This window comes from Pleurodeles waltl, chromosome 3_1 (assembly GCF_031143425.1).
Source record: "Pleurodeles waltl isolate 20211129_DDA chromosome 3_1, aPleWal1.hap1.20221129, whole genome shotgun sequence".
NCBI lineage: Eukaryota > Metazoa > Chordata > Amphibia > Caudata > Salamandridae > Pleurodeles > Pleurodeles waltl.
The window spans coordinates 634761077-634905255 of record NC_090440.1 but is presented as its reverse complement, the minus strand read 5'-3'; positions in this window follow the sequence as shown (position 1 = coordinate 634905255).

Here is a 144179-nt window from a genome sequence, read left to right as displayed (position 1 = left end):
CCAACTTCCTCCATCCCGACCCAATCCCCTGTACCTCAGCCTATCCCAAGCACACCATCAGACCAGCATGCACACTCATCAACACACAAGAGTGGACATGGCAAACATAAGCACCACACATCCCACAAGCACTCACACAAGCACCATACCCATGCAGACACAGCAACATCCCACTCCTCCACACCCGCCTCCTCCCTCCTTGTCTCGTCTCCACTCACACCTGCCTGCACTACATGCTCAGTCACTACCTCCATCACCAGCACGCCCATCACCACACACCGCTCACGTGCAATCACCACCCCTACTACCATGCACACATCCCCTGTGTCCTCTCCCGGTGTGTCTGTGAGCCCTCCTCCCAAAATACACAAACGCAGGCACACACCCACTCAACAGCCATCCACCTCACAACAACCTCCGGCCCATGCACCTTCACCCAAATTCAGCAAACATGCACCTCCTACAACCATTACCTCATTCTCCACTCCCAAACCCAATCCATCTTCCTGTCCCAGTGTGTCTAAAAAACTTTTCCTGGCAAACCTTGACCTCTTCCCTTCACATCCCCCCCTCCTTTCCCTATGGTGAGGCTTTCCATGTCCCAACCCAGCACCGCAGCCACCTATTCACCTGGCACAGTGGTGCCAGCAACTGCGGGGTAATCGAGTGTGCCACCCTTCAGGGCTGCCAGTGTGCCACATAGCGCGGGCAAGGACATTCGGCCACCTGCCACCCTTCAGGGCTGCTAGAGTGCCACATAGCGAGGGCAAGGGCATTCGGCCACCTGCCAAGGTGAAGAAGGTGCCCACATCCTGGTGGCACCTACCAGCCACCAAGGGCTCCGCCAAAACAAAAGGGGAATGGACAAAAGCAGAAGAGCAGGTCAGGACAGGGCACGGTGGCACTGACTGAGGGACTAGTGTCACTCCTTCTGTCCACGACTACACCAACCTACACGACGGCGAACACTGCAAGCTGCCCCACCACCAGCACCGCCATCTGCACCGCCACCTGCACCACCACCTGCACAACCACCTGCACCGCCACCAGCATGTCTGCAGCCTCAGCGACAGTCCCCAGCATCTTCCCCAGTGGGCAGCCGTCCGAGCCTGCAGGAGATGTCCTGCTGTGTCCCTCAGCAGGTGCTGACCCATGCACCACCGCAAGCAGCGCCGCCACAGACACCGCCGCAAGCACCGCCACCAGCCCGGCAACATGCTCGGACAGTGGCACCACCGCTGACATGGCTACCATCCCCAGTGGTCAGTCATCCGAGAATGGAGGAGACTTCCTGGACCTTGGCCAGCTTCCAGGAGGCATGACTTCCATCACTGTTTGCACCTGCAGGAGGAAGGCAAAGCCGCAGCAGTGTGGGGTATATCTCTGCCTCCATGGCGTATCATGCTACCTGTTCCTCGGCAAGCTTGTGGCACACACACCAAGGTGAGGGAATGGTACTGGCCACACTGCATGTGGAGCACTCTGGGCACCATGCCCCCTCCAGAACCAGTGGAGAATGACATCCACTACCTCAGTCCTTGGCAGGATGAAGCACTCTGGGCACCAGGCCCCCTCCAGAACCAGTGGAGAATGACATCCGCTAACTCAGTCCTTGGCAGGATGAAGCACTCTGGACACCATGCCCCCTCCAGAACCAGTGGAGAATGACATCCGCTAACTCAGTCCTTGGCAGGATGAAGCACTCTGGGCACCAGGCCCCCTCCAGAACTAGTGGAGAATGACATCCACTCACCTGATCCATGGCAGGATGAAGCACTCTGGGCACCAGACCCCCTCCAGGACCAGTGGAGAGTGTTATCCACTTGAGAGACTGTGACTTTGCACTCCCCAGGATAAAGCAGTGGGCATACCACCCACTGGAGAGACTTGAGAGACTGTGGCTTTGCACTCCCCTTGATACAGCAATGGGAATGGAGCCCCCTCGTGCAGCAGTGGCGTTGTGTGTTCATCCGGCTGAGGTGCCCCCACTTCCCTTCCCCCTGAGGTGCCTGTTTATTTTCAATCTGATGCCCCTGCAGTGTTCTCTCCATTTCGAGCAGGAAGAAGAGCCGCATAGGCAGTACGTACAGTTCGGGCTCCATGGCGTCCTGGTTCCTCGTTGGGTGTCAAGAGGTGAGTGGTTTCCCTTCTGTGTACAGTTTCTGCCTTGCTTTTGATAGCGTTGGTTCCGCCCCGGAAAAGGTGGCAGATACAGTACACAGAAGGGGAACCACTCACCTCTCGACAACAGTTGTGTTACGGTGTGTAGTACTTAGTCCTCCACCTGTCTGTTGGCGGTGACCGCCGCCGTGTGTGTTTCTACCACCATGGCAGTCGGAGTGTTAAAGGGGCTGTCTATGTTGGCGGTTTCCGCCATGGTCGTGATTCCATTTTTTTTCCGCTAGCCTGTTGGCGGTATTACCGCCGCTTTAACACCAACCACCAGGGTTGTAATGAGGGCCAAAGTGTCCTAAGTCTCTTAGCAGCAATAAATGTCTCTTGTAAGCAAAAAGTACCTGGTTTGCGTTCAAAATCTCAGCAAAGAATCGCAGAGAAGGAGATGCATGGAAAAGAGGGAGGTGTGCGTCGATTTCTCAGGCCGCATATGGCGATGCATCATTTATTTTTCACGCAGGGAAGGCTTTGCTTTGATTTCCGGTGGTTGGTCCTCGATCCTCTTTGGGTTGTGGGGTTTTCAGAAGCACTGGGGACGATGCATTGAAACCCGGCGCAGGCAGGATGAAGACACAGGTGCTGCGGTGATCCGGTGGGCGTTGCGTGGAAAATTCGACCGCGTGGCAGGCCCTGTGTCGATTCCTCTCAGGAAGTCAGGCTGCATCGTTACGGCTTGACTGCGTCGATCTAATGGGCAGTGTGTCGAATTTTGAGTCACTGCACTGGCGCTGCATTGATCTTCTCCTTGCAATATCGGGTTACGTTGTTCCGGTTTGGCGTGCGATGAATTTTTTCCTGCGATGCAGGCTATGCTTCGTTTTCTGTTGGCTGTGTGTTGATTTCTATGCACAGGGAGTTCTCCTTGTAGGAATTAAGTCTTTTTGGTCCTGAGACTTCAAGGAACAGGAGGCAAACTCTATCCAAGCCCTTGGAGAGCACTCTCAGCACAGCCAGAGAGCAGCAAGGCAGCAGGGCAACAGCAAGGCAGCAGTCCTTCACAGAAAGCAGTCAGGTGAGTCCTTTGGGCAGCCAGGCAGTTCATCTTCGTAGGTGTAGGAGCCTGGACTGGCTTGTAGTGAGTAACAAGGGGTACTTACACCTTGCACCAGGCCCAGGTATCCCTTATTAGTGTATAGGGTGTCTAGCAGCTTAGGCTGATAGATAATGGTAGCTTAGCAGAGCAGCTTAGGCTGAACTAGGAGACGAGTGAAGCTCCTACAGAACCACTTGTGTCACTTGCACAATATCATAAGAAAACACAATACACAGATATACTAAAAATAAAGGTACTTTATTTTTATGACAATATGCCAAAGTATCTCAGAGTGTTCCCTCAGTATGAGGATAGCCAATATACACAAGATATATGTACACAATACCAAAAATATGCAGTATAGTCTTAGAAAACAGTGCAAACAATGTATAGTTACAATAGGATGCAATGGGGACACATAGGGATAGGGGCAACACAAACCATATACTCCAAAAGTGGAATGCGAACCACGAATGGACCCCAAACCTATGTGACCTTGTAGAGGGTCGCTGGAACTATTAGAAAATAGTAAGGGTTAGAAAAATAGCCCACCCCAAGACCCTGAAAAGTGAGTGCAAAGTGCACTAAAGTTCCCCAAAGGACATAGAAGTCGTGATAGGGGAATTCTGCAGGAAAGACACAAACCAGCAATGCAACAACGATGGATTTCCAGTCGAGGGTACCTGTGGAACAATGGGACCAAGTCCAAAAGTCACAAGCAAGTCGGAGATGGACAGATGCCCAGGAAATGCCAGCTGTGGGTGCAAAGAAGCTGCTACTGGACAGTAGAAGCGGAGGATTCTGCAGGAACGACAAGGGCTAGAGACTTCCCCTTTGGAGGATGGATCCCCCACGCTGTGGAGAGTCGAGCAGATGTGTTTTCCTGAAGAAAGACTGCCAACAAGCCTTGCTGGCTGCAAATCGTGCGGTTTGGGTTTTTGGATGCTGCTGTGGCCCAGGAGGGACCAGGATATCGCCAATTCCGTCTGGGGACAGAGGGAGCGTCGAGCAAGACAAGGAGCCCTCTCAGAAGCTGGCAGTACCCGCAGAAGTGCATGAACAGGCTCTACGAAGAAGAGTGAAACAGTGCTCACCCGAAGTTGCACAAAGGAGTCCCACGCCGCCGGAGGACAACTTAGAAAGTCGTGCAATGCAGGTTAGAGTGCCATGGACCCAGGCTTGACTGTGCACAAAGGATTTCCGCCGGAAGAGCACAGAGGCCGGAGTAGCTGCAAAAGTTGCGGTTCCCAGCAATGCAGTCTGGCGTGGGGAGGCAAGGACTTACCTCCACCAAACTTGGACTGAAGAGTCACTGGACTGTGGGAGTCACTTGGACACAGTTGCTGGATTAAAGGGACCTCGATCGTCGTGTTGAGAGGAGACCCAGGGGACCGGTGATGCAGTTCTTTGGTGCCTGCGGTAGCAGGGGGAAGATTCCGTCGACCCGCGGGAGATTTCTTCGGAGCTTCTAGTGCAGAGAGGAGACAGACTACCCCCACAGCATGCACCACCAGGAAAACAGTAGAGAAGGCGGCAGGATCAGCGTTACAGAGTTGCAGTAGTCATCTTCGCTACTTTGTTGCAGTTTTGCAGGCTTCCAGCGCGGTCAGCAGTCGATTCCTTGGCAGAAGGTGAAGAGAGAGATGCAGAGGAACTCTGATGAGCTCTTGCATTCGTTATCTAATTCCCCAAAGCAGAGACCCTAAATAGCCAGAAAAGAGGGTTTGGCTACTTAGGAGAGAGGATAGGCTAGCAACACCTAAAGGAGCCTATCAGAAGGAGTCTCTGACGTCACCTGCTGGCCCTGGCCACTCAGAGCAGTCCAGTGTGCCAGCAGCACCTCTGTTTCCAAGATGGCAGAGGTCTGGAGCACACTGGAGGAGCTCTGGGCACCTCCCAGGGGAGGTGCAGGTCAGGGGAGTGGTCACTCCCCTTTCCTTTGTCCAGTTTCATGCCAGAGCAGGGCTGAGGGGTCCCTGAACCGGTGTAGACTGGCTTATGCAGAAATGGGCACCATCTGTGCCCATGAAAGCATTTCCAGAGGCTGGGGGAGGCTACTCCTCCCCTGCCTTAACACCTTTTTCCAAAGGGAGAGGGTGTAACACCCTCTCTCTGAGGAAGTCCTTTGTTCTGCCATCCTGGTCCAAGCCTGGCTGGACCTCAGAAGGGCAGAAACCTGTCTGAGGGGTTGGCAGCAGCAGCAGCTGCAGTGAAACCCCTGAAAAGGCAGTTTGGCAGTACCAGGGTCTGTGCTACAGACCCGTGGGATGATGGGATTGTGCCAACAATGCCAGGATGGCATAGAGGGGGCAATTCCATGATCTTAGACATGTTACATGGCCATATTCGGAGTTACCATTGTGAAGCTACACATAGGTAGTGACCTATGTGTAGTGCACACGTGTAATGGTGTCCCCGCACTCACAAAGTCCGGGGAATTTGCCCTGAACAATGTGGGGGCACCTTGGCTAGTGCCAGGGTGCCCACACACTAAGTAACTTTGCACCTAACCTTTACCAGGTAAAGGATAGACATATAGGTGACTTATAAGTTACTTAAGTGCAGTGAAAATGGCTGCGAAATAATGTGTGCATTATTTCACTCAGGCTGCAGTGGCAGGCCTGTGTAAGAATTGACAGAGCTCCCTATGGGTGGCAAAAGAAATGCTGCAGCCCATAGGGATCTCCTGGAACCCCAATACCCTGGGTACCTCAGTACCATATACTAGGGGATTATAAGGGTGTTCCAGTATGCCAATGTAAATTGGTGAAATTGGTCACTAGCCTGTTAGTGACAATTTGTACAGAGAGAGCATAACCACTGAGGTTCTGGTTAGCAGAGCGACCCAGTGAGACAGTTAGGCACCACACAGGGAACACATACATATAGGCCACAAACTTATGAGCACTGGGGTCCTGACTAGCAGGGTCCCAGTGACACATAACAAACATACTGAAAACATATGGTTTTCACTATGAGCACTGGGCCCTGGCTAGCAGGATCCCAGTGAGACAGTGAAAACACCCTGACATACACTCACAAACAGGCCAAAAGTGGGGGTAATAAGGCTAGAAAGAGGCTACTTTCTCACAGTAGGTTGCAGTTTCTGCTTCAGGTCCTCTTCAGGAAGTGTCTGCGTTGGTAGGGGCAGAGGCCCTGTTTAAATACCCAAATGTGTCTTTGAAGAGAGGGAGACTTCAAAGAGTGGCTTAGAAGTGCACAAGGTCCCCTTTCAGTTCAATCCTGTCTGCCAGGGTCCCAGTAGGGGGTGTGCAGTCCTTTGTGTGAGGGCAGGCTACTGTCCTTTATTTAACAAGTAAGTGTCAGGCCCTCCACCCTCCAAGCCCAGGAAGACCCATTCAAAATGCAGATGTATGCAATTGAGGCCGAGCATCCTGTGTTTGGGGGTTTGTCTGAGTGGAATGCACAAGGGAGCTGTCAACTGAACTTTGTCAGATGTGGATTGTAAGGCACAGAATGATTTAAGAGCAGAGCAATGCTCACTTTCTAAAAGTAGCATTTCTAAAATAGTAATATAAAATCCAACTTCACCATTAAGCAGGATTTTGTATCACGTTTCTCGCATATTAAATATGACCTGGCTACTCCTTCAGATCAGGATCTACCACTCAACAGTATATGAATGTAGCCCTAATGCTATCCTAAGAAGGGAACAGGCCTCACAGCAGTGTAAAAACTAATTTAGGAGTTTTACACTTCCAGGACATATAGAACACACATGTTAATGTCCTGCGTTTTACCTACATAGTATCCTGCCCTATGGGTTACCTAGGGCCTACCATAGGGATGACTTATATGTAGAAAAAGGGGAGTTTAAGGCTTGGCAAGTACTTTTAATGCCAAATTGAAGTGCCAGTGAAACTGCACACACAGGCACTGCAGAGGCAGGCCTGAGACATGATTAGGGGGCTACTTATGTGAGTGGCACAACCACTGCTGCAGCCCACTCCTAGCATTTAATTTACAAGCCCTGGGCACATGCAGTACACTTGACTAGGGACTTACAAGTAAATTAAAGAAGCCATTTGGGTATGAGCCAATGTCACCAGGTTTTAAGGAGAGAGCATATGCACTTTATCACTGATTAGCAGTGGTAAAGTGTGCAGAGTACTAAAGCCAGCAAACATTAGGTCAGAAAAAGAGAAGGAGGAAGGCAAAAAGTTTGGGGGTGACACTGCAGAAAGGTAATTTCCAACAACTATTTTAAAAAAATCTGGTAGTGTGTGGTTGAGTTGAGTGAAGTCCTTTTGCAAGACATGAGATCAGGAAGGATCAGGAACAAGATGTATGCCAGCGCTAGGAACAGAAAGTGCAAAGTTCTATCAGAGGTGGCACCCGTGAAGAGGAATGAAACATGCAAATTATAAAAAGCTCGCTAATGTTGCCAGCCTCCGTACCCATAATTGATGCTGGACTTAAGAAAGGGTCAAGTGATGAGGGGCAGCCACAGGGGCAGCTACAGTCATGGGCCCACACACTGGGTAAGAATATGTTGGAAGGTAGGCCATTAGTTGTGCGGCCTGCACAAGTAATGGGTCCGCACTTGTCCACCACTGAGAACCAAACACCCCATTTCTGTGCTTGACTCTCATAGGGTATTGTTGCAGAGCAGTCCAAGGCTTAAGCAAGGGAGGTGATGTGAGTTAATAATCACCATTCACAAGTACACAAGAATAACATTCAACAAATGATTCTTCGGTCCGTTGTTTATTTTTTTTTGGAAAAGGAAAAGTAAATTTATTACACACAAACTACTCAATACTGTGTAACAGTTTTTAAATACACACACGCTGATGGAACTACTTTTGGGTGACATTGCTTAATTATTCTTGTCTCTTCCAATGGGAGATGTAGACGAACCACCCACATGGCAAAACATTTACTTGCATTCCAATGCAATATCTGAATATAACTTGGAGTGAAATCACATAATACTGGCAATAAAGTACATCTACTTTTATCACTAGTGGCTGTCAGTCTCATTATTCAAATAAAGCCTTTGTAAGAAATATGTATAGGCATGTTGTAATGATTTGTGTTATTACAATTACTTTCAGCATTAAATACGCAGTCTACCCACCTTTATAATTATATCACTCTGCAATTTTAGACTTTCAATTATAGAGCGTGTTGGCATTGTTTTGTCATATTCTCAGTAAAGCCCTGAGCGACCCATTCTAGAAGCGTATCCCATTTGAGCGGAGTGGTCAGTGCCAAACTGATTTAAACTAAGTGAAGGAAACTATTACCAATACCCCTAAATTAGGGATGTTTGACTTGACATTAAAGCTAAAACTATTTTGACTACAGATGCCAGTATGAAACTTCAGGGTGCATTCCTTTCCCAAATAATTGTTGGGAAGGAAAATATCATAGCCTTTGGGTCAAGAACACTTAGATATGCTGAGTTCAGTTACTCCACAATAGAAAAGTTAGCATTGGCGTGTCATTAGGCCATAAAATACTTTACGTTTAATTTGTGGGACATACCATTTATCTTGAGGACAGATCATAAACTTCTCATTCCTGTTTTCCACTAAATGCATTGAAAAAAACACTGCCCAAATATCTAAGTGGATATTAGGATTATAAGGCTACAACTTCAAAACTGTGTATGTCCCAGGAATGAGAAGCCAAGTAATGGACTGTCTTGCCCGATTGCCCATAGTATGTGAGAGTCGACAAGTTAAACCTCCATAGGAGGCAACCTTGTCCATAGAAGTCCCAGCCATTCATAAAGAAGAATGACATCAGTGTGACAAGGATGATGAAACCTCAGATGCTGTTAAGGACAAAATAATCCAGGGTTGGCCAAATAAATGTAATGCGTTACCAGACAATCTCCAGCCATACTGGAATGTGAAAGATAAGTTATTCATTGTGGGTAATATGATTTTAAGATCCAACACAATTGTAGCCCCAAGCAGCATGTGTGAACTTATCATTGAAATTGCCCATGGGGATCGCTTAAGGAGGAGTATGACCAAGAGTAAGATCAGAAATAACTACTTATTTCCATAGGATTGAGTTATTTAATGAGCCTTAACAGTAGGATTTTTAGTCATATTTTATCTTCTCTATTCATGTGTCTTTGGACATATTTTATGAATGTTTTAAATGTCATTTATATTCATGTGCACTTTGATGGTCATGTATGACCCATTAGAGTATTTTCTACTACTACTAATTTCCATACATGGACTCTTTGGTAGAAGAAGGAGTAAAAGACAGCCTAGCTGGATGTTCCAGTGACAAGACCAAGGTCATATGCAAAGCTGCTCTTCTCCCTGTAGATGTACTCACTAAACCAATAGACAAGCTTGGTATAGCCATCATAGGGTCCATAAATTTGCTAAAAATAGGCAACAAATATATGCTTGTATTGGTAGATTTTACCATTGACATTCAGTCACAGCTAAATCTGTGAACAGCATTAATACTAGGCTGGGCGGAGTTCGTGAAGTTTTGCTATGCAGAAGTCCACAAATTGCCAAAAAAGACTCTGCCATGCTACAAAGTGTTCCACGAGCTGCGGAGTTTGGATCAGTAATGCTGTTCATGCCGATTTTCAGCACCAGGAGTTTCTCCTGCACTGTAAAATCTGCACGAACGACATCACCAGAGCGCCAGAGGGCGCTAACTTCTTTCTGCCTCTCAAGTAGATTTTCTACTCAAGCAGCAGCTTTCTCAATGCGAGCGTCAGCAGTCTCTCGCTTGTGCACGGCAACCTAATGTTGGTGGAGCGAGTAAGAGAAAAAACTCCACTCCTCGTCACTTTGCTGAGTTTTTCCGAACCCTGCGCTCTGTGTGGAGAGGAGAAAACTATGTGAACTCCACTGGCGGAGTGAAATTATTCACCCACCCCTAATTAATACCTCCATATTAATAAAATGTTTATCTTATATACTCTCTAAGGAGGGCATTCCTTGTTCTATTGCTACTGACAATGGTGTACATTTCACCTCTGAAGAAATGATGCAGTCTATCAGTCACATAAAAACACCCGTATATTGCCAAAAGGCAAACGGGCTGGTGGACTGAGTAACTAGAATGGTTAAAGATACCATACAATTAGCCAACACCACAGAGGCACAAGCAGACAAATCTATAAGTATATCCTAACATACCACTCTCAATGCAGTTTCAGGAGTATTCCCATTTGTCTCTCTTAAGGGAAGGAATCCCCGTTCTAAACTTACACCCATTTGGCTTAATGGTTAACGTTTTGGTCTGGGTAAATAGAGATTCTGTCAAAGCAAAAATAGGCAAACATCAAAATATATGTAAGAGAAGGTAAGACAATAAATGGGGTGTGGTGAGATGTGAATGGAGCAAAGGACAATAGGTTGTGATAAAACGATCATACACTACACAGTCCAAGTTCACGTCACTCTCCAAACCTGAGAAAATGACATGTGTTAAATGGAATTCTGTGGTTCTTGAGTATGAACATACTTGGACTGTGGACAATGTAGCTATTTATCTCGAAGCTTTTTTCCAGAGAATAAAACAGTCAATGGGAGATTGAATGCATCCACAGAAACAGAAAGACCTTAAGGAGCCAGAAATTGCTCTCTTCATGTTGGCAATCAGATTATAAAATGGATTCAATGTATCACATGTTTGAAACCTTATGATGTATATTTATAGCTAGACGTGACCTACTTCTTTTGATATGTTGATTTAATGCTGATAAAATGCTTTAATGGTACATTCCTATCACTTTCTAATTCCTCTTGCTATTGTCTCATGTTATGTTCCACACGCCATATAATGTTCATAAGAAGTTTGCATTAGAAAGTTGGTGATGAGAAGGCCATTCACCAGCTGTGATAGAAGATCTCTCATGGAATAAAAGCCACTTTTCTACCTTAATACTGTATCGACTTTTATCATCAATTGCATTCCTCTCCCCTCATGGCAAACTAATTGCAGAGCCTACTGTAGACATGTTTAACATGCCAGGATTCAATGTGAAAATATTAGCAAAAAATAGCAGTTATTAAGCTGGGCCATAAAAGTGTCACTAATTCAGGAACAATCCTATCCCTCCATATTGATGAAGCAAGATCAGGTACTAAATGAGAAAATATCAGCCTCCTCGAAGCTAGGTAGGAGGGGCCCCCCATAGGGGTAGCAGGGGCTAATCATTAAAATCTAAGCAGACCCAACAGCTGAGGTACAAAGAAAAGATGTAAAGCAGGATGAGTCAGTCTATTACAGCTGGCTCCCCTATGCCTTGTCAGTAGTGAGAAGGGTGGATTGATGCTTACTGGTGCCTGCAATCCAGGGATTGATAGCAGCAAAATGTGATCATGCTCTTAGAATGTGGGGTGTCTTGCAGCAAAAATAGAAGATGTGGAGCTGACACAATATTGGAAGAACTTCAACATAATAGCCCTACAGGTGCCATGGGACTTGACAAGTATTCTGGTCATTGGGTTTGTGAAAAATCAGATGCTTGGCCAAAAATCGAGTAAATTTGAACGGGCCAAAGGTGGCCTATCCATCTACATAAGTTCAAATACATCAATGAATGTAAAATTCTTGGACACGCAAGAGCCTTGCATACTGGAACTACATCTAGAAGGTTGGTCTCATCAAGCAGTGATTCCCCTAATACTAGTAATATCCACATTAATCCCAGAGGCAAGGAAGCTTTGGTGGAAAGGCTGTCCAACTATGGAGCCAATTTAAAAAGTACCAATGTGGCATCCAATAATTACAGGAGCTTTCAGTATGAATCTATTCCAACTATTAGACACAGTCATAGATGACACAAGAAGGTACATTCACGGTGCAATATCGGAGTAAATTCACCCTACCAAGTTGCAGCCAGTTAAAACTGGCCAAAGAGTGCTAGAACATGTGAGTATTCATGGCTGCCAATCCTGAATGGGAGATTCCAAGGTGATATTCCTCCAGCCTGGACGTGGTTCCCGTCCAATACAGTCTCAAACATAGATTATATCATGGCGAGTTCCATTATGGATAACAACATCATGGATTTTAGGATTGACAACTGTCGGGCAGCTTATCAGCCACCGCCGCCCCTTTAAGCAGGGATGTGCGACAGCTCCTGTGCAGTGGAGAGCGTAGCCTTTAAGGCTGCATGCTGCAACATAATGACTGCTCATCGCATGTGCCCTTCTCCCTGCACTCACCTGCATCCTTTGATTTTGGCATTTTCTCCAAGCGCTCAGCACCCTGTTCACTCATTACATCATTTGTTCTCCTTCCTGCCTGATTAAGTTGCTTTTTACATGCATCTGGATCTTTTCCCCAAGGATTCCTGCAACATCAAGAAAAACAGAGTACAGGACAGTGGAATTTGTACTTACGTAGTAACATTATCAAATTTCTTTATGTTCAAACAAGGACAAGTTATCTGATGGAATTTGATCACAAAGTTTGGTGATAGATAAAGAAAAGTTATTGATTTCTGTACAAACAACAGTTAATTACTATGTATGTTTGTTAGAGACTCATGCTGCAGTATTCTTAAAAAGCATATGTTTACATATTTTGTTATTAAGTTAAAAAGTCCTGAATGCTACCAAAAACATTATGAAACTCCATAGAAATCGATCCACGATTATACACAGAACTGATGTTTTCTCTTCTAGTTCACACTAAGGTAGGTGCAGCATAAAATATTGGAATTTACATATATTGATGTAGTATATTGATGAATGTTACCTTATGAGTTCGTTTTTTCTAGATGAATCACACACACTGCAGACAGTCCTTAGCAACCAGATCCTGAAAAGGAAGGGAGAAGGGACATAAGGTACTTAAACAGGAAATACATTTGAATTAGAAAAGAAGTAAGGTCTCATTACTAGACTGGCGGTCACAAGACTGCCAGCCCACGGTGGTGGTTGGACCGTTGCAGCTGTGGTGGTCTGACTGCCACATTATGACTTTGACGAACGGGCCCGCCTAAAGGCCACCATCCCTGCCAGGATCAAAATCCCAATGGGCTGACGGAGGTCCTGGTTGTAATTGGCCAGGGCAGCGCTGAACTCAGCTCCGCTCTGCTGATTATAACATTGTTCTCCTCCAGCCTTTTCATGGCAGTTTCCCCACCATGAAAACGATGGCAGAAAACAAGTGGCCCCCTACACTACCTATGTCCATGGGATAGGCAGTGGAGAGGCCCCCCTGCCCAGCACCATCGGAATGTACACTGTCTGCTTTGCAGCCATTGTGCATTCCGAGGGTGCTAGTCAGCACCCTCTGTGCTACGAGATAGTATTTGGCTCCCTTAAGGGAGCACAGTATTACTTTGTAGTACTGTTCCCGCTGGTCAGACCAGCAGGAATTCTCTATTTCAAGGTTTCCATTATCAGCCAGGTCAGGCCAGCTAAAATCCTGTTATAGGGCGGACAGGACATCACTGCAATAGCGGTGATGTCCTCCCCGCAGGGTTGGCATTCCTGCTCTGGGACTGTCAAACTCGTAATGAGCCATATAGTATTGTACACTGCAAGATATTTAAAGGCTGTTCTCTGTTTTATTTAGAAGACAAACTCAACCTTTCCAAGTGGAGAATTGGTCTGGTCCTGGTCAAGTTTTCATCCCTTTGTCCCAGTGGAACAGTCATGCCTATTTTTGGGGAGCGCTTGTCTCGCAGGGAATTTTGGAATATGTTGTGTCCATTTCAGTCCCAGGGAAAAAGGTACGAGCCTGACAGTTCGACAAACAAATGTTGAGTTTCCACCTGAGTGAAATGGGGACATGAAAGATTATATCCTAACCGATTTAACCAATATGACTGGCAATTTGCAAAAAGTTACACAAACACTTGCACAAAGAGTAGATGCTCTATAAGAAACAGTCTCTACTACATCCTCTGGTTTGAGCTCAGAACATGGACATGATGCTACAGCATGGATATTTTCACAGCATGAGGGGGCAGGACCCAGTCGTGGTTCAGGTGCACCAGTAATACATGTTACCACTCCTCCTGCTATTCTTTTGGCTCCTACTGAGCGTTTTCTTGGGGAACCCTCCAAATTTGCCATGTTTATTATCCAGTGTCAGCTATATTTCATTTTTAAACCAGACTGCTTCCCTAATAACCAGTCCAAAGTGGCCTTCATGCTGTCACATTTGGGAGGTACAGCCGCTACCAGGTCCATCCAATTTGTAGAAAGACTTGGCCTGTTACTGTACAATTATTCTGCATTAAAACCTGAGCTAAAGAAATTATTTGATCACCATACGTTTGTCCAATCAGCAGCTACAGAATTACTAAACCTAAAACATGGTAGTAAAGATTTACTAACCTATATTACAACTGTCAATAGCTTAGTAGCAGAATCCGGGTGGCCAGAGTGCAAAAGACGTTCCTTCTTCTACAAAGGGTTACAAAATGAATTGAAGGATTTACCGTCTCAAGTAGTTAATCCACCTGAGAATTGTAATGATCCTACAGAATTAGTGGTTGATCATCGTTTGACTGAATGTAGGTGGGATAAAGGCCAAATAGAGCCTCGAATAACAGAATATAAAGAAAGAAAGGTAAAGCCAGAGAAAAATGAAGAACTAGATTGGTAGTCTAACAGGAACCTTAAGCGAGGAAGAACGACAGAGACTCTGGCGGTCATTATGAACATGCCCGTAAAGACCGCTGATCGCCGTGGCGGCGTAAACAGAATCCCCCCGGCGGCGGCGAAAGGAAAACCCCCCCCATATAATGAACAAAAAAAACCAACCCTGCCAAACATTCCCACACCACCACTCCCCGCCAGGACCCTGTGGGCGGGAATCACAGCCCACCCCACCCTGCCACCGCCAAGCACACCCACATCCTGCCCTCCAAATAAAGATGCACAAATCACCTCGGTGGACAGTGGAGGCCGGACGACCATTGGCGGCTGCGACCGCCACGGACGGCAAGGGGGCCCAACAGCAACCACTGCACACATTGGCTAGGCTTAGCACCCACACACCTGACACACATCCAGAAAGCCATAAAAAAAAAACAGACATACTCCACAATCCCTTGCAAGGAAACCAGGATCAGAAGACGGAGAGCACCAGAGCCAGACAGAGAATGCCAGCAGACAGGACACGCATAGCGACCCACACAGGAGCACCCAAACACCGTCCCCAGTCCCGATGCCATCCACCACCCTAACCATGTCCCTCCCAAAAATCCACGCTTCCCCGAAAGGGAGCTAAGGACCATGGTAGACGAGATCCTAAAAGTGGAGCCACAAATATTCGGCTCCAAGGTGCAGCACACACCCATCGCCCGGAAAATGGAGCTGTGGCAGACAATCGTCAACAGGGTGAATGCAGTGGGACACCATCCATGCACCAGGGACGACATCGGCAAGAGATTGAACGACCTGTGGGGGAAGGCCTGGGCCATGGCATCCAGGCACCACATCGCAGTGCAGAAGACTGGGGGAGGGCCGCCACCAACACCACCCAACTACACCGACTGGGAGGAGAAGGTACTCGCCATCCTGCACCCAGAGGGACTCACTGGACTCACTGGAGGAATGGACTCAGTTATCCACCACATCCACCACCCTGCATCACCCACAACTCACTACCAGGCCCACATCACTCCCGCTGTGCACAGCCACCCACCCCTGCACGTTCCCACAATGGAATAATAACCCCCACCACAATGTAACGCCACCACTGCCACTAGATGCTATGTCCACCTCACAAAGGCACCCCTGAAGGACACTGAAAGGCACACCAGCACTAAATTGTACAGTACTGTCCACCTCAAACCCTCCTGCATATGTAACAAACACTTCTGTGTCCCCCAAAAGGCACCACCACCCATGCAACCCTAATGGAGGGGGCAAAGAGTGCCACAGCATTCCAGGGAGACAGAGGCACATCACAGGACACTGGTAAAGGATCCCTGGACACTGATGAGCAGGCAGGCCCCTCACACAGCCCTGGATGCTCACCATGCAGCAGCCCCACCCAGGAAAACAGTGTCACCCCTAACACCCAGTCAAGACCTGCAGGTCAGGGAAGGCGTGCCCACAACAGTGGACGCAGGGCACAAACAGGTGGACTACAACAACAGAGGCCACAGTCTCCCACCCCCAACATGCAGGAAGCTGAGGGCCCCAGTACTAGTGGCACATCCAGACCTGCACAGGGGACACAGGCACAGGGGGCTGGGGCAAGGTCAAGGGCCCTAGTGGGTCAGGGGGTAGGGCACCGGATAGATGCAGCAGCCCAGGATGTCATTGCAGAGGTATTGGGGCATACCAACATACCCAAGACAGGTTGGCATAGATTCTAACCATCCTGGAGCAAAGTCAGAGTATGCAGCTGGAACACCACCAACAGGCCATGGAGCAGTGGAAAGAACACAATGCCAAAATGGCCATCATTGCTGGAGCACTGCTGCAGTTGGTCAACAAACCCTCAGACACCCACACCGGACAAGAGGCCCCCACAACAGCCCTGGACAAACAGCAACAGTTGTTCCCAACCAGCTGAAACAGCACAGTATCAGCCACTAACCACATATACAGGCTGAAGTCCCAGACAGTTATTGGAAGTAGAGTTGTATCAGTTGGTTTCTGGAATTTACATCTTCCCCTTCCTCATCCTCACCATCACTCTCCTCACCTCTCTGAGGTAACAGATCAGGATCTATAGGACCCTCCACCTCCAAAAGGGGGATTGAATGTCTCACTGCCACGTTGTGCAGCAAGCAGCAGGCCACCACTATCCTACACACCTTATCAGGCCCATAGACCAGGGAACCCCCAGAGATATGTAGGCACCGAAATCTAGCCTTCAGGAGACGTATAGTACGCTCTATCACCCTCCTAGTACGTCCATGGGCCACATTGTATTTCCTCTCTGAGTCCATCCTGGGATTCCTCACTGGTGTCAGGAGCCAACACAAGTTTGGATAGCCAGAATCACCTAGAGAAATGGTCAATACAGAGTCGTCATTGGAATGTTCTTAGTCTGATAGGCTGTTTTCAGAAATGTGTCAGTTAGTGACAGGCACACTTACCTATGATCCACCCTCTGTCCTCTTGGAGTTGTTCCATCTTTTGTGGCACACTACTGTTCCTCAAAACAAATGAATCATGGACTGAGCCTGGAAACATGGCATTCACATGGGATATGTACTGGTCTGATGTACAGACCAATTCGATGTTCATGAAGTGAAAGTTCTTCCTGTTTCTGTACACCTGTTCACTCACTCTTCGGGGGATGATGGGTATGTGGGTTCCATCGATGGCACCAATAACATGGGGAATGTTTGCAAAGGCATAGAAGTCTGACTTGATGGCAGGGAGCTCAGCACTTTGGGGGAATCGCACATAGGATTGCAGATGTTGTACAAATGCATTTAGAAATCTTGTAAGTACCTGGCTGAACATTGGCTGTGAGAAACCACCACCCATGCCCATTGCCACTTGAAATGAGCCTGTGGACAGGAAATGGAGTGCGGAGAGCACCTGCACCTCAGTTGGAATGGCATGCTGATTACGATTTCTAGGAGTCAGTGCAGGATCCAGTAATGCACGTAGGTCTTGAATAGTTGCACGTGTGAGTCTGTAAGTGATAATGATCTGACGCTCCACCATGGTCCCCATATCCACACGTGGTCTGTACACAGAAGGTGCCCTTCCTCACCACAAGGGTCTGTACCTGTGATGGGTAAGAACAAGGAGTCATGTGCACACATACACAGGCATATTTGCTAAACACATTCGCTTCATTCTTCATAGTAGTGTCTGTACAATAACTTCAACCTGACAGATGTACATTGACATCACCAATAGGGAACGGAGTAAATCATGTGTGATAATATTCTCTATGGATAGAGACATATGTGCTTCATATGGCTAGTAGGCCCAGCTTTGTGACTAAATTGAATTTCAATATGCGTAGGTGATGGCAAAATGTCTGCCCACCGTAGTTCTGCCCCTTCGTTGTGGAAGTGACCTAGGACCGCTAGCGGTTGACGTCACAGCGTTCGGCGGTGTTTACAGCTGTTCACACCCTCATTGGATAACATGGATGCCAATGGGGAATCTTGGCGTATCATGATAGCTGCCGGCGGTGACGGTGCATTCTGCCACGGAACATACGCGCGTTTGTCATCGTGTGCTCACTTGACTCCCTGATCTTGTGTGGACAAGGACTCCACTCCGTGTACTGCTGTGGCCTGCCTCTGGCTATGGATGTTCCATGTGGTTCAGGGAAAAGGGCCCGGCCTTCACCCAGGAAGAACTGGAGAAACTGATGGAAGGGGTCCTGCCCCTGTACGGCAGACTCTACGGCCGGCCACAGGTACAGGTGAGTCCAGGTTTGGGGGACACTGTGGCCCTCATTCTGACCTTGGCGGTCGGCGGAGAGGCGGCGGTCGGACCGCGAACAGACCGGCGGTATTAAAAATGGCATTCTGACCCTGGCGGGAACCGCCAACACAGCCCGCCAACTTAACACTCCGACCGCCACAGCGGTACAAACAAACAGCGCGGCGGTTCCCGCCAACAGCCCGGCGGCAGACAAAGTACCGCCCACCCTATTACGACCCACCAATCTGCCACCTTTTCCGGGGCGGGAGCACCGCCGATAAGAACACGGCGGAAACAGACTACGAACGGGAAAACGCTCACCTCTACGCACTCCACGCGAGATTCCGGCAGTATGGAGCCAGAGTTACAGGTCATCCCCGCACTCCTATTCCTCCTCATATACCAGGAGCACGCCCGGCGGCGCGGAAGACATCGGTGAGTACTGCACCTACGACACAGGGGAGGGAAAAGATTACCGGCACACACCCACCCACCCACACCCACTACAACACACACATCAATGCATTCCCACAGATCACTGTCACAACCCACAAACCACCCCCCTCCGAAATAATGCAAAGACCAAAAGAAGAGATCATAAACGGGCAGATATATTGAAATATGTACGCCATTAATCCCAAAAAATAAATAAACTATGTACAAAATATATACAGCTACTAAATGTAGTCCAACCACTGTCCGTGGATCACAGGGGTCCTGTGCAAAGGGGCAAGGCCCAGTCCCACGACAAGAACTCCACGGAGAGAACACTGCAGGGGCATCAGAAAGAAAATAGGACAGGCACCTCAGGGGGAAGGGAAGGGGGGGCACCTCAGCCACTTGAGTACACGACGCCAGATCCACGAGGGGACTCCATGACCACTGGGCCATCCTGGGGAGAGCAAAGCCACAGTCCATACAGTCCATACAGTGGGTGGCCTGCCCACTGGGCCATCCTGGGGAGAGCAAAGCCACAGTCCAAACAGTCCATACAGTGGGTGGCCTGCCCACTGGGCCATCCTGGGGAGAGCAAAGCCACAGTCCATACAGTCCATACAGTGGGTGGCCTGCCCACTGGGCCATCCTGGGGAGAGCAAAGCCACAGTCCATACAGTCCATACAGTGGGTGGCCTGCCCACTGGGCCATCCTGGGGAGAGCAAAGCCACAGTCCATACAGTCCATACAGTGGGTGGCCTGCCCACTGGGCCATCCTGGGGAGAGCAAAGCCACAGTCCATACAGTCCATACAGTGGGTGGCCTGCCCACTGGGCCATCCTGGGGAGAGCAAAGCCACAGTCCATACAGTCCATACAGTGGGTGGCCTGCCCACTGGGCCATCCTGGGGAGAGCAAAGCCACAGTCCATACAGTCCATACAGTGGGTGGCCTGCCCACTGGGCCATCCTGGGGAGAGCAAAGCCACAGTCCATACAGTCCATAACAGACCCCACTGCCACTGGAGGAGGCAAGTTGGCCAGAGGACATCCTGCAGCCCTGCCCGAGATAGATCCTGCCCTGGCACGTCTGCCAAAGGGCCAGCGGTTCTTGCCCTGAAGGGCCCAGTTCTGCGGTTCTTGAGACGGCGGGGCCCAGTTCAGCGGTTCTTGAGACGGCGGGGCCCAGTTCAGCGGTTCTTGCCTTGAAGGGCCCAGTTCAGCGGTTCTTGCCTTGAAGGGCCCAGTTCAGCGGTTCTTGAGACGGCGGGGCCCAGTTCAGCGGTTCTTGCCTTGAAGGGCCTAGTTCAGCGGTTCTTGCCTTGAAGGGCCCAGTTCAGCGGTTCTTGAGACGGCGGGGCCCAGTTCAGCGGTTCTTGCCTTGAAGGGCCCAGTTCAGCGGTTCTTGCCTTGAAGGGCCCAGTTCAGCGGTTCTTGAGACGGCGGGGCCCAGTTCAGCGGTTCTTGCCTTGAAGGGCCCAGTTCAGCGGTTCTTGAGACGGCGGGGCCCAGTTCAGCGGTTCTTGCCTTGAAGGGCCCAGTTCAGCGGTTCTTGCCTTGAAGGGCCCAGTTCAGCGGTTCTTGAGACGGCGGGGCCCAGTTCAGCGGTTCTTGCCTTGAAGGGCCCAGTTCAGCGGTTCTTGCCTTGAAGGGCCCAGTTCAGCGGTTCTTGAGACGGCGGGGCCCAGTTCAGCGGTTCTTGCCTTGAAGGGCCCAGTTCAGCGGTTCTTGCCTTGAAGGGCCCAGTTCAGCGGTTCTTGAGACGGCGGGGCCCAGTTCAGCGGTTCTTGCCTTGAAGGGCCCAGTTCAGCGGTTCTTGAGACGGCGGACGGTCTATGGCCAACTGCTAAATGCCTGGTGGTGCCCTCCTGGGCAGCGGGGATGGTGCTCCTTCACTGCCCACCTGGGCTGTGGGTGGTGGGGCCCTCCTGGCCAGCTGGGCTGGGTCCTCCCTGGGCAGCGGCTATGGGGCTGGTGGGCTCTCCCTGGGCAGCTGTGCCGGTTCCTCCCGGGGCAGCGGCTATGGGGGTTGTGGGCTCCTCCTGGGCAGCAGGCCTGCTGCCTGACCTCTCCAACTTGCTGCCCTTGCCCTCCTTAGTCGTCGGCCTGTGGCCCTTTCCTCCCTTTGGAGCTGTGGCTGGTGACTGTCTCTGGGTGGTGTCCGGGGGGGATGTAGAAGGCGGGCTCCTGCGGCGCCCCTTCCGCCTTCTGCTCCTCTTCCCAGGGGGTGGGCTGGCTGTCCCCTTGCTGCTGGGCGAAGATCCAGACATGCGGCCTGGCGGGCTCCAATACCCCTGCACCCTTGTCAAGGGGGCTGCAGGGCTGGTGGTGGCTGAGGTGCTCTTCTTACCCCGACGAGAAGGAGGGGGGGGGCTCAGGGTCAGGAAAGAAGTTAGTAGTGGCGAGGAAGAGCTTCTTGGGACAATGGAGAGTGGTAGGTACAGTGGGAATGGGAGTGGAGGGAGAGGATGTGGTTGTAGGTGAGTCACGTTTGCTGTCTTTGGGTGCAGGTGCAGGAGGGATAGGCTGTCGTGAGGTGGATGGCTGTTGGGTGGGTGGGTGGCTGCGTTTGTGTGGTGTGGAAGAGGGGGTGACAGACACAGTGGGAGAGGACACAGGGGACGTGTAAATGGCAGTGGGGGTGGTGACTGCACGTGTGCGGACTGGAGTGGAGGGTGTGCTGGTGATGGAAACACTGGCTGATGGTGAGGTGAATGGAGGTGTGAGTGTAGACGTCACAGGGAGGGAGGAGGGAGACGAGGAGGTGGGGGTCACAGAGGTGGTAGTGACTGTTGGCATGTCTGCATCGGAATGTTGCGTGTGTGAATGTCTGCGTGATCTGTGGTGCTTATGTTTGGATGAGCTTCTCTTGGGTGTTGAGGTGTGTGCAGGCTGGTCTGATGGTGTGGGTGGGACAGGCAGAGGAACAGGAGACTGGGAGGAGGGAGTTAGTAGAGGCAGGCAGGAGACAGGGACAATGGCTGCCGTCAGTGCTGAGGCCAGAGCCTGGAACGATCGCTGATGGGCAGCCTGACCCGAATGAATGCCCTCCAGGTACGCATTGCTGCGATGAACCTCCCTCTCCACCCCCTGGATGGCATTCAAAAGGGTAGTCTGCCCAACAATGAGCGTTCGGAGGAGGTCAATGACCTCCTCACTGAGGGCAGCGGGGGTAACAGGTGCAGGGCCTGAGGTGCCTGGGGCGAAGGAGATGCCCGGCTTCCTGGCAGAGCGGGCACGGGGCGAACGCTGAGGGGCTGCTGGGAGGGCGGAGATGGTGCGCTGGGTGGCGGCTGTACCTGTAATGGCGGGGGGCACGGATGGTGCCACCCCCGCAAGGGAGCCCCCTTCCGAGGACGTGTCCGTGTCGCTGCAGGCTCCAGTCGTCCCCGTCGTGGAGCTCCCCTCGCCCTCCGTCTCACTGGTCCAGTCTGACTCTGTGGCATGGCCCTCCTGGGCCATGTGAGATGCAGCTCCCTCCTGCCCCGATACCACTTCTCCTCCGCCTGATGATGCTGATGCACACAAGCACAGAAAGACAAACAAAAAGGGGGGGGAGAGAGAAATAAAGGGATATTGATTACATGGATCTCCGGTACAGTTAGCGGACATGACAGACACAGATGCCCCCTGCACTAAGTTGCGCACTTGGGGTCCGCTACGCATTCCGTGGAACATGCCCTACACGCCTAGAGTTGACAACTGCACCCATGGATGACACGGCCCAGGGATGGCTGTACTGACACACTACTGAGGGTGGTGGCTGGGGACACAGGGGCTTACGGGGGTGCCCAGCCTACAGATATCGCCCTGGCCTAGGGGGACCCACAGCCCTCCTCCCCCACCCAGACACCTCCACTGCGCAACAACAGAGTAGATAATGCTCGGACTCACCCCCTTGTGTCTGCTGTGCTGCCCTCACGCGCCCATCCAAATCAGGGTAGGCCACCGCCAGGATCCGGAACATCAGGGGGCTCAGTTGACGGCAGGCACCCCGCCTACGTTGGGAGGCCATCCCCAGCAGAGACTCGGCGGTCTTCTTGGTCCCGCGGCGGATGTCCTCCCACCTCTTGCGGCAGTGGGTGCCCCGTCGATGGTGGACCCCCAGGGCCCGGACTTCCTTGGCGATGGCACGCCAAATCCCGATCTTCTCATGGGCGCGGACCTATGTGACACGTACAGGGAGGGAGAAATACCACGTTCAAGTTACTCAGCATTTTCCTTTCCAGTGGCCCAACGCCCCCCATCCCCGCCAGGCCCCCCGCCAGGCCCATGATGCCCCCCATCCCCGCCAGGCCCCCCGCCAGGCCCCCCGCCATGCCCAACATGCCCCCCATCCCCGCCAGGCCCCCCGCCAGGCCCAACATGCCCCCCATCCCCGCCAGGCCCCCCGCCAGGCCCCCCGCCATGCCCAACATGCCCCCCATCCCCGCCAGGCCCCCCGCCAGGCCCAACATGCCCCCCATCCCCGCCAGGCCCCCCGCCAGGCCCCCCGCCATGCCCAACATGCCCCCCATCCCCGCCAGGCCCCCCGCCAGGCCCAACATGCCCCCCATCCCCGCCAGGCCCCCCGCCAGGCCCCCCGCCATGCCCAACATGCCCCCCATCCCCACCAGGCCCCCCGCCAGGCCCAACATGCCCCCCATCCCCGCCAGGCCCCCCGCCAGGCCCCCCGCCATGCCCAACATGCCCCCCATCCCCGCCAGGCCCCCGCCAGGCCCAACATGCCCCCCATCCCCGCCAGGCCCCCCGCCAGGCCCCCCGCCATGCCCAACATGCCCCCCATCCCCGCCAGGCCCCCCGCCAGGCCCAACATGCCCCCCATCCCCGCCAGGCCCCCAAGCCAGCCAGTGGCCCCAAATCCAGATAGAATTAAACTCACTTGTTGGTCTGGAGGACCGTAGAGTAGCGCATACTGGGGGAGGACCCCATCCACAAGTTTCTCCAACTCCTCTCCAGTGAAGGCAGGGGCCCTTTCCCCAGTCGCAGCAGCCATTGTCCCTTCCAGACCGAGGTCACAGCAACACTTGCAGTATAGGTCCTCTCCTGTGAAAGTTCAAGTCGCAAGTGGATAAGTAGATAGAAAATGGCGGTCACGTCCGCGGCGGTGCGTACCGCGGCGGTGCGTCCCGCCACTGCCGGCGCCCTTCGCCATTGGCTCCTGAAACCCATAGGCTTCAATGTTAACCAATGCGGCTTCGCGCCGCGGTCTTCGGCCGCCGCCCGCCGCGGTGTGCCACGCCAGCGCATTGACCTCACATCCCATTGTCACACTTCACAGGTCAGGCAGCCGCCATTTCCAGGGCCCACATGGCTCAATTTCAACTGCGTCACACAGGCCTAGGCCTTGCATAGCCACTCAGACACGCCATTCACTGCATAGAGAATCGTATACTGTGCTAGCTGTGAGTACGTACCTGTGGGTTGCCTGACTGTGTGCTCCATGTTGTCCTTCCTAGGCACCGTCCGCTGGGTTGGGCGAGGAGACGGATGAATCCTCCTGTGTACCGACCGCCGGTGGACCTGTCGACAATGGAAGAACGCCACATTATCCTGACCTACCGTCTTAACCGTGCCACTATCCATGAACTGTGTGCCCGGCTGGAGCCCGACCTGATGTCCCCCATCCGCCAACCCACAGGGATTCCCCCTCTGGTGCAGGTCATGTCAGTACTCCATTTCTTGGCAAGTGGGTCATTTCAGACAACCGTGGGAATTGCTTCTGGGATGTCTCAGCCCATGTTTTCAAAGGTGTTATCCAGAGTGTTGTCTGCCCTGATGAAATCCGTGAGGAACTACATCATTTTCCCTGAGGTGGGCGAACTGGCTACAGTGAAGGGTGATTTCTACGCCCTTGGACATATTCCCAACGTAATTGGTGCCATTGATGGGACCCATGTGGCTTTGGTTCCCCCAAGAGACAGGGAGCAGGTGTACAGGAACAGAAAAAGTTACCATTCAATGAACATCCAGGTGGTGTGTTTGGCTGACCAGTACATCTCGCATGTAAATGCCAAATTCCCAGGGTCAGTGCATGACGCCTACATCCTGAGGAATAGCAGCATCCCTTACGTGATGGAACAGCTACAGAGACACCGTGTATGGCTAGTGGGGGACTCTGGGTACCCCAACCTGTCGTGGCTACTGACCCCAGTAAGGAATCCCCGGACCAGGGCAGAGGAACGGTACAATGAGGCCCATGGGCGTACTAGGAGGGTGATCGAACGCACCTTTGGCCTCCTAAAGGCCAGGTTTCGCTGCCTGCATATGACCGGTGGATCCCTAATGTACTCACCTAAGAAGGTGTGTCACATCATCGTGGCCTGCTGCATGCTTCACAACCTGGCTTTGCGCCGCCAGGTGCCTTTCCTGCAGGAGGATGGTCGAGACGGTGGTGTTGTGGCAGCGGTGGAACCTGAGGAGAGTGACGAGGAGGAAGACGACGGGGCTGAAACAGACAACAGGGACAGAATCATTGAACAGTACTTCCAATAGGACACAGGTAACATTTCAAAGATAATTTAGTAAATGTTAACTACTCTGCAGCATCTCTGCTGCCTGTCTATTTGCCCCAGTGTATGATGACTGAGTTTTGGCTTTTCCCTCCCTATTTCAGATCTGGGGTCCCCACTACGAGTCCTGTGCTTCGTTTCCCCATGGACTACAGCTTTGTGGCAGCTGTTTGTTGACTTCACCATGTACAAGGACATATTTGCACTGTCATGTCAATTACAATCTATTGAAATCACAGCCAGACTCCTGATATTTTGGTGCAAAATAGGTGTTTATTGAAGTGCTCAAAATGGGATGGGTGGTTTCAAGTGGGTGGGGGCTATGGTGAAGGAATGTCCATGGCAGAGTCCAGAGTAACAGTCACACAGGTGCATTGTCCAGAGGCCTGTGGAGAGATGGAGCATGGGCAGTTCGAGGATGGACAGGGTGACAATGTGGGACAGTGGGATGACATCAGGTGGTATCCATTGCTGGCGGGGGTCTTGACATCCTACTCTGTCTTGCGAGATCTCAGGGCCCTCTTGCGGGGTGGTTCTTCTCCTGCAGGAGGTGGGGGTCTGGTGGGCTGCTGCTGTGCGGGGGCCTCCTGTCCACTAGCGCCGGCGGAGGTGGATGGCTGTTCTTGGTCCCGGCTAGTGGCAGGGGCCCTTGGGTGTTGTTCAGTGTCCGCCCTGCTGTTTACGAGGTCCTGCAGCAGCCCTACCATGGTAACCAGGGTGGTGTTGATGGCTCGGATGTCCTCCCTGTACCCCCGATAGTGTTCCTCCTGCAGCACCTGGATCTCCTGGAACCGGGCCAGTACCGTCGCCATCGTCTCCTGGGAGCGGTTGTATGCTCCCATGATGGTGGTGAGGACCTCGTGGAGAGTGGGTTCCCTGGGCCTCTCCTCCCCCCCCTGTCGCACAGCTGCCCGCCGAGTTGCCCTGTTTCCCTGGGCCTCTGCCCCCTGGCCGGTGTGCCCACTACCACTGCCCCCAGGTCCCTGTTGTTGTTGGGGTGGTGGGTTATCCTGGGTGCCCTGTAGTGGTAGACACACCGCAGATTGACGCGCCCTGGAGACAGAGGCATGGGCCCGCTGGGTGGGAGCTGTGCTGGTGTTCCCAGAGGGGTTAGGGTCTATAGTGGCCTGTGCCTGTGTGAGGGGAACCGACTGTCCAGAGGTCCCCGATGGTCCGGGCTGGTCATCGGTGTCCAGATCGACAGAGCTGCTGTCATCGCTGACGGCCTCTTGGGTGGGGGGTGTGGATAATTCTGGCCCCTCCGCCGCGGTGTGTTGACGGTCGGGTCCTGCAGGGGTATAGAGGTATGGTTATAGTTTAAATGTGTCGCATATGGGTGTATCTGTGGGTTCTCGTGTCCCCAAGTGCTGGCATTCGTGTGTGGGGGCTTTGGTGAGGGTGGCTTGTGGGGGGGATGTGTATATGCATTGGGCATGCTTTGGTGATGGGTGTCCATGCTTAGTGGACGCATGCAGGCCTAGGTTTTGGGATGTGTGGGTTGTGATGGTGAGACATTGGCGGGGAATAGGTGTGCTGGGGGTGGGGGTGAGGATGGTGTTGGGGGTGAGGATGGTGGTGGGGGTGAGGATGGTGGTGGGGGTGAGGGTGGGGGTGAGGATGGGGTTCGAGGATGGGGGTGAGGGTTGGGGTCTGATTTGGCATGCAGGTGGGGGGGAAGCAGTATTGAAGCTTCAACTTACCAGTATCCATTCCTCCGCCGACTCCTGCGAGGCCGTCAGGATGCAGGATGTTCAAGACTTCCTCCTCCCATGATGTGAATTGTGGGGGTTGAGGTGGGGGTCCTCCGCCAGTCTTCTGCACGGCGATGTTGTGCCTGGATACCATGGAACGCACCTTCCCCCGTAGGTCGTTCCATCGCTTCCTGATGTCTTCCCGATTTCTGGGGTGCTGTCCCACTGCGTTCACCCTGTCGACAATCCTCTGCCATAGCTCCGTCCTCCGGGCAATGCTGGTGTATTGTATCTGTGTGCCGAACAGCTGGGGCTCTACACGAACGATTTCCTCCACCATAACCCTGAGTTCTTCGTCTGTGAAGCGGGGTTGTCTTTGGGGTGCCATGGGGTGGTGTGTATGATGTGTGGGGTGGAGTATGTGTATTTAAGTGAGTTGAGTGTGGTGGTGTGTGTTGTTTTGTGTGTGGATAGTGTGTGGGTGATGGTGTTGAGTGGCTGTGGCTGTTATGTTTTGGATGCTGGTGTCTCGCTCTTGCCTTCTTTACGAATTTGTAAGCGTAGGGGTTTGTGGGTGATGTGGGTGGGTGTTTTATATTGTATTGTGTGTGTGGGAGTGGTGTGTGTATGTGTATCAGGTGTGTGGGATTCAAATCGTCCAATGTGGGTGAGTTTTGTTCGTTTGTGTGTATTCTGACCGCGCCGGTGTGTCCCGCCAATGGAATACCGCGTTTGAATGACCGCCGCGTGGATTCGTGGGTCGTAATGGGATGGGCGTATTTCTGTTGGCGTGGCGGTGGAGGTTTGGTCACCTCCACCTTTCCGCCGACCGCTGGTCTGGCGGTCTGTTGTGGCGGTCGGATTTTCGGAGGTTTGCCTTCTGCGGGTCAGAATGACCGTGGCGGGTTTCCGCGACCGCGGCGGGATTATGGAGGATTTCTGACCGGCGGTAGGCGCCTTTTACCGCCGAGGTCAGAATGACCACCTGTGTGTGTAATGGATGGAGTGGATTGCTCTGATGTTCGTTCCTGTGAGCCAGGATGGGGCTTGGTGCACGGAATGCTGCATGCCACTGTCCTGCATGTCTGGGAGTACTGTCTGTCCTATGTCTAACAATCAGCCAGCTATTGCCATTGTGCAGGTGCCTGACCTCTGTGTTTCTTGTCTGTGTCTCCCTACTAGGTCAGCGCCCACCAGAAAACAGCACATTGGCATGCCATCGCCAAGGAGGTACGGACCCAGGGGGTCTACAACCGGCGGAGCACCCACTGTCGGAAGAGGTGGGAGGACTTGCGGCGCTGGGCGCGGAAGATCAGTGAGGCCCAGCTGGGGAAGTCCTCCCAACGTGGTAGGGGGTGCCCGTCAGGCACTGACCCCCTTAATGCAAATGATCCTGGCGGTGGCATACCCAGACCTGGAGGGGCACTTGAAGGCTGCACAGCAATCACAAGGGGGTGAGCTCTCACAGCCCATACTTCAGCCTGGAAGGATGATTGTGTGAGAAATAGGGCTCATGGGGCTTAGAGCAGGGTTTTGAAAGGTGTGCATGTACTGTCTGCTCCCCAAAGGGTGTAGGGGTGTCCCTGTCAGGTTTAAGCTACCTCAGCTTCAGTGCAATGACAGGATATGGGTGTAGGTGAGGATACTGCTCAGTAGTCAGGGCCATGGTCATGGGCCTAGTGCGCAGTGCTGCCTGTTGGGTGTGTTTGCTGGATAGGTGTATGTCTGGCCATTGTGTATCAGCCTTCAGCTACTTACAAGTTTCTCTCCTGTTTTGTCTCCCCATCCCTGTTCTCTTTTGTGTGTCTGGTACAGCATCAACATCAGGCAAGGATGCTGAGGCACCCGCTAGTGGGGAGACAGCGGGCCATGGATCCTCGGAGGCAGAGACAACGGATGCCAGGAGACCAGTGGGTGGGAGAGCGAGGGGACTTCCACGGGGAGGCTACTACCACCCGTGGTAGTGACTCTGAAACCTCCTCCGATGGGGGTCTTCCAGCGGTTGCGGACACTCAGGGACAAATCACGACAGTGAGATCTTCCGCCACCACCCATACCATGAGAGCCCTCCCTTCTGCTCTCCACCGAGTTGGCCGTGCTCACCCACCCAGAAAGGTGGGCGTCTCCTTCACCCCAGGCACCTCCTCCCCTGCCCCAGTAAGCCCTGCTGCCCTCACAGAGGAGGCTATTGACCTCCTGAGAACCATCTCTGTAGGGCACACAACCATCGTCAATTCCATCCAGGGGCTAGCATCAGAGGTGCAGTAGACTAATGCCTATATGGATGGCATTCACGGTGCCTTGTCTGCCCTACAGAGATCTTTTCAGGCTCTGGCCTCCTCTTGGAGGGCAGACAGTTTCCCAGGCCATTCCGTCCCCCCTCCAACCTCCTCTACCCCTTCCAGCACCCCACTCCCTTCACCCATCCAAGGCACACATTTCAGACACGCAGTCAAGCATTTCAACACACAAAAAACACACTTCCAAACACAAGCACCACACCTCCCACCACAAGCATTCACACAGCCAACATACACCTGCACACACAACAACATCCACTTCCCCCAGTGTACCCGCCTCTTCCGCCTCCCTGTCTGTCCCCTCTACATGCATACCCTCATGCACTGCACCGTCACTCACTGTTACCGCTCCTCTTCCTGCACTCACCACAATAGCAGAAAGCCATACATGCACCCCATACACCACACCTGCACTCACGACCTCCACTTCAGTATACACATGCAGCACACTCACCCGACTTGCAGACACCCACCCAACATACATTCACACTAGCTGTCTGTCTTCTCCCACTATGTTCTCCACCCAACTCCCAAAACACTCAAACGCAGCAAGAAACCCACCATCAGACATCCACCACACCACAGCACACTGAGCAGTCACCGGCACCCACTACACGCACACCTACACCCCATGCATCAACTCCCTCTGCCTCCACTCCCACGTCCTAATCCACGCCCACCCTAATTGCTCCCAAGAAACTTTTCCTCTCCCTTGTAGACCTGTTCAAACCCACTGGCCCACCTTGTCTTGTCCCGAAACGTGCCCACCTCCTTGCCCTTTCATCTCATTCCACATCGCAGTCCACCCCGGTCCAGCCTTCCCATTTCCATGCCCCTTCTCCACTTAAGAAGAAGGCCCACTCTGAGCCTAAGGCATCCAGCTCCGCCCGTGCCGAACAGCCCCGACCCCCATCTAAGGAGAAGCCCACCCCCTTCCAACCTCCTCACGTAAGTCAAAGTCGCACCCCCATTGTAAATCCCCAACCCCCTCACCCCCATTTCGTGAGGTGCCAGGATCCCCCTATGGTGCCCTGTTGAGTGGAGTACCCAGCCCTTGTGGAAGTCAGGTGTGGCCAGTTGTGGCCAAGGAAAATTGACTTTTTGTGGACTGGCCCTTGGCCCTCTTTTCATCATTTCGCTCAGTGAGCTTCATAAAAAGGTTTTGGTGTGGCCTGTGTTTGGGCTGCATGCAGTTCCACCCTGGTGTTTGTTTAATTAATTTATGGCTGTGGTGCTATTGTATGTCCTATGGCCAAGTTGCAGTGGCCTTCGGTCGGGTACGTACCTCTTGGTGTGGGGTGTCTGACTATTGCTGCTGGATAGCGTTGGGGGAGGCTTTGCGGGGTGGGTGGGGCGGCTGGGTATGTAACTTTACCCTTTCCTCCCTTATTTTGTACATTGCGGTACTTACCATCCTCGTCTTCGTCGGCGGTCTCAGTCGTGTAGATATATGGCAAGGAGCAAGGCTGGCATGATCTGCAGCTCTCTCTCCATGGCTGCCACTGCACGTTTTGTTGAGCTCCTCCGGTGAGTGTTTCCTTCTATTTGTTTAATTTCTGCCTGGCTTTGTGTGGGGGTGGTTCCCGCCCCGGAACTGGCGGCGGAATGGTGGTTCATAATTTGATGGGCGGGTTGGGCCTTTCCGACAGCCTGTGGGCGGCCTCTGCCAACGTCAGTGGGAATCCTTTTCTGGCGGTGAGTGGTGCGCGGGATGCGTGAGTTTCGTTTGGTTCATTATTTGGCGGTCCGGACCGCTCCTCTGGTGGCGGTTTCCTCCGCTTGCGGTGCAGAACGGACCGCCATGTTCAGAATGAGGGCCTCTGTCTGTTTTGTGATGATAGGGGACATTTCTCATGGGACTGTCCAAAGCCAAGAAAGAAAAATGAGGCAGGAAACTAGAACCCCCTAAATCTGAAGAGGCAAGCATTTTGATTGCAGGGATTAATTTAGCATCTCAAACACTAGCACAAACATCTTGTATTCAACATTACCCTCATTTTTATATAACAGCTCAGTTGTCCTGGAATGGGGTTTCTATTACTTTCCAGTCTTGAGTTGACTCAGGAGCCACAGGGAATTTTATGGATTGTAACCTATCTCCTTTATATGGCATTCCTTGTGAACTAAAGAAAGAGTCTAAAGAAGTTAAAACAATAGATGGCAGTGCTTTAAAATCAGGCCCCATAACTCATACCACTATTGCCTTGGGACTCAAGATTCAGGGAGCTCATTCCGAACAGACACAGTTTGATTTGATACAAGCACCCCAATTAGAAACATTTTAGGAATTCCATGGTTGGAGACACACAATACCACTATTGACTGGAAGAAACATAGGATAACTTTCTGTTCTTTTTATTGTAAGGCGCACTGTTTACACACTACTTCTCAAACTGAACAAGATAGAACCAGACAGGGTGGTAGAACTATCTATCAAAGCAGAAACTCCTCATTTTTCTCCATGTTACCAAGGCCTAGCAGATGTATTCGATAAAAAGAAAGCTACCACTCACAGTTCACATTGCCCTATGATTGCTAGATAGATCTAATTCCTGGGGCACGTATATCATGTAGCAAGATATCCGCACTCACTGATATCTAGTTGAAGGAATATTTGGATGAGATGTTACAAATAGGGTTTATCAGGCCTTTTTGTTCACCTGCTTCTTCTTCTTTATTTTTGTACCCAAGAAATGGGGCGATTTACATGCCTGGATTGATTATAGAGCAATTAACAATGTTACAATAAGAACCGTTATCCCCTACCTCTAATTTCTAGTCTCATAGACCAGGTAAAAGATCGGGTGCTTACTAAGATGGACCTGGGAGGAGCTTACCATTTGGTGAGATTAAGGGCGGGAGACTCATGGAAAACGGCTTTCTGTACTAAATTTGGATCATCTGAGTACCTGGTGATGCCTTTTGGATTATGTAACGCCCTGATGCTTTCTAGTTTCTTTTTTTTTAACTGAGGTTTTGAGAGATTTTCTGGATGTGTGTGTGGTGGTCTATTTGGGTGCTATATTGATACATTCCCCATCTATGTCAGATCATGAGGAGCATGTCCGGGCTGTGTTGCAAAGGCTATGTGAGAACAGCTTTTTGACAAACTGGAGAAATGTGAATTTGATGTGTCAGAAGTTATGTTTCTGAGTTATACTATCTCTTCACAAGGTGTTATTATGGACCCACAGAAGGCAGAATCTATAGTGCAAAGAAAGTCCCCAAAAACTGTTAAGGAGGTTCAGAGTTTTCTCTGGTTTGCTAATTTTTGATTCACCATTTTCCACATTGTTATCCCCATAACTCAATTACTGAAGAAAGGAGTTGTATTTCATTGGTCTGACACTGCAGAGCAGCCTTCCAGCAAATGAAAGAGATGTTCATTAAGGCCTCCATTCTACAGCATCCCAATACCACACAAACATTTGTGGTAGAGGCTGATGCTTCTCAATTTGCAGTTGGGGGGGGTCTTATCCCAGAGTAATAAGGAGACAGGATAATTACACCCTGTAGCCTATTATTCCCATAATCCTAGTCCTGACAAAATTAGCTATTCTATTGGCGATAAAGAATTGCTGGCAATAAAAAAAGCTTTGAGACTTGGCATCACTGTTTAATGGGCACTTTGCACACGTTGATAGTTATTAGTGATCATAGAAATCTCATCTTTCTCAATGCAGCTAAGGCCTTGTCTATGAGGCAGTTTTGTTGGATTCAATTTGTCACAGCCCATGACTTTGTCATTCAATTTCAAGCCGGTCGGCAGCATGGGAAAGCGAATGCTCTGTTTCTTTTAGGTCATGCAATTAAAGGAACATGAATCAGAAAACCCTTTAATATTTCCCTGTACCATTTTCTAGAGGCAGCGAAATCTGAAAAATAACTTTAAGCAGATATAACTGCCACCAAGCTCAGCAGGAAAGCTCAAGATGTCTTACAAGGACAATAACTTAAAGTTGTAAATTACTTGCATCATGTACATTATAGATTGTTTATTTCTACTCCTTCCTTACAACAGCAAGCATTACAATGGTGTCATACTCATCTGACGGCCGGACACCTGGGAGAAAAGAAAGTCTTAGAATTGGTTAGATGGTGTTATTGGTGGCCCACACTGGTAACAAACACAAAACTGTATGTACAAAGGTGTGCTATTTGTGCTCAAAAAATGAATTCCCATCAGGTTCCTGAGGGTTATTACATCTCTTACCCACTCCTCCACACTCTTGACATACACTTTATTTAGACTTTATTGTAGAACTACCCAAGGCAGATCAAGGTTATACTACAGATATGGTGATAGCAGATATGTTTACTAAAATGGCTCATTTCACACTTTCAATTGGTTTACCTACCTCTAAAACACTTTCAGATATCTTTTTGCAAACGGTTGTCCATTTGAATGGTTTGCTCTCTATTGTTGTGTCCAATCGGGCCCTCAATTTATTTCTACGTTTTAGAGAGCCTTGTGCAAAGTTTTGTGGCTAGACATCAATCTATCAACTGGTTATCCTCGACAGTCAGATGGCTAGACAGAGAGTCACCCAATGTCTGGAATAATACATTAGGTGTCAAATACTAAGTGACCCTACTGAATGGGGTTTCTACCTTTGGTCTACTGCATTTGCTTATAACAATACACAGCAAAGCTCTACCAAACTAACTTCTTCTTAATGTAACTATGGTTTGCATACTTGTTTCCTGTCATTTTTGTCTGCATTTAGCACTGATGTACCTGCTGCTCAAGACTACATGAATCAGCTACAAACTACTCAACAAGCAGCACATGATAATTTGGAGCAAGTCAAATTGAGATAAGTCAAATGCGGAGACTCATCACAGAGCAAGCCCCAATGATAGTGCAGATCAAGTTGAGTTATCCACCAAATTCTTGGAACTGAAGGGACCACAAAAATCCCAGCCATGTTACATTGGTCCTTACCCGATTCTGAAATGTGTAAATGATGTTACCATGAAATTTGAGCTTTCGTAGCACCTGTGATTGCATCCTGCTGTTCATGTGTCCTTGTTAAAACCTGTCTCCTCTGGAACAATGTCACCAGCAGCACCCCCTGCAATTTCATTAGATGACGACTTAGAACTTGAGGTGGAGGCGATCCTGGATTCCAAACAAGTATGACACAGACTCTATTATTTGATCCATTGGAAGGGCTATGGACCTGAGGATTATATGTGGAAGCCTGCGAGTAATGTACATGCCCCCCCTTCTGCTGCGCCTTTTTCATCTGTGATATCCTGCCAAACCGAAGCCAGTCGGTGGTGCTTTGGGGGGTGTAATGTCAGGCAGCTTATCAGCTGCAACCGCCCCTTTAAGCAGTGATACGCGGCAGGTCCTGTGTGGTGGAGGGTGCAGCCTTTAAGGCTGCATGCTGCACCAAAATGACTGCTCGTCGTCTGTGCCCTTCCCCCCCATTCTCACCTGCTTTTGGTGTTTTCTATGAGAGATTGGCATCTTGTTCACTCATTAGGTCGTTTTTTCTCTTTCCTGCCTGATTAAGTTGTTTTTTGCCTACATCTGGTTCTGTTTCCCAAGGATTTCTGCAACAACAAGAACAGAGAAATTTATAGTTACTTGGTAACATAATACAATTTCTTTATATTCAAACAAGGATTAGTTATCTGATGAAACTTGATGACAATGTTTGGTGAAGTCAACCATTGTTCTTTATATTCTGCTTCATCTAAAAGGAGAAGACAAAGACACATTATTGATTTTCATAAAAACAACATTTAATTGCTATATATGTTTGTTAAAGACTCATTCTGGGGTATTCTTAAGTAGCATATGTTTACAAATTTTGTTTTTAAGTGAAAAAGTCTTGAATGTTAACAAAATCATTATAATTCTAATTCAGGGGAAAAAGCAATTGAAACTCTAGAGAAATTTGTCAGTAATTATACACAGATCTGATGTTTTCTCTTCTAGTTCACACTAGGGTAGGTGCAGCATAAAATATTGGAACTTACATATATTGATGTAGTATATTGATGAATAATACCTTATGAGTTTGTTTTTTCTAGATGAATCACACACTACAGACAGTCCTAGGAACCAGACCATGAAAAGAAAGGGAGAAAGGACATAACATACTTAAACAGTACTTAGGAACCAGACCCCGAAAAGAAAGGGAAAAGTGACATAACGTACTTAAATAGGAACTACACTAAAATCAGAAATGACATAGACACTCATTACAACCCTGGTGGTAAATCCTGCTTACCGCCGCGCGGAAGACCGCCAACATACCCCTGCGGCAGTGGAATTCCGCTACAGGTATTAAGACCCAGAGCTCGAAATCCGCCATAATACAGACACCCACACAAGTCCACCACACCAAAGGTCAATGATAAACTGACGATAACAAAACCTCCACCGTCACGCCAACATGAATACGCCCACACTATCACGACCCACGAATCAAGGCGGCGGTCTTTCAACCACGGTATTCCATTGGCGGTACACACCTCCGCGCTCAAAGTACACACACATTTACAAAACACAACCACATTGGACAAATCAAAATACACCTAGCTGACACACATACAGACACCACACCCACACACCCAATCCAATACAAAACACACACCCACATCACCCACAAACCCTTACTAAGAGAATTCTGAAACTATGCCAGAGAGAGACACCACCATAAACAACACCAGCATCCACAGACACACAACACCATCACTTGCACAACATCCATGCTCCTCAAACACACAACAACACATCCCCTCACACATCACAACACACACAACCTCACACATCACCCACACCACATCATGGCACCTCAACGACACCCCAGGTTCTCTGAGGAGGAGCTCAGGGTCATGGTGGAGGAAATTTGTCCGGGTAGAGCCACAGCTATTCGGATCACAGGTGCAGCACACCTCCATTGCAAGGAAGATGGAGCTATGGCGCAGAATTGTCGACAGGGTCAATGCAGTGGGACAGCATCCAAGCACTAGGGATGACATCAGGAAGAGGTGGAACGACCTATGGGGGAAGGTGCGTTCCGTGGTCTCCAGACACCAGATTGCTGTACAGAGGACTGGCGGTGGACCCCCACCTCCTCCCCCACAACTAACAACATGGGAGGAGCAGGTCTTGTCAATACTGCATCCTGAGGGCCTCGCAGGAGTAGCAGGAGGACTGGACTCTGGTAAGTCAACTCTTTACTACCTTATCCCCCCATCCTACCTGCATGCCATCACATACTCCCACCCTCATCCTCACCCCCATCACTCCAACACCACACATAAGCCCCACTATCACAACCTACCCATCCCAATACCAAGCCCTGCATGCAACACCAAAGAATGGACACCCATCACCAAAGCATGTCCACTACAGATACCCACACAGACCCCAAACTAAATATCACACAAGGAACAAGCCAAGAATGCAAGCACTGGAGTACAGGGTCACTCACCCATTGCACACAATGGCACACACAGATGCAATAATCATGCCTTTACACCCCTGCAGGACCCCTACCCAATGTCACTGGACAGGAGGTTCCAGACATATCCAGTCCCTCCACAGAAGAGACCCACAGTGATGACAGCAGCTCTGCACAACTGGATCAAGATGACCAGCCCGAACCATCAGGGACCTCAGGACAGTCTATTCCCTTGACACTGGCACAACCCACCACAGAGCCTCCCCCCCTCAGGAAACACCACCACAGCACCCACCCAGTGGGTCCATCCCTCTGTATCCAGGACACGTCAATCAGCAGTGTGTCCACCACTACAGAGAACCCAGGCAAACCCACCAACTCAAGAAGATCAGGGACCTGGGGACAGTGGCAGTGGGCACACAGTTTAGGGGACAGAGGCTCAGGAAAACAGGGAAGCTGGGAGAACTGCTGTGCGACAGTGGGAGGACAGGTGCAGGGAACCCACTCTCCATGAGGCCCTCTCCAACATCATTCCCAGGAGACGATGGCAACAGTACTGGCCAAGTTTCAGGAGACCCAGTGGCTGGAGGAGGAACACTATCTGGGGATCAGGGAGGACCTGAAGTCCATTAACAGCACCCTGGTCACATTGCAGGGGTGCTGCAAGACCTTGTCAACACCAGGAGAGACACTGTGGCACAACAAGGGGCCCCTGACACTAGCCTGGACGTTGAATAGCCCTCCACCTCCGCCGGCGCTAGTGGACAGGAGGCACTGCCACAGGAACATGGCACCAGCACCCCCACCCACTGCAGATGGAGAACCACCCCTCAAACGGTCCCTGAGATCCAGGAACAAGACAGAGAACATTGCCAAGGCCCCTGCCAGGAAATGAGACCCCCCTGAATGTCACCCTTCTGTCTCACCTAATCACCCTGTCCATCCTTCAACTGCCATTGCTCCACTTCCTATGCCCCTTTGGACAATGCACCTGTGAAAAAAATAGACTGAACTCTGCCATGGACATTCCTCCACCATCCCCCCTGCCCATTTTACAACCTCCTCCACTTATTTGCACAGAAATAAGCACACTTCAATCACAAAACAATCTGGAGTCAGTCTGTGCTTTCACAAACGTGTAATTGCAATAACCATGGAATATAGCAATGTCAATTTACTTGTGCACATACTTATGTAACAAAGCTGTAGGCCTGGAGGAAATATAGCAGAGGGCACAAAGTGGGACCCACATCTGTGAAATGGAAAGCCAAAGTGACAAGTTAGGGTCCATAGACTGAGTGTAAAAGACAGACTTATGCTAGCTCCAATAATAGTATGAGATGTGGGAGGCAGTGACATCTTCTTACCTGTGTCTCACTGGAAGTATTGCATGATTATGATGTTTCTGTTGTCGATATCCTCTTCTTCTGCCTCCTCTTCTTCACTGTCCACAGGCTCCACAGCTGCCACAAGACCACCATCTGGCCCATCCTCCAGCAGAAAAGGCACCTGGCGTCGCAAAGCCAGGTTGTGCAGCATACAGCAGGCCACGACAATCTGACACACCTTCTTTGGTGAGTAGTAGAGAGAACCACCTGTCATATGGAGGCACCGAAATCTGGCCTTCAGGAGGCCGAAGGTTTGTTCAATCACCCTCCTAGTTCGCCCATGTGCCTCATTGTAGCGTTCCTCTGCCCTTGTCCTGGGATTCCTCACTGGGGTCAGTAGCCATGACAGGTTGGGGTAACCAGAGTCACCTGAAAATATCGAGGAACAACTGTTAGACACACACTAACCCTTAGGGACAACCCCATACCCAGACACCTATTCACACTGTATAGGGTCCTTGTCCTCACCTATAAGCCACACACGGTGTCCCATCAATGGCACCAATGATGTTGGGGATATGTCCCAGGGCATAGAAGTCACCTTTTACTGTGGGCAAATCCTCCACCTGAGGGAACACGATGTAGCTGTGCATGTGTTTCAGCAGGGCAGACAACACTCTAGACAACACGTTAGAGAACATTGGCTGGGACATCCCTGATGCAATGGCCACTGTTGTTTGAAAGGAATCACTTGCCAGGAAATGGAGTACTGACAGGACCTGCACTAGAGGGGGTATTCCAATGGGATGGCGGATAGCTGACATCAGGTCTGGCTCCAACTGGGCACACAGTTCCTGGATTGTTGCATGATCAAGTCTGTAGGTGACTATGATGTGTCTCTTCTATTGCCGATAGGTCCACCAGTGGTCTGTACACCGGAGGATGCCGCCATCTCATCACCTGCCCCAGCAGACGTGCCCTATGGAGGAGAACAGCGAGCAGAGAGTCAGCCAACACTGAGGAATCACAAAATGTAATTTGCACACATTTATTAATCCGCAATGTCCCTGTAACTGTGTGTATTCAAGGCCTACATTGGTGTGATGCAGTTATTATTAATGCCATGTGGCCCCCTGAAATGGCGGCTGCCTGACCTGTAAGGTGGGACAAGGGGATGTGAGGTAACTGAGCTGGCGGTCTACACCGTCACGGTGGGCGGTCGAAGAGGGCGGCGCAATTCTGCATTGGTTATCATTGGACCCTAGGGGTCCGAGGAGCCAATGACGATGTACGCTGGCGGTGACGGCACGCACCACCGCGGACATGACCGCCATTTTTTGTCTGTTCACTCACTTGACACCTGACCTTCAACAGGAAAGGACCTACACTGCAAGTGCTGCTGTGACCTGTATCTGGAAGCAACGATGGCTCATGTGTCCGGGGAAAGGGCCCCTGCCTTCACTTCGGAGGAGTTGGAGAAACTAGTGGATGGGGTCCTTCCCCAGTACACACAACTGTACGGTCTTCCAGACAAACAGGTGAGTACACTGTGAGCATGCTGCATGGGCAATGCCTGTTTGGAGTGGTGTGGATGGAAGATACATGAGGGGGGTGAGGCCTGCATGTTCGGACGGTCAGTGCATGTGCGTCAGGGCAAGGGTGGGAACGGGGGCCAATGAGTAGGACGGTCCGGACGGGTAGAGAATTTCCTTTCCCCCTGTACTATTCCTCTAGGTTAGCGCCCTCCAGAAGAAGGCTATTTGGCGAGCCATCGCCAAGGACGTCCGGACCCTGGGGTTCCACCACAGACGGAGCACCCACTGCTGTAAAAGATGGGAGGACCTGCGCCGCTGGAGCAAGAAGACGGCAGAGGCTCAGCTGGGGATGGCCTCCCAACGTGGGATGGGTGCCCGTCGCACCATGACCCCACTGATGTTCCGGATCCTGGCAGTGGCGTATCCGGAGTTGGATGGGTGCTTGAGGGCATCACAGCAGCCACAAGGGGGTGAGTACACTCTCATTCAGCTGACTCTGCGTGCATTACGAGGTGTCTGGGTGAGGGAGGTGGGCAGTGGGTTCCCCTAGGCCAGGGCAAGCTTGGTAGGCAAGGTCCCTTGTGAGGCAGGCTATGTGGCACCCCAACCCCACTAGTGGTTAGTGCCCTCTACACCTAGTCAGGCTCCTGGTGTGCAGCAATCGGGCTTAGGCCTTGTACCCCATGGGCATGTGATTAATCTAGGACCTTTAAGTGCATGGCGTAGTGCAGAGGGCTGCTCACTGTCTGTTGTGTCCGCCAACGGTAATGGTGTTGAATGCACTGAACATGTCTTTCTCCTGTCTTTCCCCCACCTTTTTGTGGTCTCCCTGTTCTTGTGTACATTAGCATCATGAGGCGGAGGAGCATTGGCACTGGAGCAGGAGGGAGCTGCATCCCACTTGGCCCTGGAGGGCAAAACAATGGAGTCTGAAACCACCAGAGGGCGAGGGGAGCTCTATGGCGGGGACAGGAGCAGAGACCAGCGACAGCGACTCCTCCTCTGATGGGAGCACCCTTGCGGTTTGGGCCTTTCTGTTCCCATCGCATCAACAGGTACAACCGCCACCCCCCTACCAGCACTGCCCTCCCAGCAGCCCCTCAGCATGTGTCCCATGCCCGCTCACCCAAGAGGGTGGGCATCTCCTTCACCCCAGGCACCTCAGGCCCTGCCCCAGTCAGCCCTGCTGCCCTCAGTGAGGAGGCTATTGACCTCCTGAGATCCCTCACTGTTGGGCAGTCTACCATTCTGAATGCCATCCACGGTGTTGAAAGGCATTTGCAACAAACAAATGCATTCCTGGAGGGCATTCATTCTGGCCAGGCAGCCCAACAGAGAACATTTCAGGCTCGGGCCTCAGCACTGATGGCAGCCATTGTCCCTATGTCCAGCCTCCCCCTTCCAACCGCCTCCACCCAGACCCAATCCCCAGTACCTCAGCCTATCCCAAGCACACCAACAGACCAGCATGCACACACATCAACACACAAGAGTGGCTCAGGCAAACATAAGCACCACACATCTCACAGGCACTCACAAAAACACCATAACCATGCACACATACCAACATCCACTTCCCCCACTGTGTCCCCCTCCTCCACATCTCCCTCCTCCCTCCCAGTCTCATCTCCACTCACACTTGCATGCACCACACCCTCAGCCACCACCTCCATCACCAGCACGCCATCACCACACACCGCTCAAGTGCACTCACCACCCCCACTACCATTCACACATCCCCAGTGTCCTCTTCCAGTGTGTCAGTGAGCCCCCTCCCAAAGTACACAAATGCAGGCACACACCCACCCAACAGCCTCCAGCCCATGCACCTTCTCCCAAATTCAGCAGACGTACACCTCCCACAACCACTACCTCTTCCTCCACTCCCAAACGCCCTCCATCTACCCGTCCCAGTGGCTAACATTGACCTCTTCCCTACACCTCCCCCCGTCCTTCCCCTAGGGCCAGGCTTTCCAGGTCCCAGCCCAGCACCTCAGCCACCACATCCCCAGGCAGAGTGGTGCCAGCAACTGCGGGGTCATGGAGTGCGCCAACCGTCAGGGCTGCCAGTGTGCCACGGAGCGAGCACAAGGACATTCCACCACCTGCTAAGGTTAAAAAGGTGCCCACATCCCAGAGGGAGAAGCCGAAAACACCTGCCACCAAGGGGTCAGCGAAAACGAAAGGGGATAGTGGCAAGACAACTGCGCCACCATCAAAGGAGGGGAAGGGCCAAAAACTGAAGGGCAGGTCAGGAGAGGGTGTGGTGGTACCGACTGAGGGCCCAGTGTCACACCTTCTGTCCACGTCCACACCAACCTGTATGGCGGAGAACACCGCCACCAGCATCGCCACCTGCACTGCCACCTGCACCAGCACACCCGCCACAGACCCCGCAGCCAGCACCGCCGCCACAGACCCTGCAGCCAGCAGCGGCGACTCAGACCCCGCCGCTAGCACCGCCACCACCGCCACCACAGGCCCAGCAGCCAGCACTGCCGCCACAGACCCCGCAGCCAGCACCGCTGCCACAGACCACCGCCGCAAGCACCGCCACGACTGACACCAGCGGAAGCACCGCCATGACTGACACCACCGCAAGCACCGCCAGCGGCCCCGCGACGTCCTCAGACAGTGGCACCACTGCAGACATGGCAATCAACCCCAGTAGTCAGTCGTCCATGGCTGGTGGTGAGTTCAATGACCCTGGGCAGCTTCCATGAAGCACCACTGTCATCACAGTTGTCACCTGCATATGGAATGCGAACCCGCAACACTGTGGGGTATGTCTCTGCCTCCATGGCATATCATGCTACCTGTACCTCGGCAATTTTGTGGCACACACACCCAGGAGAGTGTATTGTTACGGCCACACTGCATGTAGTGCGGCTGGAAGATCGATGCATGCGGCTGGAGAAACGATGTGCTGCATTGCTAACGGAGGCTGGTAACATCGCAACCCACACAGCACGGTTCTGCTAACACCGTGCAGCAGGATTTTCGACGCAAACCTTGCTGGGCGTGGAAATGGAGATACGACGCACGGTCTCACTTGCAGGTGAGAAATCGACGCGCTGCTTACCTTTTTTGGCGCTACCCAGGTACTTTTCAATGCTCATAGTGTTTTGCCTGTTTACAAAAGGATTTAAGACTCTTTTGCTTTTAAAATTAATAACTTGACTTGTGTATGTTGGATTTTTGTCGTTTTGGTCTTGTTTTCTTTAGATAAAAAATGTCTATTTTTCTAAACCTGTGTTGTGTCATTATATAGTGTTTTCATTATGTTACTCTGTGTGTTGGTACAAATACTTTACACCTAGAACTCTGAAGTTAATCCTGCCTGCTCGTGCCAAGCTACCAAGAGGGCGAGTGGGGGTTAGCTGAGGGTGATTCTCCTTTACCCTGACTAGCGTGAGGGTCCTTCCTTGGACAGGGGCTAACCTGACTGCCAACCAAAGACCCCATTTCTAACAGTCACACTTTGCCAAAAATTAACGTTTCTCAAAGGGAGACAAAGGGGCATAGTTACAAGAAAGTGGTGTGGTGCTGAGCCAAAATTGGAAGCACGGTGTCACTTCAGAAACACAAGGATGTGCCGTATTTACACAAAGACGGCGCATCCCTGTGTTTCCCCTGGTGCTAGTTAGAAATTGTGTCTCTGGTTGGCAATCAGCTTGCACTCTGTCCAAGCAGGGAGTCTCAGTGTAGTCAGAGCAATGAAGATACACACTTAAGATAAACCCTGCTCATCCCCTCGGTTGCTTGGCACAAGCAGTCAGGCTTACTTCCAAGGCAATGTGTAAAGTATTTGTAGCAAAACAAACAGTAATATAGTGATAACACTACAAAATGGACACCACACCAGTTTAGAAAAATAGGCAATATTTATCTACATCAAACAAGACCAAAATGACAAAAAGCCAACACACACAAGTCAAGATACACATTTTTAAAATAAAAAGAGTGTTACTCCGTAGAAACCTTGGAAAATTGGTATTTAAACAAAGTACCTGATTTGCACCAAAAATAAAGCTGCACAGGCTAGCAGCATCGGAAAAATCAGCGATGTGGTGATTTCTTACTCACAAGTGAGTCTGTGCGTTGTTTCTTCTCTGGTCAGGTAGGCAATGCATTGATTTTCTCTAATGTAAGAGAGCGATGCATTGATTTCCAGGCGGGGCACCTCAGATCCACGCAGGTTCACAATGACTTTGATGCACAGTGATGATGCGTGAGAAATGCGTTTGCAAAGTGATGGAAAACCATGATACATGGGGTTTGCATTGTTTTCAGCAGCCGTCAGCGGGTGTTGCATAGTTTCTCCAGCAGCAATGCACGTGATGCGTCAATTTCCTAGCTGCAATGCAGGTGGTGCATCAATTTCAGCTCCGAGGTGGGTAGCATGTCATTTTTAGAGCCATGTTGCAGGTGGTGTGTCAAAAGTATCCCCGCACAGCTTGCTGTGTGTGGATTTCAGTCCTTGTTCTACCAGCTTCACCTTTCAAGGGCCCCAGGGCTGGATGGGGCACCACTTGTAAGGGCAGGAGTCTCAGCAGAGATTCCACATGCTGCAGAGGAAGTCTTTGACGCCTTGAGACTTCAAAACAGGAAGCAAGCTCAGTCTAAGCCCTTGGAGATTCTTCACAGGCAGGAATATACCACACAATCCAGTCTTTGTCCTCTTTCAGGCAGAAGCAGCAACAGCAGACCAACCCAGAAAAGCACAGTCACAGGCAAGGGCAGTACTCCTCCTCCAGCTCTCCAGCTCTTCCCTTGGAAGAGGTTCCTCTTGGTTCCAGAGGTAATCCCAAAAATATGGGGTTTTAGGTCCACTACTTATACCACTTTCCGCCTTTGAAGTAGGCAAACTTCAAAGAAAGTCTCTGTTGTTCACAAGATACTGCCTTGCCCAGGCCTGGCTCCCGACACACACCAGGGGGTTGGAGACTGCATTGTGCGAGGGCAGGCACAGCCCTTTCAGATGTAAGTGACAACTCCTCCCTCCACTCTAGCCCATCGGAACATGCAGGCTGCAACCCAGGTCCTTTTGTGTCACTGTCTAGTGGAGATTCATAAACAGCCCAACTGTGAGTCTGACCCAGGCAGGGAATACACAAGCAGGCATAGTCACAAAATGGTTTAAGCAAGAAAATGCCCACATTCTAAAAGTGGCATTTTCAAACAGACAATTTAAAGAACAACTTTACCAAAAGATGTATTTTTAGATTGTGAGTTCAAAGACCCCAAACTCCACATCTCTATCTGCACCCAAAGGGAAACTACACTTAAAAGATATTTATAGGAAGTCCCCATCTTAACCTATGAGAGAGCTAGGCCTTGCAACAGTGAAAAACGAATTTGCCAGTATTTCACTATTAGTGCAGATAAAACACATCAGCACATGTCCCAACTTTAACAAACACTGCACCCTGCCCCTGGGGCTACCTAGGGCCTACCTTAGGGGTGCCTTACATCTATCAAAAGGGAAGGTTTGGACCTGGCAAGTAGGTACGCTTGCCAGGCCGATGTGGCAGGCTAGAACTGCACGCACAGACACTGCAGTGGCATGTCTAAGCCATGTTCACAGGACTGCTCATGTGGGTGGCACAACCAGTGCTGCAGGCCCACTAGTAGCATTTGATTTACAGGCAGTAAACTAGTGCACTTTACTAGGGACTTACAAGTAAATCAAATATGCCAGTCAGGGATAAACCAATCACCAATACAATTTACACAGAGAGCATATGCTCTTTAGCACTGGTTAGCAGTGGTAAAGTGCCCAGAATCCTAACACCAACAAAAACAGGTCAGGTAAAATAGGAGGAACAAGGAAAAAAGTTTGGGGATGACCCTGCAAAAAGCTCCAGGTCCATGACTTGTGATAAATTTAGTTCCCTAGCGCCAGCGCAGGCACCCTTGCACCATAGTGCAAGAGTGCCTTCGTTGCAGAGACTGTTTATGTGTAGGAAGGTGTCTCTTCCTGCACATAAACAATCAATAATAGCAATTTGTTACTTCTATGTGTGCTGTAGCAAATGTTCATTATTTAATGATTGTTTATGTGCAGGAAGAGACACCTTCCTGCACATAAACAATCATTATTGGCCTTTTGCAGAATGCAGCACACATGGTAAAAGCAAAACATGAAGAAATAAAAGTATTTCTCCTCATTGCGTCATGCTTACACTACCCCTGGGATGGCGCTGCACAGATTTATGTTTCCTTGTAAACTGGGGCAGTGTCAAAAAACAATGGGTGTTGAGGTGGAACGCCCTCATGAACAGCCATTGCACGCCCCTCTGCCGCAAGAAAATGCATCGGGAGGCCCATGTATACAGAGTGGCATTAAGCCACAAAAAGTGGCACTGTGCCACCAGAGCGCACCAACATGTCACGAAAAGTGACGCTCTGGTGGCTTGTAAATATGTCCCTAAGTTTTGTAAAATACATCAATTCCTTAGAAATTAAAAAAAAAAAAGACAAAATTAATAAATCTGGCTTAATTTAAGTATGTGTTGTTGCCTGTATGTACTTCAATGGGTGTCAGTGTAGTCATTCAGTGCATGTTTCATTGTGCCATAGTAACAGATGTCATGTCAGAATCCACGGGCCTCAGTGTTCACACACAATCCCTGCATCAATAGGCCTAGTAGCAGAGGTCAGTGGCCCCACACACAGCATGCACCGATGCGCCTATCGATGGGTAGTCAGATGTCCAAAGAGTGCATCTATTAATGGCCCTAGTGATTGTTGTCAGTGAGCCCATAAAGTGCATGCATTAAATGACCTACTAAGGCATATCAATTGCCCCACACATTGCATTCATCAATATGCTTAGTAATGGCATCAGTAGCCCCTCTATGCAGTAGTGAGCACAGTACCGGTGGCCACACATAGGGGGTCATTACAACCCTGGCGGATGGCAGAGAACCGGCGGTAAGACCGCCAACAGGCTGGAGGTCTTACCTTGGTGAATTATGACCATGGTGGTTACCGCCATGGTCATCCGCCGGTTCTCCGCCCCGCCCGCCAGGGCGGAAACGACCACCAGGCTAAAGACCTGGGTCTCCAGCCCTGCGGCCGTCAGTATACCGCCGCCCGTATTTGGACCCGGCTTACTGCTGTGGATTTCCAGCGGTTTGAACCGCCATGAAATCCATGGCGTTAAGCACTATCAGTGCCAGGAAATTCCTTCCCTGCCACTGATAGGGATCTCCCCCACCCCCGCCCCCACCCCGACTCCCTCCCCTACACCCCCACCACCCCTGCCACTCCCCAAAGGTGGCAGGGGTCCCCTCCCCACCCCGACCCCCAACATAACATTACTCACACACACCCGACACGCATGCAGGCACCACCAACACACACATGCACACACCCCGACATACATGCCCACAGCCACACACACAGTCAGACATGCACACCCACATTCAAACATACACGCACACATCCATACAGACATACCCACAGCCATACACGCACTCATTCCCATACACACAACACCCCGCAAGCATACACGCACTCACACGCCCCCTCTACATACACACATGCACACCCCCATGCACGCACACAACACACAACACCCTCAACCCCCTCCCCTAACGGACGATCGACTTACCTGTTCCGTCGATCCTCCGGGAGGGGACGGAAGCCATGTGGGCAGCTCCGCCGACACCGACACGCCAACAGAACACCGCCACGGCGAATCACAGGACATGATTCGCTGGGCGGTGTTCTGTTGGTGTGGCGGTGGAGGTGGAGCAACCTCCACTTCCCCGCTGCCCGCAAGTATGGCTCTTGGCGGCTCTCTGTCGGAATAACGACGGAGAGCAGCCAACAGTCATAATACGCCGAGCGGCAAACCGCCTGCACAGGCGGTCTTCCACACGGCGGTCCCTCGGCGGTCTTGCAAAAAAAACGCAGAGGTCGTAATGACCCCCATAATCCATTGATCTATGGGACTAGTAGCGAGTAACACTAGCCAAACAGAGCACACACATCAATGAGCTTAATAGCAGATGCAAGCATCAATGGGCATAGTAACAGGTGTCAGTAACCCTATAGAGTTCATGTAAAGGTTTCAATTGGTCTACCGGATGGATGCATCAAAGGGCCTTACAATGGTTATTAGATCCCCCCACAGACAGAATGCATCAGAGACTCCAGTGACTGCTGTCAGTGGACCCACATGCTGCGTTAGATCGATGCACCTAGGAAAGGCCGTCAGGAAGCCTTACAGCGGATGTATGATTGAGCCTGTTACTAGGTGCTAGTGGCCCCACAAATTGCAAGCATATTTTTGTGTTCTCCAAAATATGTCCACTAATAATTAATCATGTTATGCCCTATTAACAACATTCACTTTGCATTGCTGTTTTGTAATGCCAGCACCCCCAACTCATATACCTTTCTCCCGAGTCACCTTTTGCGAACCATCTTCTTCACGAACGGTCTAATAGTCACTATTAGATAAATATGGATTAGGACTAATTGGAGGTCACTATGTCCCTTTTCCTTTCTTTTCACGGAAATTATGTAATATCTTATCCTTGTACTTCGGTTTATCTGGGGATCTTTAGTCACTCTTGTTAAATCCTAATCATCTTTTATCTTACACAAAGTCCAGGAATAAAAGCATGGAATGGCCACAGCCCTGCATGTTCCATTGCATTTTCATAATCCACCCATCTCTAAACTTTGCTTAATAGGTCTATTAGTGACCTTAATTTGTTTGCTCTTAATTGATTACAGCCTTGAGAAAGCCCCAGGTGGAATCACCATAGAGGGCGAAACACGTGTCGACTGCTGCAACTGCCTCACATTTATCGACCTTCTGGATACACTCATGAATCAATGACTGGCTTTGTTTTTGTTCCACTTTTACTAATTGTCCTTGTATGAACTTATGAGCATATAAATAAGGACTGTGCAAATTAGACTCATCTACTTGGGTTCTCATTCTTCACACAGTTTGGACTCTTATTTTGAAGGGGTTATCGTCCATACCCCTTAACTTTGAGTTCCCACATATAAAACATTTCTTAATTGGGCATTCAATCAGGAAGGGAATTTTGGACCTTTCTCATAGGATAAGAATTCCCAGAAAGCACCTGGTCAGAAATCTCAAATGTCCACTGGACGTTGGTCAGCTGGGCTCTGTTTGCAGGATTTGATGCAGGGGACTCTGGGCAGCTCCTTTGTACCTGTAGCAAACAGGGAGTCCCTTCTTGAAGCAGTAGAAGACAGGTATAGTCCTTTTAGTGCTGAAGCCCAAGTGTGCAGCTGGTGCAGTCCTCCAGGGTGCAGTGTCCAGGTGCAGGTCAGGGGTCCAGCAGGGCAGTCCTTCTTCTCCGGTAGTTCTTCCTTGTTGGAATCTGATAGGGATCTGAGGTGTGGGAGCAAGTCTGCCAGTTTTATCCCTGCTCCTGGGTGAAAAACAGGGGGGCCCTGTTTCTCCAATCAGGTGCAGGGTCCTTCCCCCTGTGATGACCACTTCCTGGGAAGTGTGGGAAAAATCAATCCCAGGGAGCAACATTCCTCAAACATCCATCATGGCTGAAAGTGATTTTTGGAGGTTACATCTGGCTGAGCCCACCCACTGGTGTGGCTAAAATCCTAAACACACCCATCTCCTGCCCTCTCCTAATCTAATCAAGGGGGCACCTAATTGCCTGGGTTTGCAGGATTTGAGGGTGTTGCTGGGTTGCTCCAAATGTCCTTCTCTGCCATTGAAGACCAGTTTGGCAGCCCTCGCCCTTTCTGCTTCACCATCTGCTGAGGCGAGATCTCCTCCCACAGACACATCTCTTTGTGTGGAGCTAGGCCACTTCACACTTCATCAAGGCTGCCAGAGGCTGGCCAATTAGAGCACAGCAGCAAAAACCCTGCAGGGCTGAAGTTGGCAACTTTTCAGGTAAAGTTTAAAACTCTTTATCTGAACAAGTTATATTAAATCCAACAACTGGAAGTTGTGGGATTTATTATAACAATTAACTTGATACCAAACTTCTGGTATCTGTTACTTAAGGGGACATTACACATTAAAATAAAGTCTCCCCATTCTAGCCTATGGAGGCCATTCACTAAAATGAGGGGAAACAAATGTGGCTGTTGTACCTCACCAGGGCTTATAAAACTATTTTTATAAGGTCCCTTCTTATATTTACATGGTACCCAGCCCTAGGGGCACATAGGGCACACCTTAGGGCTGACTTATATGTAAAAAATAAGATAGTTTAAGACTTTGGAACTACTTTTAATTCCAAAGTTGAATTTGCATATAACTTTAGTTTAAAAGCAGCCAGCAAGGCAGGCCTGCCTTTAACATGACACTGGGTACCTCAGCAGTGCACATATTGGTGCACTACCTATGCTGGGGCCCTAACCTACATGCCCTACCATCAGAGTCAGAAAAACACCAGCAAAATGTGGAAAATGGGGGCAAAATGTTAGGGGGGCTCTGCAATCAGCCCTCTTCTCTCACACAAGCCCCCCCAAGCCCACACGCCCAGGAGACTCAGCCCAACCCTGGGAGAGTCTTACTGGCTTGTCAGACGAGGAAGACAGTGAAGAGAACAGGCTGTGCCTTTTCAGGGCCTACTCTGCCTTATATTCTCGTGCCATGGTCACTCCTTCTGGGTAGTGAATCCATCCCAACAGTGAAATGACCCATCTCAAACTGCAACTTCCCTCTAGGGGGTTCTAGCCCCCTCTCTCTGCCAACTTGGGTAGTGAGGTGCCCACCTCCCCTACCTCTAACTTTGCTTGGGCAACACGTAGCTTACCCAAAGAGGTCACCCAACACTTGAGCAACCCCACCATGAGCAACAGGGTCGCGGGCCTACTTTCCTTTTGGTCCTGGGGTCTGCCTCCTAGGCCAAGTGCAGCGCTTCCAGGAAGGCTAACACCCAGCAGAGGCTACTGACAGCTGTCAGTACCTAGAACCACACCCTAAGCTCTCCACTGACAGGTGGCTGAGCTCCTTTAGGGGCATCTGTGGGGCCCTGGCACCCCTCTTGCTGTCTAGAGTGGGGGGCTACCACTTCCTGTGGCAGACACCCTCCTTCCACTCCCACTTCTGTCAGTGCAGGGGCAACACCCTGCATCTGGACAGCTGCCTGACTACTCAGGACTTCCTTGGGGTCAGGAGAGGCCTCACCAGTGCCCACTCTGGGCTCCCCTCTACTAGGGCAGAAGGCCTTTGGCTCCTTGGAACTATCTTTAAGAGTGACCCACCCTTCCTTTTCTTCTTTCCTTTTCTTGGGGACCCCTGTCTCCTAACTGGATGGACTGAATCCCCAGAACTATGGGTTGGGGGTCGCCCTGGGAGACCACCCCACCTGGGACCAGACTAACCTCTGGGAAGTCACTGCCCAGGATACAATCTAGGGGGAGGTCAGCACTCACTACCACCCTAAACCAGCCAAGGATACCCTCCCTCTCTAGGGGCACTATGGCTACAAGTTTGGAGGTGACCTCCCTGTGGCCATCCTGACTTTCCTGGTCTCTCCTGGGAGATACATGTCTTGGGTAAATAACTGGTCACTCACTATAGTGTGACTGACACAGGTGTTTCTCTGACCAGTGGTAGTGATCCCATTTACCTGAATGGGGTGAAAATGCCAGCTCCCACCCTCAGGGATCACCAGCTTCCCATCTGGTCCTGTCTCCCAGCTCAATGCTAGGAGGACGTCATCATCTGAGGAGTCCTCCTCCATGGCTACACTGGACAGCCCAGTGCTAACCACCTTCTTTGGACAGGCTACATCTCCTCTGAAGGGCCCTGTCTGGTGACAGTCAAAGCAAGCCTTACTGTCCAAGAGTTTTTTTAACCCTGGGTCTCCCTGTCTCTGCTTGTCAGAGTGGGAGTGGGATTTACTCTCCTCCTTCTTAGGGTTCTGGGGTACAGAGGGAGTCTCTGTGGTGGGCTTACCACCTGCCTCCCTAGGTTTTTGGGGACCTGACCCCCCCTTTTTGGAGTATTCCCCCTGGGACTTGACAACCACCCTGGTTCTCAACCACTCATCAGCTGCCTCCTCCAGCTCTCTAAGGTTGGTCAGCTTAGAGTACACTAGATGCTGGTGTAACCTTTCTTGGATACAATTGGTCAAGATGTGCTCTCTCGTGAACACATTGTGTAACCCCTCATAAGTATTTACTTTGTTACCATGAATCCAGCCCTCTAGTGAGGTGTCTAGAAAGTCAACCCAAGATTTGGTATTGGCCTTCTGGGTGTCCCTGAACTTCATCCTATACTCCTCTGGGGTCAGACCAAACTTTTTAGTTAAGCATCTCTTCATACTGGGGTATGAATCTGCCTCCTACCCCCTCAAGGTTAGGAGCCTATCCCTCCCAGACTTGGGGACCAACTCCCAAAGAAGTAAACCCCAGTACTGAGGCTTAACTCTCCTCATCTGGAGGGCCCGCTCAAAGGCCCCCAGCCACTTATGTATGTCATCCCCCTCTACATAGGCAGGAACCACCCCCTTGGGTAATCTGGGGCAAAAAAAAAACACCCATGGACACCTTAGCTTCTCTGTCGCTGCCACCAACTCTTTTCTCTTCCCTTGCCCACTTTTTCTTTTCTAGGGCCAGCTTCTCTGCCTCCAAAGCTATAAATGCTAGCTCTCTTTCCCTGAGTAACAGGTTCTCTCCTCCTGAAGGGACCTCCTTCCCCCAAGTAGCTTTGGGTATGACCCTAGTGACTGTGTGCAGTGAGGACCGATCTTCCTCCTCCTCACAGGCTCAGATGCCCTCCTTCCCCTGAGTGGTTGGAGCTAGCATCCTCCCCTGCTTCTTCCTCCACTGGAGCTTCCTCTGGGCCTACTTCTTGGGCCTCAGTCCATGCTGTCAGGGATTTAATCAGGACATGCTTCCTCAGGACAGTGGTTGCTGGCAAAACCCCTTGCAGTACACAACCCCCTAAGCCGGACTACTGTGAGGGTGGGTAGGCTAACCAGATCAAGGTTCACGGTTCCCTAGCTTTGTGTCAACAAAAATGTATTGCAAAAATTGGAAACAAGAATTTAGAAGAATCACAAAAATTAATTAATTGATGCCGCCATCTCCTCACCTGCCCCAGCGGACATGCTCTACGGAGGAGAACAGCGAGCAGAGAGTCAACCAACACTGAGGTACGTACACACAACTTTATAGGAAAATGTTTGAAAATCGACACATGGTTGTATTAGTATTTAAGCAAGGCCTAGATATGTGTGAAGCAGTCAAAAGTAATGGCATGTGGCCTCTGAAATGGCGTCTGCCTGACCTGTAATGTGAGACAAGGGGATATGAGGTAACTGCGCTGGGGTTGTACACCGTTGCGGTAGGCGGTCGAAGACTGCAGTGCATACCTGCATTGGTTAACATTGGACCCTATGGGTCCCAGGAACCAATGACGATGTATGCCGGCGGTGACGGTACTCACCGCCGCGGACGTCACCGCCATTTTCTCTCTGTTCAATCACTTTATACCTGATCTTCGACAGGAGAGGACCTACACTGCAAGTGCTGCTGTGACCTCAGTCTGGAAGAGACAATGGCTCGTGTGTCTAGGGAAAGGGCCCCTGCCTTCAGCATGGAGGAGTTGGAGAAACTAGTGGATGGGGTCCTCCCCCAGTGCACGCTCCTCTACGGTCCTCCAGACAAACAGGTGAGTACACTGTGAGCATGCTGTATGGGCAATGCCTGTTTTGAGTGGTATTGATGAAAGATGGGGGGGAGAATGAGGCGTGCATGATACGACGGTGAGTGCATGTGCGTCATGGCAAGGGTAGGGATGCGGGCCAATGACTGTGACGGTGCAGACGGTTATATCTTCTCCTTTTCCCCTGTACTATTACTGTGGGTCAGCGCCCACCAGAAGAAGGATATTTGGCGTGCCATCGCCAAGGACCTCCGGACCCTGGGGGTCCACCACAGATGGAGCACCCACTGCAGGAAAAGATGGGAGGACATTCGCCGGTGGAGCAAGAAGACGGCAGAGGCCCAGCTGGGGATGGCCTCCCGACGTGGGAGGGGTGCCTGTCGCACCATGACCCCCCTGATGTTCCGGATCCTGGCGGTGGTTTATCCAGAGTTGGATGGGCGCTTGAGGGCATCATAGCAGCCACAAGGGGGTGAGTACACTCTCATTCTGCTGATTCAGTGCGCATTGTAGGTGTCTGGGTGGGGGAGGTGGGCTGTGGGTTCCCCTAGGCCAAGGTGAGTTTAGTAGGCAAGGTCCCTTCTTAAGGCAGGCCCTGTGGCACCCCACCCCACCTGTGTTCAGCCACCTATACCTAGTCAGGCTCCTGTGACTTCCATATGTGCAGCAATCGGGCATAGGCCTTGTAACCCATGTCCCTGTGATTAATTAGGGAACTCTAAGTGCATGGCGTAGTGCAGGGGGCTTCTGTGTCTGTAGTGTCCACCAACGGTAGCAGTATTGGATGCACTTAACATTTCTTTCTTCTGTCTCCCCCCCCCCTTTTTGTGGTCTCCATGTTCTTGTGTGCAGTAGCATCATCAGGAGGAGGAGCAGTGCCACCGGACCAGGAGGGAGCTGTATCCCATATGACCCTGGAGGGTGACACAACGGAGTCAGAAGCCACCAGTGGGACTGAGGGTGAGGGGAGCTCCACGGCACGGACAGGAGCTGAGACCAGCGACACGGACGCCTCCTCTGATGGGAGCTCCCTTGCGGTGGCGGGCCTCGCTGTGCCCCCGCATCTACTGGTACAGCCGCCACCCCCCCTACCAGCACCGCCCTCCCAGAAGCCCCTCAGCATGTGCCCTGTGGCTGCTCACCCAGAAGGGTGGGCATCTCATTCGCCCCAGGCACCTTAGCCCCTGCCCCAGTCAGCCCTGCTGCCCTCAGTGAGGAGGCCATTGACCTCCTCAGGTCCCTCACTGTTGGGCAGTCTACCATTTTGAATGCCATCCAGGGTGTAGAGAGGCAGTTGCAACAGACCAATGCATACCTGGAGGGCATTCATTCTGGTCAGGCAGCCCAACAGTGAGAATTTCAGACTCTGGCCTCAGCACTGATGGCAGCCATTGTCCCTGTGTCCAGCCTCCCCCTCCAACTTCCTTCACCCAGAGCCAAACCCCTGTACCTCAGCCTATCCCAAGCACACCATCAGACCAGCATGCACACACGTCAAGACACAAGGGAAGCTCAGGCAAACATAAGCACCACACATCCCACAGGCACTCACGCAAGCATCATACACATGCAGATGTACCAACAGCCACTGCCTCCAATGTGTCCCCCTCCTCCTCGTTTCCCTCCTCCCTCCCAGACTCATCCCCACTCACACTTGCATGCACTACAAATTCAGGCACTACCTCTATCACTAGCACACCCACCACCACACCCCGCTCATGTGCAGTCACCACCCCCACTACCATTCACACATCCCGTGTCCTCTTCCAGTGTGTCTGTAAGCCCACCTCCCAAGGTACACAAACGCAGCCACACACCCACCCAACAACCATCCACTTCACAACAGCTTCCAGCCCATGCACCTTCACCCAAAGTCACCAAACGTACACCTCCTACAACCTCTACCTCTTCCTCCACTCCCAAAACCCTCCATCTACCCGTCCCAGTGTGTCCCAAAAAACCTTTCCCTTTTCCAACCTTGACCTCTTCCCCTCACCTCCCCCACCCCTTCAGTCTCCTAGGGCCCGCCTTTCCAGGTCCCAACCCAGCGCCTCAGCCACAACATCTGTGGGAACAGTGGTGCCAGTAGTAACCGGCTTCTGGAGTGCCCCAGGCAGCAGGGCAGGCAGTGTGCCAAGGAGTCAGACCACGGACAGTCCCCCACCTCAAAAGCACAAAAAGCTGGCCAGTGCCCGGCGGGAAAGAGGCAAAACATCTTCCACCAAAGCCTCTCCCAGGCGTACATTTGGGAGTGTGAAGACAGCTGCGCCACCATCCAAGGTGGGGAAGGGGCACAGAAAAACAGGCATGTCTGCGAAACCCTGCACGGCGGACAAGACCGCCATCAGCACTGCTGAACAGGAAAGGACACCGCCCCCACAAGCACCGCTGGCAAGGACACCGCCGCCACAAGCACCGCTGGCAAGGACACCGCCGCCACCAGCACTGCTGAACAGGACACCGCTGCCACAAGCACTGCTGCCAAGGACACCGTCGCCACCAGCACCGCTGAACAGGACACCACCGCCACAAGCACCGCTGAACAGGATACCGCCACCACAAGCACTGCCGCCACTAGCACCCCTGAACAGGACACAGCCGCCACAAGCACCGCTGCCAAGGACACCGCCGCCACCAGCACCGCTGAACAGGACACGGCCACCACAAGCACCGCAGGCCAGTGAGCGCCAAAGGTTCCAACGCTACTGAGGCCGCCACGGGCAGGATGAAGCACTCTGGGCACAAGGCCCCCTTCAGAACCAGTGGAGTAAGGCATCCACTACCTCTGTCCTTGGCAGGATGAAGCACTCTGGGCACAAGGCCCCCTCCAGAACTAGTGGAGAAAAGCATCCACTCACCTTATCCTTGGCAGGATGAAGCACTCTGGGCACAAAGCCCCCTCCAGAACCAGTGGAGTAAGGCATCCGCTACCTCTGTCCTTGGCAGGATGACGCACTCTGGGCACAAGGCCCCCTCCAGAACCAGTGGAGTAAGGCATCTACTACCTGTGTCCTTGGCAGGATGAAGCACTCTGGCCACAAGGCCCCCTCCAGAACCAGTGGAGAAAGGCATCCACTTGAGAGACTGTGGCTTTGCACTCCCCAGGATAAAGCAGTGGGCAAACCATCCACTGTATAGACTTGAGAGACTGTGGCTTTGCACTCCCCAGGATAAAGCAGTGGGCAAACCATCCACTGTATAGACTTGAGAGACTGTGGCTTTGCACTCCCCAGGATAAACCAGTGGGCAAACCACCCACTGTAGAGACTTGTGAGACTGTGGCTTTGCACTCCCCAGGATACTGCAGTGGGCATGGAGCCCCCTTGTGGATCTGGCGTCGTCCACTCATCCGGCTCTGGTGCCCCCCCTTCCCTTCCCCCTGAGGTGCCTGTTGTATTTCTATCAGATGCCCCAGCAGTGTTCTCTCCGTTTTGATCGGGTATTGAGTGTGGGCCTCGCCCATGCATTTTGGGCCCAGTGGTCCACGGACTATGATGGTGGAATACCTTGGACTTGTATTCTTGGTGTATATATTTGTTTATAGTGTAAATATGTTTATATACATATGTATATATTTTTGCTTACTGTATTTGAATAGATTACAAACGTTCGACTCATTTCCTTTTGTCCTTGAATTCTTCCAGGGGGATTGGGGGTTGTTAATGTAATGTATCAACATGTACTTGTGTGTGTGTTGTAGTGGGTGAGGGTGGGGGTGCAAGTGTTGCGTGTGTGTGTCACTCTTTTTTCCCTCTCCCTTGTGTCGTAGGTGCAGTACTCACCGTGGTCTTCGCCGTTGTCTTTGTTGTTCCTGGTAGAGGAGCAGGAAGATAAAGGCTGGGAGTATCTGGAGTTTGGGTTCCATGGCGTCCTGATTCCTCGTGGGGTGTGTAGAGGTGAGCGTTTTCCCTTCCAATTCCTGTTTCCGCCGTGTTTTTGTTTGCGGTGATTCCACCCCGGAAAAGGTGGCGGATTGCACTGTTGTAATACAGTGGGCGGAAACTTGTCTTCCGCCTGTCTGTTGGCAGTTACCGCCATGGTGTTTGTTTGTACCGCCTTGGCGGTCAGAGTGTTAAAGCGCCTGTCTATGTTGGCGGTTTCCGCGACGGTCGTAATTCCATTTTTTTACCACTGGCTTGTTGGTGGTTTTGCCAGGGTTGTAATGACCACCTAAATGTTTATCTTTAAAATGACAGCAAAACGAATAAAATCGGATAAGGGGAACCGGAGATGTGGATTTTTAAAGAATTAATGCTTTCTAGCGCATAGAAGCAACTAGCGCTTAAAGGATTAAAAAAGATAACACTGAAAAGGAACAAAGTCCAGAGTTCAGGCCGTACACAAGGTAACACTGTCAAACTTACTTTCAGAAGTGTTTCATTCAGGAAAGTGGTCCACAGCACCAGCCAACAGTTCAGAGACTCTGGTGTGCCTCTTGGGGTCTGGGACTACAACTCCCACAATGCACCTCTTCAATTTATGGAATTGCTCCAAACGTCTCCAAACGTCGGGATCTTCTTCCAGAGGTCCTTTTTGTGTCCTTAAAGTGTCCACAACTTGATCCACCGTTCCAGAAGCTCTAAGTTGCTCCTTGGGAGCTGGGACTTCAAATCCCAGAATGCAAACCATGTGAAGGATGAGAACCCACGTAGATGAGTCAAATGGGCACAGTCTTTATTTATAAGTTCATAACTTCATACGTGGACAATTAGTAAAAGTGGAACAAAAACAAAGCTAGTCATTGATTCATGAGTGTATCCAGAAGGTCGATGAATGTGAGACAGTTGCAGCAGCCAACACGTGTTTCGCCCTCTATGGTGATTCCACCTGGGTCTTTCTCAAGGCTGTAATCAATTAAGAGCAAACAAATTAAGGTCACTAATAGACCTATTAAGCAAACTTTAGAGATGTGTGGATTATGTACATGCAATGCAACATGCAGGGCTGTGGCCATTCCATGCTTTTATTCCTGGACTTTGTGTAAGATGAAAGATGATTAGGATTTAAGAAGAGTGACTAAAGATCCCCAGATAAACCGAAGTACAAGGATAAAATATTACATAATTTCTGTGAAAAGGAATGAAAAGGAATAAAGTGATCTCCAATTAGTCCTAATCCATGTTTATCTAACAGTGACTATTAGACCGTTCGTGAAGAATATGGTTCGCAAAAGGTGACTCATGAGAAAGGTATATGAGTTGGGGGTGCTGGCACTACAAAACAGCAATGCAAAGTGAATTTTGTTAACAGGGCATAACATGATTAATTATTAGTGGACATATTTTGGAGAACACAAAAATAGTGGCGAAGAGCAAATAGCCATACCAGTATATTATTCACGTTTATACATCACATCGTTGTAGTAATTGGTCTGGATTATAAAAGAAAAATTCAACAAATATCATGCATAAGACATGAAAGGAGATAGTCACATGATTTATAGTCAAATACAACGTATGAAGGAATATCAACATTACAATGAAACAAACAGTTTTAAGAAGATAACGAGAAAGAAGTAAGGTCTAATCTTCAAGGGATCGTTTCACAGTATGACAGATATCTATTAGAACAATTTTATTCATTTGCCCCGACATTTGAGTTTGGCAAGCAAATCACTAATTCCTTACAAAAATGGAAAATCTAAATAAAGGGAAGTCCAAGTACTAGAAATGTTCATTGTTTCTATAATCAGGGTAATGAAGCTTACCCGAATACCAAAGAAGAGGAGCCTTCAGAGAAAAACGGCAGCGATTTGCTGAATGCGCGTCTTAATCGGACGCCATCTTGAAAAGGTTTCAACATGAGTGAACGTGTTTAAATGGGACTATCCGATACCGGCTTAGTCCTTTTTCACTTCTTGAGACCATAATATTAAGACTCACTAAATATTGCAGATGCCATGTTAGAAAGGGCTGAGAAACCCGATAATATAGGAAAAATAAAGTGATCTAAATTAAGATAGTATGAATTTCTTCACATCAAATGAGATAATAAAAGTGGACAAATAAAAAAGCGGGAAAATAGGACAATGGTTCAAAATTGATCGGAACGCCTTCTTAAAGAGGTCTCAGCACGCGTGTACGCGTTTAAATGGAACTATCCGACACTAACTTAATCCTTATTGCTATTTTAGGCCATATTATTAAGGATCCCAAAATGTTGCGCGCGTCATAGTAAAACAGGCCAAAAAACCTGATATGGTGGGAAAAATAAAAATATAATGGCTAGAGTGAAAAATAATAAGATACTAAATGTCACCTCATAATAAATGAGATAACGAAAATAAACAAATAAGAAAACGGGAAAAAAATGGACAATGGGTCAAGTTTAAAAGAGGGACGGGCCGTACCTCAAACCAGATTTAAATAAAGCAAACATAAAAGAAATTTAATTGGAAATGATCTATAACCTAAGTAATGGGAGGCCTAAGACTGCAAGGAAAAGTGAGTGCCTATTTGGGGAAGTAATAGATAGACTCTAAATAGCAAATAGTCATTATAAATAGCGATAGAAAAGGAAATAAAATATTGGCTATTTTAGAAAAATCCAACAAAAACAAATAATATGAAATAAGGTCCTAATTCAAATAAAAAGGAAATCTATAATGGTTTTATATAACATTATACAACACTAGGAACAGTCTTATTGTTGAAGATGATTACTGCAGCCAAAAATGCCATTCCGGGTCTTTATTCAATCCTCTCTGTACGGTGTCATCGCGGATTATAAGGCGACTTTCATTCTGACGTAATTGAAGTTCCAAATTACCCTCTCTGGAGTGGGGTTTCAACTGTATGAGACCACAGAAAGAAAAAGTACGGTCATTAGGATGATGTTCCAGAAAGTGTTCCACCAATGGAAATTTAATGTCATTTTTCTGTATATTGGGATAGTGTTCTTGTATCCTGGTCTTCAGTGCCTGGATCGTACTCCCAATATATACTTTTTTGCAAGGACAAATAATAGTATAGACAGTATTAATGTTATCACAGTGAATGAAATCGCTAATTGTAAATACATGGTCATTAATCAAAACAGATTAGATTTCGAGAGACCTAGTTTACAGATTGACTATTTTGTACAACAATAGAAGCCATTAGGTCTTGGTAACATTCTTTGTTTGAAGGGTGAGTCCAAGTAGAAAGAGGAACAAATTTTGTCCTTAATATTTGAGGCTCTTCTGAAACCCAATTGGGGATAGGGCAAAAGATATTGATTAATAGAAGGGTTATTCTGCAGCAAGTACAAATGCTTACGGAGTATTTTCCGAATCAAATGATGTCCATTATGATAGTCAGTAATAAAACGAATCACAGAATTCTTATCTGCAGACTTAGACTTATAGAGCATCATGTTGCGGTCTGATTTAGCATAATGCTCCTTAATCTTATTTAGGTTGCGGATATTATATCCTCTGGTGGACAGGCGCTGGATAATTTCCAAGGAGACTTCCTCGTAGTCAATCAGTTCGCTACAGTTCAATCTTGCTCTCCTGAACTCTCCTGCCGGAATATTACGTATGATACTTGATGGATGACAGCTGGAAGCATGTAAGATTGAGTTTGCCGCAGACTTCTTTCTATGAAGACGAGTATGTAATTGATTATTCTTGATGTACAAAGTTAGGTCTAAAAATTCAATTGTAGTTCTAGAGAATTGATAGGTAATATGAATGTTCCATCGATTAGGTGTAAGTGATTCCAAAAAGAGTTGAAGTACAGATTCTTGCCCTTGCCAAATCTTTTTGATGGTCACTTTTATCTGCACAAAGTCCAGGAATAAAAGCATGGAATGGCCACAGCCCTGCATGTTGCATTGCATGTTCATAATCCACCCATCTCTAAACTTTGCTTAATAGGTCTATTAGTGACCTTAATTTGTTCACTCTTAATTGATTACAGCCTTGAGAAAGCCCCAGGTGGAATCACCATAGAGGGTGAAACACGTGTCGGCTGCTGCAACTGTCTCACATTCATCTACCTTCTGGATACACTCATGAATCAATGACTGGCTTTGTTTTTGTTCCACTTTTACTACTTGTCCTCGTATGAACTTATGAGCTTAAAAATAAAGACTGGGCACATTTGACTCATCTACCTGGGTTCTCATCCTTCACACGGTTGGGACTCTTATTTTGAAGGGGTTATGGTCCATACCCCTTAACTTTGAGTTCCCATATATAAAACTTTTCTTAATTGGGCAATAAATCAGGAAGGGGATTTTGGACCGTTCTCATAGGATAAGAATTCCCGGAATGCACCTGGTCAGAATCCTCAAATGGCCCCTGGACACTGGTCAGCTGGGCTCTGTTTGCAGGATTTAATGCATGGGACTCTGGGCAGCTCCTTTCTACCTGTAGCAAACAGCGGAGTCCCTTCTTGAATCAGTAGAAGACAGGTAAAGTCCTTTTAGTGCTAAGGCCCAAGTGTGCAGCTGGTGCAGTCCTCCAGAGTGCAGTGTCCAGGTGCAGGTCAGGGGTCCAGCAGGGCAGTCCTTCTTCTCCAGTAGTTCTTACTTGTTGGAATTTGATAGGGATCTGAGGTGTGGGTGCAGGTCTGCCAGTTTTATCCCTGCTCCTGGGTGAAAAACAGGGGGGCCCTGGTTCTCCAATCAGGTGCAGGGTCCTTCCCCCAGTGATGACCACTTCCTGGGAAGTGTGGCAAAAATCAATCCCAGGGAGCAACATTCCTCAAAAATCCATCATGGCTGAAAGTGATTTTTGAAGGTTACATCTTACTGAGCCCACCCACTGGTGTGGCTAAAAATCCTAAACACACCCCTCTTCTGCCCTCTCCTAGTCTAATTAAGGGGGCACCTTATTGTCGGGGTTTGCAGGATGTGAGGGTGTTCCTGGGTTGCTCCAAATGTCCTTCTCTGCCTTTGAAGACAGTTTGGCAACCCTCCCCCTTTCTGCTTCACCATCTGCTGAGGGGAGATCTCCTCCCACAGGCACATCTCTTTGTGTGGAGCCAGGCCACTTCACACCTCACCAAGGCAGCCTGGCCAGGCTGCCAGAGGCTGGCCAATCAGAGCACAGCAGCAAAAACACTGCAGGGCTAAAGTTGGCAACTTTTCAGGTAAAGTTAAAACTCTTTACCTGAACAAGTTATATTAAATCCCACAACTGGAAGTTGTGGGATTTATTATAACAATTAATTTGATACCAAGCTTCTGGTATCTGTTACTTGAGGGGACTTTACAAATTAAAATAAAGTCTCCCCATTCTAGCCTATGGAGGCCATTCACCACAATGAGGGAAAAACAAATGTGGCTGCTTTTACCTCACCAGGGCTTATACAACTATTTTTATAAGGTCCCTGCTTATAGTTACATGTCACCCAGCCGTAGGGGCACATAGGGCACACCTTAGGGCTGACTTATATGTAAAAATAAGGTAGTTTAAGACTTTGGAACTACTTTTAATTTCAAAGTCGAATTTACATATAACTTTAGTTTAAAAGCAGCCAACAAGGCAGGCCTGCCTTTAAAATGACACTGGGCACCTCAGCAGTGCACCTATGGGTGCACTACCTATGCTGGGGTCCCTAAACCTACATGCCCTACCATATACGAGGGACTTATAGGTAGGTTGACTTAGCCAATTATAATTAGTCTAATTTGCATATTGATTTTACACAGAACACAGGCCCTGGGACTGTTAGCAGTACCCAGGGCACCATCAGAGTCAGGAAAACACCAGCAAAAAGTGGAAAATGGGGGCAAAAAGTTAGGGGGCTTCTGCAATCAGCCCTGTTCTCTCACATTCTTTTTAACACATTTCTCTTTCTGCAGGCACAAAGGTGATCACCTGTTCAAAAGGCTACCTACCACTGCAATGTGCAGTCTGGGTTGTATGAAAGAAGGGCAGGTCCCCAGGACCCTGTGCAATATGAGCGGGCTACTGGGCCCTGTGCAGAAGGACTTTTGGTATAAGATGTTATAGTACTTATGCCTGTGGAAAAAGAAAGGAGACCGCGCAATTTTGATTCCGTCTTGTATAAGACTGAGTAAGTCTTCACTCTCCAGGGCCCCATGCATCTCGAGCAGGTTACTAGACCTTGATGTAAAATAAAAATAAAACACTAGGTTGCTGTAGCCCAGGTCTAGGCACGATGCTATACTGAACTGGTATCTTTATGTTAAACCCATGTTTTCTTCTTTGCAGGGCCTGAGGAGACACCTCCACATCCTGGCTTGTCACAGCTTGAACTTCTCATACTCAAAGTTAAGTTGCTGAAATCAGTGGCTGCCGGCAGCTTTAGGAGGGGGCGGACGGGATACACACACACACACACTCATTCTTTCACACACAGACACGCACGCACATCCATTAACAACACTCATACCATTCAAACATGCACGCATGCACCAAACATTCATTTTAAAAGATCGCACACACTCATTCTTTCACACACACACGCACGCACATCCATTAACAACACTCATAACACTCAAACATGCACGCGCGCACCAAACATAAAATTTAAAACATCACACACATACACACACACACACTTACCTTCAGCCTCCAGGTCCTACAGGAGGGATGGGACTGTTACCTTCCCTTATTGGCTGACCTTAGGTCAGCCAATGAGGGAAGGCAGCAGTCCCAGCCGCGTCACAGAGTGGGATTGGGTCAGTGAGACTGCTGACCCCACCCCACTCTGTGACGAAGTGTCACTGATTGACACTCGCCCTGAGCACTTCAGGGCTTAAACCTGAAGCGCCCAGGCAGAGTGTCAATTGGTGACACTTACCTCATCACCCCGGGGACAGCCTCCAGGCACCTTTGCTGAGCCGAGGAGGTCACACCCATAGGAGCTGTGACCTCCTCAGCCCAGCAAAGTTCAGCTCAGGCAGCCAGGAGTGTGTGCAAATCACGCATGTCTGCTCCTGGCTGCCTGAGCTGAACATGGAGAGTGTCTGTCAGGATGACCTTTGTTCAGCCTGACAGACACTCTTCATGAGGGGCAAAAGGTGGGGGGGCGTGGCCCCTCCGCCCTAAAGGATGGGCCGCCACGGGCTGAAATGTACTTCTGGAGCTGGTACTGCTAGATAATAGTTGTCTTCCCACAGTTGTTGGGCGGGTTTTCTAAGACTTTAAATATGTCTTCCCTCCGCCTGCCCCCATTCACAGTGGAATTGCTTGACATCCCCGTCTATCGCTTTGTTTAGTGCCAAGCTAGCATTGAAGAATTTCACTTTTATGTTCCAAATTGCCGCTCACGCCACAAACAGCCCTTTGCGTCTCCATTTTTTGTGCCTCCGGTCTGGTTGAAAGCAGCCTTTTAACACCACAGCATCGTAACGAGTGACACACTACATCAAGCAGTAGGCTTTAGTTCTGAAACCTTATTGTAATTTTTAGAGCGAGTATGAGATTAAGGGACATTGCTAGACCGTTGTATGTTTCTGCTAAACTCAGAGATGGGGAGGATTTGGAGATGGGACCTTCACACATTGTAATTTGACACCTGCAGCAACTTAAATGTCGAGAAAATATTTCTAACTATACTGCTATAAAAAAACGAAATGCCTTGAGGTTTTCAAGTTCTTAAGACTGTGGAAGTAAAGAATTTTCAGCAAACATTAGGAATGTGGAGTCTGCTTTCTAAAGTGACAGATAGAGATCTCTTTTAAGAAAATAATCTAAAAAAATACATCACATTACCCGATAGAAAGACAGATAATACATCACATGAACATAATCTTTGCTTTAAAATTTAGGAAAAATACAACATTTTGTTCTGTAACAGAAAACAAAAGCACATTCAAAATAAAAAGAGCACCTGCATTTGGCCAAAGAAAAGGAGATTCGATTGTATTCAGTAGATCGTTGTTTCCTTTGAGAACATCACAAACACATACTGAGAAACATTTAATTGATGCAGTGCAAGCAGCACCGTAAAACTAACTGAATTTCATCCAATAAATGAAATACCGAAGGTCAAATTTGAGGGCCTCTGTGCACAGACAGGGAAAGAGAAAATGACAATTTTATGCGTATGATGTGCAGGGGTGTGAAAACACAGGCCCACTCGTGTAAATTTAAAATATTTATTATACTTAATACAGTACAAACATTAATTTTGCGTCTTCCCTATTTTAAATTAAGTACAGAATATTTATTTTTAAAATTTACACCGACAATTATGTATGGTTTCCTGTTTGTGTTGAACTGTGACGCTTATTCGGGGTTCATTTCGTTTGACATGAGTGTTGAATCCGAATCGAACTCTCATGCAGGTCTGCTGGCATTTCAAATATGGAACGGCATTGAGGCGAGATCTAAAACCCTTAAGGTGGTTCCTATCGAATGCTAGTCACTTCTTCCAGTCCTGGTTTGTTCTCTGCATCTCTACCACTCACATGTTCGGTCTCCTTTCTCAACTTACACAATTATTTTGTTTTTTGACAATGTTCCCTTTCTCAGACAGAGGAGCTGTAGACCACTGATGAGAATAATTGACCTTGTCAAGTAAAATGTCATGGGTCTGCAGTGATAATTTATGGCCATTGGTTTTATTATTCTTTTATCAAGAGATCCATGGATAAAAAATACATGGTGTAGGAGAGCGGCCTGGTTTGTAGTAGGTACCATGGGTACTTACACCTTATACCAGGTCCAGTTATCCCTTATTGGTGAAGTAGCTATGGCAGAGCAGCTTAGGCTGAACTACGAGACATGCAAAGCTCATGCAATACCACTTATAGGTACACAGGGCCTTATTTATACTTTTTGGTGCAAAACTGCACTAAGGCAGTTTTGCCCCAAAAAGTTTTGCACCGGCTTGCACCATTTTTTAGCACCAGCTGGGCACCATATTTATGGAATGGTGCAAGCCGGTGCAAAGGGTAGGCTAGCTTAAAAAAAAATGACGTTAGGCAGTTTTGAGTCAAAATAAATGATTCTGACCAGATTAAAATCATTTTTGGACGCTAAGGGGCATATTTATACTCTGTTTGCACTGAATTAGCGTCATTTTTTTAAACTCTAATTCAGTGCAAAACTAACTCCATATTTATACTTTGGTGCTAGACCCGTCTAGCACCAAATTTATGGAGTTAAAGTCATTTTTTGGAAGTGGAAACCTACCTTGCCTTAATGAGATGCAAGATAGGCGTTCCCGTGCAAAAAAATGACTCTATGGCCTTAACACCATATTTATACTCCCATGTAAAAATGGTGCAAGGGAGGGAGGAGGGGTCAAAAAATGGGGCAAAGCTTGCTTTGCCCCATTTTTTAAGACCTGGGTCAGGGCAGGTGTTAGGGGACCTGTGGCCCTATTTCCATGGTGGAACACCATGGAATAAGCCCAGAGGTGCCCTCCCTAGGCCCTAGGGGCACCCCCAACCACACTAGTGGGACTGCGAGGATGGGGGACCCCATCCCAGGTAAGTACAGGTAAGTGCATTTTATTTTTGAAAGTGCCATAGGGGGCCCTGAAATGGGCCCCCATACATGGCACCGGGTGCAATGGCCATGCCCAGGGGAACACTGTCCTCTGTGCTGGCCACTGGGGTGGTGGGCATGACTCCTGCCTTTTCTAAGGCAGGAGTCATGTGGCATGGTAGGTTTAGCACCATAAAATGACGCTAATCTGGTTAGAGTCATTTTTTTTTACTCTAACCTGCCTAAAGCCAATGTGGTGCTAAACCCTCTTCTTCCATACTGCCAGCCCCACCCGACTAAAGTCATTTTTTAAAACTCTAGCCTACCCTTTGCACCGGCTTGCACCATTCCATAAATATGGTGCCCGGCTGGTGCACAGAAATGGTGCAAACCGGTGCTAAACTTTTTGGTGCAAAACTGAGTTAGTGCAGTTTTGCAGCAAAAAGTATAAATAAGGGCCAATATTTTGTAAGTTTGCGCCACTTTTGTGTCATAAAATGACGTTAATGTGGTGCAAAAAAAGTTTAAATCAGGGCCTTGGTGCTAGATGGGTCTAGCACCAAAGTATAAATATGGAGTTAGTTTTGCACCGAATTAGAGTTAAAAAAACCCACACTAATTCGGTGCAAACAGAGTATAAATATGCCGCAGAGTATAAATATGCCCCTAAATATGGCGTTAAGGCCATAGAGTCATTTTTTGCACGGGAACGCCTACCTTGCATCTCATTAAGGCAAAGTAGGTCTCCACTTTCAAAAAATGACTTTAACTCCATACATTTGGTGCTAGAGGGGTCTAGCACCAAAGTATAAATATGGAGTTAGTTTTGCACTGAATTAGAGTAAAAAAAAAATGACACTAATTCGGTGCAAACAAAGTATAAATATGCCCCACAGTACTTATAAACAAGTAAAGACAATACTCAGTGCTACCAAAACTAAAGGTAGTTTATTTGGGTGACACAGTACCAAAAATATCTTAGGGGCAAAACTCCTTCTGGAGGTACGTATTATACACAATATATACACTAGACACCAAAATGAGGCAAATAATTAGATATAGGATAGTGCAAACAATAGGAAATGCTATAGAATGCAATGGGAGAAAATAGGTCTGGGGCAACACAAACCATATACTAAGAAAGTGGAATGTGAACTACTAATTCCCCCCAGTCAAGTGTAGCGTGTGCAGAATCGCTGGGAGAGTAAGAATACAGTAAAGGTAAGTAAATTACCCCACCCCAGAGCCCAGAAAAAACGGAGCAAAGAACTGCAAGTTTCCTTAGGACACACTACAGCTCATGATTGGAATTATTGCAATAACCAACCAAGTCTGCAAACAACAACTGCTGAATTCCTGGACCTCAAGACCTTTAACAGAAGGGGTCCAAGTCCAGAAGTCGAAAGAAGTTCCAGGGAGGACAGGAGCCCCTGCCAACCCAGAGGAAGGTGCAAAATAAGAGTCCCCAGTTGGACGAAGACTGCAGAAATGCACCTTAGAAAGGTGTCAGCGGGTTCCTGCATAATGGAATGGATGTCCCACGATGTGAAGATGGATACAGATGTGATTTCGTGTTAGAAGTCTCCAACAAGCCTTATTACGACAAAGTTCAGTTTTGCGTCAAAATGGTGCTGGCTGGACCAAGGAGGGACCTGGGGGCCTCAACTCTGTGTGAGGAGGAAGAGGGGGCTCTCAGCACTTTAGAGAGCCCTCAAGACACCAGACAGCACCCACAGGAGTCCTAGGACACGAGGACAAACGAGGTGCAAAACGCGGTTGGTGCAGCAATGCAAAGAAGGGTCCCACACTGCTGGAGGTCAACTCAGTGAGTTGAGCATCGCAGGATAGAGTCCTGGGGACCTGGGCCAGGCTGGAAATTTGTAAATAGTGCACAGAGGCCTCAGGAGGTGAGGAAGACTCAGTGCACAGTGGTACTGTCACTCTCAGGGAAGGCAAGGTCTCACCTCCTCCAAATTGCATCAGCAGGACCGCAGGACAGTCTGTACCGATGGGGTCCACCCTCTGTGTTCCAAGGAGCATGCTCGTTGCTGTGAGAGGAGTCCAAAAGAACTGGTCGTGGACTTAGAGGTGCCTCCGTGAGCAGGGGAGTGATTACCTCACCCCACAGGAGATTTATTTGGTCCTTCTGGTGCAGGGCGAAGACAGGGAGTCCTCAGAGCATGCACACCATGGAAACTGTTGTAGTTGCTGGCTGGAGCTGAAGTTGCAGAAGACAAGTATCCCTTGTGGATACTTTGTTGCTGTTACAGCGGTTCCTGGAGCAGGCTGCAGTTGATCCGAGGACAGACAATGAAGTAGTAGTTGCAGAGGATTCCTGCTGGAAATTTGCAAGTAGAATCTGAAGAGAACTCACAGGAGAGACCCTAAATAGCCCTGAGAATGGGATTGGCTACCTTATCAGGTAAGAACCTATCAGGAGGGATCTCGGATGTCACCTGCTGGCACTGGCCACTGAGAGCCCTCCAGAGTGCCCCCACACCTTGCAAAGCAAGATGGCTCACGTCTGGGACACACTGGAGGAGCTCTGGGCACCACCCCTAGGGTGGTGATGGACAGGGGAGTGGTCACTCACCTTTCCTTTGTCCAGTTTCGCACCAGAGCAGGGGACAAGGGGTAATTTGTCACTTCTCTATGTGCTGCAGGATGCAGCACACATAGAAGTACAAAAGCGCTAGTTTTGAATGATTGTTTATGTGCAGGAAGGGATACTTCCTGCACATAAACAATCATCCATGGCATTTTGCTTCTTCTATGTGTGCTGCAATACTTTTATTCCTCCCTGTTTTGCCATGCTAGTGCCACCCCTGGGGTAGCATATGTTTGTGGGGATGCCACAGATTTACAATTTCTCGAAAATCTGGGGCAGTGTCAAAAGCAATGGGTATTGCAATGGAACACCCACTGCAAAACCCATTGCTTGCCCCTTTAATACAGAAAACTGCATTGGAGGGGCCCATATTTACAATGAGGCATAAAGCCACAAAAAGTGGCATTACACCTCCTTGTAAATATGGAGCAGTGGTTAGCAGCACAGGAGTACCACAGAAAGTGACTCTCCGGTGGGGATAGGGCCTTGTATATCTGGACCACAGTTTTTGCCCTAAAGGCTGGAATGCTCTGTCATGGGAAGTAGGAGTGGTAGGTTTGTCTGGACTACATACCCACCTTCCCACAAGTCATCTCTCAAATCTCACTCCGTGATCCACATTAGTGTGTTTATCAATCTATACTTAGAATATTTTTCATATCTTCACTTAATGTATATTGAGAAGACTTTATGACAAATGCTCGCTGAATTATTTTTTTGCTTTGAGCTAGGCAGTATTTAGTACTGGCCAACTGATAGGGCTCACCTTCCACTGCCAATTATATTTTACATGTATTTGAATTTCAAATATCTTGACTTGAATTGACTAAACATATACCTTTTTGCCTTCTGTTATGTTTCTTAAATTTTAAATAAACATTCATGTTTTGCACTTTGAAACTTGTCTCTCATGAATGTTGATGTTGTTATGTGGATTTTCCTATGTAGATTCACTCGATTCATATGGCATTTTGCATTTGCTCTCCGGACAAATTCACTTTTCTTCCTGTTCCACATATATCGATAGCAAGGAAACCTTTTGGACAATTTATTGCAATTTGGCATCACCACTGGAGAGTGCATATATCTACGAGATACTTCACCTCATGCCTCTACGGTATATACCTATTCATGTGCTTTGTATACCACAGGGTGAATCCAGAGAGCAGGCAACACAGTTCCAGGAGAGAGCAGTTATGCTCCTTTAGTGTCCATTGTTCTCCTCTACCAGAGAGAGAGCTTCCTGGTTCTGTTCTTGTTTTTAATTTTAATTAAAGCTTAACAAGCTACAATTAACCCCTTCGCTGCCAGGCCTTTTCCCCCTCAGGTGCAAGCCTTTTTTTGGCTATTTGGGGCAGTTTTCACTTAGGCCCTCATAACTTTTTGTCCACATAAGCTACCCACTCCAAATTTGCGTCCTTTTTTTCCAACATCCTAGGGATTATCGAGGTACCCAGACTTTGTGGGTTCCCCTGAAGGAGACCAAGATATTAGACAAAATACAGTGAAAATTTAGTTTTTTTAAAAAAAATGGGAAAAAAGGGCTGCAGAAGAAGGCTTCTGGTTTTTCCCCTGAAAATGGCATCAAGAAAGGGTTTGCGGTGCTAAAATCAACATCTTCCCAGCTTTCAGGAACAAGCAGACTTGAATCAGCAAAAAAATGTCAACACAGTTTTGCCATTTTACTGGGACATACCCCATTTTTACTATTTTTTGCGCTTTCAGCCTCCTTCCAGTTAGTGACAGAAATGGTTGTGAAACCAATGCTGGATCCCAGAACGCTAAATATTTCTGAAAAGTAGACAAAATTCTGAATTTAGCAAGGGGTCATTTGTGTAGATCCTACAGGGGTTTCTTACAGAAAACAACAGCTGAAATAAAACAATATTGAAATTGAGGTGAAAAAAACAGCCATTTTTCTCCACGTTTTACTCTGTAACTTTTTCCTGTGATGTCAGATTTTTGAAAGCAATATACTGTTATGTCAGCTGGACTCTTCTGGTTGAGGGATATATAGGGATTGTAGTTTAATCAAGAACCCTAGGTACACAGAGCCAATAAATGAGCTGCACCTTGCAATGGGTTTTCATTCTATACCGGGTATACAGCAATTCATTTGCTGAAATATAAAAAGTGAAAAATAGGTATCAAGAAAACATTTGTATTTCCAAAAAGGCCACAAGATAACGTGTTGAGAAGCAGTGGTTATTTGCACATCTCTGAATTCTGGGGTCCCCATACTAGCATGTGAATTAAAGGGCATTTCTCAAATAGACGTCTTTTTTACACACTGTCTTACATTTGGAAGAAAAAAATGTAGAGAAAGACAAGGGACAATAACACTTGTTTTACTATTCTGTGTTCCCGCAAGTCTCCCGATAAAAATGGTACCTCACTTGTGTGGGTAGGCCTAGTGCACGTGACTGGATATGCCCCAAAACACGACATGGAACATTACATTTTCAGAAAGAAAACAGTTTTTTACAAAGTGCCTAGCTGTGGATTCTGGCCTCTAGCTCAGCCGGCCCCTGTGGAAACCTAGCAAACCTGCACATTTTTGAAAACTAGACACCTAGGGGAATCCAAGATAGGGGGACTTGTGGGGCTCTGACCAGGTTCTGTTACCCAGAATCCTTTGCAAACCTCAAAATTTGGCCCAAAAAACACTTTTTTCCTGTCATTTCGGTGACAGAAAGTTCTGGAATCTGAGAGGAGCCACAAATTTCCTTCCACCCAGCGTTCCCCCAAGTCTCCCGATAAAAATGGTAACTCACTTGTGTGGGTAGGCCTAGCGCCCGCGACAGGATATGCCCCAAATAACAACGTGGACACATCACATTTTCAGAAAGAAAACAGAGCTGTTTTTTACAAAGTGCCTAGCTGTGGATTTTGGCCTCTAGCTCAGCCGGCAGCTGGGGAAACCTAGCAAACCTGCGCATTTTTGAAAACTAGAAACCTTGGGGGAATCCAAGATGGGGTGACTTGTGGGGCTCGGACCAGGTTCTCTTACCCAGAATCCTTTGCAAACCTCACAATTTGGCCCAAAAAACACTTTTTCCTGTCATTTCGGTGACAGAAAGTTCTGGAATCTGAGAGGAGCCACAAATGTATTTCCACCCTGCGTTCCCACAAGTCTCCAGATAAAAATGGTACCTCACTTGTGTGGGTAGGCCTAGCGCCCGCGACAGGATATGCCCCAAAACACGACGTGGACACATCACATTTTCAGAAAGAAAACAGAGCTGTTTTTTACAAAGTGCCTAGCTGTGGATTTTGGCCTCTAGCTCAGCCGCCACCTAGGGAAACCTACCAAACCGGCGCATTTTTTAAAACTAGACACCTAAGGGAATCCAAGATGGGGTGACTTGTGCGTCTCTCACCAGGTTCTGTTACCCAGAATCCTTTTCAAACCTCAAAATTTGGCTAAAAAAACACTTTTTCCTCACATTTTGGTGACAGAAAGTTTTGGAATCTTAGAGCAGCCACAAATTTCCTTCCACCCAGCGTTCCCCTAAGTCCCCCTATAAAAATTATACCTCACTTGTGTGGGTAGGCCTAGTGCCCGCGACAGGAAATGCCCCAAAACACAACATGGACACATCACATTTTCACCCCCCCAAAAAACCTGTTTTTTCAAAGTGCGTAGCTATGGATTTTGGCCTCTAGCTCAGCCAGCACCAAGGGAAACCTACCAAACCTGCGCATTTTTGAAAACTAGAGACCTAGGGGAATCCAAGATAGGGTGACTTGTGGGGCTCTCACCAGGTTCTGTTACCCAGAATCCTTTGCAAACCTCAAAATGTTGCTAAAAAAACACTTTTTCCTCACATTTCGGTGACAGAAAGCTCTGGAAACTGAGAGGAGACACACATTTCCTTCCACCCAGCATTCCCCCAAGTCTCCCGATAAAAATGATACCTCACTTGTGTGGGTGGGCCAGATTCCTGCAACAAAAAAAGGCCAAAAACTTGTAGAGATTGAGGGGATAGCTGAGCGAGTTGATAAGCACATATTCTTCTTTTATACATATTTAGGCTGACTATGCTTTGGGGACCCACACAAGTGAGGTGTCATTTTACTTGGGAGACTGAGGGGAACGCTGGGGAGTAGGAATTTTGTGCTGGAGCGGTGATCGTACAAAGAAAAGTCAGAAAAAAGATGCTTTTTTAAGCACATTTTTAAGTTTGCAGAGGAGTCTGGGTAAGAAATGTTGGGGGATCCACACAAGCCACACCTCCCTGGACTCATTGGGGTGTCTAGTTTTAAAAAATGTCTGGGTTTGGTAGGTTTCCCTAAATGAAGGCCGCACCCAGGACCAAAAACATAGGTGCCCCCTCCCCCCCAAACACAGGTAGTTTTGTAATATATTATTTTGATGTGTCCACATAAGTCTGTGATGTGCCAAACACTAAAATTGTGAAAAGAAACACACTTAGGTTATGTGAAAAAGACCCCTCACCCACCAATTAAGATGGTGGCATGCTTCATCATCGGGGTCCCACCTGAGACACCTAGCGTGTCACAAGTGTGCTGCGACGCCTGATTACAGCGGAGCAGGTTTTGTCATTTTTAACCACACATACTGGTTGGATTTGGCACGAGGGTGAGTGATGGTTCAGCAATCAAATTTTATTAACAAAAGTGAAATGCACTGTTAATAACTGAAAGGCCAAAAAACTGAACCAATGACTCACAGCTCGTGAGCTGTAAAGCCACGGCAAGGCACCAACCGCTTTACAGTCCATTCACACACCTTTCATACATGACATGCACAAGACCATTCACGCCGCCAGCCACGGGCCCAGCACCTTACAACACTCGCATCGGCAGACAGCGCCACTCAAGGGCCCATCACTTTCATACGCCCACATGCCTGATACAGCAATCACACCCACTGATGTGTGTGGACTGGTGTTTGGCTGGCACCGCCAGCGAAACGCCACCCCATGCACACCGCCAGCCAAGCGCCACCCCACACAGACTGCCAGCCAAGCACCACCCGATGCACACCGCCAGCGAAGCGCCACCCCACGCACACCGCCAGCCAAGCGCCACCCCACGCACACCGCCAGCCAAGCGCCACCCCACACACACCACCAGCCAAGCGCCACCCCACACACACTGCCAGCCAAGCGCCACCCCACACACACCACCAGCAAAGCTCTACCCCACGCACACCGCCAACCAAGCGCCACCCCACACCCACCGCCAACCAAGCCCCACCCCACACACACCGCCACCCCACGCACACCGCCAGCCAAGTGCCACCCCACACATACCATCCCTTTTTTTTGTTTTTAAACAACAAAGAAACCACTAATCATAAAGAAGTACAAAACTACAAACACAAAAGCTCTAACTGAATACATGACTAATGCCAACCGTGAAACTGAACATATAAAAATATAAAACAGCAGTTTACGCTCACGGAATTTCCCAATAATTCTTCTGTGTGTAGTAGCTCCTGAAACAGCCACCCACACACAGCCCAGGCTTTGAAGGACAATCAGGGCAGTACATCCTAGTCTCCTTACTGATACCTCTTCGAGCACAGACTCTACATCTCTTAGCAGGAAAGTTTTTTTTGGCCGTGGGAGGAATGTGCTCAGCAAAGTGATGATCTTTCAATCTAGCCACATCCTCCACCACTGCTTCTCTAGGAACTCCTGCCTGTTCCAGCACAACAAGGCTAGCTATGATAGACTCCTGAAATTTCACAAATGTCATCCTTGACTCTGGAGAACTATCCTTGAACACAACAAAAGCATTAAAAGTTGCCAAGTGGAACAAGTGAACCGCTAATTTCTTATACCAAACATAAGACTTGCGAGCAGCAGTGTAAGGTTCCAACCTCTGATCTACTCTGTCAACACCACCCATGTGCTTATTATAGTCTAAGATGCACACAGGTGTGCGCACTTCGGAAACCTGACCCTAAACAGCCACAGGTGAAGTACTCTCATCATGGATGGTACTTAGCATGTAGACATCCCTCTTGTCTACAAATTTCAGAGCTAGCAGCTCATCATTCCGCAAGGCACTGCACTGTCCCTTCTCAAGTTTTTTACAGACAAGCTCTCTTGGATAGCCTTTCCGATTAGAGCGGATTGTGCCACAAGCAACAGTGTCCACTCTGAACAACTCCTTGAACAACTGAACTCCAGTGTAGAAGTTATCTACATATAAATGGTGACCTTTGTTAAACAGTCGTCTACCAAGTTCCCACACAATTTTCTCACAAACTCCAAAAGTGGGTGGCCAACCAGGGGGGTCAATATTGGAATCCCTACCAGTGTAGACCCAGAAATTATAAACATATCCTGTACTACTTTCAGACAGCATATACAATTTAATTCCATACCGTGCCCTCTTGCTAGGAATGTACTGCATAAAAGCCAAAAGACCCTTGAACAGGAGCAAAGACTCATCTACAGATATTTCTTTGCCTGGAACATAGATCTCTGAAAACCGATCTACCAAATGATCAAGGACAGGTCTAATCTTAAAAAGACAGTCAGAATCAGGGTGATCTTGTGGCTAGGCTAAAGCATTATCTACAAAATGCAACATCCGAAGAAGAAGCTCATACCGGTTACGACTCATGATGGCAGGAAATATAGCAGTTGCCATCAAGGGACTAGTAGACCAATATGAAGACAGCGATGGCTTCCTTATCAGCCCCATCAAAAAAGTTAAACCCAAGAACTTTTTCAACTCTTCCAGATTTGTGGGAATCCACTGGCTAGCTCTGGAGTGTGGCCTAAGTCTGGCAGCGTTGTCCCTCAAAAACTGCTCTGCATACAAATTAGTCTGCTCAACAATCTCTTCCAAAAATATATTGTCCATAAACAACTCAAAAAAGTTGACGGTCAAAAAGTTTTCCGTATTAACTCGACACCCTGGAAAACCAGTAAACGCAGGCAACTGTGGCTGCTCCATGTTTGGTGCAACGCACGTGTCAGGTCTTCCAATGGGAAGCCTTTCAGCCGCTGACTCCTGCACCAACGGCACATCAGTGTCCTCCTCTAAAACAGGCCCTTCATCAGCACTGAGAGTGGCTTCATCATCAGATGATTCCTCTCTGACAGAAAATTAACTTCCAGAATCTTGCACTTCCTCCTCTGCCTCAGATGCAAAGTTAGTCTCATATTCATGATCAGAAGATGACTCAAAAAGCACACTAACAACCTGCTGAGCGGTCATCCTACGGCTAGCCTTGATCCTTCCTACAAAAATTAACTTGGCAAATACACCACCAACAACCAGCACTACGTAAGATAAGTCAAAAAGTGTAGCTTTATCACTAAGAGATATAAACTCAAAAACTATACTGCTCACTTGCCTGAAAAAGCATGACTCACCAGCAACTACTCTGCACAGCCACAGCAATCACCAGTGATATCCCACTAAAAAGAAAAAAAAAAAAGAAAATTAGACATAAGAAAACACAATAATCATTGTGCATAAATCTAAGGACAATTTCACACACAATCCTGCATTCAGTACACCACCTACAAACATGTCATTCATGCATGGCAACAATACTCACTTGGAGTAAATTTATTTACTTACCTAAAACATGCAACTACGCAAATCACAGGACAACTACTGTCAAAAGTGCAACAAGCCACAGCAAAGTCAGCAAAAGCTTTGAACTAGAACAAAAAAGAGAAAAACTGTTATTATCGTAAAAGCAAATACTTCGCCAGTTGACAAACACCCCGCCACCAACCACTTTTAAATTTTCCCTCATGTCTAGTGTTCTCTGCTTGGGGGAAGATGGGCCTAAAAAAATAGGAATGCCATAGAATATATTGCCCCCTTTGGGGGAGACCCTTGCCCAAGGGGCCAACCCCCCCACACAAACCACACACATGATCCCTGGTGCTAAGTGGATTCTGCCCAAAGGGGGCAGAAATCACCCAGATTACATTGCCCCCTTTGGGGGAGACTCTTGCCCAAGGGGCCACCACCCACACAAAGCACACACACACACATACATTATCCCTGGTGCTATGGGGATTCTAGCCTTGGGGGCAGAAAGGCCTAAAAAAAAATTGGCCTATCTGCCCCCAAGGGGTGCGGAACTGCCCAATAATGCATTTGTGCCCATGGGGCCGATCCTTGCCCAAGGGGCCGCTCCCAACACAAGAAAAAAAGACAATAAAATACCTGGTGTCTAGTGGCTTTATGCCCCCTAAAAATAAGGCCAATCTGCCCCCAAGGGGGGTAGAAACAGCGATAAAAACATTGGCCCCCCAAGGGGAGCTACCCTTGCCCAAGGGGCCACCCACCACACAAAGCATGCATACACACACATATAGTATCCCTGGCGCTATTGGGATTCTGCCCCCCCCTTGGGGGCTGAAAGGCCTTAAAAAAATAGGCCTATCTGCCCCCAAGGGGGCCAGAACTGCCCAATAATACATATGGGCCCCTGGGGGCGACCCTTGCCCAAGGGGCCACCCCCCCCAACACATAAAAAAATCAACAATAAAATCCCTGGTGTCTAGTGGCTTTCTGTCCCCCATGGGGGCAGATCGGCCTAAAAATAAGGCCAATAAGGCCAATCTGCCCCCGAGGGAAAGGAAAACCCTTTCACCCCCCCCCCCGCACAAAGGTGAAAAAACTCACCTTCTTCTTAGACACGCTGGAAGCAAATGGGGGGTCGGGGTGGAAGGGGGTGGAAGGGGAAGGGATTACCCATTCAGCCCTGGCCTTGGGGGGATGGGGGCGCAGCATGGCGAGCTGCATTACGCTGTGTTAAGCTCCATTCTGGATGTCATGTGTTGATGGAACTCCGCTTGTTTATGTAAGCACAAAACATCATATAGGGTTGGGTGAATCTTTGCAGATGGAACACATGATTGCATTATGAGAATTCTTGGTTTTATGCATGTTAAGCGTTGGCTGTATTCTGGTAGAAAACTGCACGCAGTGTATGTACATAAGTACAAAAGGCAATATTGATACAGTGCAGTGTTTTGTCTACAGTTTCTAGAGACACACAGTAAATGTTGCATGCAGAGTGTGCACAATTGTGGTATGTTTCATTTTTAAAGTTCCAGTGAATAGTTTTCTACTCACACTAAGTATAATGTGAGGAAAAACGATGTGATCTGCATAACTTTATGAAAAATATACATTATGCACAGCGTGATTAGCTTAATAATCAGTTTGTGCAAGATTACTCTTAGATATTAAAACGTTCACACAACCCTCGCATGATCCTAAAGTCACTGTCAATCTAGCTGTGTGATGTAACTCAGATGGGTCCAGCACGTCAAGTTGTTATTCACAAGATTCAATACTTAAATAGTCATGCATTTTTTTCAGACAATTTTACTGCAAGCACAATTCAGAAAGTATATAGAATATCAATTCAATTTTATGCTTCTAAAAGTCACTTACATCAACAATGAGGCATTGTGAAGTCACTGTATGCTCTTCACTGGTGGAGGGCCACCTCTTTCCTCTCTTGATTTCACTACAGAAGTAGCTAAAAAAACTGAAAATGTGCTAAAAAGAAATCTGATAACTGGTGGTGACATTAAAGCCCAGGAAACGCATGGTGGTGATGAGGTGACAAGAGGCAGTAGTAAATTGAGACTGGAGAGCACCTGAGAACCTCAACGTAATGCATCAGCCATGGCACAAATACTCCTGGGGCTGACAAGCCAAGACAAAGTCATGAAAGTAAATAGAAGAAGTCAGAATTCAGAAGGGAGGCTGCAGAAGCGCTACTTAAATAAAACAATTACACATAGATGTAAAACAAAATTCAGAAAGAGCCCAGAGGGAAGGAGCCATCACCTATCATTTCCAACTCCTTGTATTTAATAAGATGTAGATTTCCTCGTCAGTAGCTAGGGAAATCGTTTTTTAAGGCAAGGATAAAGTGCCAGAATTATATGGTATGATCAAGGTACAGCATTCACTGCATGCTCAATTTGTCAATCAGTTTTAAGTAAAAAATTGGAAATTTTGTCTATTGCTGTGGCTTTAAAAAAGTAATCTAAGCCACGACTTGCAAAGAAGGCCTTGAAGATCATTACTAGATGAGCTGAATGAACACCAAACAAGGAAACATCAACACTCATTTCAGATAACAACAAGTCAACCCATCTGGGAAGATGGGAACACACCCTTAGATCGGGTTTCCAAAAGGAAATGAGAAGTTGGGAAACAGAGGAGAGGGATATCCCGTGTATGCTCTTTATGATGGCTGGCACATATAGATACAGAACAAAGAAGCAACCTGTATTAATCCACTCTAAAATGAAGGCAACAACCCCATCAAGAATGAAGGATCTTTCAAGGATGCAGAGAGCCTTGACATTGATGGAGATCTAACAGCTTAACTGACAGATGTTTAAGAGACAAACTGGGTTATGTGCCATGCAATGAGACCTAAAAGATCGGTGCTCTAGCCTCACATGAAAGAGTAAGGAGCAGCCTGTGACAGAGGAGCGGCACGTCGCAGAGTGAAAGTAAGTGGGTTTTTATTTTTTTTGTTAAATTAATGTTTATTTCCCTCCTTCCACACATCGCCCTGCCCCTTCCATGTCCCGCGGGCTGCTACTGAATGCAAGATAGAGTGTCCAGCAGAAACCACTGAACAGAAATCATTATTGGTCCTGCAGGAGTGACCCCTCTTAAACAAGAAGCAAGGAAACTGGTTAGGGAAAGGGTAGCAGCATGAAGGGGATCCACTGCCCCACCAATGTACCAACAACCAGAAGCACACACCATCGCTGTTTGTGCGATAGGCCTTCTTGGTCTTAAGGGCCCATGAATATTCTATGAGACTGGAAGCCACGTATGAAAGTTGGCTTTATGTGCTACTACTCCCAAGACTAAGTAAGTCAGGAAGGGAAGATGACCACTCACAACTTGGGCGATGTATTCACCTGAAGTCTAGTACAAGTTCAGGGATGGGTGGAGAAGCTGAGAGAGGTCTGTCACATATTCTAGGAAAGGTGTGACCCAGGCCTAGGAGTGCCTAAGTGGATCATGCAAACCATGCAACTCCAGCAGTAGTGGAGAAGGAATGGAATTTCAATCATTAAGGTGTGACGCCGCGCTCTGACGCAACGTCTCTTTCTGTCCTCGTGGGTGGAACACGCTACCGATATTCGGAACGCCGTTCCCCGTGTTTTTTGACTATGCTTTCTGGGAAGCATATATTTCGCTTCCGGACGCGCTACACTTACTTGTAGCTTTTTCTTCTTCTTGGTGGTGGGTTTTTTGTTGGTCCTTTTGCCTGTCTCTATCCATGTTGTGTCCATCTTGTCTTCTTCGTGTTTTTGTCCCAACATACTCTGTTTTTCTTTTGTACTACTTCCTTTTTCCTATACTGGTCTATGGGCTTGTCCAAATCCAAGATGGTGTTACTTCCCTTTCCTGTGATGTCACTTCCCTTTTCCCAGTATATAAGTCAGTCAGTCTTGTTCCTCCTTGCGTTGCAAACACTTCCTTCTGGTTGTGCTGTTCGCTCCTGATCTTTGTTCCTGCTTTTTGCCTTGGGAGATTTTTGCCTGTTCCTTGTTCCTGCTTATGCCTTGGGAGATTTTTGCCTGTTCTTTGTTCCTGCTTTTGCCTTGGGAGATTTTTACCTGTTCCTTTTTTCCTGCCTTTTACCCTGGATACTGCCTATTTTTGTTTCCTGTTGTCAAGTCCTGTTTTTTCTTGTTTTCCTTCAGGAGTTCCTATTAGAGGTTTTTTCCCCAGTGTTGGGGTTTTTTCCTTCTGGGACTCCTTCTGGAGGGTACGGTCTGCTTTGGCGTAGCCTGTCAAGCTGCACCGTGGCTACTAGAAGGGGTCGCCCTTATCTGGGAGTATCTAGGACCTGTTGAAGACTTGGTGTATTCACCAATCCGAAATCCAGAGGTGAGAAGTCCAGCGCAGTACGTGACATAAGGAAGTCCAGATCCGGAGGCCAGCTGTCAAACATCTGAAGTTGCCTGTTGATTTGGGAAGTGTACCACGCTACGTTTAACAGCACCAGAGAAAAGACTTCTGGTACAAAACAAAACCTATTGTAGGAGTCTCAAAAGTGATGACAGAATTGCCCACAAGATAGCTTTCTTTAACTGTGGGGATTTCCATAGAGAATGAAGTTGCATAGTTCCAGGAAACTGGTAGCTAGATGTGATGCCTCCCATTTCATTCATGTGCCAGACTTTTGATATGATTTCCAACCAGAAAAGTATGGAACAATTTGACTTGTATCACAGAAACCTTTTAGTTTCAAATGTGTCCTCACAGAGTTTCCAGCAGATGCTACAGTTATAGCAACCTTTCTGAAACCACGTAACTCCAGTAGACAGTCTATGGAGTTTAGCATGGGTAGTGAAGTTTATCTCCTATGATTTGATTACTTTCAGCCTGATTTGGATATTAGCAGACAAGTTACTCAGTCACAAAGGTGACAGATATCCCATCTGCCGAAATCTAAATCCCATAGGATATAATGGGATTTAGATTTCGGCAGACAGGATATCTGTCACTGTTTTGACAGAGTAATTCATCCGCCTTTATCTGAGTCAGGCACTTTTTCAGAAATGGAGCTAAACTGACTTTGCCATTTCAAGATCCTATGTTCTTCAGTCAACCAGAGAAATGCTTCTTGATAGTCTTTGTCTAGGACAATCTGTGTGAAATAAGAGAAGCCCTTGCAGAGAGGGAAACATTTCGACCTCTGAAAGACCATATTATATATGGGGCCCAGACATATCACCTGGATGGAGGAGGATGAAGCTCTACAACATTGGCTAGTTCTATCAAGTTCAGGGAGCAATAAGATAGTTCCAGCTGAACTTCCTTCTGTAGAAATTCTATTGTTTGGGATAGGAAACACACAGTCTTCTTAAAGTTACTTATGAAAACTAAGAAGTGGGAGAAATCGACAGTGAGAGGAAAATGGAGGCAAAGATTTCTGGAACAATGGGCCATCATAAGACTGCTGTCCAAGTCTGTGACTACGCATGGGATTCATAAGATTCCTCTTGGGAAGACTGAAGGAGGTCTGTAAAGCACACAGGCATGAAGAAGAGATTGAAAGGAAGGCAGAGAACTGGTAGACATGCCTATTCACTAGAACTCGAGGAGCTGTCACTGAAAGAGATGAACTGTGATGAATAATAAATATTCTTGAAGTCCAGATAAGCTATCCATTCACTGACTAGAGTGTGTCCCAGAAACGGTCAACATCTTCCTTTCTGAATATGTAAAAGTGACAAAGGTGCTCACAGATTTGCATTTATCCTCGGTCTAATACCTTTTGTCATCTTTCAAAGGAGGAAGACACAATTCACAAATCTTCCTTGAAATGGGAGCAATGACTCCTTTCCATAACTACTCAGGGCCTTTCTGATCTAGCAAGAAGGATTTTTTAATGGAGAAGACACGTAGGGAAAGACAGCAGGTTGGAAAAGAAGTCCCAAGAAGTCCATAAGAAAGTCTTGGATGCTCTGTAGAGCCCTGGAAACCACTGTAATTTCATGCCATTTGGGGAGTGAAGAACCAGAGCATCACCCCATTAAGGCTGGAAGTTAGTGTGTAGGGAAAAAGAAAGACTGCTTATCTAAAGCAAATTTGGAAGGGATGTGGGAGGGCTGAATGGCACTCTTACTAAAGTATCTGTCATAGGATCCAGCCATCCTTGTTATAAATCATCCTCTATAGCAGAAGGGTTTTGACTGGCACTTCTGAAAGTGAAACAGTGGCAAAAAGACTGGCTTCTGAAACCAGTGGGGTGTCTCCTTCTATAACTAACTGATGCCAAACCATGTTTTATGAAGAATATGCATTAATTGGTCATCTGGGTGTGGTCAAATGAGAGACAGCAAAAGAAGAGATGTTTGTTGTAAAAGATTTACCAGAGAGGAAATCTCCAAGGTTTTCAAAGTGTCTGTCAGCATCTATATTGGCTACCTTGCAGTCCAGATGCATAAGAATTAATTTCTTAGGCTCAACAGAGAGGCTTAGCTACATAAGAGGAGTTGGCCTCCCCTGAGAGACAAGCTGTCATTTGAGGTATTTAGTCATACAATCAAAAGAGGAAGATGATTATTCAGTGAGGTGCAGACACTCAAGATTGATCCACATCGCTGCTGCTAGAATGCAATTAAAGAGACAACATGCAATTCCAACCTTTTCGCAAACAACTAAAACCCATATTCTTGTTGTCTAATCCCAATGTCTGCCCTGTTCTCATGGTTTCCATGATGCAAGCCACAGGTCCCCCTTGTACAAAACAGGGATCTCAAGTTTAAGAAGGAGCATTACTGAACAAGTATCAGAAATTATGTTAGAAAACACATTAGTAGCTGGGCAAAAAAAATACCATTGGATAAATTAGCAGTGTGTAAAGTTCAAAATGTGTTTCTGTGTGAAAGAGCCTTTAAAAAACATGTCTCAACAGGAACCAACTGACAGTAACAAAACTATATTGTACAGAATATTTTAAATAAAGCCTTTTTTGCAGACACTTTGGCCCAAATTTGACCTTTGTAGAACTTAACACAGGTAGTGCCATAAGTAATCCCCCGCCAATTTTGGCCTAGTCGGGTTTCATTAGTGAGGTTTCTCATATTGAGCATGGGACCTACATGAGGGCATACCTGTTGCAATTAGGATATCATATAGATATCCAAAAAGTAAGGGTGAGATGCATGCAAAGTTTCGAACACAAGAAAAACATATTATAATGCACATTATTTATAAGCATCAAACATCTTCAGGAATTGTAACCTTGTAGCAAGTTAAAAAAAATGATGAACTTTAAAAAAAATTGAATTGAGTGATTTGAACATAAAAATATGTACTTTGACTGTCCTACTAGCACAAGATCTTGCTCGCACCACCAAATTAGAATCATTCATCGGATAGTCAGACCATCGAATGTCTGATGCATTGACACTTGCTGAGCCCCAGTGAGCTCTGGCCACCTTTCCCAATATTCTGTGAGCACCAGCAGACCAAAGTTTGGCCCAAAATCTGACTCTAGAGAAAGTTATCTATGCTCTGATCAGAAAGGGTGTGCACCTAGATACCCCCTCCAAAAAGATAGTCAACACTACAACCAATTTATTAGCGGTAAAGATAGTGGGAAGTACTCAGTAGGTGAGGGGTGAAGTTGTCTGTTTGGGGTAATGCTGCTTTGCCAGTCACTACTGCATGTTGGTAGAGACATACAGGGCCTCATTATGACCCTGGCGGGCGGCGGAGGCCGCCCGCCAGGATTCCGCCCTCCATTATACCGCTCCGCGGTCAGAAGACCGCGGAGGGTATTATGAGTTTTTCCCTGGGCTGGCGGGCGGTCTCCAAAAGACCGCCCGCCAGCCCAGGGAAAAACTCCCTTCCCATGAGGATGCCGGCTCGTAATCGAGCCGGCGGAGTGGGAAGGTGCGACGGGTGCTACTGCACCCGTCGCGTATTTCACTGTCTGCTACGCAGACAGTGAAATACTAGCGGGGCCCTCTTACGGGGGCCCCTGCAGTGCCCATGCCATTGGCATGGGCACTGCAGGGGCCCCCAGGGGCCCCACGACAATCCCTACCGCCATCCTGTTCCTGGCGGGCGAGCCGCCAGGAACAGGATGGCGGTAGGGATTGTCAGAATCCCCTCGGCGGCGCAGCGAGCTGCGCCGCCTTGGAGGATTCTTACGGGCAGTGGAAAACCGGCGGGAGACCGCCGGTTTTCCCGTTCTGACCGCGGCCAAAGCGCTGCGGTCAGAATGCCCAAGGGGGCACCGCCGGCCTGTCGGCGGTGCTCCCGCCCCCGTTGGCCCTGGCGGTAGAGACCCGCCAGGGTCAGAATGAGGGCCACAATTCTCTCAAAAGACAATTTTGGGTCAGGTAGGCAATAGTTTCCCAAAACACTGATAATTTCAAAATGTTTTAGAGAAGAGTAATCCACCAATAGGTCTTGGAGTGCTATATCGGTGCCAGATTTGAGGAAATCCATGCAAGATACACTTACACACAATAAATTAATTGAAGATTTTTACGTAATCAGTGGTTATGTTGAAAATTGTTTATTCATTTGACTCTCCTAGATCTACGCTAGACACCCTGTTTTTGAGTTTCAACTCTGCACAAGCCACGTTAACGAAGCCAAAAAGCAAATTGAATGGAGGTGAAGACAATGAAAACATATTGGCTTATTTACCACTAGGCACAATTATTCCAAGGAAAATTAGATTAATGCAATATATTCCTAGAGTGTGGCATGGCTGAGTTTCAAGATATTCAGTAAATATGCAAGTTATACACTGTGCAGTCTGCTAACTAATGTAACATAGGGTTCTGAAAGAAGTGTTTGGTTGAAAAAATTAAAAGTAACATGACTTACTTAATTTCCCCTGGAATTATGGGGGCTACTCACAAAAGTAAACTTGCACATGAGTAACTTCACAACTTTTGGCTATTTACCATTTACAGGTTTAAAAATACTCAAAATTTAGACTTACATGGTTTTAGTTCAGGTAGGCCTGGCCTGACAGTTTGGGCTGTACTGTTCCCATGAGGAGCGGGGTCAAGCGTGATTTGCCTATAGGTATGTTTAAACTGAGGTGGAATGGTGGGCAAAAGAATGATGGGTTTGGATGCTATCCCAAGTGATTGACAGTTGTTAGACAAAATGCAAGCATTACCCCACATCACCTTTTGTGTGTTTACAGGTCCCAATCATCCGAAATCTGGCGGTGAAGCCTAATTTATGAGTTACTACTTATAACATTTCACATGTAGGCGGACGTCTCCAACACCAAGGTGGAGATTGACCCACGGTAAAGAAGAAGGAAATGTTTAACGGTTTATTAAATTAAAAAATATATTAGTAAAAATATTTTAACATTTAATATTGTTGTAAGGTAATTTAAAATATTCTCTTTAAATGAAGAACAAAATAAAAATCCTACAGCTTATTAAATTAGTTTCAATTAAATATTTATTTTTAATACATTAAATTACATTATTTTCTGAACAGTTAAAAACAAGTCTCGCATAAATTATAAAATGCATACTTATTTATTATGAAGTAAGAAATCTAAAAACATATGTATAAGTTTAAATTCAGTTTACTGAACTATTTTTCAAAAAAATAAAGTAGCATTAATGTTTAATTTTGAAAAAGTCATTTCCACAGTTGTATATGATTTCATGAAAAAGTGTTTTCATGGAATACCATTACTGAGACACCATTCAATCTAAACTGTTTAATGGACATTTTCAAAAGGAAACCAGTTCATAGCTTATCTTTTTGGTCAAAATAGCCTTTTGATGGGATTTTTACTCTAAGTGCAATGGTTGCAGGGCTTACTTTTAGAAACAGTTTTGTCTGGAATATTTATTGCAGGGGATATTCTTTCACAGTTATATCATCTACATTGTCGAACAGTTACTTCGGATGATTTTAAAATGCTCATCTCTTACAACCCATAAACACCATCTGTCGTTGACCTCTTACACCTTACCTACACTCATGTACAAAGCCTAAAAGCCCTTTCTAACCCAAAAATCCATCATCTTCCTTAAACCATAAAATCACTCACTACCCCTAACTCAACCTATGCCTGAACCCTAAAAAACCCTTACTAAGCCTAAACCCCACCCATCCAATACCACTTAAAACACCAGAGCACAGATAAACTCATCACTGAACCCTAAAAAACCCTCACTACCCTTAAACACAAGACCTCCGCTTCACCCCAAATAGTTCTGGCACTTGGATATACCTCCATAAAAAATTGTTGCCCAGAGATTTTGATTTGTGATTTGAGTTTTCATATCATTCGATAAGTAATTTAGCTTGGGTAGACATTGCTAATCTGGGCCAATTTCTTCTGGACATTTTGTGAAAATGGCAGATGTGTAACAGTGATGATGTAATATTTCAGGAACCATAAGACCTATATATTTTATTCTTATGTAACAACATAGGTTTTGGTGGTCAAGATGTCTTAGAGAGACAGAAAATAACTCATCAGAGCAACCCTTCCAAAATGGTAGCCCTACAATTATGGGTTTTTGCCATCATATTGGTAATATATTTTGATATTGTTTTTGTTTCAAGCAAAGCAGGGGGTGGAAGAGGATCTTTACTTCCTGACAAAGTGTTGCTAACTACAAAATCTGAGGACTCCTTCAACAAAGAAAAATATGTCATATCCCAGTCTAATCTGAAAGAAAATCTAACATCAACTGCAGCTGGACAGAAGAGAGTTTGAGATGCTCCATAAATACGGCAAATAAAAAATTAATAAAAGATTGAAATTGGTGGGTTAAAGAATCAAATATTTTATCACTGTAGCAAAAAGTGTTACAGGTTGTATACAATGGAAAAAAGCATGGAAAAATAATGAAAAAAATCAGAAACCAGTGAATCACAGCCAGAATCCAAGTCTTTTGAGAAAGTGGCAACAACCAAACCCATCACCCATCCACTTAAAAGATCAATGGCTACCCCTTGTCCACCTCCAAAACCTGATCAGAAAGCAGAAGATCTTCAATGTGTTATCTGTGGTTTAGCCAAAACAAGGGCAAAAGGGATTTATGAAAGAGCAAAGTACATAGTAAATGAGTACTGCAACTAGTTTTTCCAAGATTATATTTTCAGCCCAGTATGTGATCTAAACAGTGAGTTGAATGAATTTGCAGTGGATTTGCATTCCCACCCGATCTGCATGTGTGCATGCATTTGAAAATATGAATGTACAATGAGCTCACAGCAGCAACGTAACCGCCAGCCTTCAGTTAAGTTTGCACTCTTTGAAAAAGCAAACAATGTTTTAAAGTCACCCTTAAGTGCTGGCTACAGGTTCACACTCAGTGATATCAGAGAAACAATGATCAACATTGGTAAAACTGTTTTGCTCCATAATAATGAAATTAAGATGTTTCTGGTGAGAATGTACAATGACATAATTTGTTTTTGTCAGTCTAACAAAAGGATGAGCCACTTATGGTGTTCTGAGCTGATTTGCCTCCTGAAGTTCTTGTTGCCAAAATAAGAACACAGGATGTAATAAAATAAGAAATGTCCTGAAAGATTTAGATTTTGCACTTAAAGACAATTGATGTGATGCCGCAGAGCACCGCAAATCCTGGGAGTCAACAAGAATGCCTGATGTTGTCTTAAATTTTTTTACATCATTGTTTAATATCAGCAAAGCAAAACTGTTACAAACTAAAGTTCTTGATTTCAGAACAGAAACCAAGAACATTGATGGTGGCTTTTAGGATATAAACTATGCAAATATACTGTATTTTCCAAATCATTTTTTAACTGTAATGTTTTGTGAATCCCACAGTGACATCAATGTCACTTTACCAGGACAGGATTTACAATTGCTGCTCTTGATAATTTTGATTTTGAAGACACCTTTTCTTTTTCTGGAACACCCAGCACACATGATACTGTCATGGTCCTTTTTCAGGACTGTACCATGGAAGTAGCTGCTGGAAAACAAGCTGTGTCAGCAGTAGGCATAAACAAATGAAGCCGCAAACTTATAACCCGACTACCTTGCCAACGTGTGCAAGCTATCAAGACATCCCAGTCTACCAGAACGTTTCAAAGTAGCTGAGGACATGGAGTTTCTTTTACCTTATGCTGTGGTGCGCAAAGCTCGTATAACTGAATTTATCATGTTGCTTATTCGGTGCAGACCAAAGGATGAAGAAAAGCAAGTTTATCCGTGGGATGGAATTCATGCTCTGATTTCTCAGAATACCATCCCACCGAAGAAGGTTGGGTTTTTACCAGTAATTCCATCTCTAGTCACAAACTACACAACAATATACACAGCTCTAAAAAAATTCAAAAATGTGCATGCTCAGCCTGAAGACCTGCCTATCCTGCCAATTTTCTGTGATGAAGATGCTCCCCTTTTGTAGCTGACATTTTTATGAGCAATCCAATAGAATTTAATGATCTTTATCCAATGATGGGTGGTTGCCACATGACAAAAGTTGCATGGCAGTGTGCAAGACGTTATCTCAGTGGATATGGCATAGACTATACACGTATTAAGGCTGCAGTCTATGGAAAGCAAAACTGTCCATTCAGTATTTGTTTTGCTTATTTGGTGTCAAGGTATGCTCATCATATCTGAGGCTATAGAAAGATTGTACAGGATTGCTTTCTGGAATAAGAATGACAAATTAGGTTCTGCATATCTTTTCTCAGAAGTGAACAGGTCACAGGGTTTACTTCATTCAAAAGACATAATGCAAAGCCAGGCAATATTCAATACACTCAGGTGAAAATCAGAAAACCTGAAAATCAAGTTTGTACAGTTTGTCAAAGAATGCGTAGAAAAATCAGAACTTTGCAAGTACTGGGGAAATGTTTCACACATGCTCGCTCTAATGAAAAACTTGGTACATGCTGATCGGGAAGGTGATTGGGAGCTGCATGTGAAGACTGTTGAGTCACAGATTTTTGCGTTTCACAAATTTGATTGAATAAGCTACTTGAGATATGGGTCCTGGTATTTAGAAAGAATCAATAAACCACACCTCTACAGAAAATTCATCCAAAGACATTTTGTGGTGAAACACAGAGAGGGGAGGTTTAATGCTGTGGCTCCAGATATGAAACTGGAAGAGACGATCCAGAGATCACTTAAAAAGCACCAAAGGAATTATTGGTCAGATACCTGAAATTCAATATGTTGCTCAATTGCAGATAGTTTACCATGAAGTCCTTTCTATTTGAAATGTTTTCAGAGAGATAACAAATTCTAAATTCAAAATCAATGGACCATCATGAAACTGTTCCTCACCATAATCTTGTGGGTAAGAGTAAAGACCGTTTTCATGAAGCAGCAAGGAAACCCGTACGACTACACAACTTTGTGACCAAACAATATGTGGATAACAATATAAAGGTATGTCTATTAGATGTCCTGGAACAGGGATCAAAACTATATGCAGAACCAAAGCAGGAGAGATTTTATTGAAAGAGAAAAAGATGTTTGACATAAGCGCTAAAGCTAAACTTCCAAGTTTTAATTGCCATAGTAACAGTTTCATCCAAGCTGCCACTACAAAACAGGTTGCAAAAACACAACTTTCGCAAGCACAGAGAGATATGGATGTAGCAAAAGACAAGGGTGAATTCATCAAGGACATTCTGTTGCATGATCTTCTTCCAACAAGTGCATTATTTGATGGAGATGGTGAAACCAAACCAGTGAAGTACAAGCTCATTCAAGAGCTCACAAAAAAATCCTTCACCTGAAAAATCTCAATATGAAAAGGTGTCCTCATTGAAAACTGTTGATGTTGTGGACTGTATGTCACAATTACCAATGTTCAAGATTTGTTCCATGCAAAACTTCGAATAGGTTATTCAGACTGTTCTAAAGATATCAAAGTCAGTGTGCACCTTGAAAGAACTACACATTGTCTTTGACAGTCATCTTGAATGATCTATCAAAGAATGTGAGGGACTCAGACAAATGTCTACAAGTGGAACAATTGCCCCTGCCTGAAGATTTTCTTCAGTGGGATGAAGTCACCAATCCGATCCAACCTTCCTGGAGTCCCCTTTGGAAACGCGTCACAGGAGAACTCCGTTTGGACTTTGCACTTTTTTGGAGCTTTTTTTTCTACGACGTTAGACGGCCCTCCACAGCAAGCCGATTTGGAATCTACATAATTGGTTTGCCTTTTCAGGAGCCCCGGGGGAAATCCCGGAAGTCTGGGGCTCCGGAGTTTTTCAGAAGAATGAATCTGCAAGTCAGGTGGGGTCATGGTCAATGTAAGCCGGCTTGACTCACGACAGCGGGTCGGTCTTTTTATGGAGATTTTTTCAGAAGGTCTTTCAAGGTCCTTTAGTGGTCCACAGCTCAACCCACAGTTCCAAAAGCAATGAGTTGCTCCTTGAGGGCTAGGACTCCAACTCCCAGAATGTACCTGGCTCAAACTCCAAAATGACAACTCAACAGTGGTCAGCTGGTCAGTTCTTTCAGGATTTGATGCAGGGGACTCTAGTTAGCTATTTTCACCTGTAGCAAGCAGAGAGTCCCTTATTGAACAAGTTGAAACCAGCAAAATCCTTTTTGTGGTGAAGCCTAAGTGTGCAGCTTGTGTAGATCTTCAGAGTGCAGTGTCCAGGTGCAGGTCAGAGGGTCTAGCAGGGCAGTGCTTCTTCTGATGTTGTTCCTTGTAGGGCTCTGAGGTGTGGGTGTAGCTCTGACAAATGTATCCTTGCTCCTAGATTGAAAAGCAGGGGAGTGGGGAAACTGTCCAATCACAGGCAGGCTACCACCTTGGAAGTGTGGCAAAAATCAATCTCAGGGAGAAACATTCTTTAAAAATCCAAAATGGCTGAAACTGAATTTTGGAGGTTAGGTCTGGCTGAGTGTACCCGCTGATGTGGCTAAAAATCCTTAACACTCCCCTTTCCTGCCCTCTCCTAATGTAATCAAGGGGCACCTGTTTGTCTGGGTTTATGGGAAATGGGGGAGGTCCGGAACTGCTCCAAAGGTCCTTCCTTCCTTTGAAGACCAGTTTGGCTGCTCTCCCCCATCCTGTTTTCCCCATCTGTTGAGCCACCTTCTTTGTCTTCAGCCCAGGCCACTTCACACCTCATCAAGGCAGCCTGGCCTAATTGCCAGAGGCTGGCAAATCAGAGAAAGACACTACAGAGCTGAAGTTGGCAACTTTCAGGCAGAGTTCAATTTTTTTTTTCCTGAACTAGCTATAACGAATTCAACAATGGCAAGTTGTTGCATGTATTAAAACAACCAGTTTGAGGTAAAACTTGACATATCTAGTTCCTTTGGAGACTTTATGAATTAAAATAAAGTCTCCCAATTTCATCCTATGGAGCCTATTAACTACTATGGGGGAAAAATGTTTCCTCACCAGGGTTTATAAAACAATTGTTATATGGTCCCTGCTTATAGTTACATAGCACCCAGCACTAGGGTCACTTAGGGCACACCTTAGGGGTGACATATGTAAAAATAAGGCATTTTTAGACTTTGGAAGTACGTTTAATTCAGAAGTTGAATTTGCATATAACTTTAGTTTAAAAGACAGGCCTGCCTTTAAAATTACACTGTGCACATCAGCAGTGCACCTGTGGGTGCACCACCTATGCATGGCTCCCTAAACAAGCCCTACCATATACTAAGGACTTATAGGTAGGTTGACATAGCCAATTATAATTAGCCTAATTTGCATACTCATTTTACACAGAGCACAAGGCCCTGGGACTGGTTAGCAGTACCCAGTTGTAAGAGGCTGGACTGGCTTGTAGTGAGTACCAAGGGGTACTTGCACCTTGCACCAGGCCCAGTTATCCCTTATTAGTGTATAGGGTGTCTAGCAGCTTAGGCTGATAGATAATGGTAGCTTAGCAGAGCAGCTTAGGCTGAACTAGGAGACGTGTGAAGCTACTACAGTACCACTTAGTGTCATATGCACAATATCATAAGAAAACACAATACACAGTTATACTAAAAATAAAGGTACTTTATTTTTATGACAATATGCCAAAGTATCTTAGAGTGTACCCTCAGTGAGAGGATAGGAAATATACACAAGATATATATACACAATAGCAAAAATATGCAGTATAGTCTTAGAAAACAGTGCAAACAATGTATAGTTACAATAGGATGCAATGGGGAAACATAGGGATAGGGGCAACACAAACCATATACTCCAAAAGTGGAATGCGAACCACGAATGGACCCCAAACCTATGTGACCTTGTAGAGGGTCGCTGGGGCTATTAGAAAATAGGGAGAGTTAGAAAATTAACCCTCCCCAAGACCCTGAAAAGTGAATGCAAAGTGCACTAAAGTTCCCCTAAGGACAAAGAAGTCGTGTTAGAGGAATAATGCAGGAAAGACACAAACCAGCAATGCAACAACTGTGGATTTCCAATCTAGGATACCTGTGGAACAAGGGGACCAAGTCCAAAAGTCACAAGCAAGTCGGAGATGGGCAGATACCCATGAAATGCCAGCTGCGGGTGCAAAGAAGCTTCTACTGGACAGAAGAAGCTGAGGTTTCTGCAGGAACGAAAAGGGCTAGAGACTTTCCCTTTGGTGGACGGATCCGTCTCGCCGTGGAGAGTCGTGCAGAAGTGTTTTCCTGCCAAAAGAACGCCAACAAGCCTTGCTAGCTGCAAATTGTGCGATTAGCGTTTTTGGACGCTGATGTGGCCCTGGAGGGACCAGGAGGTCGCAAATTGGACCAGCAGAGAGAAGGGACGTCGAGCAAGACAAGGAGCCCTCTCTGAAACAGGTAGCACCCAGAGAAGTGCCAGAAACAGGCACTACGAGGATGCATGAAATGGTGCTCACCGAAGTTGCACAAAGGAGTCCCACGTCGCCGGAGACCAACTTAGAAAGTCGTGCAATGCAGGTTAGAGTGCCGTGGACCCAGGCTTGGCTGTGCACAAAGGATTTCCGTTGGAAGTGCACAGGGGCCAGAGTAGCTGCAAAAGTCGCGGTTCCCAGCAATGCAGCCCAGCGAGGTGAGGCAAGGACTTACCTCCACCAAACTTGGACTGAAGAGTCACTGGACTGTGGGGGTCACTTGGACAGAGTCGCTGGATTTGAGGGACCTCGCTCGTCGTGCTGAAAGGAGACCCAAGGGACCAGTAATGCAGCTTTTTGGTGCCTGCGGTTGCAGGGGGAAGATTCCGTCGACCCACGGGAGATTTCTTCGGAGCTTCTGGTGCAGAGAGGAGGCAGACTACCCCCACAGCATGCACAAGCAGGAAAACAGTCGAGAAGGCGGCAGGATCAGCGTTACAGAGTTGCAGTAGTCGTCTTTGCTACTATGTTGCAGGTTTGCAGGCTTCCAGCGCGGTCAGCAGTCGATTCCTTGGCAGAAGGTGAAGAGAGAGATGCAGAGGAACTCGGATGAGCTCTTGCATTCGTTATCTAAAGTTTCCCCAGAGACAGAGACCCTAAATAGCCAGAAAAGAGGGTTTGGCTACCTAGGAGAGAGGATAGGCTACTAACACCTGAAGGGGCCTATCAGCAGGAGTCTCTGACGTCACCTGGTGGCACTGGCCACTCAGAGCAGTCCAGTGTGCCAGCAGCACCTCTGTTTCCAAGATGGCAGAGGTCTGGAGCACACTGGAGGAGCTCTGGACCCCTCCCAGGGGAGGTGCAGGTCAGGGGAGTGGTCACTCCCCTTTCCTTTGTCCAGTTTCGCGCCAGAGCAGGGGCTAAGGGGTCCCTGAACCGGTGTAGACTGGCTTATGCAGAATTGGGCACATCTGTGCCCAACAAAGCATTTCCAGAGGCTGGGGGAGGCTACTCCTCCCCTGCCTTCACACCATTTTCCAAAGGGAGAGGGTGTCACACCCTCTCTCAGAGGAAGTTCTTTGTTCTGCCATCCTGGGCCAGGCCTGGCTGGACCCCAGGAGGGCAGATGCCTGTCTGAGGGGTTGGCAGCAGCAGCAGCTGCAGTGAAACCCCAGGAAGGGCAGTTTGGCAGTACCAGGGTCTGTGCTACAGACCACTGGGATCATGGGATTGTGCCAACTATGCCAGGATGGCATAGAGGGGGCAATTCCATGATCATAGACATGTTACATGGCCATATTCGGAGTTACCATTGTGAAGCTACATATAGGTAGTGACCTATATGTAGTGCACGCGTGTAATGGTGTCGCCGCACTCACAAAGTTCAGGGAATTGGCTCTGAACAATGTGGGGGCACCTTGGCTAGTGCCAGGGTGCCCTCACACTAAGTAACTTTGCACCTAACCTTTACCAGGTAAAGGTTAGACATATAGGTGACTTATAAGTTACTTAAGTGCACTGTAAAATGGCTGTGAAATAACGTGGACGTTATTTCACTCAGGCTGCAGTGGCAGGCCTGTGTAAGAATTGTCAGAGCTCCCTATGGGTGGCAAAAGAAATGCTGCAACCCATAGGGATCTCCTGGAACCCCAATACCCTGGGTACCTCAGTACCATATACTAGGGAATTATAAGGGTGTTCCAGTAAGCCAATGTAAATTGGTAAAAATGGTCACTAGCCTGTTAGTGACAATTTGGAAAGAAATGAGAGAGCATAACCACTGAGGTTCTGATTAGCAGAGCCTCAGTGAGACAGTTAGTCACTACACAGGTAACACATTCAGGCACACTTATGAGCACTGGGGCCCTGGGTTACCAGGGTCCCAGTGACACATACAACTAAAACAACATATATACAGTGAAAAATGGGGGTAACATGCCAGGGAAGATGGTACTTTCCTACACAACCCCCCCCCCAAACGAAGGACAATAAGACTAGCCATGACCTGATGAGTCTTCATTGTCTAAGTGGAAATATCTGGAGAGTCCATCTGCATTGGAGTGGCTACTCCCAGGTCTATGTTCCACTGTATAGTCCATTCCATGTAGGGATATGGACCACCTCACCAATTTAGGATTTTCACCTTTCATTTGTTTTAGCCAAAGTAGAGGTTTGTGGTCTGTCTGAACAATGAAGTGAGTGCCAAACAGGTATGGCCTCAACTTCTTCAGCGCCCAGACCACAGCAAAGGCCTCCCTCTCAATGGCAGACCAACGCTTTTCTCTAGGGGTCAACCTCCTACTAATAAAAGCAACAGGTTGATCCTGGCCCTCAGAATTAAGTTGTGATAGGACTGCCCCTACTCCTAATTCAGATGCATCAGTTTGGACATAGAATTTTTTAGAGTAACAATGGCTTTTCAGGACAGGTGCAGAGCACATGGCCTGCTTCAGCTCCTCAAAAGCTTTCTGACAGTTTGCTGTCCATAATACCTTTTTAGGCATTTTCTTGGATGTGAGGTCATTAAGAGGGGCTGCAATGGAGCCATAGTTCTTAATGAACCTCCTGTAATACCCAGTGAGGCCTAGGAAGGCTCTCACCTAAGTCTGAGTGGTAGGGGGAACCCAATCAATAATTGTTTGGATTTTCCCCTGAAGTGGTGCAATCTGTTCCCCACCAACAAGGTGTCCCAGATAAACCACCTTACCCTGCCCTATCTGGCACTTTGAAGCCTTGATAGTGAGGCCTGCCTTTTGCAGGGCCTCCAAAACTTTCCATAGGTGGACCAGGTGATCATCCCAGCTGGAGCTAAAGACAGCTATATCGTCCAAATATGCTGCACTGAAAGCTTCCAGCCCTTGCAGGACTGTGTTCACCAACCTCTGAAAAGTGGCAGGTGCATTTTTCAAACCAAAAGGCATTACAGTAAACTGGTAATGTCCTCCAATGGTCGAAAATGCAGTCTTAGGTTTAGCATCTTCTGACAATTTGATCTGCCAATACCCTGCAGTCAAATCAAAAGTGCTTAGATACTTGGCAGATGCCAGTGTATCTATGAGCTCATCTGCCCTGGGTATAGGGTGAGCATCAGTTTTGGTTACCAAGTTGAGACCTCTATAGTCTACACAAAACCGCATTTCCTTCTTTCCATCTTTGGAATGAGGTTTTGGTACCAGTACCACAGGAGAAGCTCATGGACTGTCAGAGTGCTCAACCACTCCTAGTTCTAACATCTTCTGGACCTCTTGCTTTATGCAGTCCCTGACATGGTCAGGCTGCCTATAGATCTTACTTTTGACAGGTAAACTGTCTCCAGTATCTATAGTGTGCTCACACCAAGAAGTGGTACCTGGCACAGTAGAGAAGAGTTCAGAGAATTGATCTAGGAGATTTATGCAATTATCTTTCTGCTCAGCAGTAAGACAATTAGCCAAAACTACACCTTCCACAAGAGCATCTTGTTCTGTGGAAGAGAAGAGATCAGGTAGAGGATCACTGTCTTCTTCCTGTCCCTCATGAGTTGCCATGAGCAGGGTGAGATCAGCCCTGTCATAGTAGGGTTTCAGGCGGTTGACATGGAGCACCCTAAGGGGACTCCTGGCAGTGCCTAAGTCAACTAAATAGGTGACTTCTCCCTTCTTTTCAACAATTGTGTGGGGACCACTCCATTTATCTTGGAGTGCTCTTGGGGCCACAGGCTCCAAGACCCACACTTTCTGCCCTGGTTGGTACTGAACCAAAACAGCCTTCTGATCATGCCATTGCTTCTGGAGCTCTTGGCAGGCCTGAAGTTTTTTACTGGCCTTTTTCATGTACTCAGCCATCCTTGATCTGAGGCCAAGTACATAATCCACAATATCCTGCTTAGGAGCTTTTAAAGGTTGTTCCCAACCCTCCTTTACAAGTGTGAGTGGACCCCTAACAGGGTGTCCAAAAAGAAGTTCAAAGGGGCTGAAGCCCACTCCTTTCTGGGGTACCTCCCTGTAGGCAAAAAGGAGGCATGGTAGAAGGATATCCCATCTCCTGCGGAGTTTTTCAGGGAGACCCATAATCATGCCTTTGAGAGTTTTATTACATTTCTCCACCAGTCTATTTGTTTGTGGATGATAGGGTGTTGTGAACTTGTACGTTACACCACACTCCTTCCACATGGCCTTTAAGTATGCAGACATGAAATTGCTTCCCCTGTCTGATACCACTTCCTTTGGGAAGCCCACCCTGGAAAATATTCCCAGGAGGGCCTTTGCCACTGCAGGTGCTGTAGTGGTCCTTAAAGGAATAGCTTTAGGATATCTTGTGGCATGGTCCACTACCACCAAGATAAATCTATTGCCTGAAGCAGTAGGAGGGTTAAGGGGGCCAACTATGTCAACCCCTACCCTTTCAAAGGGAACCCCAACCACAGGCAGTGGAATAAGGGGTGCCTTTGGGGTGCCACCTGTCTTGCCACTGGCTTGACAGGTTTCACAGGACTTACAAAATTCCTTTGTGTCCTCAGACATCCTAGGCCAATGAAACAATGGAACCAATCTGTCCCAAGTTTTCATTTGACCCAGGTGTCCAGCTAGGGGATTGTCATGTGCCAGGGTTAGGAGGAACTTTCTGTACTCCTGAGGAATCACTAATCTCCTGGCAGCTCCAGGTTTAGGATCCCTATGCTCAGTGTACAAGAGGTTGTCCTCCCAGTAAACTCTGTGAGAGTCACTGACATCCCCATTAGCCTGTTTGACAGCTTGCTGTCTGAGACCCTCTAATGTGGGACAGGTTTGCTGTGCCACACTCAGCTCCTCTCTGGCAGGCCCCCCTTCACCCAAAAGCTCAGCAGTGTCTGCTTCCAGCTCCTCTGGTGTAGGTTCTGCACAGGGAGGGAATTCTTCTTCCTCAGAAGTAGAATCCACTGTAGAGGGAGGGATAGTAGGAAGTGGTTTGCTTCTACTAGCCCTAGCTTTAGGGAGCACTTGGTCCATTGTTCCAGGATCCAAGCTTCCCTGTCCTTTTTGCTTTTTGGCCTGAGCCCTTGTCAAAGCAAAAATATGCCCTGGGATGCCCAGCATTGCTGCATGGGCCTCCAACTCCACATCTGACCAAGCTGATGTCTCCAAATCATTCCCTAATAGACAGTCTACAGGTAAATCTGAAGCTACTGTCGCGTGGGCTCTCATTATCCTAAATGAGACTACTGGATTTCTAGGCAGCAGGATCGATAACGGTGTGGGGGACTGAGTCTGACCCACGTGTAAGGAACTCTGTCACCCTAAATCCGGTTGTTGCTCCGGCTAACTAGCAGTGCCTCATTTCTCCCACGGGGAAGAAATGATTGGGCAGCCGAGCGCATGACATCTTTGGAACTTCTCAGGGAAGTCGTGGTCACTCAGATCCAAACCAACTCTCTCATTCACAATATGGTCTCATATACAAATGACAAAGACAGTATAAGTTTTATATAATGTTTTAATAAAACGACTGTATTTTAGATATTAAGGCGTGAGCCGCAATAACCAGAACAATACAACATAGTAGGATTGATATAGTAACCAGGAGAGTAAAACATAGAAATAAAGCTATCATAATTCCTAACCATTTCTACTCTCCCTCTGCTTGTTCTATTTAGAGCACAGCATGTTAAGCTTTCAGCTTGCCTTTCTGTATCACTAGGGAGACGGACACACTCATACCTGAGCAAAGGCCTGTGATCTGGTTCAGCATCTGCAACGAGGCAGTCAGCGTCTAGTTGTGGTTCCCTGGTCGGAATCTCCCTCTTGATGTATTGGGACAAGGAAGTGATTTTATAACTAACATGTCATCGTGATCACAAAATGTTCCTGCGCAGGAATGGCAAGTCTAGACTCCTACCACGTCTATCGGCAATGTACCAGACTGTATCCTTGACTAAAGCACAGAGTGAATATGTTATGAAGAACTCCAGTGCTGAAGTAGGCAAAACAGTGTGATATGAATAAAAAACAACACCGTAGAACTGGCTATTCTGTAAAATAACAGTACTAAGCCTAATAGAAAGCATTTAGAGTAAAGTGCACAGAGGCTCTAAGCTGTTAGCAAATGAATAAAATATATTTAGGGCAAAGTGCACAGAGGCCTAAGGCCTGAAGCTAATGCGCAAAATATACGTAAAACTGACCACACTACACCCTCCCCTTGTCGGTAGCAAGTGGTTCTAACAACATAAAAAAAAAAAACATGACCTAAATTTAAACCCAACATTTCGACAAGATGAGAAGACAGCAAAGTCATAAATTTAGGAAACATGTGACGAGAGAGCGAATTGCAATATAGTGTCAATTTAGTCGGGAGAGAGAGAAAAAAAAATCCAATTGTCAGACAGAAGCAATAGAACGTAAAAGCTCCTCCACTTCGAGATATGTCAATATCGGAAGATCCACGCCACAAAGTACCATGGAGCAGGTGTGTTCCAAAGCCCCAAAACCATTCAGGGCGGCACCCCGTGTAGTGCCAAGGAAAGAGACAAAACCATCTTCCTCCAGGAAGGGAATCTCATGATCCGCTTCACGAAGAAAACGCAACCGTAGTGCACAAGTCTGGGAATGAGCCCTAATCGGGAACATCAACAGATCAAGATCAACCACTGGAGAGCACTGCAGTGAGAGACAGAAAGCCAGTGCATGTTCAAACGAGCACCAAAGGCATCGAAACACGGGTTGCACACAATCCAAAACCGGTCGGAACGACAAAGACCAGTCACACTCCAAATGAGCCAGGAGTGTTGCTCTAAAACACTGCATCATGCGTTCACGACACAGCTGCGCTGACGGGAGCAGCAATACAGGATCTCGTTGCAGCGGGACAGCCATTGCGAAAAAATAGCAACAGTAGCAAAACTCCAGCCAATAAAGCCAAAGTAATTGGGAAACCCCCAAAAATGCTTTCGAAAATAGAGTGTATAGCCGAAGGTATCAAACCGAATATGGAAGAGAAGGTGTGAACGAAACCAACACCAACGGCTTTGAAAAAATGAGCAATACCAGCAGTGCTGGATGCATTGAATATACGTCCCACAAGTTCACCGAAGTGACTCGGAAAGTTAGTATTCAAAAGGGACTGTATCTCCGCCGATGACCTTGCCACTTGAAGTGCGTAGGTCTCGCTAGCAGATGTAAGGGCCACATGCTTTTGAAACAATAAAGCTTTCAGCCGACTCAACTTGTCGAAATCAACCTTGGAAGTAGCAATATGAGGCCAGATGTCCGCTACCTCCCTAAATTCAGTAGGGGGAAACAACACATTCCCGCAGCACGTAACGGCCTTGTTGACAACGACGATGTAAACTATTCCGGCACGCATGCCACAGCAGCGTTCGCTGTTAAGAACAATGTAACTGCCGTTAGAAAGCACCTGGAAAGTGTTTTTAATTACCGGGACCGGAACTCCCTTCAGATAACAAGCTAAGTTAGCAATCGAAGCATTACACGCTCCGTGCAAGGACAGCTGTTTACAAACCATGGAATGGCTAACAGAAGTTTCGCAGTCGCTACCGCTAAGAAAAACTTCCTGCAAACCATTAACACATCTGTACTGAAAAGGAAGCTCCCACACCTCGTGTATGTAACTGTCACCCAATAGTTCATATCTTCCCACCAGAATGTGCTTCAAACAAGAAGTAAATTGCAGAGTGGAGATAGGCAAATTAATAACCCCATGAATCAACCACTCAGCTGACGGAATCTCAGCCACCGTAAAAGGCAGTTTCTCCAATTTTTCAATATTTAACATAACGTACGTCGCTTCCTTCTTAGCCATCAATTGTTGTTGACGAGTTAAATTAAAGGAGATAAAGATCTCTCTGGCACGAATGTGCTGCCATGGAACGCGACCCGCCTTCAAGGTCTGAAGAGTCCAACCCAGCTGCATGATAGATCGTGTCTGACTCTGCCCATGATATAAAGAAGACATGTCTGATTTTATAATGTCAATAGCAGAAGAGACAATGCTGTCAATCGTGTAAACACGGTCAGAAAGGGTATGCATGCCATTATCAACAACAGACAAAGGGGGTTATTCTAACTTTGGAGGAGGTGTTAATCCGTCCCAAAAGTGACGGAAAAGTGACGGATTTACCACCAGCCGTATTACGAGTCCATTATATCCTATGGAACTCGTAATACGGCTGGTGGTATATCCGTCACTTTACCGTCACTTTTGGGACGGATTAACACTCCTCCAAAGTTAGAATAACCCCCAAAGTCTGCAGCAGATTTTCTCGATCAATCTGTCTTAACCTGGCTGCAGCCTCCTGCTGGGAAAGTTTCCAAAACTCATTATACACTTCGTATAAGAACCTTTTTCTCCGGGGCACCTTGGGACCTGACAAGAAATCTTGTATATCAGTACCATTAGACAGTAACTTGAGGTGTGACTTAACTGCACCCAGCGTGGAGTACTTCAACCATTGTTGACAAAGTTTCCCCACACTGTATGTAGTTATTATATCTGCATGTTCTGGTGAAATGTAACGAGGGTCTGCCCTACTAGTCCTGAATCCCCCAGAAGAGGTAACAAAACGTTGATGACACTGATTAGTGTCTACAGGCCACAATAACCACCCGCCCGGATGTAACGATGAAGTGTTAAGTGTACCATTCTGGACCCAATGCGTAAATTCACTAAAAGTAGCATTCACATAGTGCTGCCAGTTATTTAATTTAGAAGGGACAGGTATGCTAGGCAAAGTCAATTCTCTAATCGACGCCAAGCCCAAACAACTAGTCTGTTGTACTGTGTCATTGAGGAAAATCATTTGCACAGGGATAATGCATGCTCGAAATAATGTATCTGTGCCTTGCATCTGCCAATTTTTCGTACCCCAAACACTTTTCAAGTCAACAGTCTTCAACCAGTATTCATATCCTTCGACCGAAAGTTTAGATACAAACGAATTAGAATACAGTAATTTAGTATCGGTCAACAAAATCTGCTTATTAGAATACGGTGTCACTTTAAAATAGTAAGACTTAGCGCTTCGCTGATCATGCCCAGAAAAATATGCAAATTTATCATTATACGTTTTCGAACTCCCTTGTGGAGGAGTCGAGCAATGTTCCCATTGTACATAATTAAAGATGGACTTAGGGCTACTCGCTTTGTGAATAAAGTGGTGTCCATAATAGGTGTAGCAAAACATATCACCATGATTATCTCTAAATTGGTAAGCATCTTCATCGTCATAGACAGTATAATATTGCAAATCTTTTAGCATAGCATCTACTGTCTTCACATCCCAATCATCAGAAACAATGCCTGGAATAACAATATCATTCATTGATAACTTAAGAACATACGGTATTTGAATCAATTCAGTGGGCCCATATATTTCAAACATTACTTTATCCCACACAATTCCATCCGGAATTGGTACTGCAGAAATGTTCACATGGGATAAGTCTCTTCGAACCATATGAGACGAAAAATGTGGTCTCAACACAGTCTCCACGTGCTCAATGTCTGATCGATCTGGAAGAAAATGACCATGTATTACCAGAAAAAAGGTAACCACAAATCCCAACCATAAAAAAATAGTCAGTACAGCCATAAAAAGCCACAAATAGTTCCAAGGAACAACAAAATATGTACGTTTAAGCCAACTTATTAGCTTACGTGGACCTCGGATTGAAGACAGCGAAGACGAAGAGCTGGATACAGCCGCATCCGCGTCGTTGAAGCAGCCAGAGGCAGTTCTTGCAAAAGGAGCAACAGTGAACAAGGAAGCTGATGGAGGTTCTCTCCTAGGCACGCTATAAATCACATGTTCAGAAACATCAGTAGAACGTACAGCAATTTGAGAAAAAGAATCGATATCAATCGCTGACTGTGGAACAATCGCAAGATCATCTTCCACCCTCCCCAAGCACGGAGAGGAAACATGGTCGGTGCTAATCACCTGCAGCGGGACTTCTTCCCCAGTAGTGAGAGGGATGCCGGAACTACTGGGTGTCCCTCTTGGTCTGCTGTGCAGAATCGGCCACATGTTGTAACTTGACTTTATCAATGGAAACAAAACGATTTCCTTTGGCCCCTTGCAGCGGCGGCAAAATCACAGTTCTCGTGCCGCTCACCCCCAACACCGGGACAGGTGCTCGATAAGAAGGACCAAATTCTTTCTTTACTGCGACCTTTTCACGCACTAGATCCCCAATCCTGGGTATCCAACCAGTAGGTGTTACTGGCTCATCCTTAATTCCAGAGGAGGCAGCACTTGCAGAAGAGTTATCTTCACAGAATTGTTGTAAATCCTGCAAAACAGTGACACGATCATTTATGTCAAAGGGCGTATCTGCCGCCTCCACACCAGGACCATCTAGATCAGGAACATACATTCGTGTTCCGAACAGGCACTCATATGAAGTACGACCCCCCAGTGACCTTCTAGGCAAGTTATTAAGTGCTCTCTGTACTCCATACAGGTGGGCTAGCCAACTACGACCCGTACCTATAACCCTGGCTGTTAGGGATTGCTTTAAATCACGATTTAAACGCTCCACGACAGAATTTCCCTCGGGATGAAATGGAGACGAGAATTGGAATTGGACCCCCAACGAAGCCATGGTGTCCCTGAATGCCTTAGAGGCAAAAGCAGGGCCCTGGTCCGAATGAAAAGCCGCAACTGCAAATGTATCGACAAAGATACGCAAATCTTTAATAACAGTCCGAGCGTTAGCCGAGCGCTGTGGCCAGACCCACACAAATCTGGAGCACGAATCTACAGCAACCAATATGTATTTGTATGCACTATCTGGTGTCAGTGGACCACAATGGTCCAAGTACACACACTGTAATGGTCTATTTGATATCAGAAGAGGAGTCTGCTGCGGGCGTCTAGCCGACGATGCTTTAATTTGTTGACAGACGTCACAACAAAGGACATACTGCTTTGTCTCCTTATAGAGACCAGGCCACCAATAACGGGCCTGTAAAAGCGAAATCGTGGCAGCCACACCAGCATGCGCAGATGCCACCCCTTCATGCGCTGCAGAAATTAATCAAGGTCTCTCAATCTTATTCGGTAACTCACGTACACCAACGCCTAGAATATTAACAACAGCATTTAGTGCACCACTCAAGCAGTAACTATATTTAGAAGGGAATCCTTTAGGAAATGGCGTGCCATCAGCCGTAGCTTTTATGGCAGCCAAAATCTCTATGTCTGGTTTTGAACTCGAACGAGTTACCGCGGCTACAGTGGCGATAGTCACTGCCGCCTTTGCAGCCTCATCAGCCAAAGTATTCCCAGCAACGTGTATTCCAACGCACTGGTGTCCAAGTGTATGTACAACATGGACTTTAGGAAGCGTCTCTTTCAGACCCGCAACCTTACCCCACAACAATTTATGTTTAATGGTGTTGCCTTTAGAATCTCTGAACCCATTCATTTTCCAATAATGCAGATATTCATTGAAGGATTGCACACAGTAGTAGGAGTCACAGACCAGCAAGGTCAATATCACCGGCTCTGCATGCTCCAACGCTAACAAAAGAGCTTTGAGCTCAGCCAGCTGTGCCGTGCAATCTCCCAATGTTTTAGTATAAGTATGTCGGGGGCAGAAAACTCCCCCCTCCATAGTCCCGCTCACCACCGCACAAGCAGCAGAATACTGTTGTTTAGTCCCAACCGCCGGTTGCGCAGAGCCATCGGTATACATGACCACTTCATATTGGTCAATAGGTAATGTGCCAGCAGGAACCGGGTACTCTATTTCATATTGAAGAAATTCTTGAGTCTGCAGTTTAGGGTCAAATATGTAATCCACATCAGTGGCCGTCAAAGACGTAGCCCATTGTATCCACCGCGGGTGTAAAGCTTTCGAATTAGGAACACTCGCTTTTGTAACAGCCTCCAAGGCTGGAATTGGGGAAACGACAATAATGCGTTGGCCCTGGGCTAGCGGTCTTTCTTTGATCACAGCCAACTGTACTGCAGTGAGAATTTTCTCAGTCTGTGCAAAACGTTGTTCTGCAGCAGAATACAAGTGGGACTTGTATGCTATCGGGACTGTCTCCCCTTCATTAAAGGTGACATTCGTAAATCCAAGAGCCCCAGGAATCACCCTGATGACCAAATGAGTTTTATTGTCCCGCGTGTGTAAATGTTTAACTGCTAAGAGATCATTCTGCAGCTCTCGCAGTATGTGTGTATGCTCAATCGTCCAAAATCTACTTGAAAAATTTGGGCGAATCAGTTCATATAAGGGTTTTATACGTGTAGCATAATCAGGAATGTAAGTTCTGCCAAAATTCAGAAACCCCAACAAAGACTGGAGCTTCCGAACCGTATTAGGAGGCTGCAGTAAATCACATTTCTCCCAAAAATGTGGCGCCAGGCTCTTGCCCTCACTCGATAACTCATATCCCAGGAAAATAACACTGAGGAAGGCAATCTTCGATTTCTTAAAATTAAACTTATAACCAATATCAGCAAAACCCACAACAATGCGCGATACGCGACTGAGATGTTGTAGAATCTCATCGTCCGTCAAATAAATGTCATCAACATATGATAACGCCTCAGGGTCCAACTCGTGCAGAAGTTCAGTCACACGAGCCGAGAACAGTCCTGGGCTATTCTTATACCCCTGAGGTAAACTACAAAACTTTTTCTGAGAGCCAAACGCACTGAAACCGGTATAGTCCCGACTTTCGGGTGCTATATTCTGGCAGAAAAATCCATTCGAGATATCCAATGTTGTTTTGTATTTTTTACGCACTATATTATTCATAAGCGCAGCGCTATGTGAATTCTGTATAGCATATGTGCGTGTATGACTATTCAAATGTCTGTAATCCACCACTATCCTATAGGAATGGTCCGGTTTAGCAACCGGAAATAAGGGATTATTCATCGGCGAGACACAAGGCTCAATCACACCTTGGTACTCCAATTGTGTAAGAATTTTCCGAACCGATGCCCTTGCTTCAAATTTAATAGGATATTGCGGCTGTGGCTGAGGTTCTCCTTTAATGGGAATGACATGATAAGGTGATTGTTTATCCCACCCCACATTATTTCTATATAGGGCGGGGGCTTGTGCTAGAGCCCATGATTTACCATATGACTCCGCTAGTTCTCTCGGAACAAGTGGTGAAAAGGAAGGCGCAATAACCTCCTCCCCAACTGGACAGTCGCGAACAAAGTCAGGTGGCCAATCTTGTTCGGCCAACAGGACATCATATGATTTCACCATATGGTCCCAAAAGATGGCGTGTACAACGCGGTCAATGTCCCCTTCTAATCGTAGAGTCACAAGATATACTTGATCAGGATCAGAGACTCGCATATCCGCCGTCTCGACTTGTATGAAGTCATCAGTTGCTTTCGCCTCCAGATGCTCTAGAAGACTCCGGCGAACTATTGTGACCTCTGCCGCGCTGTCTAACAGCGCTAACGCCCATGTCTTGTTCGTCAAGAGAACTCTCTTCTTGAGCGGCATGTCTAACTGAGACTGCTGCCACTTTCTTCTTTTTAAACTGCTGTTTTTGTTGCAGCGGTTTCTCTTCTTGTTTAATAGAAACCTCCGCTGAGTGTTGTGAATCCTGTCTCGGTTTCACGTACTCCGTCCTCCGCCCTCCGCTCTGACCGCCCACCTCTCTCACTTCTTTTCTCCGAGGAGTCCTGAAAGGAACGAGATTGGCGCGTATCAGTATATTGATATCTATCAGGCGTCTTCAAAGTATCCCTATTCCTGAGATTATACTTATTTTGTGGGGTCTCCGGTTGCAGAGACTGCCCACCATCTTTCTTAGGTGTTTGCTGTTTCTTATCCCAGCACTTTTTCGCACCCTCAGGTTGCTGTTGCTTAGAATTATCCTTATTATTTTTACCCTGCAATTGTGGTTTCTGCGGTCGAGCCCCTAGGCTATCACGACCAATACTAGAATATGTTTCAGCTATTATTCTCGGAAGTTCCCGCTCCTGATTAATCTGCGGAACGTCCCGAAGACGCATTCGCACTGCTAGTGCTACAGCCTCCCCCTTGAGATTACTCAAAATAATAGAAGAAACCGCGTCAAAATTACCCATCAATTGCATGCCTAAATCCAAGGCAGGGGCAGCCCCATATTCATCCTGAATTTGTTTAAGCACCTCCGGCAAAATAGCCATAGTCGGTGTACCGTGTGCTGTAGTATAGAGAGCGGCAAACACCGTGCCCCAAGTATTACAAAGATCCACCGTAGGAACCATCCCATACGGCAAACACATCGTCAAAATTCTATGCTTATCCTGAGGTCCCGTATGGGGAAATACTGCTTCCAGCGTATTAATTTTTTGCGCCAGCCAAAATGGAGTCTCCTCACGTTTAGCCGGTACCTTGCCCATTACAGAGTGTACAGTGGCCGGATTTATTCCCGGCACCACTGCATGTGGATGAGCTGGAGCAGCACGCGCTGCATTAGTATTTAATGTCTGCATCACAAACTGAACTAATCGTCTGTTCGTTGCAGATAATTCCACATATAAACGACGCACTTCAGCCACTGCCACATTTGCCACTCCAGGATATGGTGTATATGTAGCCAATAAAGGCCAGGTCGGACCATCATTACTCAACGGACCTAACCGTACTGGTGTTACTGAATGTGGGAGGGCGCCATCAAGCCAATTATCGTGTTCTTGATAAGATAAAGGTATTTCTAAGTATGCATAAGCCCTGTATTGTCCAGGGACATTCGCAACAGTATATTCGTGAAAAGTATTTGTACCCCCATCAGCTGCTGGAAATACGACCCAAGAATAAAAAAGTTCTGATCTATAGGCTGCATGGGCGTCCACCACAAAAGTGACCGGACCCCCCTGGACCGTCAGTCCATGTGCTATCAGATGACCCGTGAGCGGAAATCGCATATTAAGCGGTATATCTACTACAACTGGATTCGCCATTAGTATAACAATAATAGCTCTAGGACAGAGAAGGCACACCAATATCGGGGTATTTCCTTTCAAAGTTCAAGCTTGAACAACCAACCACTAAGTAATAGGATGTACCCAACCTGTGGTGGCGGAAACCCTCAGCCCCACGGACGTCTCCGCATACTGAACCGAGGAGTCAAAATATATACGAGACCGAGAGAGTCAGTCGGACCCAAACATTAGAGCCAGACCAAACGTTGGCGGCGCCATGTCGCGTGGGCTCTCATTATCCTAAATGAGACTACTGGATTTCTAGGCAGCAGGATCGATAACGGTGTGGGGGACTGAGTCTGACCCACGTGTAAGGAACTCTGTCACCCTAAATCCGATTGTTGCTCCGGCTAACTAGCAGTGCCTCATTTCTCCCACGGGGAAGAAATGATTGGGCAGCCGAGCGCATGACATCTTAGGAACTTCTCAGGGAAGTCGTGGTCACTCAGATCCAAACCAACTCTCTCATTCACAATATGGTCTCATATACAAATGACAAAGACAGTATAAGTTTTATATAATGTTTTAATAAAACGACTGTATTTTAGATATTAAGGCGTGAGCCGCAATAACCAGAACAATACAACATAGTAGGATTGATATAGTAACCAGGAGAGTAAAACATAGAAATAAAGCTATCATAATTCCTAACCGTTTCTACTCTCCCTCTGCTTGTTCTATTTAGAGCACAGCATGTTAAGCTTTCAGCTTGCCTTTCTGTATCACTAGGGAGACGGACACACTCATACCTGAGCAAAGGCCTGTGATCTGGTTCAGCATCTGCAACGAGGCAGTCAGCGTCTAGTTGTGGTTCCCTGGTCGGAATCTCCCTCTTGATGTATTGGGACAAGGAAGTGATTTTATAACTAACATGTCATCGTGATCACAAAATGTTCCTGCGCAGGAATGGCAAGTCTAGACTCCTACCACGTCTATCGGCAATGTACCAGACTGTATCCTTGACTAAAGCACAGAGTGAATATGTTATGAAGAACTCCAGTGCTGAAGTAGGCAAAACAGTGTGATATGAATAAAAAACAACACCGCAGAACTGGCTATTCTGTAAAATAACAGTATGAAGCCTAATAGAAAGCATTTAGAGTAAAGTGCACAGAGGCTCTAAGCTGTTAGCAAATTAATAAAATATATTTAGGGCAAAGTGCACAGAGGCCTAAGGCCTGAAGCTAATGCGCAAAATATACATAAAACTGACCACACTACACTACCACAACTTTCTTTGGACCAGTAACCCCCCCCCCAGTTGAGATTAACAACAGCCATGGGGTGGCTAAGTGTGTTGTTGTGAGCATCGGTTACTTGGTACTGGTGACCAAGTAGGTGTTGTTCAGGGTGGACCAGTTTCTCTATGACCATAGTCACACTGGCACCAGTGTCCCTGTAGGCCTGAACCTCAACACCATTTATTAGGGGTAGCTGCTTGTACTTATCCATATTAAGGGGACAAGCAACTAAGGTGGCTAAATCAATTGCCCCCTCAGAGACTAACACAGCCTCTGTGGCCTCCCTAACAAGGCCAACCCCAACTAAGTTACCAATAGTGAGCCCAGCTACTCCCTTGGATTGGCTATTAGTAGGTTTGCTCCCACCACCACTGCTATTAGTAGGGACACTAGGTGTAGCAGTAGGGGTTGTACTGGTAGGAGGCTTGGTGCCTTTCTTTGGACAACTGGGATCTGTTGTCCAATGGCCTTTTATTTTACATAAATAGCACCATGGTTTCTTTTCCTTGTTCTGATTAAAAGAGGATTTGGGCCCACCACCCCCACCAGAGTGTTTTTGTGGGCCTGATGAAGACTCATTTTTAGATTTGTCCCCACCCTTGTCAGAAGACTTACCATCCTTCTTTTTGTTGCCATCTTTGTCACCCCCTGTATGAACTTTTCTGTTCACCCTTGTTCTGACCCATTTGTCTGCCTTCTTTCCCAATTCTTGGGGAGAGGCCAGATCAGAGTCCACCAAGTACTGGTGCAACAAATCAGACACACAATTATTAAGAATATGCTCTCTCAGGATCAAGTTATACAGGCTGTCATAATCAGTAACTTTACTGCCATGTAACCACCCCTCCAAGGCCTTCACTGAATGGTCAATTAAATCAACCCAGTCTTGTGAAGACTCCTTTTTGGTCTCTCTGAACTTTATCCTGTATTGTTCAGTGGTTAAGCCATAACCATCCAGGAGTGCATTCTTAAGAACTTGGAAATTATTAGCATCATTTTCTTTCACAGTAAGGAGCCTATCCCTACCTTTTCCACTAAATGATAGCCATAGGATAGCAGCCCACTGCCTTTGAGGGACATCTTGTACAACACAGGCCCTCCACTTGTTAATGTCATCCCCCTCCTTGTAAGGGGGAACTATCTTGTGCAGATTCCTGGAATCATGCTCTTTTGCAGGATGACTATGGGGAATACTGCTGCTGCCACCATGGGTTTCTAAACCCAGTTTCTGTCTCTCCTTCTCTACTTCTAAAGTCTGTCTATCCAGATCCAGCTGTTGCTTCTTGAGCTTCAGTCTGGTTTGTTCCACTCTCAATCTATTGAGCTCCCTTTCTAACAATCTGTCATCAGGGTGGGTGGGAGGGACATGCCTTGAAACAGAAGTATGGTGAGAATGGACAGAAGGAGACCTGTCCCTTACAGAAGCCACCCTAACAGCTTGGCTAACAGAAACATCACTACCAGTATGGTGAGAATAAATGCTTTTGCTATGATGTGAGACAACACTATTTGTATGGTGTGGCTCATCATCATTACCAACTATGCTAGACTGTCTAGTAATGGGCAGGCTAGGAAGTTTCTTTCCTGAATCTTTTCCTGGGGGAGTCCCTGGATCAGATTGAGAACCATTAGCTACTTTTTCAACAGATGGGGCTCTTATGGCCTTATCCTGTACTCTAAGCATGTTAATTAACAGTTCTAAGGAAGGATTCTTCCCTACACTCAAACCTCTCTCTATGCAGAGACTCCTTGCTATTTTCCAGCTAAAGTGATCATATGCAAGTTTGGACAGATCAACATTTTGGCCTGTGCCAGACATTTTTAGAGAGAGTTAAAGTGATAGTAAAAGATAAAAAGTTTGTCAGAGCTTTTAGAAAGACAGAGAAAAAAAACTTTTAAAACTTTTTAGAACTTTTTAGAAAGTTAGAAGTACTTTTCAGCACTTAGAAAAGAGTGAAAAGAGGAAATGCAAAACTTTTTGGCTATGTGTATATACACTGACCTTGTTTTGTATATTTTTCTCTTATGAAAAGTACAATGACAAGAGTGGTAAGTAGTCTCAAAGCACTTATCCCACCGCTGCACAACCAATGTAGGAGGCTGGACTGGCTTGTAGTGAGTACCAAGGGGTACTTGCACCTTGCACCAGGCCCAGTTATCCCTTATTAGTGTATAGGGTGTCTAGCAGCTTAGGCTGATAGATAATGGTAGCTTAGCAGAGCAGCTTAGGCTGAACTAGGAGACGTGTGAAGCTACTACAGTACCACTTAGTGTCATATGCACAATATCATAAGAAAACACAATACACAGTTATACTAAAAATAAAGGTACTTTATTTTTATGACAATATGCCAAAGTATCTTAGAGTGTACCCTCAGTGAGAGGATAGGAAATATACACAAGATATATATACACAATAGCAAAAATATGCGGTATAGTCTTAGAAAACAGTGCAAACAATGTATAGTTACAATAGGATGCAATGGGGAAACATAGGGATAGGGGCAACACAAACCATATACTCCAAAAGTGGAATGCGAACCACGAATGGACCCCAAACCTATGTGACCGTGTAGAGGGTCGCTGGGACTATTAGAAAATAGTGAGAGTTAGAAAAATAACCCTCCCCAAGACCCTGAAAAGTGAGTGCAAAGTGCACTAAAGTTCCCCTAAGGACAAAGAAGTCATGTTAGAGGAATAATGCAGGAAAGACACAAACCAGCAATGCAACAACTGTGGATTTCCAATCTAGGATACCTGTGAAACAAGGGGACCAAGTCCAAAAGTCACAAGCAAGTCGGAGATGGGCAGATGCCCAGGAAATGCCAGCTGCGGGTGCAAAGAAGCTTCTACTGGACAGAAGAAGCTGAGGTTTCTGCAGGAACGAAAAGGGCTAGAGACTTCCCCTTTGGTGGACGGATCCCTCTCGCCGTGGAGAGTCGTGCAGAAGTATTTTCCCGCCGAAAGAATGCCAACAAGCCTTGCTAGCTGCAAATCGTGCGGTTAGCGTTTTTGGACGCTGATGTGGCCCTGGAGGGACCAGGAGGTTGCAAATTGGACCAGCAGAGAGAGGAAACGTCGAGCAAGACAAGGAGCCCTCTCTAAAGCAGGTAGCATCCGGAGAAGTGCTAGAAACAGGCACTATGAGGATGCGTGAAACGGTGCTCGCCGAAGTTGCACAAAGGAGTCCCACGTCGCCGGAGACCAACTTAGAAAGTCATGCAATGCAGGTTAGAGTGCCGTGGACCCAGGCTTGGCTGTGCACAAAGGATTTCCGCCGGAAGTGCACAGGGGCCGGAGTAGCTGCAAAAGTCGCGGTTCCCAGCAATGCAGCCCAGCGAGGTGAGGCAAGGACTTACCTCCACCAAACTTGGACTGAAGAGTCACTGGACTGTGGGGGTCACTTGGACAGAGTCGCTGGATTCGAGGGACCTCGCTCGTTGTGCTGAGAGGAGACCCAAGGGACCGGTAATGCAGCTTTTTGGTGCCTGCGGTTGCAGGGGGAAGATTCCGTCGACCCACGGGAGATTTCTTTGGAGCTTCTGGTGCAGAGAGGAGGCAGACTACCCCCACAGCATGCACAAGCAGGAAAACAGTCGAGAAGGCGGCAGGATCAGCGTTACAGAGTTGCAGTAGTCGTCTTTGCTACTATGTTGCAGGTTTGCAGGCTTCCAGCGCGGTCAGCAGTCGATTCCTTGGCAGAAGGTGAAGAGAGAGATGCAGAGGAACTCGGGTGAGCTCTTGCATTCGTTATCTAAAGTTTCCCCAGAGACAGATACCCTAAATAGCCAGAAAAGAGGGTTTGGCTACCTAGGAGAGAGGATAGGCTACTAACACCTGAAGGGGCCTATCAGCAGGAGTCTCTGACGTCACCTGGTGGCACTGGCCACTCAGAGCAGTCCAGTGTGCCAGCAGCACCTCTGTTTCCAAGATGGCAGAGGTCTGGAGCACACTGGAGGAGCTCTGGACCCCTCCCAGGGGAGGTGCAGGTCAGGGGAGTGGTCACTCCCCTTTCCTTTGTCCAGTTTCGCGCCAGAGCAGGGGCTAAGGGGTCCCTGAACCGGTGTAGACTGGCTTATGCAGAATTGGGCACATCTGTGCCCAACAAAGCATTTCCAGAGGCTGGGGGAGGCTACTCCTCCCCTGCCTTCACACCATTTTCCAAAGGGAGAGGGTGTCACACCCTCTCTCAGAGGAAGTTCTTTGTTCTGCCATCCTGGGACAGGCCTGGCTGGACCCCAGGAGGGCAGATCCCTGTCTGAGGGGTTGGCAGCAGCAGCAGCTGCAGTGAAACCCCAGGAAGGGCAGTTTGGCAGTACCAGGGTCAGTGCTACAGACCACTGGGATCATGGGATTGTGCCAACTATGCCAGGATGGCATAGAGGGGGCAATTCCATGATCATAGACATGTTACATGGCCATATTCGGAGTTACCATTGTGAAGCTACATATAGGTAGTGACCTATATGTAGTGCACGCGTGTAATGGTGTCCCCGCACTCACAAAGTTCAGGGAATTGGCTCTGAACAATGTGGGGGCACCTTGGCTTGTGCCAGGGTGCCCTCACACTAAGTAACTTTGCACCTAACCTTTACCAGGTAAAGGTTAGACATATAGGTGACTTATAAGTTACTTAAGTGCAGTGTAAAATGGCTGTGAAATAACGTGGACGTTATTTCACTAAGGCTGCAGTGGCAGGCCTGTGTAAGAATTGTCAGAGCTCCCTATGGGTGGCAAAAGAAATGCTGCAGCCCATAGAGATCTCCTGGAACCCCAATACCCTGGGTACCTCAGTACCATATACTAGGGAATTATAAGGGTGTTCCAGTAAGCCAATGTAAATTGGTAAAAATGGTCACTAGCCTGTTAGTGACAATTTGGAAAGAAATGAGAGAGCATAACCACTGAGGTTCTGATTAGCAGAGCCTCAGTGAGACAGTTAGTCACTACACAGGTAACACATTCAGGCACACTTATGAGCACTGGGGCCCTGGGTTACCAGGGTCCCAGTGACACATACAACTAAAACAACATATATACAGTGAAAAATGGGGGTAACATGCCAGGCAAGATGGTACTTTCCTACACCAGTGCACCATCATAGTCAGGAAAACACCAGTAAAAAGTAAAAAATGGTGGGAAAAAGTTAGGGGGCCTTTGCAATCAGCCCAGTTTTCTCACACAAGTACCCCCCAAGCCTACACGCCCAGGAGACTCAGCGCAACCCTGCGAGAGTCTTCCTGGCTTGTCAGGTGAGGAAGACAGTGAGGACAACTGGCTGTCTTTTTGCAGGATCTACTCTTCCCTATATCTTCCTGTCATGGTCACTCCTTCTGGGTTGAGAACCCATCCCAACAGTAAACTGAAACTTCCTTCTAGGAGTGTCTTCTTCCTCTCTCTCTGCCAATTATGGTAGTGAGGTGCCCCCCTCTCCTATCCCTAAATTTGCTAGGGCAACACCTAGCTTACCCAAATAGGTCACCCAACACTTGAACAACCACACCATGACCAACAGGGTCAGGGGGCCTGCTATGCTTTTGGCCCTGCGGTCTTCTTCCAAGAACAAGTGCAGTGCTGTCATGAAGGCCAGCACCCAGCAGAGGCAACTGGTAGCTGCCAGAACCTAGAACCACATGCCGAGCAACAAGTGAAAAATGGGGGCAAAAAGTTAGGGGGCTCCGCAATCGGCCCAGTTTTCTCACAGTTTCATTTCTATATATGTCTCATCTTCCTCTATTATAGCCGCCATTTTGAAAAGAATTAGAAGGGTTGCTCTGAGGAATTGATTTCTGTTTCTATAAGACAACTTGACCCCCAAAACCTATGTTTTGACACCAAAATGAAGTATATAAGTCTCATGGTTCATGAAACATTACAACATCACTGTAGCACATCCACCATTTTAAAAAATGTCATCCAGAAAATTTTGGGCCAGATCAGCAATGTCTAACCAAGCTAAATTACTTCTCTAATGATCCAAAACTACAAATCAAAAATGAAAATCTCTGGACAACAATTTGTCTTACAGACGTATATCAGGGGGTGGAATTAAAAGTATTCATACCTGAACCCTAAAACCACATTTCTACATCTAAACTCCACCCATTCATGAATCCTTAAGGCCCATCACCACCCCAATGTCCACCCCATATTGAACCCCATCTTCACCATCAGTTCACCACTTCACAACCACATCTTTTCCACCATTCCAAACCCATCTTCATCCCATCTTTACCACCCCAGCCACAACCCTTTATTCAACCCTTAAAAACCACCACCACCAGCCCTAAACTCTGCCCAGCCATCAGAACCTCTCAAATCCTTTATACTCCACACCTGAAACCTAAAAACACCTCATCACCTATACACAACTCTTCTGTGAACCCTAGAAACCTATTAGCACCCCTACACTCCACCCATATCTGAATCCTAAATATCCTTTCTATTCCTGAACTTCAATTATTCCTGACCCCTAAAGCCCTCTCATCACCCTAAATATTACCTATCACTGAGCTTAAGTACCCCAAAGATATTCTGAACTCCACCAATGATTAATGTAATTTTGATTTTTTTCCTAAAATTATCTTTCCTTTAAACAGTTTCCTTTAGCTTTCGATATTTGTATTTCCCTAAAATTGTCCTTAAAATTGGTCTTCAATGAGTTGCTTTCCTCAAATGTGGTTTGTCAGTTTTCCTCTTTCATTAATTCACACTTATCAAACTAATACATTTTGTAATAAACTATTATTTTCAAATTTATCATATATATATACATATATATATATATATATATATATATATATATTGATAAGCCTTGTAGAATGGCTTTGTAAATAAATCTCGTCATTATCCAGCAATTGTTGGGAGTGCCGTTTTTCTACAATTCAAATTGAGATATATATATATATATATATATATATATATATATATATATATATATATATATACACACACATATATATACATAAATACTTCCATGATTTTTCAACATTAAAATAAATTTACCTATTTAAAAAATTAAAATAGGTATATGTAACTTAACATTAGTTCCTATGGGTTGTTATTTTATTCACCTGCCTCCATTATTTTCAATGGGATGAGGTTGCAGTATCACAGGTTCGCCATGTGTAGTGCAGGACTTACTCCAGCTCTGAGATGAAGTACAAGTATGTCTGCTGTGGCTCTGTTTTTGACTCTAGTAACTATTGCAGTTTATGAATAGGAATGGGTTTACTTTGTAGGTGGGTGGGTGCATTTCCCACTGTAAACTCCTTCATAATCCTCCCTTAACTCCTGCTTGCTCTTTCCCTAAGCCTTCCATTTAGTAGTAAATATTCCCCATTTTCCATCCACTCCCTCTGTAACTCCAACACTTACTACTAAAACGTATAACTATGTTTGCTGAGATCTCTGCACATAAACAGAGAGGAGGAGGGTCAGACCTTCGCAATTAGGTTATTGAATAGTGATTTGTAGTACTATAGTAGTGTATTGTACTGCAACTAAAGTGCTACAAAATGCATTTTATGAAATTGCCACTACGGTTCCGCCAGTTTCAGCTATGTATTTGCAGTCCATAATAATTTGTCATGTATAACATTTTCAATTATTTTACAAGCCTAAAATTGTTCAACTTAAAGTACATTTTTCAAAAAGAGTCCTCTTCTTCGGGTGCTTAAATTTCCCTATTAGACACCTTGACCATGGGCATAGTCTTTCTTACTTATGTATGATAAACATCTATGTGAATGCAATCTGTGTGATTCCCTTTTTTAAAATTAAATGTTACAACAAGCGCTTCTAAACAACAAATTAACACTGCATACTGTCCTAGGGTCAGTGAGCTTGCTATCAATCTGGTGCTAGCGCAGTGCCACAAAACATGAACTGGGCCTGTGCTCCATCAAAACAATATTGTACAACCCAGTAAAATCATTCACTTTCCTGTCCAACCCAAACATTCAATGCATTTCTGGCGTAATCAAGAAAATCCACCCAAGATTAATTCTGCATCTTTCGGCTATCCCTGAATAAAATGGGTTTTTTTTCTAGGGTGCGCCCAAACATAATAACAAGGATGGTTTACATCCCCAACCTCCAGCGTAAGTAAGTTATCTCTCCCACTATAGGCAAGTGTTTTAAGAGTGAGGCTGCAAAAACACCTCTGAGACCCTGTAGGAAGTTGGCTCTGTATATTCTATTTCAAAGTAAGAAATAGTGTGCACAGAGTCCAAGGGTTCCCCTTAGAGGTAAGATAGTGGCAAAAAGAGATAATTCTAATGCTCTATTTTGTGGTAGTGTGGTCGAGCAGAAGGATTATCAGAGGGTAGTGTTATGCATTTGTTGTACACACACAGGCAATAAATGAGGAACACACACTCAAAGACAAATTCCATTGCCAATAGGTTTTTAAATAGAAAGATAGATGTTCTTAGTTTATTTTAAGAACCACAGGTTCAGGATTTACAAGTAATACTTTAAATGAAAGGTAATTCACTCAGGTGTTCTAGGAACTTTGAATAATCACAATAGCATGTACAGTTTTGACAAAAATGGCAATAAGCTATTTTAAAAGTGGACACTGCAAAAATCAACAGTTCCTGGGGGAGATAAGTAAATGTTAAGTTCACAGGTAAGTAAAACACTTACAGGGTTCAAAGTTGGGTCCAAGGTAGCCCACTGTTGGGGGTTCAAGGCAACCTCAAAGTTACCACACCAGCAGCTCAGGGCCGGTGCGGTGCAGAGGTCAAAGTGGTGCCCAAAACACATAGGCTTCAATGGAAATAGGGGTGCCCCGGTTCCAGTTTGCCAGCAGGTAAGTACCTGCGTCTTCGGAGGGCAGACCAGGGGGGGTTTTGTAGGGCACCGGGGGGGACACAAGCAGGCACAGAAAGAACACCCACAGCGGCACAGGGGCGGCCTGGTGCAGAGTGCAAACAGGCGTCGGGTTCCAGATAGGAATCAATGGGGAGACCCGGGGGTCTCTTCAATGATGCAGGCAGGCACAGGGGGGGCTCCTCGGGGTAGCCACCACCTAGGCTAGGCAGAGGGTCGCCTGGGGGTTGCTCCTGCACTGGAGTTTGGTTCCTTCAGGTCCTGGGGGCTGCGGATGCAGTGTTGGTTCCAGGTGTCGGGTTCCTTGTAGCAGGCAGTCGCGGTCAGGGGGAGCCTCTGGATTTCCTCTGCAGGCGTCACTGTGGGGGCTCAGAGGGGTCAACTGTGGCTACTCATGGGCTCGCAGTCCCTGGGGAGTCCTCCCTGTAGTGTTAGTTTTCCACAGGTCGAGCCGGGGGCGTAGGGTGCAGAGTGGAAAGTCTCACGCTTCGTCGGGAAACATGTGGTCTTTAAAGTTGATTCTTTGTTGCAGAAAGTTGCAGTTTCTTGAACAGGGCTGCTGTTCTCGGGAGCTTCTTGGTCCTTTAGATGCAGGGTAGTCCTCTGAGGCTTGACAGGTCGCTGGATCCTGTTGGATGCGTCGCTGTTGCAGTTTTCTTTGAAAGAGGGAGACATGCCGGTGGGGCTGGGGCCAAATCAGTTGTCGTCTCCGTCTTCACTGCAGGGCTTCGGGTCAGCAGTCCTTCTTCTTCTTTAGGTTGCAGGAATCTATCTTCCTCAGTTCTGGGAGCCCCTAAATACTGAATTTAGGGGTGTGTTTAGGTCTGGGAGGGCAGTAGCCAATGGCTACTGACCCTGAGGGTGGCTACACCCTCTTTGTGCCTCCTCCCTGTGGGGAGGGGGGCACATCCCTAATCCTATTGGGGGAATCCTCCATCTGCAAGATGGAGGATTTCTAAAAGTAAGAGTCACCTCAGCTCAGGACACCTTAGGGGCTGTCCTGACTGGGGAGTGACTCCTCCTTGTTTTCCTCATTATCTCCTCCAGCCTTGCCGCCAAACGTGGGGACAGTGGCCGGAGGGGCAGGCATCTCCACTAGTTGGGATGCCCTGTGGCACTGTAACAGAGGGGGTGAGCCTTTGAGGCTCACCGCCAGGTGTTACAGTTCCTGCAGGGGAGGTGAGAAGCACCTCCACCCAGTACAGGCTGTGTTCCTGGCCACAGAGTGACAAAGGCACTCTCCCCATGTGGCCAGCAACATGTCTGGTGTGTGGCAGGCTGGCAAAAACTAGTCAGCCCACACTTGAAGTCGGGTATGTTTTCAGGGGGCATCTCTAAGATGCCCTCTGGGTGTATTTTACAATAAAGTGTACACTGGCATCAGTGTACATTTATTGTGCTGAGAGGTTTGATACCAAACTTCCCAGTTTTCAGTCTAGCCATTATGGTGCAGTGGAGTTCATGTTTGACAGACTCCCAGACCATATACTCTTATGGATACACTGCACTTACAATATCTAAGGTTTTGCTTAGATACTGTAGGGGCATAGTGCTCATGTACATATGCCCTCACCTAGTGTACCCTGCCTTAGGGCTGGAAGGCCTGCTAGAGGGGTGACATACCTATGCCACAGGCAGTGTAAGGTTGGCATGGCACTCTGAGGGGAGTGCCATGTCGACTTAGTCATTTTCTCCCCACCAGCACACACAAGCTGGCAAGCAGTGTGTATGTGCTGAGTGAGGGGTCCCCAGGGCGGCATAAGACATGCTGCAGCCCTTAGAGACCTTCCCTGGCATCAGGGCCCTTGGTACCAGGGGGATCAGTTATACGGGACTTACCTGGGTGCAAGGGTTGTGCCAATTGTGGAGACAAAGGTACAGTTTAGGGAAAGAGCACTGGTGCTGGGGCTTGGTTGGCAGGGTCCCAGCACACTTTCAAATCATAACTTAGCATCAGCAAAGGCAAAAGGTCAGGGGGTAACCATGCCAAGGAGGCATTTCCTAATAGACCCTTTGCATCTTGAGGATCACCAAAGCAGAAAAAAAAACGTGCCAACATCATTTCCCATCACATAGTCAGGCACCAGATCTTTGACTATGTGGACTTTCCTGCCCCCTTCAGACCCTGCGGGTATGCAGTTGCCATTGTTTCTGGACTCTGCTTGTCTAACTCTGATGTCCAGCTCTCTGAGATTTAGGCCCATAATTACAAGCGGGTGGCGCCACCCGTGCATCACTTTATGTGATGGACCAGCGGCGCGGGCTGCTCACCCATATCTACAAGGCCTTACAAAGCAACTTTGCGTTGCTTTACATGGCCTTGTAGATATGGAGTAAGGCAAAGCAGAGCAAATGCTGCCTTGCCTTACTTTGCATCAGGGAGGGGTTTCCATGGGTGCAGCATGGGTGTTCCCATGCAATACCCATGGATTTTGATTCCTAGGTTTACAAGGTTTTGTAAACCTGGGAATGTGTCAAAAGCCTACTCTTCCCCAGGGGTGGCGTAACAGTAACACAAAAGGGAAAAATATCTTTATTTCTTCCTCTTCCTTTCTCCTTTTATACGTGCTGCAACACACATAGAAGGAGGCAAAAGCCTCCATTGCTTGTTTGAACACCTTCCTGCACAAAAACACCCTCACCACCATCTGCAGCCTCAATTCCCCTTGAGCCTTCCTGTCTTCCAGTTCCTCTGGAGACAGGCCTTGGGAGGGCACACTGCTTTCTGGTCAAATCAAAAACCAATCCTCCCCCAACCCTCTCTGATGCATTTCAGAACCTACACCATGGTCATGCTTTTCCACATCAATTCCCACATCTGGATAAACTGTTGCCATCGGCATCTGGTGTGCCTCCGTTAACTGTCCAAATTCTTGGTGCCTATCTTGGTTGGAAGCACCCTTTATTTACAGACATCCTTGACCTCAACCATATCATAACTTTCTAGGCTGATGAGGATTTATTTCATGTCTATAGATATGGTCACTCTAGGAAAGTACCCTCTTTTTGGCATTTTACCCCCAATTTCTGCCTGATGTCTGTGTATTTGACTGTGTCACTGGGATCCTGCTAACCAGTAGCCCAGTGCTTATGCTCTCTCTCCTCTAAATGTTGTCACTGCATTCTGGTTACCCAGTATTTCACCCAAATTGGCATACTGGTCACCCCTCATAAGTCCCTAGTATATGATACCTAGGTCACCAGGGCATTGGGGTTCCAGGGGATCCCTATGGGCTGCAGCATTTCTTTTGCCATCCATAGGGAGTCATGCAAAGGCTTCTACAGGACTACCATTACATACTGTGTAAAACGGTTCATGCACCCTTTCACAGCCATTTACACTGCACCAAGTCACTTATAAGTCACCGATATACCAGGCCCTCCAACTCTGAAGGCTGAGTGTAGAGTCCCTGAGTGTGAGGGCACCCCAGCACTAGCTGAGGTGCCCCCACATCATCCAGGATCATTTTCCCAGACTTCGTGAGTACGCAGATGCTTTTTTACATGTGCACTATACATAGGTCACTACCTATGTGCAGCTTCAGAATGGTAACTCTGAATATGGCCATGTCTGGCATCAAACATGTTAAAATCATCCCTCAAGGTTTTTGCAAGCATTGGTTGAATCATTCCATGCACTCTGGGGGCTCCTTAGAGGACCACTAGTACTGCAATTACAGCCTTGAGAGGTTTTCCAGACAGCCCCAGCTGCTGCCACCTCACAGACAGGTTTCCACCCTCTTGTTGCTTGAGCAGCTCAAGCCCAAGAAGGCAGAACAAAGGATTTCCTTTGGGAGAGGGATGTTACACCCTCTCCCCTTGGAAATAGGTGTTACAGGCATAGGAAGGGCAGCCTCCCACAGCCTCTGGAAATGCTTTGAAGGGCAAAGACGACTTCTGCAACATTGTATCTTCAGCTCCTTAATGCAACTTCAACTGTTTTCTGGTTGTGCGTTCCCAGAGGACAGCCAGTCTTTAGCCTGCACCAGAAGAACAAAGGATTCTCCCTTGAAGTGAAGGAGTCACTTCTCTGCTTCAGCAGGCACCCCTCTGCAGAGACGACTGGTGGCTTGGGTTCCCACTCCTGCATAGATCCAGCAACAGTGCTGGTAGACGGAGGTGGTCCTGACAGTCCTGAAGTCCAGCTGTCCAACTTTCGTGGAGGTAAGAGCTTGCCTCCCCACTCAAGACAGTACCCCCATGCACCACGTGTTTTGCAGTTGCCAAGGCTTGTTGGCATCCATCCCCAAAGGTCTTCATGCATTATGCAGCTCCTGCTCCCAGCACTCCTTCCTGCGATGAACAGCCTCTTGAGTGGTTCTCAGGCGGCGTGGGATCCCTTTGTGTACTGCTGTGTGGGCCTCCTTTTGCACCTTCTTCATCCCCATGCTGTGGGATTCCCGTGCATGCTGCCTGGTCTTCTGAGGGCTCTCTGAGTTGCTGAGACCCACCTCTGTCTTCCCCTCCTGGGTAGAGGTTACCAGGTCCCTCCTGGTCCTGGGCAGCACCATTTTCCGCTAACCATGATGCACACCAGACTGCAATCATCCATCGGGCGTGGGACATCATCTGCACCAACCAGAAACCCACAACCATCTTCTTGGGTGCAGTACTGACTGTACTTTTTCGCCAGTGGTTCTTCTTTTGCACCTTCATTCGGGTTAGCAGGGTATTCTTTTCTCCCTAGACTCTTCAGTGCTTCTTGGACTTGGTCCCCTTCTTCCACAGGTCTTTAGGTCCAGGAATCCATCTTTGGTGTCTTGCAGCCTCTTCTGGTTCTTGCAAAATCTTCTATCACATGTTGTTGTGTGTTCTAGAAAGGTTATTATGATTTATTCCTGCTTTCCTGGGCTCTGGAGTGGATCCTACTACTTTTTGTGTTTTCTAACAATCCCAGCACCTGTCCACGCACTACAGTTGCCTAGGTGGGAAAGCGACTTTCGCATTCCACTTTTTTAGTATATGGTTGGTGTTCCCCCAGGCCCATTTCTAACTATTGTGATTTTCACTTTTTGAACTGTTTTCTAATTGGTTTTACAGATATTTATGAATTCTAGTGTATATACTGTGTATATTACTTGCCTCCTATGGGAGTAAAGTCTCTAAAGTATTTATGGCATTTATGTCACCAAAATAAAGTTCCTTTATTTTTGTAACACTGAGTATTTTCTTTAATGTGTGTGAGTACTGTGTGACTACAGTGGTATTGCATGAGCTTTGCATGTCTCCTAGTTAGGCATTGGCTGCTCATCCACACTACCCCTAGAGAGCCTGGCTTCTAGACTCTGACTACATTTCACTAATAAGGGATTACTGGACCTGGTGTAAGGTGTAAGTCCCTTAGGTACCCACTACAAACCAGGTCAGCCTCCTACAGTCACAGACAGCCAGGTGGGATGAGAGTCAATTTGAAAAAAGCAAAAAATACAATCAAGGAGAATAACAAAACTCATATTTGTATCACATTATTTATATGGGAATTTAGTGTAAGGCAACACAGTGTAACACACTGACAAACACAAGACCTAATCCTCACTGCTGAACACCAATGTAGGAAATTAGTTCAGGATGAGGGGGATGAAGATCTACTCAGGCAGCAAGCACAATTTCTGTCAGGGTGAAGTCACATTGGCACACAAGCAGTCAGGCTTAACTTAGAAGCAATGTGTAAAGTGCTTATACAGCTCTTCAGACACCCATACAAAGAAAACACAAAAGAAAAATCCTACACCAATTTAGAATGATAGAGTAGAATGTAATGAATTATTTGAAACAATACAAAAAAAATCAATCAGTAGAATCTGAGATATGCAATTTTGAAGATTTAAGTGAAAATAATGCCTAAATCACAAAACACCAACTGTGGTTATCTGGTCATGCTAGACCAAGACAAAGTCACAAGTTCAGGCCGACTGTAATGAGCCGGGCCAAATTAGGCCCGCTAATCAAAGAACATTAAATCTTGGTTGCAGAGCGTTGCAAGATCCCACTTTGAGGATTCGTCGCATATCAGTGGTTCCAATGGAGCATCAAAAGGGCTTGAGATACAAGGTTCTGTATCATCATCAAGGATGCTGTTGATGAATACTTGCAATGCAAAGTCCTGCATCGAGATGAATCTTACAGCGGTGGTTCCGAGGGGTTGCAGGCAGGAATGCAAGGCCATGCATTGGGGATGCATTGCGCAGCAGTGGTTTTAATGTGAAACTGCAAGGAAATGCATTGCACTGTGTCAGTTCTGCCCAAAAGATCCCAGCTGGGCTAGCAAAGAACCTTTAGGTCTACTTTCAAGGGTCCTTGACTGGGGTGATACCACTTGTAGGAGGCGCAACTCACAGTAAACAGAGTTCAGGTGTTGGGTTTAAGGTGATTGGAGCTTTTTCTGTCCCTGAGGCTCTGATCAGAAACACAGCCAACTCGCCCTTAGAGTCACTGGTAGTCCTGTGTTCCAGATGTAGGTCAAGTCCTTTTCACTCAGACAGTAGGGCAGCAGAATAGCAGTCCTTCCTGCAGCACAGCAGCACATCAATCCTTCTGAGTCTTCCACAGGTGCAGAGGTGTACTGAAATGTTGGTATGAGGGTTCAATATTTATACTTAGTGGCTGCCTTCAACTAGGAGAAGGTTCTGGAGGTTTCTACCCCCAAAGATGTTTGAAATTTCCTGCCTACTTGCCGTTGCCCGAGCTTATCTGGGGGCACAAAAGACTAGTGTGAAACCCTTTATGAGTGTGCAGAGGGAGAACCTTTGCAATGTGTAAGTGTGGTAGTTGACAGCTCCTACCTCCTCTGAAGTCAGAGACCTAAAACCTATCCCACCTTTGTCTCACTCTCTGGGAGTAATACACAAAGACCATCTGCCAGTTACACCTAGTTATGTGACCACAGTTATAAGCTGTAGGGATCAATTGATTGGGACAAGAAAAATGACAACTTTCTAAAAGTGACATTTTCAAAATTGTGACTTAAAATCCAACTTTACCATTAAAGAGGGTTTTACATTACAATTCTTTAGACACTAAACTTAAGGTTCCTGACTGCTCCCAATTGAAAGGTATCACATATTAAATGTAATGAGGTAACCCGATGTTATCCTATTGGAGAGGGAGGCCTTGCAGCAGTGAAAAATGAATTTAAGAGGTTTTCTCCTTCAGGATGTGTAAAACTTAAAAGTACATGTCCAACTTGTTAACTACACTGCACCTTGCCCTGTGGGTCTGTCCTAGAGGTGAAATATGCATTAAAAAGGAAGGCTGGGGTCTGGCAAAAGGTTTATTTTGCCAGGTTGAAATTACATTTTAACACTGCACACAAATGCTGCAACAGACAACTGAGACATGTTTGACAGGCTAATTAGGAGAGCCCACTATTAGTGCTTAAGGCACACTAGTAGCATTTAATATACAGGTCCTGAGTACAGATAGTACTAGTTTACTAGTGACTTATAAGAAAGTAAATTAAACATGTGAATTGGGTGTAATCCAATGTTACCATGATTTAAGTAGTGAGCACACATACTTTAGCACTGGTCAGAAGAGTCCTGAGACCAACAAAATCTAGATCAGCAAAAATGGAGGAGATAGGCAAAATGTTTAGGGGAAAAACATCCTAACACTTAGGTGCTTGACACAGTCTCTAGGCCCCTCATCGATAATATGAACTTCAGGTAGGGTGAAGTGGAGACCGTCTGAAAGAGTGGTTAGAAGGCTACAGCAGATAGAATCTTGAGCTGGTCTGTGGCACTGAACATCCTCAAATACCTTTCAGACCAAAGACCTCTGTAAGCATGTGATACTCCATTTGTGACTAGAAACTGACATGTGCTTAAGTTCGGTAAGTCTGTGATTTGATGACTAAGAAGCAAGAATGCAAAACTGCTGACTGTAATGAAGTATATGGTTCATTTATGCATAATGCCATTTAGTGTTGCTGAAATCGGGTGTTTCAATGAAATAAAAATGCTGTGAAATGTTATTTGGAGATAAGATAGTTCTTTTGTTTGCCAAGTTACTATAACTCATAGAAAAACAACATGCAAAGAAAAAGCAATAGCACTTCGCGATACATAATATGTATTTTCCTGTATAGTACCTTTATTAGCGTTGAGGAATAGCCTGTAGTTACCTACACAATCACAATGCATGACCCATTTGCTTATCTACGGCTAATATTGACCAACAGGGCTGTCATGGGCTTTGGCCTTGCCGCTCTAATAACTTCCTTGATAAGGCTGGAGGTGCCCTGGCAGCTTCCAGGTGACTACGATTACGCACGGTAGCAGACTCGATTGTAGAGCAGGGATGAGTGCTAAATGCTGAGCCCCAAATACCTTACATGACTATGGCGAGTTCTATTTTCGGCAGAAAAGTCAGAAAACCAAGAAAATACATAAAGTAAGCATAAACTGGTGATCGTACGTGAATAATGAGAATAAAGAGAACGACTACTATTCCATGGAGTACGTTCAAAGCATTATTTTCCAATCAAGGGGCAGAGTTGGGGGTAGAAAACACTCCTTAGACAGACGTTTTTGGCTGAAGACAGCTCAGATAACCAGCCAGAAGCAGCACATGAAGAGGAGGCCTCTGGCAAAGACTTCCAAGTTATGTGAGAGAGATCACGGGTGCCACCCAAGAAGTGCGGACTGGAAAAACACAAAGACTTCCTGCCATGTTTTCGAGGGGTCCATGGCAGTTTATCCACAATTGAAAAATATTTCCAGCTTTTCTCACAAAAGAAAAACATCGGAAACACATTCATACTAAGCATTAGGCATAATGTTACTTTCTTCAATGCTAGCACAGAACAAAAATATGTGAACATCAGAGATAATGGCTAAAGTGAGGGAACCTAAAGCAATGAGAGGAAAAAAATGAGAAAACAATGAGAAACAAAAGGAAATACGAGTGAACTGAAAAGGCAAAATAAAGAAAATAAAAAATAACATAAGGTAAAAAAATGAACACGGGGGTAATGAAGAGAGATATTAGTTGAAGATCAGTGCACACACGCACAGGTTGGCACAAAGCTTCAAATAATTGAGTGTTGAACGAGGAAAGTATGGGGGAAAATAGGGGTAAGGGTTTGGCACATGCAGAAGTAAAACCAAAAGCACACAAAAAGGTTGGAGGATTAAAGAAAGGAAAGTCCGATATTAAGGAACCGAATCACAGAAAGATATTCTATAGAAAAGGCCAGACTTCAAATGCACTCCTGATGAATCATTATCAGGACAAATATAACGAAACTGATTGCTATGTGGGCAAGTCTTGGAATGGAGTCAGATTGTTAATCCAGGTCCAATGTACTCTTACTTTCTCTGCATCTGTGAACTGCAAATACGTACAATATTTGTGAACTTGGCTAAGTACTCACACGCACTTTATCAAGGTAAGTGCACTAACCACAGCTCCAAGTTTTACATACATTGATTTTGGACTATGTCCCACAGTGTACTGCCATGTACCAATGAGCAACAGCTGTTGTCTGCTGTTTTTTTCCAAGCCTTAGTATTGTTAGCACGTCAGACCTTATTAAGTAAACTTACAAGGGAGACGCGAATAGGCCAATGGACGTTTTGACTGTGCTTCAAGTTTTTCCCACCATGAACCATACCTATACAAAAAAATAACCGCAACAATCAGTAAAATCAATAATTGATGACACATTTCATCAATAGAAGTCAGTAATTTCCACACGCCATTACCTTGTAGTCATGAATGAACAAACCTTTATGTAAAAGTTAGAATGTTTATTTCCCTATATTAACAATACTAATATCAAGTAACTAAGGGCCAGATGTAGGAACCGGTTTGCATGTCGCAAACTGCGAAAAACGCGGTTTTCTACATGCAAAACGTCCATCGTGATGCTGATTCACATTTTGTGAGTCGGTACCGACTCGCAAAATGTGAATCCGACTCGCAAATAGGAAGGGGTGTTCCCTTCCTATTTGCGACTCGCACCGCGATGTAGAATTGCTTTGTGACCGCGAAAGCGGCGCAAAGCAATTCGCAGTTAACACCCACTTGAAGTGGGTGGTAACTCATTCGCAAACGGGAAGGGGTCCCTATGGGACCCCTTCCCCTTTGTGAATGTCGCGGAAAATATTTTTTCAGAGCAGGCAGTGGTCCAATGGACCACTGCCTACTCTGAAAAAATTAAACCAAATGGTTTCATTATTTTTTTGAATTGCAACTCGTTTTCCTTTAAGGAAAACGGGTTGCAATAAAAAAATAAAAAAAACTGCTTTATTAAAAAAGCAGTCTCAGACATGGAGGTCTGCTGTCTCCAGCAGGCCACCATCCCTGTGAGTGCAGGGACTTGCTATGGGGTCGCAATTTGAGACCCACCTCATTAATATTCATGAGGTGGGTCTTTGCGACCCCATAGCGAGTCGCAGAAGGTGTCTGAGACACCTTTTTGCATACAATTTTGCGAGTTGCAAATTGCGGGTCGGTATGAATCGCAATTTGCAACTCGCAAAATTTTCTGTTGCTACATCTGGCTCTTAGTCTCAAAATCAAATCATAAACATACAGACACAACACTGGCTGCCCAAAGCGGCAAAAGAATTGCAAACTAATCAAAGCTTGAGCTACTACACATTCTAAAGTTACAGTACAAATTAATAGCAAGAATAACTGCGCAAACAACATTACATAAATTTAGATTCAGCAAAGAAAAAACATCAACTGTTATTTCAATGTAACAAACTTCATCAGTGAGAACCCTAACTAACACCAGATTAGAATTAGCATGTTTGGACTTCATGCAAAACAATATAGTCACACAATTTTGGAAACACAGCTAACTATGGCTCTAATAAAATAGCAGTTGGTACCTTGAAAAAAAGCAAATAGACATAAAAATCAGTAATGTCATTTTATACCTGTCCTCAATATGGCTGAGCAAGCTGTGACAGTCTTCGTCAATAGGACATCAATTCTGTAAGCAATACATCAGTTTTTAGCATCAAAGTTCAGAATAAGCAAAGTCTCTCTAAGCAGTTTGAGAGAATATAGCTAAACTCTCAATACAGTTAAGAAGAATATCACAGAATGGCCTCTCTCCTCTCTGTGCAGTTAGGCTAAGTTAGATTTCCTAAAACTACTTCCCATGTCCCTTTAGTTAGAGAATCAAATGTTTTACAGTTAGTTCAATGAAACAAAAAACTAAAATCTACAATTCTACTACTCCATGGTTCACATGTCAGTGATTGGCTCCTCGGCTTCTGTTCCCATTGCGTGGTTTGTCAGGTATCAATATTGTTTCAGCTTATTCTCAAGTCATGCATTCATTGTCTTCTCCTGGGAAGGTCAGTCTTACACACATTACAGTAAACATTGTTTCACTAGCAAGTACATCATCTCCTAGCAAGCAGTTCTCATGATAAAGGCTTTTAGCTAAGAGCACTTGGTCAGCACAGTGGAAAATCACATTTGAATTCTCTGGGCATCCATTTTATAAGTCAAACAAGAAATGTAGCTTGACATGAGGCAATGCAACTAAGCCAAGACCTTGCTAAGTTAAGGTCTACGATTAATAAAGCTAAAACATAATTCATAACCCTTAATATGATGTATTACTACATTAATTAAACATAAGCTCAACATTTTATATTAGTAAGCTATTGATAAATATATTTTGTGAACATTGGCGGGCACCCTTCAAATGCCTGCGTTATTTTTCATTAAGTCAATACATTTTCTATGCAAATTCAACACTCAGAATACTTGAATATTCACTAATAAACATTGTTAATAACTCAGTGTTAACAGTATTGGCTGCAAGTTTTCTGTACTTCATCTGTTGCAGGTGCTGTCTGCAGGTCCACTGATTTATCTTCAATTCAATGAAGTTCATCAATTTAAAGAAATTATATATAAGGCGTAACTGTGCAGTATCTTGGAATTTCTATTTCATAATTAAATTAGGAGCTATATGACACTTATTTAAAACAAAATTCAGAATTGGTTACTTACCAACTGGACACTTACATAAAAGCTTCTTTGTAAATGCTGGGTCGTGGATACCCTATTGTGCAGTTCCGTTCCCAGCCCGCATATTGCCTTTCCTAAAAATACCTTTGCTTACATCAGCTGCATTGTTGACATTTACAGATCCTGCTCAAATCCCGCTAGTGCGCCTTTGTAATTTTGCTTTCCTGTGTGATCCTGATTCACTTGCTGTGCAGATTTCCTGCTATAAATGCACAGACTTTTGCTAAGTAAACTTAAGGTCTCATTTCTAATTTATTTTAATAAGACATTACATCTACTATACTAATTACAATGTTTGGTTGTCCTTTTCCTTATCACCACATTCTAGCCCAAGACATCCTCTGAGGGCACTGAGCTATACGTGTTCACAATCCTGTTTGGTGGTTCTTACTAGGCGTGTGTGTAACTCATAATTTTTTCTTGTGTAGTTACATTGAATTACACATACAAAATTGTGCTATTTTCTTAGCACAAAAAGCACCCTTGTGTCCAAAAATGAACCAAAGGATATATTTTTGCCCTAAATGCAACAGAACAAGAACAGCAGCAGCCAGCAGTCGCTTGCACTGTTTTAGTTTGTTATTCCTGTGCTTCTGCAGCCGGAGGTTTACCCCAAACTCCTCTTAATTACTTGAGTGTGTAATTCTGCATTATAAGAGTAACGCAGAGTTACCAAAATTACTCTGAGTACTCTGGTGTAATTAAAATGTTGCTCTGGCCTAGTTCTTACCCTGGGTGCCAAGTGCTGTGAACAGAAACTAATTACAACTATTACCAATGCCTCAAGGAGGACAGGACAGCTATGAATAATGTGCCTTAAATTCATGACTTCCTCTTTGATTTCATTGACGATATTTTCAACGCGGGTCTGGCCTTTTATTCCACTGATAATTTCCCTGGTGAGCTAAAGTCTTTGGAAGCTGTTGTTTAAGACACAGGGCCACTGATGGTTCCCCTGTCACTTAATTACAGTAGGCAGGATAGTAGGCATCAGCAAAGAAAGATACAGGAAGGAGAACAAGGAGATACACCAGACACAGAGAGAGGAGAGAAGGAGAGTAACAGACACTGGATATAAATAGAGAGTAGGGAAGAAGTGAGGGTCTGGTGAACATGTTTGTCATAGCTGCTTTTGGTCCTAGTCCAGCCCTGGTTATTTGTAACCTCATTAAAAATAACTCTGCTTCATTGTATGCCTTTTATCCTTCTACGCACTATAGGGTAGAAACCATAGCAAACAGGCATACTCTGTAATCGATGAGTTTCACTGCAGGGTCACTTAAAAATATATTAAACAGTATCAGGCCATGCAGTGGGACACTAGACACCTCATTGTTTAAAGCCTGCTTTTTTGCCCAAGAAGATTGTCTTTTATGTGGCGGTAGATCTCCTGGTAAGTGGTAACCAACATGTCACCACCTCATCCTCAACACAAAACTCTCATTTCTGCAGTCAGTCAACCATATTGTACCTAACTATACCACCCTTATTGATCGCAAAACCTTTCAACATTTTCCTATAAGTTTCTGTTGAACAGTATTCAAGGTTGTGGTGAAACTGAAAAGGGTCATATCCATAATTCTTTATTAGTAAGTAAGAAAACCCAGATTCTCAGCCTTCATTTTCCTCTTCCAAACATCTAAATATCACTCTTGGTAGGTTCAGCACCTTTAATCCTGATCAAGAGGAAGGTACAGGAGGGTAACTTCTGAGGGCAGTTGGTAAATGGAGGCACTAAACCCCTCAGAATGGGTAATAGTGTAATTCCATGTCTGAACTGTTGTTCCCATTCTGAGGGGCCTACTCATAATAGTGGGAATTCCATGAGGGTTTACCAGCCAGAACCAGTTGTTTCGGGCACTAGAAACCTCCACATGGAATTCTACTTCACTGTTAATGAGGATTTATGTGTCAAATTTCCTGTAATGTCTAATAGTGTAGTCCATGTGATTAAATTGCCTTCACCACTCTAGGTTTGGTAAATTCAAGAGCTGCATCTTGTTTTCACTGCCACAAATCTGGGAAACAAGACTTGTTTCTTTCTGATGTGAATAATGACCCCATACAAAATGTTTCATAGACTTGGCATTTTTCCTGATAATTTCTTGTTATGGTTTCTTCACCGTATTCTTACATCATACGCCTATGTTGTTTTGCCCTTACTGTTTATTACACCTTGCAAATACAGTGCTATAATGTTGCTATGGCTCTTGCTTTTATTCACTTGCCTAATACCAAGGTTCAAAAGCCTTGCAAGATCTCCTGTAATTATTATCCAAATTTATACACTCATTTTAAGGTTCCCGCTCCTAGCATTGCATTCTTCAAAAAATTTCCATATTTTTAAATAGTGTGTGGCATTGTGTATTGTATCATTATCTCATGTGGGAGAAACATGTTCTTTGTTATGTATTCCTGGTCTTTGTTGACCATATGCTATGCTAGTGCATCATCCAAACGTGTTTCCATGTTTTGCATTACGTACTGTTATGATGGTTGTCGATTGTTACAATAACCTGGAACGGCAGAATTGGAAGGACACTAGCTGATGGGCTCCATTATCTTTACACTAGAAAAGTGCCAATAAAGAGGATTATTCTTCAGTTTGTTTACCTCGATTCATTGGATGGTCTCACCTCTGCATATTGGTGATGAGCTGAAAGAATACAGCAAGTTTACTCAAATTTGTGCGGAGCCCATCGACAGCTTGATTCGATGTGTGCAGTTACCTCTGCCATTTCCTATTGCAAGGAGATTGTCTTCCGGTCGTTGTCTGGATTTTGAAATTCAGCATTTGACCGACTTGTTATTTTTAGTCTCTTTTCAGCGAGGAGTCCCATTGGGAGGCTCATCTTGACTTCATCGAGGAGGCATCAATGGTGGGTAGCCATTATTTAAATAAGTGTATGTTCATTGCTGAATCGAAGTGCATAGGTTTCCTAGTAACCAATCGGGTTTGTGTGCTATTATCAGCAATTGACCACCACATTTTGCATGTTGCCTAGTAACCTTGTGCCAGGACGTTATTGACCATTGAGCTATGGGTGCATTAAAGTTGACATAATTCTGAACTGGGTGAGCTCTGTAATCAACGTCACTCCTGGGCAACCAACTGTGTTTGAAGTGTTTCCTCAGCTTATTAATACAGCGTTACGGTGCTGAAGTAATCGTCATTGGTGTCTTTACTTATTTCCAGTAAATGTCACTGTGTGCTTGTGGTCGAGCAGCTCCTCGTTTAGCGCATAGGAACGCCCCCACCAGCAGCAGCAGCTGCAAAGCCTTTACCAGAAACAATAATAACTGAGTTTATTATCATTTTCTTATAAAGGGGCTGGGCTATGAGGTGATGAGCAGTGAGGGGGAGTGCACATCTCAGGCCGGCCAAACATACATGCACAGTAGGCTCTCTCCAGCCCAGCAAAACAGTTGCCGGGCTAGAGAGAGCATGCACAGACTTCCTCTCTGCCTGGGAGCGCCCTAGCTGGACACTCCCAGCCAATCCTGCTGCTGCTCTGAGTTGGGAGCCTGTGCCTGCAGCCAGCAGTGGAGCGGATAGAATGGTGCGGCAGCGAGCAAGGTAAGTGTGTTTATTTTCTCATTAATTAAATGTTTATTTCCCCCTCCTCCCCACCCTGCGCGCACCCCTTCCGTGCTACTGTGACTGCTTGTGCTAATATAAGCACATTGGTGACAGTATGTACTGTCTAAGCTAACTTCTTGCCGCTGAATATTTAGTTTTGTTGAGACTGAGGATGAACAGTTAGTACATTCTTAGTAAACTGTGTTGCCTTTCTTCATACCATCTTCAGCAGTCATTTTTTTTTTTGCTAATTGAAATTTCCTGTACTGTTATGTCTGACGTGGGCAATGTTCAACAATCTCCTCAATTCCTTGTGGAACCTGGCAAGCCTAAATTAGAATGGAAGCATTGGGTGAGAGCATTTAAAAACTGTTAGAAATGGTATCTCTAGTTGGCAGAGGTATACACCCTTGTCCAAGTATGGACCACTATTTTAGTCAGGGTAAGTCACACACAATGCAAATTGTCCTGTGCTCATCCTCTGGTAGCTTTGCACTGAGCAGTCAGGCTTAACTTAGAAAGCAATGTGTAATGTATTTGTGCAATAAATCATGCAAGAACACATTGAAGACACCACAGAAATACACCACACAGGTTTAGAAAAATATAAGGTATTTATCTGAGTAAATTAAGGTCCAAATGATCAAGATTTTATAAGGAGAATATCACTTTTACAATGATAAGAAGAGTTTTAAGTCTTTAGAAATAAACAAATACCTCTCATGTGGACAAAGTACCTGGTATGCATCAAAATGACATGCACAAAGACCGAAGAGGAGGAGATGCGTGGAAAAAGAAAGGTGTGCTTTGGACTTTCCGACACAGCACAGACAATGCATTGATTCTCCCGATGTTGCAAGGGCTTTGCGTCGATTTACAGCGTGCAGTCTTGGATCCTCACTGCGATGCAGGGTCTTTTGACGCTCAGGGAATATTCCGTGGAAATACTGGGAATGGGGGACAAAGTCACAGGCTCTGCGTCAGTCCAGTATGGTGATGCATTGGAGTTTCTGATGCATGGCAGGCACTGTGTCGATTACTCACACAGGAAGTCACACTGTGTCATTCCGGCTCAGCGATGGATCAATCCTGTATGTCTCTACGTTGAAGTTCTAGCCTCAATGCAGGCGGTTCGTCAATCTCCACTCGGGGACCTGGGCTGCGTTGTTCCGGTCTGATGCGGGATTCTTTCACCACTGGGCAGGCCGTGCGCCGTTTCTGTGAGGCTGTGCATCGATTTTCACCACACAAGGATTTTCCTTGAAGAGAAGAAGTCTTTTTGGCACTGAGAATTCAGGAACAGGAGGCAAGCTCAATCTAAGCTGTTAGAAAGCACTTCTCAGCAGAGCCAGAGGCCAGCCAGGTAGCAGGGCAACAGCAAGGCAGCAGTCCTTCACAGCAAAGGAGTCCAGGTGTGTCCTTTGGGCAGCCAGGCAGCTCCTTTTGGCAGGTTGCAGGATCTAGTTCAGAGTGTCTGTCCCAGGAAGTGTCTGAGTTGGTGGGGTCAGGGACCCAGGTTATATACCTAAACGTCCCTTTGAAGAGGGTGAGACTTCAAAGAGTGGTTTTGAAGTGCACACAGTCCCCTTTCAGTACAGGTCTGTCTATCAGGATCCCAGTAGGGGGTTTGACAGTCCATTGTATGAGGGCAGGCCACTAGCCTTTGAAATGCAAGTGTCAGGCCCCTCCACCCTTCCAGTCCAGGAAGACCCATTCAGTATGCAAATGAGTGCAGGTGTGACTGAGTATCCTGTGTCTGTGGATGTCTGGGTGAACTGCACAAGGGAGCTGTCAACCATCCCAACCCAGATGTGGATTGGAGGCAGGCTGTAAGGCACAGATGGATTTTAAGTGCAGAGAAACTTTCAAAAAGTGGCATTTCTAAAATAGTGATATAAAATCCAACCTCATCAATAAGCAGGATTTTGTATTACCATTCTGGCATACTAAACATGACCTGTTTACCCCTTTCTGATCAGAATCTACCACTCAAACAGTATATGAGTGTAGTCCTAATGTTGAAAGGAGCACGCCTCACAGTAGTGGAAAATACATTATTTAGGAGTTTTACACTATCAGGACATATAAAACACACATGTACAAGTCCTACCTTTTACCTACATAACACTCTGCTCTATGGGTTACCTAGGGCCTACCTTAGGGGTGACATATGTAGAAAAAGGGGAGTTTAATGCTTGGCAAGTACTTTTCAATGCCAAGTCGAAGTGGCAGTGAAACTGCACACACAGGCCTTGCAGTGACAGGCCTGAGGCATGGTTAAGGGGCTACTTATGTGGGTGGCACAACCAGTGCTGCAGGCCCACTAGTAACCTTCGATCTAAAGGTCATGGGCACATGTAGTGAACTTTGCTAGGGACTTACAAGTAGATCAAAAATGCCGTTTGGGTATGAACCAATGTTACCATGTTTCAAGAGAGAGAGCAGCAGTGATAAAGTGCGCAGAGTCCTAAAACAAGCAAAAAGATTTTCCGAAAAATGGAGGGAAGCAGGCTAAACGTTGGTGGATGATCACCCTAAGGCTGTCAGGTCTAACAAAAACTATTTGGTGGATGTAGATAATATGGATAAAATAATTACAGTGCAGTGAGGAAATTAGCTATTTTTTACAACTGTCTTGGTACTGAAGGACAGAAAATCTTTGACAACTTAACATAAATTCCTTCTCCTGAAAGGGAATCATGGGATGTGGTGAATTGATTATAGAGCCTGAACAAAAGATTGGCTTTGCATTGTTCAGAAGAGCCTAGCATTGTACTAGAAAGGGTAAACATTGATTCACAAAAGCAAGCAGCTGGTGAATCTATGGATCAATATGTACCAGCTCTTAAAGTTTTTGCTAGCAGTAGTAAATTTGAGTATTCCAGAAATATGATTGTTCTAATTTGTTATTCAAAGAAAGTTCAGGTGCACTTCGCTAAGGGTATTGAGCGTTCAGTAGCATCTGTGAAAGTTTTATCTGGTTCTTTTGGAGGTTTAGAAATATGATTGTGACTGTTGTGAGAAAAGTACAGGTTTGTTGCAAGTCCAACAGGTCATAAAGTCAGCTGTGTCTTATAGGTGTGACTCTCATAGTAATTTGGGTAATAATATCAATTGCCCAGCTCAAGGTAAAAAAAGTAATAAATGTAAAAATAGGTCACTTTATGAAAGTATGCAAGAGTGGTACAACTTTTAAAATAAACTGTGTTCCTGACGTAGAACAGCATAACAGGCAGTTGGAGGAAGAAATTAATACTTTGACAACATTAACTGTAGGCTAACCAACAGGATGTGGACAATCAATTGAATATGAGTGCATCTATAAATGAGGATGTTGGCTTAGTTGTCAGAAAGAATGATCCATTTTGCAATGTCAAAATTGAAAATGTAGAGTTATGAGTCATGGTAGACTTTGGGTCACCTTTTACTATATTTTCAGAAACATGTTATGGTAGGCCATCTTATGACCATTTATAAAGCGCACGGCTACCCCATCGGATTTTGTGGCATCACACCCAAGACATCATCTAGTGCATCTTTTTGTTAAAAGAGCCATGCCTTGAGCTTTTTTTGAAACATTGTCAAAGAAGAACAGTTTCTGAGGGAGACTGGAAGCCTGTTCCATAGTTTTGGCAGTAGAAATGAAAAGGACGGCCACCCAGGTGTGTACATTTTACTACGGGGACCTCAAATAGAGATTGTGTAGTGGATTGTAGTGTCCTCCAAGATTAGCATGCTTTTATCATATATATATTATGTGTGTGCTTCGGGCCTGTCCTGGCGCTAGCTTTGTGCACATGACAAAGAGTTTTAAATTGACTTCTCTTCTCTAAGGGAAGCCAATGTAACAATCCTGTTGCTGAGGTGTTTTTTAACAACCTAAACAGCGTTCTGGCTGCTGAATTCTGGACCACTTGTAAACGTTTAATAACCGTTTTGTCTACTCTAAGACATTGAACATCCCCATAGTCTAGCCTTGAGATTACCAGACCCTTGATCACAGTCCTTTGATCACACAGCCAGGTGATGTTTTTGAAGGCATTTTAATGAAGCAAAACTTGTAGCTGCTAGTTTTGTTATCTGTGGCTTCATAGACAGCTTATCGCCCTCAATGCTTTCCCAATTTTTTTCCTTGGTTACAGGTATAGGAAAGGGCCCAAACTTTCCGGCCCAAGTTTGTTTGCCCCACAGAGTGTCGTTCTTGGCTAATACGAGGACCTCTGTCTTCCCTCCTTGGAGCCTAAGTGAGTGCCTATCCATCCAGTCCGCAATTCATTTTAGCCCGGAGTTCAAGATTTCTGAGTTGTGTCTCTGTGCAGATTACAAAGAAAAGATGATTTGAGTGTTATCTGCATATGAAAATAACGCGAGACCATGAAATTCCCAGTAAGTTTACCAGTGGGTGAACATAGATATTAAATAGTATCGGACTTAGAGAAGATTCTTGTGGAACTCTTGATGTAAGAGGATGTTGATTGGACACAGCAGATATTGAAAACACTTGGAATGACCGGTCCTGTAGGAAATAAGACACCCAGGTGAGGGTTACTCCCTCCAAACCCAATTCTGTTAGTCTTTCCAGGTGAGTTGTATGTTATACAGTGTTGAATGTCACGCTGACATCTAGTATTATCAGCATTATTCTGTGACTCTTAGCAGTGCTGACTCTGTACTGTGTCCTTTCCTGTATCCTGACTGAAAGGGATGAAGGCCCACTTGTAACTTTAAGAAGCTATATAGTGGACCATTATTATGCATCTCTACAATCTTCAACGTATTAGGCAGGAAGAGTACTGGTCCGTAGTTAGCTCAATTTTTAGGATCTAAGTTTGATTTCTTTCGGAATGGCTGGACCACAGCATGTCTCCATGTTTTTGGTACCATTCCCTGTGTTATCTAGGCATTAATAAGCACCACTAAAAGCTCCACATCATACAAATCTAGGGCTTTCACCTTATGTTCAGGAAGTGGGTCTTTTGGTGATCCTGAATCTAATTGTTGTAAGTAATGACATAAATTCCATCAGGGCCAAGACCTACGTTTACCAATTATTTTTAAGGGGATGAGTCTAACTGATCATTAGGCCCTACTGTCCGTGAAGTAATGTTTTGCGGAACTGCTCTTCCTCTCCTTGATTTAAGGTCAGCTGTATATCTGCCACCTTTTTCACAAAAAAGAAGGCTAATTCCTTGCATTTGGTTTGTGACAAATTAGGTCTTGAGAGAATCTTACTAGGGTCTGAGAGTTCACTAACTACCTTGCAAAGGATATTGGAGCAATTATTTGCAGCGTTGATCGTTCCAGATAATAAGCTGTTCAAGTAGCTTTACAATTTCTGTTGGAGTTTTTTCCTTATGCAGGGTCATCCCCAATCTTTTTGCCTCCTATTTTTTCTGACCTATTGCTGTTGGCCTTTGAACTCTGAGCAATTTACCACTGCTAACCAGTGCTAAAGTGCATATGCTCTATGTGTAAATTGTATTGGGGATTGGTTTATCCATGATTGGCATATTTGATTTACTAGTAAGTCCCTAGTGACGTGCACTAGATGTGCCAGGGCCTGTAAATCAAATGCCACTAGTGGGCCTGCAGCACTGGTTGTGCCACCCACATTAGTAGTTCTGTAATCATGTCTCAGGCCTGCATTGCAGTGTCTGTGTGTGCAGTTTTGACTGTAAATTAGACTTGGCAAGTGCACCCACTTATCATGCCTAAACCTTCCCTTTTCTTACATGTCAGACACCCCAAGTCCCAAGGTCAGGGTGCAGTGTATGGTTAAGGTAGGAAATATAGTAATGTGTTTTATATGTCCTGACAGTGAAATATTGCTAAATTCATTTTTCACTGCTGCAAGGCCTGTCCCTCTTATTGGTTAACATGGGGGCTACATTTAAACATGATTAAAGTGTAGATTCCCTTTGGGAGTGGATGGACATGTGGAGGTTGGGGTCTCTGAGCTCACAATTTAAAAATACATCTTTTAGTAAAGTTGATTTTAAGATTGTGTGTTTGAAAATGCCACTTTTAGAAAATGAGCATTTTCTTGCTTATACAATTTCTGTGACTCTGTCTGTTTGTGGATTCCCTGTCTGGGTCAGTTTGACAGTTGGGCTGGTTGCACATCACACTAGACAGTGACACAAAGGGAGCTGGGGTGTAGTCTCCATTTCCTGATGAGCCATCTGTGCTAGGAGGAAGGGGAGGAGTGTTCACTCACACCTGAAAGGGCTGTGCCTACCCTCACACAATGCAGTCTCCAACCCCCTGGTGAGTGTCTGGGGCCTGGCCTGTTCAAGGCAGCGTTTCACATTCAAGGGAGACTTTGCTTTGAAGTAGGCCTACTTCAAAGGAGAAAATGGGTATAAGAAGGGCACCCAAAACCACAGATTTTGGAACACTTCTGGAAACCAAGGGGAGTCTCTGCCTGGAGAAGAACTGAAGAGCTGAGGAAAAAGAGCTGCCCTGCCTGTGACTGTGCTTTGTGGAGCTATCCTGCAGTTGCTGCTTCTGCCAGAGTAAGAGGGCAAAGACTGGACTTTGTTGTGCCTTCCAGCCTGTGAAGATCTCCAAGGGCTTGATTTAGAGCTTACCTCCTGTTGTTTGAAGTCTCAGGGACAGCAAATACTTCTATCTGCCAGTGCTTGGAGTCTATGGGGAGACTCCTATTCTGCCCTGTGGTGCCCATCCAGTTCCTGGGACCATGAAAGGAGAAGCTGGCAGCCTAAGAGGAAGAAATTCACGCACAGAACGCCGTCCGGGGAAAAGTTCGGCTCGACTCTGAGCTGCGGCTGGGAAATCGACGCGCCACCTGCTTCACGGCTGAAAAGCGAGGCTCGTCTGTAATGCGACCGAAGAATCGAAGCACGGAGCTGGAGAAATGACACGCAGCATAGCTGACGGAGGCTGGGAGATCGCAACCCAAGTTGGGTGGTTTTCGGATCATCGTGCGGCTGGATTTCGGACGCAAGTACCGCTGGGCGTGTAAAAACAATGAAAGGCCTGCCTGGACCCGAGAGTGCTGACCGGATCAACACATCACTCTCCTGCGGAGAGAAGAAATGACACGCCCGACCCGACGAAAGGAGAAATGACGCAGGGTCTCACGCGTGAGTAGAATCGACGCATCACAAGCCCTTTTTGACACACACTTGCCCGTGCAGAGTTATTTTTGATGCACCCAAGGTACTTTTTCACGTTAACAGGGTTTGTGTGTGTTTAAAACTACATGAAGACTCCTTTTGCTTTTTTAATTGATAACTTGACTTGTGTATAGTGGATTTTTGTTATTTTGGCCTTGTTTTGTTTAGAGACATTTTTCCTATTTTTCTAAACCTGTGTTGTGTGATTTTGTGGTGTTTTCATTAAGTTACTGTTTGTGCTGGTACAAATACTTTACACCTAGCACTATGAAGTTAAGTCTATTGCTCGTGCGAAGCTACCCAGGGGGTAAGCCGGGTTCTAGCTGAGGGTGATTCTCTTTTACCCTGACTAGAGTGAGGGTCCTTGCTTGGACAGGGGGTAACCTGACTGCCAACCAAAGACCCCATTTCTAACAGTTTCCATCATAATTTTTTAACTCAAATATATATTGTTTGACTGTCAGCAGCATATTCTTTCCTCTACCCTCTTTCCAGTTTCTTACAGCTGGCTTTCTCTAACCACAGTGCCTATATAAACCATGGGACTGGTGGATGACACCCTAACTTGGTGCATGATTGTTCCCTGTATCACATTATTTAAAACATTCCACAGCTACTTATCTATAATGGGTTATCTGTAGTGTAGCCATTTTAAATATAGCCTCATGCACGTTAGTTTAACATACTAGGCTGCTGTGCACTTTGCCCTAGATGTATTTTATTCAGCTTCGCACTGTTATTTTACAATAACCAGTTTTACGGTCTTGTTTTATTTTCTTCTATCACACTGTTTAGCTTAGTTCAGCACTGTGTTCTCAAATAATGCATTCCTGATTGCCCTGTGCTTTAGTCAAGGCTACAGTCTGGTACATTGCCGTTAAACGTGGTAGAAGTTTAGTCTCCAGTATTCGTAGAAAATACACATCCTTACGTAGGGACATTTTCTTAGAACATCTGCGTGTTAGTTATAAAACCACTTCTTAGTCCTAGTACACGTCAAGAGGGAGATTCCAGCCAGGGACCCACAACTAGATGATGAATGCCCCATTGCAGATGCTGATGCAGATTACAGGCCTTTGCTCAGGTATGAGGGTTGATGTCCTCCCGGAGGAACCTGAAAGGCAGGCTTAGAGCTTAACATGCTGTGCTCAAAATATTACTTAGAGAGAAAATAATCTAGCGGCACTAAGATAGCCTTATTCTTGTGCTTCACTCTCATCGTTACTATTTAAATCTTACTGTGTTGTATAGTTCTGGTTATTGCAGCTCACGCTTTGCTATCCAAAATGTAGTTGTTTTATTAAACCAATCTTTAAAACTTATACTGCCTTTGTCATTTATATATGAGACCGTACTGTGTATGAGAGAACTGGTTGTGACCTGAGTGACCACGACTTCCCTGAGAAGTACTAAGATGTCATGCGCTCAGCCCAATTGTCTCTTTCATTTGGGAGAGATGAGGCACTGCTAGTTAGCCGGAGCAAAACCCGGATTTCGAGTGACAAGTGTCATTCACCGTGGGTTAGACTCAGTCCCCCACACTGTGGCTGATGTTGTTGCTCAAAATCCAGTAGTCTCATTAGGATAATGAGAGCCTACACGACAGATCCAACTCCACCCCTAATCCTATTTTGGGTCTGGAATTCCTTAGCTGGTTATTTAAACTGGGGATATCTAACGGCGACCAGTTTCTCAATGCCTGTTCGACCCTATCTGCTGCTTTGTTATCCTCCTTATCTGACTATATCGAAAAAGGTATTACATAGTTATCTGACCATATTAACGGGACAGCCGGACCAGTTTCTACTAGATGTATATTTGCAACTGGTGTCCCACTTTATGCATTAGTCCCTTCTTTATCAGGTTCAGGTTCATCCCTTTGAGATCTTTAGTCATCAGGTGGCCTTTGCCACACCTGTTATCCTGCAAGTGTATATTAAGATCACCCAATAACATAAAATTAGGGGCTCTGAGAATCTCTGGAAAGAGCTTAACTGGAGTGACAATCACCAATTCCCTGTGTAACCCAGAGGCCTATAGATTGGTATGCCTGTTACTGTGAAGCTGTGAGTAAGTTCTAATGAAAACAACACTGCTTCACTTTCTGTAGTGTCTACTTCTTTGTTGGTTCATTTCTAATTCTTTTAAACACTATGGCTATCCCCCTCCTGATTTCCCTATTCTATCCTTTCTAATTATGCCAGAGTTTGAGGGCAGTGCTGCAATCACATCAGAGCCTGATGCCTCATGTAGCCACCCCTCTGTCATGAATAGGGCATCCAGTGAGTGGTCCAACAAAAAGTTATGGATATACTGCTGGTGTTTAGGTAATAAACTTACAATTATGGAGAATAAATTAAACTTTCTTTAACACTGTTTCCCTCCATGTGCTGTTGCCACATTGTCCCACTCATGTGTATTCTGTGCTTGAGCCTCCCACCTCTGTGCCAGTAGTGTAAAATCACATGAATTACAATTTTGCTCTTTTTATCATGGGTTCAAAGATAATACTCCTGACACCTTGGGCAAAAGCCTCGTAATTGATCACCTGAAGACACCATTCTTCCTGAACTTAGATCGGCAGTATTTCTGGCACCGGGACCAGGCTGGATGCAAATGGGCACAGACAGGCTTGCCTTAGGCACACCATCGGCGCATCCCCACCCCAGTGCCCATTAAGTACTGGGCTGGGCATGCAACAACTGGTGCTCTTGCCCCCCCCCAAAATGGTGGCTGCTCTCGACATAACATTGAGGCACTAAA